Source organism: Oncorhynchus clarkii, chromosome 18 (genome assembly GCF_045791955.1).
Source record: "Oncorhynchus clarkii lewisi isolate Uvic-CL-2024 chromosome 18, UVic_Ocla_1.0, whole genome shotgun sequence".
Taxonomy (NCBI): Eukaryota; Metazoa; Chordata; class Actinopteri; order Salmoniformes; family Salmonidae; genus Oncorhynchus; species Oncorhynchus clarkii.
This window is the reverse complement of record NC_092164.1, coordinates 3107627-3251805: the sequence shown is the minus strand read 5'-3', so window position 1 is coordinate 3251805 and position 144179 is coordinate 3107627. Positions and strand designations below refer to the sequence as shown.

At 40.7% G+C, this 144179-nt stretch overlaps 7 protein-coding genes and 1 pseudogene across 8 annotated transcripts in view; 7 read left to right on the top strand and 1 right to left on the bottom strand.

The window, feature by feature from the left end:
• LOC139373889 (zinc finger protein ZFP2-like) overlaps positions 1 to 2938 on the top strand; it is a 3995-nt gene extending 1057 nt beyond the window's left edge. The window contains exons 2-4 of the mRNA XM_071114986.1: positions 1848 to 1928; positions 2036 to 2489; positions 2574 to 2938. Coding sequence (XP_070971087.1) covers positions 1848 to 1928; positions 2036 to 2489; positions 2574 to 2938 — 900 coding nt within the window. The remainder of the gene's footprint in view (positions 1 to 1847; positions 1929 to 2035; positions 2490 to 2573) is intronic.
• A 5095-nt stretch (positions 2939 to 8033) lies between these two features.
• LOC139373888 (zinc finger protein 436-like) lies at positions 8034 to 15328 on the top strand. The gene is made up of 2 exons (XM_071114984.1): positions 8034 to 8118; positions 12653 to 15328. The coding sequence occupies exons 1-2, from the start codon at positions 8034 to 8036 to the stop codon at positions 13567 to 13569; spliced, it is 1002 nt and encodes a 333-aa protein (XP_070971085.1). The 3' UTR covers positions 13570 to 15328.
• Positions 15329 to 19203: 3875 nt separating this feature from the next.
• Positions 19204 to 33191, top strand: LOC139372875 (zinc finger protein 883-like). Its single transcript, XM_071112728.1, has 4 exons — positions 19204 to 19289; positions 20014 to 20253; positions 30297 to 30545; positions 31603 to 33191. Exons 2-4 carry the CDS (start codon positions 20151 to 20153, stop codon positions 32520 to 32522), a joined length of 1272 nt encoding a protein of 423 aa, XP_070968829.1. The 5' UTR covers positions 19204 to 19289; positions 20014 to 20150; the 3' UTR covers positions 32523 to 33191.
• Positions 33192 to 36823: 3632 nt separating this feature from the next.
• LOC139372834 (zinc finger protein 431-like) lies at positions 36824 to 48243 on the bottom strand. The gene is made up of 5 exons (XM_071112663.1): positions 48135 to 48243; positions 46940 to 47188; positions 43271 to 43510; positions 40237 to 40482; positions 36824 to 39596 (listed from the first exon to the last, which is right to left on the bottom strand). Exons 2-5 carry the CDS (start codon positions 47040 to 47042, stop codon positions 38182 to 38184), a joined length of 2004 nt encoding a protein of 667 aa, XP_070968764.1. The 5' UTR covers positions 47043 to 47188; positions 48135 to 48243; the 3' UTR covers positions 36824 to 38181.
• An 8772-nt stretch (positions 48244 to 57015) lies between these two features.
• LOC139373922 (zinc finger protein 431-like) lies at positions 57016 to 77429 on the top strand. Its single transcript, XM_071115010.1, has 4 exons — positions 57016 to 57094; positions 58222 to 58455; positions 73746 to 73991; positions 74634 to 77429. The coding sequence occupies exons 1-4, from the start codon at positions 57016 to 57018 to the stop codon at positions 76073 to 76075; spliced, it is 2001 nt and encodes a 666-aa protein (XP_070971111.1). The 3' UTR covers positions 76076 to 77429.
• A 6325-nt stretch (positions 77430 to 83754) lies between these two features.
• LOC139372865 (zinc finger protein 135-like) lies at positions 83755 to 95623 on the top strand. Its single transcript, XM_071112717.1, has 3 exons — positions 83755 to 84008; positions 90169 to 90417; positions 92485 to 95623. Exons 1-3 carry the CDS (start codon positions 83906 to 83908, stop codon positions 93492 to 93494), a joined length of 1362 nt encoding a protein of 453 aa, XP_070968818.1. The 5' UTR covers positions 83755 to 83905; the 3' UTR covers positions 93495 to 95623.
• A 905-nt stretch (positions 95624 to 96528) lies between these two features.
• LOC139373921 (zinc finger protein 345-like) lies at positions 96529 to 122101 on the top strand (annotated as a pseudogene).
• Positions 122102 to 127624: 5523 nt separating this feature from the next.
• LOC139372850 (oocyte zinc finger protein XlCOF6-like) lies at positions 127625 to 143969 on the top strand. Of its 2 annotated transcripts, XM_071112685.1 has the most exons (5): positions 127625 to 127717; positions 128687 to 128925; positions 134542 to 134781; positions 140202 to 140450; positions 141229 to 143969. In XM_071112685.1, the coding sequence occupies exons 2-5, from the start codon at positions 128823 to 128825 to the stop codon at positions 142317 to 142319; spliced, it is 1683 nt and encodes a 560-aa protein (XP_070968786.1). In that variant the 5' UTR covers positions 127625 to 127717; positions 128687 to 128822; the 3' UTR covers positions 142320 to 143969. The 2 variants fall into 2 exon arrangements, with proteins under 2 accessions (XP_070968786.1, XP_070968787.1); XM_071112686.1 differs by lacking the exon at positions 127625 to 127717 and having other exon boundaries at positions 128382 to 128925.
• The last annotated feature ends 210 nt before the right edge of the window (positions 143970 to 144179 follow it).

The window sequence follows — 144179 nt, the reverse complement described above, 5'->3', positions numbered from 1 at the left end:
TCCAGTTTGCTGAGTAGAGTATTGGAAGCCATTTTGTAGATGACATCGCCGAAGTCGAGGATCGGTAGGATAGTCAGTTTTACTAGGGTAAGTTTGGCGGCGTGAGTGAAGGAGGCTTTGTTGCGAAATAGAAAGCCGATTCTAGATTTGATTTTGGATTGGAGATGTTTGATATGAGTCTGGAAGGAGAGTTTACAGTCTAGCCAGACACCTAGGTACTTATAGATGTCCACATATTCTAGGTCGGAACCATCCAGGGTGGTGATGCTAGTCGGGCGTGTGGGTGCAGGCAGCGAACTTTTGAAAAGCATGCATTTGGTTTTACTGGCGTTTAAGTGCAGTTGGAGGCCACGGAAGGAGTGTTGTATGGCATTGAAGCTTGTTTGGAGTTTAGATAGCACAGTGTCCAAGGAAGGGCCAGAAGTATACAGAATGGTGTCGTCTGCATAGAGGTGGATCAGGGAATCGCCCGCAGCAAGAGCAGCATCATTGATATATACAGAGAAAAGAGTCGGCCCGAGAATTGAACCCTGTGGCACCCCCACTGCCAGAAGACCGGACAACATGCCCTCCGATTTGACACACTGAACTCTGTCTGCAAAGTAATTGGAGAACCAGGCAAGGCAGTCATTAGAAAAACCGAGGCTATTGAGTCTGCTGATAAGAATATGGTGATTGACAGAGTCGAAAGCCTTGGCCAGGTCGATGAAGATGGCTGCACAGTACTGTCTTTTATCGATGGCAGTTATGATATCGTTTAGTACCTTTAGCGTGACTGAGGTGCACCCGTGACTGGCTCGGGAAACCAGATTGCACAGCGGAGAAGGTATGGTGGGATTCGAGATGGTCAGTGATCTGTTTGTTGACTTGGCTTTCGAAGACCTTAGATAGGCAGGGCAGGATGGATATAGGTCTGTAACCGTTTGGGTCCAGGGTGTCTCCCCTTTGAAGAGGGGGATGACCGCGGCAGCTTTCCAGTCCTTGGGGATCTCAGACGATATGAAAGAGAGTTTGAACAGGCTGGTAATAGGGGTTGCGACAATGGCGGCAGATAGTTTCAGAAATAGAGGGTCCAGATTGTCAAGCCCAGCTGATTTGTACGGGTCCAGGTTTTGCAGCTCTTTCAGAACATCTGCTATCTGGATTTGGGTAAAGGAGAAGCTGGGATGGCTTGGGCGAGTAGCTGCAGGGGGGCGGAGCTGTTGGCCGAGGTTGGAGTAGCCAGGAGGAAGGCATGGCCAGCCATTGAGAAATGCTTGTTGAAGTTTTCGATTATCATGGATTTATCGGTGGTGACTGTGTTACCTAGCCTCAGTGCAGTGGGCAGCTGGGAGGAGGTGCTCTTGTTCTCCATGGACCTTACAGTGTCCCAGAACTTTTTGGAGTTAGAGCTACAGGATGCAAATTTCTGCTTGAAAAAGCTGGCCTTTTTGATTCCCACAGTTGTGTCAAGTTGGCTGGATGTCCTTTGGGTGGTGGACCATTCTTTATACATAAGGGAAACTGTTCAGTGTGAAAAACCCAGCAGCATTGCAGTTCTTGACACAAACCGGTGGACCTGACACCTATTACCACACCCCGTTCAAAGACACTTCAATCTTTTGTCTTGCTGATTCACCCTCTGAATGGCACACATACACAATCCATGTCTAAATTATCTCAATATTTAAAAATCCTTCTTTAACCTGTCTACACCCCTTCATCTACAGTGATTTAACAAGTGATATCAATAAGGGATCATAGCTTTCACCTGGTCAGTCTATGTCATGGAAGTAGCAGGTGTTCATAATATTTTGTATAATCACTGTTTATCACACTGACTTTTATTTCTGATGCTGTTCACACAGGTAACATTGAGACATTCCCTACATCCAGAGAGCAACAACAGGAAGATCACAGACCTAAGAGGTCTCACCAATGCCCACATTGTAAGAAGATTTTCCCAATTCTTTCAAAGCTAAAAATACACTTAAAAATACACACAGGAGAGAAGTCGTACTCCTGCTCTGACTGTGGGTTGAGATTCTCTCAACAGAGCAGCTTAAAAACACACCAACGTATACACACAGGAGAGAAACCTTACTCCTGCTCATACTGTGGGTGGAGATTCTCTCAACGAAGCCACTTCAAATCACACCAACGCATACACACAGGAGAGAAGCCTTACTCTTGCTCTGAATGTGGAAAATGCTTCACAACATCATCTGACCTAACAGTTCACCAGAGAACACACACAGGAGAGAAGCCTTTTTCCTGCTCTGACTGTGGGGGGAGATTCTCTCGACGGAGCAGTTTAAAAATACACCAACATATACACACAGGAGAGAAGCCTTACTTCTGCTCTGACTGTGGGAAAAGTTTCTCCCTATTGGATACTTTAAAAGCACATGAACGTGTACATACAGGAGAAAAGCCTTTTTCCTGCTCTGACTGTGGGAAGAGTTTTTCTCAACGGAGCAACTTAAAAATACACCAACGTTTACATACAGGTGAAAAGCCTTACTCCTGTTCGGACTGTGGAAAACGTTTCACACAATTTGATACGTTAAAATGTCACCAGCGTATACATACAGGAGAGAAGCCTTACTCCTGCTCTAAATGTGGGAAGAGTTTCTCTCTACAGAGCAGCGTAAAATCACACCAACATATACACACAGGAGACAAGCCTTACACTTGCTCTGACTGTGGTAAATTCTTCCCAACATCATCTGCGCTAAATGTTCATCAGAGAACACACACCGGAGAGAGGCTTTCCTTCTGTTCTGACTGTGGAAAAAGTTTCTCTCAACACAGCAGCTTAAAGGAACACCAACGTTTACACACAGGAGAGAAGCCTTACTCCTGCTCTGACTGTGGGAAGAATTTCACTCGACACAGCAGCTTAAAGAATCACCAACGTATACACACAGGAAGGAGAGAAGCCTTATCCCTGCTCTGAATGTGGGAAGAGTTTCACAACATCAAGTGCTCTGACAGTTCATCAGAGAGTGCACACAGGAGAGAAACCTTACTCCTGCTCTGACTGTGGGGCGAGATTCTCTCAACAGAGCAACTTAAGCACACCAACGGATACAAACGAGTGAAGCCTTTTGCAGATTACATTTTTTTTGTTGCTGGATTGAAAATGGACCCCTGTTTAAAGTAACCTCCCTTTTTGGTAACAAAAGGAGAGAAGCTTCATCAGTTCTCTCGGACCAGCTAAGATTAAAGTCACTTAATTCTCATCTCATAAAATAATTGGTAACAGGGAATTGGATCAAATGAAGAAAGTGTAGAACACGCTATTGTTGTCCTATTGTTTCTCACTGTGAGAGAACTGTGCAGAGGAAATGGAGCATTATAGAATGTTATCCTCTTTACTTTACTTTGTCAGTTACTTTGTCAGTTTTGGTGTGTTTTATTAGCTTCTACTGCAAAAAATATTGAGAGGACCTTGGATTTGCCCTTAGCGTTGAATATACTGCTTCCGTATGAAGTCGTCTGTGGGACTGAGATAGTAGACACAACATGTATCAGATAGAGATAGAGATGGTGTGATCCGTTTTCTCCATTCATTTGGGTGGATTATTTTTTTTACTACTAAGGGACTGTATGTTATTTATAATGAGGGATACCTGGAGCAAATTGTATCTCTGAAATAAAAATGTATGCCCCTCCCTTCACTAAAATATATTTTCCCCCGACCCTGTCTGAACACTTGGGGGAAAACAAGTGACTCTCCCCTATACCCAAAATTATAATTAAAACATAAAGTGGATAGCAGAGAACATGCCTATTGTTTACCCTCACTCCTAGAACAGACCAGAGCCTTAGATACGCAGTTTTAGAAACAGGCCTTCATTTTGTAAGCGTCACATGTCAAAGGTTGTGGATTCCCAGAACACCGTGTACGAGGTTGGGGTGAAAATATATATATAGTTTGTATTTTGTAACTATAATCAGAGAAGAGGAAATTGCCTCGGATCAGAGAGCAGGGTCAGGCCCAGAACAGAAGATGGACGGGTTGGGATTCTGACATCTGGCTAAACAAAGAGAGGACCATGGACATTCCACAGGGGAAAAGAGGGAAACTCATTGGGGCCATAAAATGTATAGCTGGGGAGGTGACGCCTATAAGGGAAGAGTATAAAATGTGTTGTGAGCTTTCTAAATGCATGCACTCAGCTGACTGTATCATTGGTATTAAACACTCTCTTAAACTTCTCTTGAGCTTTTGGTCTCAATTCCTTATTGCAAAGAGGCTGCAATTGCATTTTTTCTTTTTAACACTATCAAAGCTAAAAATACACACAGGAGAGAATCTGTATCCCTGCTCTGACTGTGGGAAGAGCTGCAAAATATCAAGGGATCTGACAGTTCATCAGTCAACACTGGAGAGAAGCCCTACTCCTGTTCTGACTGTGGGAAGAGTTTTTCTCACCTGGGTACCTTAAAACAACATGAACGTATACACAAAGGAGAGTTTTTCTTAGCAGAACAACTTAAAAGGACACCAACATATAAATGTGAGAATCCCCATCTGTTCTCTGACTGGCTAAGATTAAAATCATTCTATCACTTAATTCTCAATAAATTGTAGCACAATCTATTGTAATGCTATTCTTTCTCACTGTGATTGAACTGTGCAGAGGAAAAGGAGCATTATAGAACATTAGCCTCTCTTTACTTTACTGATCAGTATTCACCTTGTCAGTTTTGGTGTGTTTTGTTCACTTCTACTGTAAAGATATTGAGATGACCTTGGATTTGCGCTTAAGGTTGAATATCCTCTGTGAGGCTGGTTAACTGGGTGGTAGTGCTTCCCTCTGCAGTTTTCTGTGGTAATGAGCTGGTAGACACAACATGTACCAGAGATGGTGTGATGATCAGTTTGGGGAGAGACATTTTTTACTACATAATCTGTACATCAATAAATAAAAGTACATGTGTTTATTACATTTTATTTTAAAACTAGATTAGTTATTTGAGTCATTTATGAATATGTTTGGGCAGCTCCATTGAAGCCGGCTTAATCGATCTTCCCATGAAAAATACAGTTTGTACATGAATTTGTACTGGTCAAACTAGTTCTCTTGTATAATGAATTATAAAAATATATATATTTTAAGTGAAATATTTAGTGTTTATCTGAAGCTGAACAAGACAGGAAGTTGAAATGAGCATCACAAAGCTAAATCTGACCTATTCTCTAACATGTTTTGTCAGCATAAGCATCTGTGAGACCTTTAATTTAATTAGGCAGGTCAGTTAAGAACAATTTCTTATTTACAATGATGACCTACACTGGCCAAACCCGACGGTGTTGGGCCAATTGTGCGCCACCCTATGGGACTCCCAATCATGCCTGGTTGTGATACAGCCTAGATTTGAACCAGGGTGTCTGTAGTGATGCCTCTAGCACTGAGATGCTGTGCCTTAGACCGCAGTGCCATTCGGGAGCCCTGCTAGAGAACTGTAATTGATCTACTGAATCATCATAGTTTTGGGGGGTTATCTTTACAGTAAATGTAATGCTTTTGTTTAATTCAAGGCATTCAAAATAATATATATCTGTATTTATCTACTCAGTACATGTCACACATTGGGACATGCCAAGTTGCACGACACCAGTATTCTCTACATCAAATCAAGGATGACTGTTTAACAGTCTTATGGCCTGGAGATAGAAGTGCTTTCATTCTCTTGGTCCCAGCTTTGATGCACCTGCACTGTCTCCGCCTGATAGATGGTAGCAGGGGGAACAGGCCGTGTCTCTGGTGGCTGAGGTTCTTGATGATCTTCTTGGCCTTCCACAGAGATCATCTACAATACATATGTAATGAGTTGAAAAACGTAGACACGAAAACAGACACCGGTTTAGTTTTTTTAAACCAAGGTTTATTTGTCAAGCTAATCAATCTCACTTACATTCTACATGCTTTGGCAGTAGTTAGTCCATCAGTCCAATAGATGTCACTGTTGCACTGTGGTAGTGGGTTGGGGAGGGGGGGGAGACCGGAAGTTCCGGTAGACGCACACCATTCTTTCGAGTGAAGAGAACGTCAGAACTGCTGTCCTTTTTTCTTCTTACTACAGGTACGTAATAGCACTTTTAAACTGTCTAATATTGAAATAACGTCATGACATGTTAGATAACAAACCAATCAAGGTATTATAACGTTTGGGAAAGGTTTTGTGTCAAACCGAGCGAGTGATGAACGTGATTTTTAAAAAAGCACACGGCGCGGGGTCCACAACACGTTCATTTGTTAGGCTTTGCAGGTTCGTTAGCTCAGTGGGTTTCCGCCTCGGGATGTTCAGAACAAAAACATTTTGGAAATGTACAGATAGAAATCCTCTGAATAGAACTGACATGATTCATTAGAATCAGAGGAATGTTTGTTCAACATAATACATTTCTATCTGATGTGGCCAACATCTCCGTCCTCCAGCTGGACATAGGCCTGATGTCCGCCTGTCCCTACCTATGTGAAGCTAGCCACAATAGAGGCATGTGTGGTTCACACTCAAAATAAAAATCCCTCTTAAAGCGATAAACTGATACAAAATAGTGAAATCATGTCATATTTGGACAAAATAACGCAGAACATGGTTGGATTATTATTTATTTACAATAAATTACAATAACGAATTATTTTGAAAATAAACTGAAATAAACTGAAATCCCACTGTAGCGGTATTAGACCACATCATTGTATTGGGGGCATTCTTATATGACTTTATGAAACGAGTTGGATTGTGCACCCATGAAACAGGTGACACCAACAGAAAACTATTATCAACAGTTTACACAAATATTAGCTTCTTAGCTCTGATTGTAGGACTTTGACTGTGAAAAATCACCTCCCCAGTCAGTCTATTGCAGGGTTACTCCTGATAAAGTTGGGTAGCTGATGGTCCTATTCAGCGCTTAAATAGACAACATGATTAGTCACAGGAACCAGGACTAATAAAGCCAATGCAACTGACTGTTTTACAAACGCTAGGCCTTCCACATGGATGGACATTCATAAAGTTATAGCCTGTCCACTTTGTTCAGATGTTAAAATCAAGTGGCCAACCTTGTTTATGCTTATTGCACATGTATAAAACAGACTAGAGAGCTATTATAATAGTATTTGGCTAAAATACTGCTAGCAGTACTAATATTAGCATTCATTTTCCAGAATAAAGGTTCATTGATACTCTGGTTTTAGTAGTGAAGCTCTGCTCTCAATCTGAGTAGTTGAGACATAAAAAGGGTATTGATAGAAAAGGTAACTTCTCCTCTATTACAGGAAAATAATGTCTCAATGTGTTTTGGTGTCCATATGAACCATTCTTTTGGACCAAACCACAAATGTAAATAGCTAGTTAAAACCGCTTGCCAGAGAGCCTTTGGAATAACAATTCCCATTGTTCGGTTGGAGACAGAGAGGGAGAGAAGACTCCACCTCTATGTAACCTGTTTTAGCATGGGTCTGCGTCATCCATAGAAATGGAGAGAGGGCTTCTACCATTTTAAAGTAGTCAACTGTGTGGGGATTCTTATGGGTTAGGAGCAATCAGCCAATTATCAGAGCATTGCCTTCTTCAAATTGGGTGCTATGGTTTGTAAATGTCTTTAACCCCGGCATCTAGATTATTCAGGAAAATCGTGAATAGTGCTGCCTAAAACAACTGCAACCTTGTACTAAATGGTTTTGGAGTCATTTATGTGAATTCGGGAAATCTACTGCAGGTTATGTGCACCTGCGTTGTGTAATTTAAGGTGTGCACTTTGTCTAATGGGAAATTAATAAATGGTCTGTTGTCAAAGTTTAGCGACCTGATCTAATATATTTTAGAGAATAAAGTGCCAGAACTGTCAAGAAAGTAACTTTTGTGTCCGTTTGTCTTTATTACTACAGACCGACTCAGATTAAGTCTGAGGCCGTTAACATCAACAGTGAGGACAAACCCAACCTGCCTCTCCTTCCACACTGAGTCCAAACCTACAGCTACTGGGTCCTGATTGTGACAGTGGAGCCCAGTTTGTACTGCAGGATCCAGAGATGGCATCAGTGAAGCTGGAAGACTGCAGTCAAACACTGAAGCTGAATGTCATCATTAAAGATGAAGAAGAGGAGGAGAAGATTGGTAAGAGCAGGTTCTATCTATAAATTTGACCTTAAGTTATGACCCAGTCTATTGATAGGTTGAATTCTGTAATTCTGACAACACATCCCTGAACAACTGGGTTATCTGGAGTGATCAGAGAGTAGACTAAAGAAGTGAAGTAGACAAACTGCCAGTGTTTTAAAGTTCTCTGAAGTGAGTCTGTGTAGTTACTAACCCTTGTGATAGTGAGAGGAGGATGATATGAAATGAGTCTGTGTAGTTACTAACCCTTGTGATAGTGAGAGGAGGATGATATGAAATGAGTCTGTGTAGTTACTAACCCTTGTGATAGTGAGAGGAGGATGATATGAAATGAGTCTGTGTAGTTACTAACCCTTGTGGTAGTGAGAGGAGGATGATATGATATGAAATGAGTCTATGTAGTTACTAACCCTTGTGATAGTGAGAGGAGGATGATATGAAATGAGTCTGTGTAGTTACTAACCCTTGTGATAGTGAGAGGAGGATGATATGAAATGAGTCTGTGTAGTTACTAACCCTTGTGATAGTGAGAGGAGGATGATATGAAATGAGTCTGTGTAGTTACTAACCCTTGTGGTAGTGAGAGGAGGATGATATGATATGAAATGAGTCTATGTAGTTACTAACCCTTGTGATAGTGAGAGGAGGATGATATGAAATGAGTCTGTGTAGTTACTAACCCTTGTGATAGTGAGAGGAGGATGATATGAAATGAGTCTGTGTAGTTACTAACCCTTGTGATAGTGAGTGGAGGATGATATGAATTGAGTCTGTGTAGTTACTAACCCTTGTGATAGTGAGTGGAGGATGATATGAAATGAGTCTGTGTAGTTACTAACCCTTGTGATAGTGAGAGGAGGATGATATGAAATGAGTCTGTGTAGTTACTAACCCTTGTGATAGTGAGAGGAGGATGATATGAAATGAGTCTGTGTAGTTACTAACCCTTGTGATAGTGAGAGGAGGATGATATGAAATGAGTCTGTGTAGTTACTAACCCTTGTGATAGTGAGTGGAGGATGATATGAAATTAGTCTGTGGAGTTACTAACCCTTGTGATAGTGAGAGGAGGATGATATGAAATGAGTCTGTGTAGTTACTAACCCTTGTGATAGTGAGTGGAGGATGATATGAAATGAGTCTGTGTAGTTACTAACCCTTGTGATAGTGAGTGGAGGATGATATGAAATGAGTCTGTGTAGTTACTAACCCTTGTGATAGTGAGTGGAGGATGATATGAAATGAGTCTGTGTAGTTACTAACCCTTGTGATAGTGAGTGGAGGATGATATGAAATGAGTCTGTGTAGTTACTAACCCTTGTGATAGTGAGAGGAGGATGATATGAAATGATTCTGTGTAGTTACTAACCCTTGTGATAGTGAGTGGAGGATGATATGAAATGAGTCTGGAGTTACTAACCCTTGTGATAGTGAGAGGAGGATGATATGAAATGAGTCTGTGTAGTTACTAACCCTTGTGATAGTGAGTGGAGGATGATATGAAATGAGTCTGTGTAGTTACTAACCCTTGTGATAGTGAGTGGAGGATGATATGAAATGAGTCCGTGTAGTTACTAACCCTTGTGATAGTGAGAGGAGGATGATATGAAATGAGTCTGTGTAGTTACTAACCCTTGTGATAGTGAGTGGAGGATGATATGAAATGAGTCTGTGTAGTTACTAACCCTTGTGATAGTGAGTGGAGGATGATATGAAATGAGTCTGTGTAGTTACTAACCCTTGTGATAGTGAGAGGAGGATGATATGAAATGAGTTTGTGTAGTTACTAACCCTTGTGATAGTGAGTGGAGGATGATATGAAATGAGTCTGTGTAGTTACTAACCCTTGTGATAGTGAGTGGAAGATGATATGAAATGAGTCTGTGTAGTTACTAACCCTTGTGATAGTGAGAGGAGGATGATATGAAATGAGTCTGTGTAGTTACTAACCCTTGTGATAGTGAGTGGAGGATGATATGAAATGAGTCTGTGTAGTTACTAACCCTTGTGATAGTGAGTGGAGGATGATATGAAATGAGTCTGTGTAGTTACTAACCCTTGTGATAGTGAGAGGAGGATGATATGAAATGAGTCTGTGTAGTTACTAACCCTTGTGATAGTGAGAGGAGGATGATATGAAAGGAGTCTGTGTGGACCAGTCCGTTGCAAAGGGGATGGCACACCACTATCACCAGTAATACATTTAGCCTACCGTTAGTTCTCATAATTTCTAATCTACAATGTTTGTTTGGTTACGGTAATATACACTGCTCAAAAAAATAAAGGGAACACTAAAATAACACATCCTAGATCTGAATGAATGAAATATTATTATGAAATACTTTTTTCTTTACATAGTTGAATGTGCTGACAACAAAATCACACAAGAATTATCAATGGAAATCAAATGTATCAACCCATGGAGGTCTGGATTTGGAGTCACACTCAAAATGAAAGTGGAAAACCACACTACAGGCTGATCCAACTTTGATGTAATGTCCTTAAAACAAATCAAAATGAGGCTCAGTAGTGTGTGTGGCCTCCACGTGCCTGTATGACCTCCCTACAACACCTGGGCATGCTCCTGATGAGGTGGCGGATGGTCTCCTGAGGGATCTCCTCCCAGACCTGGACTAAAGCATCCGCCAACTCCTGGACAGTCTGTGGTGCAGTGTGGCGTTGGTGGATGGAGCGAGACATGATGTCCCAGATGTGCTCAATTGGATTCACGTCTGGGGAACGGGCGGGCCAGTCCATAGCATCAATGCCTTCCTCTTGCAGGAACTGCTGACACACTCCAGCCACATGAGGTCTAGCATTGTCTTTCATTAGGAGGAACCCAGGGCCAACCGCACCAGCATATGGTCTCACAATGGGTCTGAGGATCTCATCTCGGTAACTAATGGCAGTCAGGCTACCTCTGGCGAGCACATGGAGGGCTGTGCGGCCCTCCAAAGAAATGCCACCCCACAGCACATGGAGAGCTGTGTGGCCCCCTAAAGAAATGCCACACCACACCATGACTGACCCACCACCAAACCGGTCATGCTGGAGGATGTTGCAGGCAGCAGAACGTTCTCCACGGCGTCTCCAGACTGTCACGTCTGTCACATGTGCTCAGTGTGAACCTGCTTTCATCTGTGCAGAGCACAGGGCGCCAGTGGCGAATTTGCCAATCTTGGTGTTCTCTGGCAAATGCCAAACGTCCTGCACAGTGTTGAGCTGTAAGCACAACCCCCACCTGTGGACGTCGGGCCCTACTACCACCCTCATGGAGTCTGTTTCTGACCGTTTGAGCAGACACATGCACATTTGTGGCCTGCTGGAGGTCATTTTGCAGGGCTCTGGCAGTGCTCCTCCTGCTCCTCCTTGCACAAAGGCGGAGGTAGCGGTCCTGCTGCTGGGTTGTTGCCCTCCTACGGCCTCCTCCACGTCTCCTGATGTACTGGCCTGTCTCCTAGTAGCGCCTCCATGCTCTGGACACTACGCTGACAGACACAGCAAACCTTCTTGCCACAGCTCGCATTGATGTGCCATCCTGGATGAGCTGCACTACCTGAGCCACTTGTGTGGGTTGTAGACTCCGTCTCATGCTACCACTAGAGTGAATGCACCGCCAGCATTAAAAAGTGACCAAAACATATATATATACATTTAATTTTTATTTAACCCCTTTTTCTCCCCAATTTCGTGGTATCCAATTGTTTAGTAGCTACTATCTTGTCTCATCGCTACAGAGACGAAGGTTGAAAGTCATGCGTCCTCCGATACACAACCCAACCAAGCCGCATTGCTTCTTAACACAGCGCCATCCAACAAGGAAGCCAGCCGCACCAATGTGTCGGAGGAAACACTGTGCACCTGGCAACCTTGGTTAGCGCGCACTGTGCCCGGCCCGCCACAGGAGTCACTGGTGCGCGATGAGACAAGGATTTCCCTACCGTCCAAACCCTCCCTAACCCGGACGACGCTAGGCCAATTGTGCGTCGCCCCACGGACCTCCCAGTCGCGGCCGGTTACGATAGAGCCTGGGCGCGAACCCAGAGTCTCAGTACAGCGCCCTTAACCACTGCGCCACCCGGGTGGCCTCATTTAGATATAATTTTGATTAACCACATGACATTGATTTGAGATATAAAGACTTTATTATAAATTATATGAAAATCATAACGCAGCAGCGGGAGGAGGAGAGTCGAGAACAGATTAATTTTATTCTGGTTACGCTATATTGATCTCTGGATCCCTCGTGAGTCATTTGTGTGTCTTCATTTTTTAATCGCAGTGCTTAAAGCATCAGACAAGCTCAGTAGCCTACATATAGTTGATTTTATTCAAACACATATATATGGAAATATACATGTTTTAAAATGTAAACATTCGATTGGCCGAAAGAAAAGACTCGTTTGACCAGGATACATTTTTTTGTCGGGACAGCCCTAATAGCTTTATTCCCTGTATTGTACAGCCTACTGTTGTGAAGTCATATGTATATCACACCAACTGACTGGTTCTTCTGATGTTGTTCACACAGGAGACCATGTTGAGACATTCTCTTCATCCAGAGAGCAACAGCAGGAAGGTCACAGAGCTAAGAGGTCTCACCACTGCCCACATTGTGAGGAGATATTCCCAATTATATCAAAGCTAAAAAAACACCTTAAAATACACACAGGAGAGAAGCTGTATCCCTGTACTGACTGTGGGAAGAGATTCACGACATCAAGGTCTCTGACAGTTCATCAGAGAATACACACGGGAGAGAAGCCTTACTCCTGCTCTGACTGCGGAAAGAGTTTCTCTCGAATGGGCAACTTAAAAACACATGAACGTATACATACAGGAGTGAAACCTTACCCCTGCTCTGTCTGTGGAATGTGTTTCTCTAGACTAGGTGACTTAAAAACACATGAACGTATACATACTGGAGTGAAGCCTTACTCCTGCTCTGATTGTGACAAGAGTTTCTCTCGACTGGGCCACTTAAAAACACATGAACGTATACATACAGGAGTGAAACCTTACTTCTGCTCTGACTGTGGAAATAGTTTCTCTCGACTGGGAAACTTAAAAACACATAAACGTATACATACAGGAGTGAAGCCTTACTCCTGCTCGTACTGTGGAAAGAGTTTCTCTCGACTGGGCGACTTAAAAACACATGAACGAATACATACAGGAGTGAATTCTTACTCCTGCTCTGAATGTGGAAAGAGTTTCACTCGACTGGGCCACTTAAAAACACATGAACGTATACATACAGGAGTGAAGCCTTACTCCTGCTTTGACTGTGGAAAGAGTTTCTCTCGACAGGAAAACTTAAGAAGACATGAACGTATACATACAGGAGAGAAGCCTTACTCCTGCTCTGATTGTGTAAAATGCTTCACAACATCAACTGACCTAAAAGTTCATCAGAGAACACACACAGGAGAGAAGCCTTACCACTGATCTGACTTACAGCTGAGCTAAAAGGGTCATCGAGGAACACACACAGAAGAGAAGCCTTACTTCTGCTCTTAATGTGGCAAGTGTTTCTCCAGATTGGGCAATGAAAAGACACAAAAACTGATACACACTTGAGAGAAGCCTTATCACTGCACTGACAGTGAGAGGAGATTCTACAGATTGGGCCATTTAAAGACTCCATTGTATACATAAAGGAGAGAGTCCTTGTCAGTTCTCTCAGACCAGCTGAGATTAGTCACTCAATCACTTAATTTTAATTTAATAAAATAATTGTCAACACTCTATTGCAATCCTATTGTTTCTCACTGTGAGAACTGTGCAGAGGAAAGGGAGCGTTCTAGAATGTTAGCCTTTCTTTACTTTACTGATCAGTGTGCTCCATGTCAGGTTGTGTGTTTTGTTAGCTTCTACTGTAAAGATACTGAGATCTTGGATTTGCCCTTCGGGTTGAATGTCCTCTGTGAGGCGTCTGATGGTTGACTGGGTGGGACTGCTTCCCTCTACAGTTTTCTGTGAGAATGAGCTGGTAGACACAACATACACTGAGTGTACAAAACATTAAGGACACCTGCTCTTTCCATGACAGACTGACCAGGTGAACCCAGGTGGGCTAAGGAATGAAAACACTGGACACTGGAAAATTGGAAACCTATTGCCTGGTCTGATGAATCCTGGTTCCTGCTGTTTCATGCTGATGGGAGGACTGGGGTATGGAGGAAACCACGAGGACATACATCCAGTTGTGGAAAAAGTAAACTGTCATACTGAGTGAAAATAATGAAACCTTATTTAAATCATTTTTACTTAAGTACTTTACACCACTGCATGCATCCACTCCGTGTGTCAGCATTGCAGGCTGGTGGTGTGTTGGTTGGGGTGTGTTTTCAGGGCACACATTGGGCCCCTTGATAAAAGATGAACAATGTTTGAATGCTACAGGATATCTAAAGAATATCAGGTGCCTCCCTTCACTGCAGCAGTGTATCCATCTGCAAATAGATTTATTCAGCAGGATTATGTCACAAGGCTTGTCCAGGAATGGTTCCAATAACATGACAGTGAATTCAGTTTACTGCAGTGGCCTGACGAATCACCAGATCTCAATCCAATTGTTCATCTGTGGGAGGAGATAGAACAAGCTATTCGGAGTAGAGATCCACTCCCAGCCAACTTGACACAATTGTGGGAAGCATTGGAGTCAACATGGGCCATCATCCCTGTGGAATGCTCTCAACTCCTTGGCCAGTCTATGCCCCGATGAATTGAGGGTGTTCTGAGGACAAGAGGGGGAAATATTAGGAATGTGTTCCTAATGTTTGTGCGCTCAGTGTATATCAGATAAAGATGATGTGATGATCAGTTTTCAGCTTTAGTTTGGGTGGATTATTTTATATTACTAAACAACTTTTGTTTAATGATAAACAGGCTATGAATCGACTACTTGGGTTTATGAAATGGACTACTTGTATTATTTTTGTCATTGATGATGAATGTATTTGAATAACTGTATCGAAGTTAATTGATCTGGCAGGTAGCCTAGCGGTTAAGAGTGTTGGCCCAGTAACTGAAAAGTTGATGGTTTGAAACCCGAGCCGACTAGGTGAAAAATCTGTCATTGTGCCCTTGAGCAAGACAATTAACTCTTATTTGTCCTGTAAGTCGCTCTGGATAAAAACATCTGCTAAATGACAAAAATGTAATGAAAAATAATGTTTGTACATGAATTCGTGCTGGGAAACCACTTTTTTTCTCATGTGTATAATAAAATAAAATGTTTTTGGTGAAATACAACATTACTGCTTTGTTTATCCTGGCCAGAGGGACAGGACCATAGTAGGCTAGAGCAGCTAAGTTAGTGTTAACGTTAGTTAGCATGCAAGTATCCAGGCAGAGTTGCTAATGTTAGCCGAGAGAAAATAGTTTGCGACATTAACAGAAACGAATAATTCATATATCAACCTTATCAAATTACAAACGTTTTCAAAAATGTTGATTCTTACAATTATCCTTGTGTCCTTGTTACCGTCTTGAGGAACAAATGTCGGGTGAATGACTTGCTTTTTCTGCTTCTCCCAGTTTTGAGGCACGACGGTTATAAATTGTAATAAATTCCGTTGTGAAATTGTAAACTAATTATTTGAAATTACAGGTTTTTACATTTACATTTAATTATTATTATTTTATTTTTTTACATTTTACAATTACATTTTTCAGTCATTCTGTCTATATCAGAACATCTAACAATATATTCGTTTTTTTAACATTTTAAATCAATATATTTTATTATATTGTGTATATTATGTTGTGTATATCATTTCGGAGCAAGGCACCTATTAAAGATGTTATATCTGGAGTTTCGTTGGATATTGAGGTTCATCGTCTTGAGCAGAAGATTCCAGGAGTGGTTGGAGCACTAAACCCTGTAGTAGATGGAAAGAAGGAAGAAAGTCAATCAGTTTTACTGTTGTTTGAAGAACAACCGCCTACTTCTGCCTACTCCCGAGGTAAAGTTGGTTTTGTATTCACACATTCTGACATTCAACAGATATTCGCCAAAAGCCATTTGAAATTGTAAAAATCAATAACTAATTAATTGATTGTCACAGAAATATAAAAATTCTATAAATGCTTAGCATACTTTACAACCTTTGTTTTGAATAAAAAAATCCTGTTTTGATTTGATGAAAATATATAAAATCTTAAATGCAATTTTAAAGCTGTTTAAATCAAATAACTAATTCACCCTTTATCACAGAATGATCGAAAGAGATATGATTCATTCTATAAATGTATATCGTCTTTGTTCAACCTTTGTGTTGAATACAAATTCCAGTTTAGATTTTATCGAAATATTTCAAATCTATAAAATGCCATTCTTGTAATGTTTTATACGTTTTTTGCTAATGTGTGCCTTTTTTACTATACGATTTATATTGGCTGAATACTCAACTATGATGAACACCTCAGTTATGTGTGCTTCTATCAGGGTTGTGGTCATATGCATGTCAATTTAGCAAAAATCCAATTCAATTTGAAAATGTTCCTAATTGCAAAAGCATGTAACAGAATTCGGGTATTCCAGAACTGTAATTTACATGTAAATAAACATAACCCTGTTTTATGTTTTTAATACTGAAGATAGAATGCTCTGTGTGCCAGCGATGGTACCATTTAGCTTTTCTGGGGATGACAAAGAAGGACTTCAACAAAGCCAAAATATAAAAGTATTGTAAGGGGCCTCTTTGCTGTTAAATTAGAGACGTATAAATAAATGATTGTTAACTACTTTAAAAGGTGGAACTGTTGCACTAAAAATACAAACATTGATTTGGCATACAATTTAAGATGGTAAACATTGATTTGACATACAGTTTAAGATTGTAAACATTGATTTGGCATACAATTTAAGATTGTAAACATTGATTTGACACAATTTAAGATTGTAAACATTGATTTGACACAGTTTAAGATGGTAAACATTGATTTGACACAATTTAAGATGGTAATCATTGATTTGACACAATTTAAGATTGTAAACATTGATTTGACACACAATTTAAGATTGTAAACATTGATTTGACACAGTTTAAGATGGTAAACATTGATTTGACATACAATTTAAGATTGTAAACATTGATTTGGCATACAATTTAAGATTGTAAACATTGATTTGACACAGTTTAAGATGGTAAACCAGGTAGGCTAGTTGAGAACACCTTTATTTAACCAGGTAGGCTAGTTGAGAACACCTTTATTTAACCAGGTAGGCTAGTCGAGAACACCTTTATTTAACCCGGTAAGCTAGTTGAGAACACCTTTATTTAACCAGGTAGGCTAGTTGAGAACACCTTTATTTAACCAGGTAGGCTAGTTGAGAACACCTTTATTTAACCAGGTAGGCTAGTTGAGAACACCTTTATTTAACCAGGTAGGCTAGTTGAGAACACCTTTATTTAACCAGGTAGGCTAGTTGAGAACACCTTTATTTAACCAGGTAGGCTAGTTGAGAACACCTTTATTTAACCAGGTAGGCTAGTTGAGAACACCTTTATTTAACCAGGTAGGCTAGTTGAGAACACCTTTATTTAACCAGGTAGGCTAGTTGAGAACACCTTTATTTAACCAGGTAGGCTAGTTGAGAACACCTTTATTTAACCAGGTAGGCTAGTTGAGAACACCGTTATTTAACCAGGTAGGCTAGTTGAGAACACCTTTATTTAACCAGGTAGGCTAGTTGAGAACACCTTTATTTAACCAGGTAGGCCAGTTGAGAACACCTTTATTTAACCAGGTAGGCTAGTTGAGAACACCTTTATTTAACCAGGTAGGCTATTTGAGAACACCTTTATTTAACCAGGTAGGCTAGTTGAGAACACCTTTATTTAACCAGGTAGGCTAGTTGAGAACACCTTTATTTAACCAGGTAGGCTAGTTGAGAACACCTTTATTTAACCAGGTAGGCTAGTTGAGAACACCTTTATTTAACCAGGTAGGCTAGTTGAGAACACCTTTATTTAACCAGGTAAGCTAGTTGAGAACACCTTTATTTAACCAGGTAGGCTAGTTGAGAACACCTTTATTTAACCAGGTAGGCTAGTTGAGAACACCTTTATTTAACCAGGTAGGCTAGTTGAGAACACCTTTATTTAACCAGGTAGGCTAGTTGAGAACACCTTTATTTAACCAGGTAGGCTAGTTGAGAACACCTTTATTTAACCAGGTAGGCTAGTTGAGAACACCTTTTTTTAACCAGGTAAGCTAGTTGAGAACAAGTTCTCATTTGCAACTGCGACCTGGCTGATCAATCACTGAATGAGTTGATTTCTTCATCTTGAAATGCAATATTTGAGATTTTATGTATTTCTATCAAATCAAAACTGGAATTTCTACTCAAAGCAAAGGTTGTAAAAGTATACTAGACATTTATAGAATAAATCATACATAGTTTGGCGTTTCTGTGACAAACGGTGAATTAGTTATTGATTTATACAGTTTTATATGACATTTGATAGATTTAATGCGAGACTTTTATAGAATAAACCATATCTATTTTTGTTTCTGTGACGATCAATGAATCAGTTGATTTTGGCAAATGAATGTCTGAACATAAAACCAACTTTACCGAGGTCTGCTTCCTCCTTGTGATTTTTAAAACTTTATTTAAGAAAATATTATCATTTACAATGACGGCCTACTAAGGAACAGTGGGTTAACTGCCTTCTTCAGGGGCAGAATGACAGATTTTTACATTGTCAGATCAGGGATTCGAGCCAGCAACCTTTCGGCTACTGGCCCAAAGCTCTAACCGCTAGGCTAACTGTGATGCTAGGATATATGAAACCCAGTGTGAGCTATTGTGAATAAGCCACTGCAGTTATGAAATTGATAAACGAATGGCCATGTTTCAAGTGTGTGCCGACGGAATATTTTTTGTATTTATTAGGATCCGGATTAGCCGCTGCAAAAGTATCAGAATTGTTCACTTCTCTCATTGACTTGTCAAACCCCGGCTTGGTCCGCTTCACAAGCGTTCTCTGAAGTCTCGCGTTGTTACGTCTCTGGGTTGAGAAACTGGTAGTGGGGGAAGAGGAAATTACAGGAAGTTCCGCGCAGGCGCACATCATTCTTCAGAATAAAGGATACGCCAGAATTGTGTAGTCAAGATGACAACTTATTTTTCCGTTTCAAATGTATTACTACTGGTATGTACGTTATAATATCGAAAGAACATTTCATAACATGCTAGGTAACAATTACGTCAATGTATTATCACGTTTGATAAAGGTTTTATGTGTTATTTTTTGTGTCAAACCGCGTGAGTGAACGTGATAACTTGTCACATATAGACTTTAGGTTAGTCTGAGTGAATGAATATCTTTTCGTCAAGGTAATTTCATTAAGGATCAATTGTTTTAGATTTCTGGGTTCGTTTAACATGTCGTTTTTGTGTAGAATTCACGAGCTGGTAAAATGGCGGTTTCCACTCGGTCTGCATCAACGGACTTCAGTGCAGGCAGTGAGGGTGCAGCAGAGAGACAATTTTACGTTTTCACTACTGTTTTGGAGCTAAATGTAATGATTATCAGTGAGTCATGTGAATTCAGGAAATCTTCTATAGATTAAGTGCATTTACAGTTGTGTAGCCTAATTTAAAGTCTATACTTTGTCTAATGTGAATCAATTAATGTTTTGTCAATGCTTAGCTACCAGATCTATTGAAATGAGATCAGTACTTGACTTGGACAGGAGCTCATCAGAGCTGAGTACCGTCACCTCAAATTTCTACTGTTTGAGCTCATGTTCCTCTTATAGAATATTAGCTCAACAGTATTGTGGAGTTCCTGAACCTAAGCATAAAGAAAGTGCCAGAACTGTGAAGACTAACTTTTTGTGTCTGTTTCTCTTTATTACAACTGGCCGACTCAGATTAAGTCTGAGGCCGGTAACATCAACAGTGAGGACAAAACCCAACCTGCCTCTCTCCTTCGACACTGAGTTCAAACCTACAATCACTGGTTCCTGATTGTAACAGTGGAGTCCAGTTTGCACTGCAGGATCCAGAGATGGCATCAGTGAAGCTGGAAGACTGCAGTCAAACACTGGAGCTGAATGTCAACATTAAAGATGAAGAAGAGGAGGAGAAGATTGCGAAATCTGTTTCTCATGGTAAGAGCAGGTTCTATCTACCTACAGTGGGGAGAACAACTATTTGATACACTGCTGATTTTGCAGGTAGAGGTCAAATTTTTATCATAGGTACACTTCAACTGTGAGAGATGGAATCTAAAACAAAAATCCAGAAAATCACATTGTATGATTTTTAAGTAATTAATTTGCATTTTATTGCATGACATAAGTATTTGATACATCAGAAAAGCAGAACTTGTTTCCTGTAGTTCTTGACCAGGTTTGCACACACTGCAGCAGGGATTTTGGCCCACTCCTCTATACAGACCTTCTCCAGATCCTTCAGGTTTCAGGGCTGTCGCCGGGCAATACGGACTTTCAGCTCCCTCCAAAGATGTTCTGTTGGGTTCAGGACTGGAGACTGGCTAGGCCACTCCAGGACCTTGAGATGCTTCTTACGGGGCTACTCCTTAGTTGCCCTGGCTGTGTGTTTCGGGTCGTTGTCATGCTTGAAGACCCAGCCACGACCCATCTTCAATGCTCTTACTGAGGGAAGGAGGTTGTTGGCCAAGATCTGCGATACATGGCCCCATCCATCCTCCCCTCAATACGGTGCAGTCGTCCTGTCCCCTTTGCAGAAAAGCATCCCCAAAGAATGATGTTTCCACCTCCATGCTTCACGATTGGGATGGTGTTCTTGGGGTTGTACTCATCCTTCGTCTTCCTCCAAACACGGCGAGTGGAGTTTAGACCAAAAAGCTCTATTTTTGTCTCATCAGACCACATGAACTTCTCCCATTCCTCCTCTGGATCATCCAGATGGTCATTGCCAAACTTCAGATGGGCCTGGAGATGCGTTGGCTTGAGCACGGGGACCTTGCGTGCGCTGCAGGATTTTAATCCATGAAGGCGTAGTGTGTTGCTAATGGTTTTATTTGAGACTGTGGTCCCAGCTCTCTTCAGGTCATTGACCTGAAGAGAGCTGTAGTGCAGTTCTGGGCTGATCCCTCACCCTCCTCATGATCATTGATGCCCCACGAGGTGAGATCTTGTATGGAGCCCCAGACCGAGGGTGATTGACCGTCATCTTGAACTTCTTCCATTTTCTAATAATGGCGCCAACAGTTGTTGCCTTCTCACCAAGCTGCTTGCCTATTGTCCTGTAGCCCATCCCAGCCTTGTGCAGGTCTACAATTTAACCCTGATGTCCTTACACAGCTCTCTGGTCTTGGCCGTTGTGGAGAGGTTGGAGTCTGTTTGATTGAGTGTGTGGACAGGTGTCTTTTATACAGGTAACGAGTTCAAACAGGTGCAGTTAATACAGGTAATGAGTGGAGAACAGGAGGGCTTCTTAAAGAAAAACTAACAGGTCTGTGAGAGCCGGAATTCTTACTGGTTGGTCGGTGATCAAATACTTATGTCATGTAATAAAATGCTAATTATTTAAAAATCATACAATGTGGTTTTATATATTTTTGTTTTAAATTCTGTCTCTCACAGTTGAAGTGTACCTATGATAAAAATTACAGACCTCTACATGCTTTGTAAGTTGGAAAACCTGCAAAATCGGCAGTGTATCAAATACTTGGTCTCCCCACTGTAAGTGTGTGTTGTTCATTCCAACTTCCCTCTGCATGAAATGTTGCAGTCGAACTGTTTCAATGAGAAGGTAGATGGTATTTCATGCTACTGACTAGAGGTCGACCGATTATGATTTTTCAACGCAGATACCGATTATTGGAGGACCAAAAAAAGCTGATACCGATTAATCGGCCGATTTAAAAAATAAATAAATAAAAAAAAATAAAAAAAATAAAATAAAAAAAATAAAAATAATAATAATAATATATATATATATATATATATATAAATTTAAAAAAGAAGAAAAATGTGATTTATTCGTAATAATGACAATTACAACAATAGTGAATGAACACTTATTTTAACTTAATATAATACATCAATAAAAATACATTTAGCCTCAAATAAATAATGAAACATGTTCAATTTGGTTTTAGTAATGCAAAAACGCTAAGTGTTGGAGAAGTAAAAGTGCAATATGCGCCATGTAAAAAAAGTTAACGTTTGAGTTCCTTGCACAGAACATGAGAACATATGAAAGTTGGTGGTTCCTTTTTAACATGAGACTTCAATATTCCAAGGTAAGAGGTTTTAGGTTGTAGTTAATACAGTATTTATAGGACTTTTTCTCTCTATACCATTTGTATTTCATACACCTTTGACTGTTGGATGTTCTTTTAGGCACAATAGTATTGCCAGTGTAACAGTATCGCTTCTGTCCCACTCCTCGCTCGTACCTGTGCTCGAACCAGGAACACAACGACAACAGCCACACTCGAAGCAGCGTTACCCAATGTCGTGGAAATTTCCTTAATTACCAAATGATGAGAGAGCAAATCACACACGAGTCAGAGTTATGCTTAATCTTCACCTTTAATAATAATTAAGCTTTTGCAATAGCATTTTGACTTTTAACAGTTCAGTATCTCTAATGAAAAGTTGAGAGTGCTCAACATAATGGCAAATGGGTTCCTTTATAGCAAAGATCCACCCCCTCCCTAGACGACATGACAAAACACAGGTCTTAGGAACTTACACAAATAAAGACTTTACAACTGAGAGGAGTATCCCCAAAGAAGACAGAGTTGGCTATAAATTATCGTTCAGTTAGGTCTCCTAAACAAAGCTCTTATCTCGTCCTTGGTACAAAATGGTACCAAGACATAGATAGAACCAATTCTAAATACAACCAATCCTGGACAAACTCACGGAGAGGAGAGTGACCCTATAGGTCAACAAAGAGGGAGCATAGAATGATTCCAGACACTGCCATCCTCCTCTCCCCGATGGGAAAAGTAGGGAGTGACTGGCACACAGACACAGTGGAGCCAAAGATATGTTTACACATGATGACACCTTGACCTCTCCCTTCTCTGCGGACCATGCAACTTAGTCTTGACATAGAACAGATAACTGCCAATGGCCACCACTATAGTACAACAAAACACATTCTTATGAGAAATAATTCATAAGCATATCATGAAAATAAAACATCTTATCTATGTTACCCAACTAATTCTGATTATTCCCCAACACCATCGCTCCACAAAAGCCGCGGCCCTTGCAGAGAAAGGGCAATAACTACTCCAAATCTCAGAGCGAGTGACGTTTGAAAGGCTATTAGCGCACACCCAGCTAACTAGCTAGCCATATCACATTGGTTACACCAGCGATTAGGCTGATAGGCTTGAAGTCATGTGCTTGCAAAGAGCTGCTGGCAAAACGCACAAATTAATTATAACATAATAACACACAGAAATACGAGCCTTTGGTCATTAATATGGTCGAATCCGGAAACTATCATTTCGAAAACAAAACGATTATTATTTCAGTGAAATATGAAACCGTTAGGGATACCACCCATTAGATAAAATACCTAAGTCTAAATATTATTGTTACATTGCACAACCTTAAATGTTATGTCATAATTACATACAATTCTGGCAGATTAGTTCGCAATGAGCCAGGTGGCCCAAACTGTTGCATATACCCTGACTCTGCGTGCAATGAATGCAAGAGAAATGACACAATTTCACCTGGTTAATATTGCCTGCTAACCTGGATTTCTTTTAGCTAAATATGCCGGTTTAAAAATATATACTTCTGTCTATTGATTTTAAAAAAGGCATTGATGTTTATGGTTAGGTAGTCGTCCAACGATTGTGCTTTTTTCGCAAATGCGCTTGTGTTAAATCATCCCATGTGTCGTTATAACTAGTGATTATGATAGATTGATTGTTTTTTTATAAGATAAGTTTAATGCTAGCTAGCAACTTACCTTGGCTTCTACTGCATTCGCGTAACATGTAATCAGGTGGTTAGAGCGTTGGACTAGTTAACTTTAAGGTTGCAAGATTGGCTCCCCCAAGCTGACAAGGTGAAAATCTGTCGTTCTGCCCCTGAACAAGGCAGTTAACCCACCGTTCCTAGGCCGCCATTGAAAATAAGAATGTGTTCTTAACTGACTTGGTGAGTTAAATAAAGGTATACAATAATTTTTTTTAAATCGGCGCCCAAAAATATCAATTTCCGATTGTTATGAAAACTTGAAATCGGCCCTAATTAATCGTCCATTCCGATTTAATCGGTCGACTTCTACTACTGACACTTGCATGGTTTGACACCAGTATTGCCAGCATTTGTTTTATTCACTGGTCTATCTGGAGTGATCAGAGAGTAGACTTAAGGAAGTGAAGTAGACAAACTGCCAGTGTTTTAAAGTTCTATGAAATTAGTCTGTGTAGTTACTAACCCTTGTGACAGTGAGAGGATGAAATAGCTCATCATTTTCTTGACTTGAGATACCTTTAGAATAGTTTTATTCCCATTTTGTATTGCACAGTCTACTGAAATGAATACGTACAGGTAGCCTAATGGTTAGAGCATTGGGCCAGTTACCGAAAGGTTGCTGGATCGAATCCCTGAGCTGACAAGATAAAAAAAATATATATGTAATTCTGCCCCAGAGCATAGCAGTTAACACACTGAACCCCGGGCGCTAGAGATGTGGATGTCGATTATGGCACCTCTCTGATTCAGAGGTTGGGTTAAATGTGGAAGACACACTTCAGTTGAATGCATTCAGTTGTACAACTGACTAGGTATCCCCTCTCCCATTCAGAAAGAATTTAGACCACTTGACCTTTTCCTTGTTTTGTTACGTTACAGCCTTATTCTAAATGTATTAAATAAAAAATGTTCCTCATCAATCTACACACAATACCCCATAATGACAAAGCAAACACGTTTTGGAAATGTTTTCACATTTTATTATAATAAAACAGAAATACCTTATTTATATAAGTATTCAGACCCTTTGCTATGAGACTCAACATTGAGCTCAGGTGCATCCTGTTTCCATTGGTCATCCTTGAGATGTTTCTACAACTTGATTGTTGTCAACTTGTGGTATATTTATTGATTGGACATGACTTGGAAAGGCACACACCTGTGTAGATAAGGTCACACAGTTGATAGTGCATGTCAGAGTAAAAACCAAGCCATGAGGTTGAAGGAATTGTCTGTAGAGCTCCATGAAAGGAAAAATTCACAAGCTGGTAAAATGGCGGTGCCCAGTCTGTCTGTTTCAACGGAGTACAGTGCAGGCAATGTGGATGCATCAGAGGGAGACAATTTTTACGGTTGCACTACTGTTTTGAAGCTAAACGTTGTGATTATCGGTTTTCTACATGTGTAATAATATTCAGACACAATTGTCCGTAGAACTCCATGAAAGGATTATGTCGAGGCACAGATCTGGGGGAGGGACCGATCTGGGGGAGGGACCGATCTGGGGGAGGGACCGATCTGGGGGAGGGACCGATCTGGGGGAGGGACCGATCTGGGGGAGGGACCGATCTGGGGGAGGGACCGATCTGGGGGAGGGACCGATCTGGGGGAGGGACCGATCTGGGGGAGGGACCGATCTGGGGGAGGGTACCAAAACACTTCTGCAGTGTTTATTTTATTTAACTAGGCAAGTCGGTTAAGAACAAATATTTTTTTTACGATGACTGCCTACCCCAGCCAAACCCCTAACCCGAATATGCTGGGCCAATTGTGCGCAGCCCTATGGGACTCCCAATCACGTCCGGTTGTGATATAGCCTGGAATCGAACCAGGGTCTGTAGTGACGCATCTAGCATTGATGCAGTGCCTTAGACTGTTGCACCACTCGGGAGCCCCTTGAAGTGTTGAAGATCCCCAAGAACACAGTAGCCTCCATCAATCATTATTTTTATATATATATATATATTATTTATTTATTTATTTATTAGTTCCAAGTAGAACAATTACAGAAACACTTCTTTTCTTTTTCACGCCCCCCCCCCCCCCCCCCCCCCAACACGAGGATTGACGAACACGAGGATAGACGAACATAACAACCAAACAAATAAATAAAAAGTGCAATATGCAGTTGTAGATAATGTAGATTACGCTTCGACTAGAGCCAATATTCACATACATTATTTTGAATATACAGATTTGCAGTTCCAATGCTTCTAAACTCTGGGGCTTTCTTTTTCACTAAAGAAGTACATTTTTCAAGAGCCAGGCATGACGTTGATTATTTTTACCAATGACCAAGTGAGGGGGAACTGACATACTTCCAGTGGAGAGCAATTGAACGTCTAGCTTGTAATAGACAGAGGTCAAAAAATGTATTTTCTCTCCTATGTAAAGAATTATTCTCTGGGTAAATATTTTGGAGGCATATTTTATGGATTAATGGTATTGGGGTAGAGGCCATCTCAGAGATATAGCGCAGTACTGAGCTCCAAAACGTTTGTAAATCAAATTGATTTATAAAGCCCTTCTTACGTCAGCTGATATCTCAAAGTGCTGTACAGAAACCTAGCCTAAAACCCCAAACAGTAAGCAATGCAGGTCTAGAAGCATGGTGGCTAGAAAAAAACTCCCAAAAAGCACAGAACCGAGGAAGAAACCTAGAGAGGAACCAGGCTATGAGGGGTGGACAGTCCTCTTCTGGCTGTCCCGGGTGGAGATTATAACAGAACATGGCCAAGATGTTCAAATGTTCATAGACAACCAGACAGGAAGATCATGTCAGTGACGCACCCCTCCTAGGGACGGCATGGAAGAGCACCAGAAAGGCAGAGAATCCCAGTGGAGAGAGGGGAACCGGCCAGGCAGAGACAGCAAGGGCGGTTCATTGCTCCAGTGCCTTTCTGTTCACCTTCACACTCCTGGGCCAGACTACACTCAATCACAGGACCTACTGAAGAGATGAGTCTTCAATAAAGACTTAAAGGTTTAAAGGTTGAGACCGAGTTTGCATCTCTCACATGGGTAGGCAGACCATTCCATAAAAATGGAGTTCTATAGGAGAAAGCCCTGCCTCCAGTTGTTTGCTTAGAAATTCTAGGGACAGTAAGGAGGCCTGCGTCTTGTGACCGTAGCGTACGTGTAGGTATGTACGGTAGGACCAAATCAGAAAGATGGGTAGTAGCAAACCCATGTAATGCTTTGTAGTTTAGCAGTAAAACCTTGAAATCAGCCCTTGCCTTAACAGGAAGCCAGTGTAACTCAGCACATTCCCACAGGCAATGATACAAGGTGCCTAAATGTGTGTTACATTTAACACACAGGTCTGGGGTATTGGGGTCAAATTTGTGGAGCTTAACAAGGGTGATATATGTTCTCATTATCCAATTGTATTGCAACAATCTCAGGCGGGTGTTTATTGTCTGTATCTGAGCTCTACAGCATATCATACCCCAATACACTGTACATATCCAGAAGTGGACCTAGAAGTTTGTCGTTAAATATCTATTGGGAGCCCATCTGAACCTGCCTCTTTACCTCCATATTGAAAATAGCGTCAGATTTCTACAGGATCCATTGATAATTGTCCTTGTTAATTATGAATTGCATTAATGGCTCGGTCCGAATTTAACATCTTCATGTGCCAGGCCAGCAATTTATCAGGGTTTTCACCATAATCATAGGACTGTCAAGGATCAGGCCTGTTCAGAAAATCTCCTGTGTGGAGGTGGTGAAGAGAGTTATAGGGGCAAGAGGCCACAGTTCTATAGAAGATATGGAGGTGGATGCACCTCAACCAGTTGTAAATGTTGTACGTCAATCAAGTGATCTGGATACACTTGTTGTGAAGGAGGTGGATTTTGTAGCATTTATAACCACAGTTATTAATTTTACTTCACAAGAAGTCCAAGAAGCTGGACATCATTATATCTGCAGCTGAGAAGTTTTTGGGACTCCAAGACTACAAGGACTACTGTCACCAGATAATGTTCTGCTCTTACAGGATCCTTCTCAGCCTGTGTAGGGACCTGGTTAGAACATAAAAGCAGGCTGATTTAGTTTAATAAAAATTGTGTTATTGATAGTTTGTATGATTTTTTTAATTAATACTGTATACACTTAACAAACAACCGCAACATGTAAAGTGTTGGTCCCATGTTTCATGAGGTGAAATAAAAGATCCCAGAAATGTTACCGGCACACAAACTTGTTTCTCTCAAATGTTGTGCACAAATTTGTTTACATCCCTTTTAGTGAACCATTCTCATTTGCTAAAATAATCCATCCACCTGACAGGTGAAACATATCAAGAAGCTGATTAAAAACTTCTTAGGGCTGCAATCCCGTTAACGGGATCGATATGACAACAGCCAGTGAAAGTGCAGGGCGCCAAATTCAAAACAACAATCTCATAATTAAAATTCCTCAAGCATACAAGTATTTTACACCATTTTAAAGATACAATTCTAGTTAATCCAGCCACAGTGTCTGATTTCAAAAAGGCTTTACAGCGAAAGCACCACAAACGATTATGTTAGGTCACCACTAAGCCACAGAAAAACACAGCCATTTTTTCCCAGCCAAAGATAGGACTCACAAAAAGCACAAATAGATAAAATGAATCACTAACCTTTGATGATCTTCATCAGATGACACTCATAGGACTTCATGTTACACAATACATGTATGTTTTGTTTGAAAAAGTTCATATTTATATAAAAATAAATCTACATTTACATTGGCGCATTACGTTCAGTAGTTCCAAAAACATCCAGTGATTTTTGCAGTCACATTAATTTACAGAAATACTCATCATTAAATGTTAATGAAAATACAAGTGTTACACATGGAATTATAGATATACTTCTCCTTAATGCAACCGCTGTGTCAGATTTTAAAAAAAGCTTTACTTGTCGGCCAAAATCCATCTCGTTCCATCTTCTCCCATTGCCTGCCCGTGAGCTTCCTCTCACTACCATATTTGGTAGTGAGTGGAAACGCTAAGCGGATTCTTCACATTTATACATCTGGTGAAATATCTGTCTCATTGTTCTATATGTGGCTGCACTGTGGTAGTGGGGGAACAGGAAGTTCCAGGCAGGCACCATTCTTCAGAATAAAGAAAACGCCAGAACTGTTATGTGAAGAAGATAATCTTTGTGTCAGTTTCTATGTATTACCACAGGTATGTAATAGCAGGTTTAAACTTCCTATTATCGGAAGAACATATCATACCATGCGAGGTAACATCCGTTAAGGTATTAACACGTTTGATTTGTTATTTTTGTGTCAAACCAAGTGAACGTGAAACTATTTTAAGTCACACAGGTAGAAACTTTGGGTTTGTCTGAATGGATGGACATGATTGCTTCATGGTAATTTAATAAAAAATCAATTTATTTTAGATTTCTGAGTTTGTTTAGCATGTTATTGGTTTTGTATAAAATTCACGAGTTGGTAAAATGGCGGTGCCCACTGTCTGTGTTAACGGACTTCAGTGCAGGTACAGAGACACAATATCACAGTTGCGCTACTGTTTTGAAGCTAAATGTAATGATTATCAGTTTTCTACATGTGTACTAATATTCAGAAACATTAAGTTATCTTTATCTATAAATGTTACTATGGTGTGAACGGAAACACTATTTGATTTTTATGTAAAATAATACAGTGAAGACAAGGTTATTCAGGAAAATGGTACATAGTGCTGCCTAAAACATACTGCAACCTTGTACTGAATGTATTTGTCATTTCTGCATTTATGTGAATTTGGGAAATTTACTATAGATCAAGTTCACTTACATTGTGTAGACTAATTTTAAAGCGCGTACTTTTTAATTCATGTTTTGCTATTAATGCTTACCTACCAGATCTATTGAAATGAGATCAGTGCTTGACTTGGACAGGAGCTCACCAGAGCTGAGTACCGTCACCTCAAATTTCTACTGTTTGAGCTCATGTTCCTCTTATAGAATATTAGCTCAACAGTATTGTGGAGCTCCTGCACCTAAATATAAACCATATTTTTAGAGAATAAAGAAAGTGCCAGAACTGTCAAGACAATAGCTTTTGAAAAAACAGTACCGGCACCTATTTCAGTCAAAGTCAAGCACTGAATTAGATAATTGAACAAGAAGAAAAATATTTAATAGAGAGTGAAGAAAGTGCCTGAACTGTCAAGACAACTTTGTGTATGTTTGTCATTGTTACTACAGGACGACTAGAATTATGTCTGAGGCCGGTAACATCAACAGTGAGGACAAACCCAGCCTGCCTCTCTCCTTCCACACTGTGTCCAAACCTACATTCACTGGGTCCTGATTGTGACAGTGGAGCCCAGTTTTCTCTGCAGGGTCCAGAGATGGCATCAGTGAAGCTGGAAGACTGCAGTCAAACACTGGAGCTGAATGTCAACATTAAAGATGAAGAGGAGGCGGAGAAGATTGGGAAATCTGTTTCTCATGGTAAGAGAAGGTTCTATCTAACTAAGTTTGTTGTTCGTTCCAACTTCCCACTGTGTATGAAAGGTTGCAGTAGAACTGTTTCAATGACAAGGTAGATGTTATTTCATGCTACTGAGACTTGGTGGTTTGACACCAGTATTGTCAGCATTTGTTTTATTCACTGGTCTATCTGGAGTGTTCAGAGAGTAGACTAAAGAAGTGAAGTTGACAAACTGCCAGTGTTTTAAAGTTCTATGAAATGAGTCTGTGTAGTTACTAACCCTTGTGATAGTGAGTGGAGGATGATATGGAATGAGTCTGTGTAGTTACTAACCCTTGTGATAGTGAGTGGAGGATGATATGAAATTAGTCTGTGTAGTTACTAACCCTTGTGATAGTGAGTGGAGGATGATATGGAATGAGTCTGTGTAGTTACTAACCCTTGTGATAGTGAGTGGAGGATGATATGAAATGAGTCTGTGTAGTTACTAACCCTTGTGATAGTGAGTGGAGGATGATATGAAATGAGTCTGTGTAGTTACTAACCCTTGTGATAGTGAGTGGAGGATGATATGAAATGAGTCTGTGTAGTTACTAACCCTTGTGATAGTGAGTGGAGGATGATATGAAATGAGTCTGTGTAGTTACTAACCCTTGTGATAGTGAGTGGAGGATGATATGAAATGAGTCTGTGTAGTTACTAACCCTTGTGATAGTGAGTGGAGGATGACACGCCCCTTTTTAGCTTTCATCTCTTACCCACTTTTAGAATAGTTTTATTCCCCTGTATTGTACAGCCTACTGATATGAATACATATGTCACCCAGTACAGACAGAAGAGGACCGGCCACCCCTTTGAGCCTGGTTCCTCTCTGTTTCCTCCAAGGTTCCTGCTTGCTGGGGAGTTTTTCCTGGCCGCTGCTTTTACATCTGCATTGCTTGCTCTTTGGGGATTTTAGGCTGGGTTTCTGTGAAGTACTTTGTGACAACTGCTGATGTAAAAAGGGCTTCATAATATTGATTTGATTGACATGTATATCACACCAACTGACTGGTTGTTCTGATGTTGTTCACACAGGAGACCATGTTGAGACATTCTCTACATCCAGAGAGCAACAGCAGGAAGATCACAGAGCTAAGAGGTCTCACCACTGCCCACATTGTGATGAGATTTTCCCAATTCTATCAAAGCTAAAAATACACTTAAAAATACACACAGGAGAAAATCTTTATTCCTGCGCTGACTGTGGAAAATGCTTCACAACGTCAACTGAGCTAAAAGTTCATCAGAGAACACACACGGGAGAAAAGCCTTACTCCTGCTCTGATTGTGGGGTGAGTTTCTCTCGACTGGGCCACTTAAAAAGACATGAACATATACATACAGGAGAGAAGCCTTGCTTCTGCTCTGACTGTGGGAAGAGTTTTTCTCGACTGGACCTCTTAAAAAAGCATGAACTTATACATACAGGAGAGAAGCCTTACTCCTGCCCTGACTGTGGAAGGAGTTTTTCTCGACTGAGCCACTTAAAAAAACATGAACTTATACATACAGTAGTGAAGCCTTACCCCTGCTCTGACTGTGTAAAATGCTTCACAACATCAGCTCAGCTAAAAGTTCATCAGAGAACACACACAGGTGAGAAGCCGTACTCCTGCTCTGACTGTGGAAAGATTTTCTCTCAACTGGGCCACTTAAAAAGACACGAACATATACATACAGGAGTGAATACTTATGCCTGCTCTAACTGTGTGAAATGCTTCATTACATCAACTGATCTAAAAGTTCATCAGAGAACACACACAGGAGAGAAGCCTTACTCCTGCTCTGACTGTGGAAAGAGTTTCTCTCTACTGGGCAACTTAAAAAGACATGAACGTATACATACAGGAGTGAAGCCTTACTCCTGCTCTGATTGTGGAAAGAGTTTCTCACAAATGGGCCAGTTGAAAAGACACCAAGCTAAACATAAAGGAGAGAAGACTTACCACTCGTAATGTGGCAAGAGTAACTCAAGTGAAAGTCACCCAAGTAAAATACTACTTGTGTAAAAAGCTGAAATTATTTGGTTGTAAATATACTTTTATTTATCAAAGTAGAAGTATGAATCATTTCAAATTCCTTAAATTAACCTCTGGGTGTCCCTAAACCGGGACGGTTGTTGCTAATGTGCGCTAATGTGACTAGAATGACGTTGAATCCAACAGCCAACTTTCTGGGACATAGACATGTCTTATATGGGCAGAAAGCTTAAATTCTTGTTAATCTAACTGCGGTCACCAATTTAACAGTAGCTGTTACAGTGAAAAAAATACCATGCTATTGTTTGAGGAGAGTGCACGACAATAAAATAACTTATCACGGCAACTGGTTTGATATATTCACCTCTGAAGGTAAATAATGTACTTACATTCAGTAATCTTGCTCTGATATGTCATCCTGAGGGTCCCACAGATAAAATGTAGCATAGTTTTGTTTGATAAAATACATTTTCATGTTCAACTGTAGGAACTGGGTTCTACATTTTGAACCCCTGCTGTCTCTGGCTCCACACCCACCCATCAAGATGTGTGAAGGTTAGTGTATAAGATAATGATCCGTCATGTATGACATTCCTGGGAGTGTGTAAACTTAATTTATTTAATACCATAGCATTTGTATATGTTCTCTATAGTTATGTACTTAAATGACCAACTCCTGGCAGACTTGATACAGTCCAGTAATGTAATTCTTCACTGCATCAGTCAAACTGTGCACACACACTGCTGCCATCTGGTGGCCAAAATCTAAATTACATCTAGACTCCTTTCTGAAAGTATGGCCTTTCTCTTGCTTTTCAAAGATGATAGAAAATAAAAACACAGGTTTTTTTGCTTGTATTATTATCTTTTACCAGATCTAATGTGTTATTCTCCTACATTAATTTCACATTTCCACAAACTTCTAATTGTTTCCTTTTAAACGGTCTCAAGAATATGCATTTATTTGCTTCAGGTGCTGAGCTACAGGCAGTTAGATTTGCGTAGGTCATTTTAGGTGAAAATGTCACCAAAAAAATGGGTACGATCCTTGAGCTTTTTAAGTGAACCAGACGACACAATTGTGTTGTTTTTTTATATTACAGATAGCCAGGGGCTCAGACTCCAACACTCAGACATCATTTACAGATAGCCAGGGGCTCAGACTCCAACACTCAGACATCATTTACAGATAGCCAGGGGCTCAGACTCCAACACTCAGACATCATTTACAGATAGCCAGGGGCTCAGACTCCAACACTCAGACATCATTTACAGATAGCCAGGGGCTCAGACTCCAACACTCAGACATCATTTACAGATAGCCAGGGGCTCAGACTCCAACACTGACATCATTTACTAACGGAGCATTTGTGTTTAGTGAGTCTGCCAGATCAGAGGCCGTGGGGAGGACCAGGGATGTTATCTTGATAAGTGCATGAATTGGACCATTTTCTGTCCTGCTAATCATAAAAAAATGTAATGAGTACTTTTGGGTGTCAGGGAAAATGTATGGAGTAAAAAGTACATTTTCTTTAGGAATTTTTGGGAAGTAAAAGTTGTCAAATATAAATAGTAAAGTACAGATACCCCCCAAAAACGACTTAGGTAAAAACTAAGTACTTTACACCACTGCATGCATCCATGCCGTGTGTCAGCATTGCAGGCTGGTGGTGTGAAGGCGTGGGGTGTGTTTTCAGGGCACACATGGGGCCTCTTGATAAAAGATGAGCAACGTTTGAATGCCACAAGATATCGAAACATCATTGCCAATCAGGTGCCTCCCTTCATGGCAGCAGTTTATCCATCTGCAAGTTGTTTTTTTCAGCAGTATTATGCCACAAGGCTTGTCCAGGAATGGTTCCAAGAACAGCTCACTGAATTCACTGTAATTGTTCATCTGTGGGAGGAGATGAAACGAGCTATTCAGAGTAGATCCACTCCCAGCCAACTTGACACAATTGTGGGACGCATTGGAGTGAACATGGGTCAGCGTCCCTGTGGAACACTCAACACCTTTGACAGTCTATGCCGTGGCGATTTGAGGCTGTTCTGAGGACAAAGGGGGGTGCAACTCCATATTAGGAAGGTGTTTCTGATGTTTTCTACTCTGTGTATATCAGAAAAGATGGTGTGATGATTAGTTTGGGTGGATTCTTTTATATTACTAAATAACTTTTGTTTAATGATAAATGTAGAGCTTGTATGTATATTATGTATTTTTTAGTGTTTCCTGTTTGACCCCAGGAAGAGTAGCCGCTGGGGATCCTAATAAAATACTAAATGTATCAGATATTGATGACGTGTTGATCAGTTTTCACCATTAGTATTTTAATGAATGTTTCATTCAATGTGTTTCTATGGGATATAGTAGAAAAGGCCAAATTCTGTATTTTATCAAATCATTTTTAATCCTGTTTATACCTAATGTCCTAAAATACTAAATCAATTATCTAAACAATCCATGGTATGACCTTCTTAAAACAATTCCACATGTTAGCATAGTATTGTAATGCATTATTAGTCTTTTTATGGTGCCAAAGTCCAGGGACAGCATTACCACCACGATCCAATAATGACCCAGTTACTATTGGGGGAATGGAACCAGAGGGGAAGCTTGTGTTACCTTTCTCACACCACTACAGTATTCATTTCAACAGACCTTTTCCACGACCCATTGTTAGAGCTCAATATATACCCAAGACTATATAGAGGGTCAGACTGTTGTAATGCCCAGTTGATTATGTAAATAGTATTGGAGAACTCTGGTATTGATGGTCCATTTGAGGGTGTTTCATTGATATGAATGTTTAGAGTGAAAGAGCTGTGACCTCACGTGTGATGGTCCACATCTACCAGAACCTTTCCTATTGGGTTAGTAAGCACCACCGCATTTTAGGAAGCCATTGTTCAAAATGTGATCATACACACAGTAACAATGGGAGGGGGTGTGGCCTGCATAAGGGAGGAGGTTGATCTCAGACAGAGTTGACAGATTAACAGTGAGGACAAACCCAGCCTGCCTCTCCTTTCACACTGCCTTCCAAACAGATTCTAAACCTACAGTCACTGGGTCCTGATTGACAGTGGAGACTTGTTGCACTGCAGGCTCTAGAGATGGCATCACTGGACAGGTCTCCATTGAAACCAGCTCTAGAAAAAAAAAAAAACATTTTTCAAAAACAATCATTGCAACGTGATGGAAATGACAGATACAGAGGACATTTTTCTAAAGATCCACAAATGTTTGATCCGTTCGAACAGCGGCAGGAAAACATTGAAGAACCACAGTGCAATGCTGCGAAGGTGTAAGAAAGGCGCTGCCAAAATCAGAGATTCATCTCCTGAGTAAACACCACAAATCTTGAGCACACACTTGAATACATACCTCGTCCCCTGAATACAAACCAAGTCATTTTACATACAGGACTTCAAACTGTAAAATAGATATAATATTTTGAATCATCCCACTTTTTGCTGTGTACTGCAGTGTTTCCCAATCCTGGTCCAGGGGACCCAAAGGGGAATGCTTTTTTTGTTTTTGCCCCTAACACTCACACACTGGATTCAACTAAACAACTCAAGCCTTTGAATTGAATAAGGTATGTGAGTGTGAGGGCAAAAACACACATGTACTCCCCTTTGGACCAGGATTGGCGAACACTGCTGTACTGAAAGTCCTCCATCTACAGAACTTCACTGTTGACATGCACATTATTTGGATTGTTTACAGGGCGATGAAACCAATGTGTACATTTGTAATTTGATTGAACTATCCCTTTAATTAGGGTTCCTTTGGAGTTACATTTAGTTAGAGATGCATTTTCTCTAAGCCTGTGCTATAAATAAACATGTTATATTCCTGGGCCCAGTACAATGGAAAACATGTTGTTTTTTGGTCACTACCATTCCACGAAAATACAATGCTGTATTTTTTTCATTGTACTACAATCTTACATTTTTGTAAGGGCTGTTCTGCACATCAGGGTGCTGCTGCAGGGTCTCTGCGTCTCTTGACCATGTCGGACGGGCCGGGCACAAAGATCAAGACGCCTCTCCACTTTCCTCCGGTAGTTATTTAACAAGCTGATAACACATCACTCCCGACAGACACAAGCAAAAACTCTTGCATAAATGTAGCAGCCTATACATCTAATCATTAGCGATCTGACATGCTGTATTGCATGGAAACTGTAGGCTACTAACAACAGCAGTTACATAGTCTAACTTACTATGGCCCTGTCCCTCTGACCAGGGTAAACACGTGGTAATGTTGTGTATTGTATATACAGTACTTCAGTTTATTTCATTTAATTATACACATGAGAAAAAAAGTGGCTGCCCAGCATGAATTCATGTACAAACATTATTTTTCATTACATTATTGTCATTTAGCAGATGTTTTTATCCAGAGAGACTTACAGGACAAATAAGAGTTAATTGCCTTGCTCAAGGGCACAATGACAGATTTTTCACCGAGTCGGCTCAGGATTCAAACCAGCGACCTTTCAGTTACTGGCCCAACACTCTTAACCGCTGGCTACCTGCCAGATCAATTAACTTCAATACAGTTATTCAAATACATTCATCATCAATGACTAAAATAATGAATCTAGTATTAAAAGACAATTTCATAAACACAAGTAGTCGATTCATAGCCTGTTTATCACTAAACAAAAGTTATATAGTAATATAAAATAATCCACCCAAACTAAAGCTGAAAACTGATCATCACAACATCTTTATCTGATATACACGGAGTGTACAAAACATCAGGAACACCTTCCTAATAGAGTTGCACCCCCTTTATCCTCAGAACATCCTCAAATCGTCAGGACATGGACTGTCCAAGGTGTTGTGTGCAGTTCACAGGGAAGCTGGTCCATGTTGACTCTAATGCTTCCTACAATTGTGTCAAGTTGGCTGGGAGTGTATCTACTCTGAATAGCTCGTTCCATCTCCTCCCACAGATGCACAATTACAGTGAATTCAGTGTAATGTTATTGGAACCATTCCTGGACAAGCCTTGGGGCATAATCCTGCTGAAGAAAACAACTTGCAGGTGGATACACTGCTGCCATGAAGGGAGGCACCTGATTGGCAGTGATTATTTAGATGTCCTGTGGCATTCAAACATTGCTCAGCTTTTATCAAGGGCCCCAATGTGTGCCCTGAAAACACACCCCAACCATCACACCACCAGCCTGCAATGCTGACACACAGCATGGAGGCATGAAGGGGTGTAAAGTACTTTTGGGGGGGTATCTATACTTGACTATTAATATTTTGTGCAACTTTTACTTACTTACTTACTTTATTTCGCAAATTCCTAAAGTAAATAATGTACTTTTTACTCCAAACATTTTCCCTGACACCCAAAAGTACTCATTACATTTTTGTAAATGATTAGCATGACAGAAAATGGTCCAATTCACACACTTATCAAGATAACATCCCTGGTCCTCCCCACTGCCTCTGATCTGGCAGACTCACTAAACACAAATGCTTAGTTTGTAAATGGTGTTGGAGTCTGGCTATAAGTAATATAGTAATATAAAAAAAACACAATTGTGCCGTCTAGTTCGCTTAAAAACCTCAAGGAAGAAGTAAGGTTCAGTTCTTTGTGTGTTATCTACAGTCAGATCAGTGGTAAGGCTTCTCTCCTTTGTTTACCTTGGTGGCTTTTTAAGATGCCCAGTAGAGAGAACCTCTTTCCATAGTCTGAGCAGGAGTAAGGCTTCACTCCTGTATGTATACGTTCATGTCTTTTTAAGTGGCTCAGTCGAGAGAAACGCTTTCCACAGTCAGAGCAGGAGTAAGGCTTCTCTCCTGTGTGTGTTCTCTGGTGAACTTTTAGCTCAGCTGATGTTGTGAAGCATTTTACACAGTCAGAGCAGCAGTAAGGCTTTACTCCAATATGTCTACGTTCATGTCTTTTTAAGTGGCTCAGTCGAGAGAAACGCTTTCCACAGTCAGAACAGGAGTAAGGCTTCTCTCCTGTGTGTGTTCTCTGGTGAACTTTTAGCTCAGCTGATGTTGTGAAGAATTTTACACAGTCAGAGCAGGAGTAAGGCTTCACTCCTGTATGAATACGTTCATGTGTTTTTAAGGTGCCTGGTAGAGAGAAACTCTTTCCACAGTCAGAGCAGGAGTAAGGCTTCACTCCTGTATGTATACGTTCATGTCTTTTTAAGTTGCCCATTTGATAGAAACTCTTTCCACAGTCAGAGCAGGAGTAAGGCTTCAATCCTGCATGTATACGTTCATGTGTTTTTAAGTGGGAAAGTTGAGAGAAACTATTTCCACAGTCAGAGCAGAAGAAAGGCTTCTCTCCTGTGTGTGTTCTCTGATGATCTTTTAGCTCAGCTGATGTTGTGAAGCATTTTACACAGTCAGAGCAGGAGTAAGGCTTCACTCCAATATGTCTACGTTCATGTCTTTTTAAGTGGCCCATTTGAGAGAAACTCTTTCCACAGTCAGAGCAGGAGTAAGGCTTCAATCCTGTATGTATACGTTCATGTGTTTTTAAGTGGGAAAGTTGAGAGAAACTATTTCCACAGTCAGAGCAGAAGAAAGGCTTCTCTCCTGTGTGTGTTCTCTGATGATCTTTTAGCTGAGCTGATGTTGTGAAGCATTTTACACAGTCAGAGCAGCAGTAAGGCTTCACACCAATATGTCTACGTTCATGTGTTTTTAAGTGGCCCAGTCGAGAGAAACTCTGTCCACAGTCAGAGCAGGAGTAAGGCTTCACTCCTGTATGTATACGTTCATGTGTTTTTAAGTTGCCCAGTAGAGAGAAACTCTTTCCACAGTCAGAGCAGGAGTAAGGCTTCCCTCCAGTGTGCACTCTCTGATGAACTGCCAAAGCTCCTGGTGTTGTGAAGTGCGTCCCACAGTCAGTACAGGAATAGGGATTCTCTCCAGTGTGTATTTGTAGGTGTGTTTTTAGCTTTGATAGAATTGGGAAAACCTCCTCACAATGTGGGCACCTCTTCACTCTGTGATCTTCCTGCTGTTGCTCTCTAGATGTAGAGAATGTCTCAACATGGTCTCCTGTGTGAACAACATCAGAACAACCAGTCAGTTGGTGTGATATACATGTCAATCAAAAGTATATATTATGAAGCCCTTTTTACATCAGCAGTTGTCAGAAAGTGCTTCACAGAAATCCAGCCCAAAATCCCCAAAGAGCAAGCAATGCAGATGTAGAAGCACAGTAGCCAGGAAAAACTCCCTAGAAAGCAGGAACCTTGGAAGAAATGTAGAGAGGAACCAGGCTCAAATGGGTGGCCAGTCCGCTTCTGTCTGTACCGGGTGACATATGTATTTATATCAGTAGGCTGTACAATACAGGGGAATAAAACTATTCTAAAAGTGGGTAAGAGATGAAAGCTAAAAAGGGGCGTGTCATCCTCCACTCACTATCACAAGGGTTAGTAACTACACAGACTAATTTCATAGAACTTTAAAACACTGGCAGTTTGTCTACTTCACTTCTTTAGTCTACTCTCTGATCACTCCAGGTAGCCCAGTGAATAAAACAAATGCTGGAAATACTGGTGTCAAACCATGCAAGTGTCAGTAGCATGAAATAAGATCTACCTTTTCATTGAAACAGTTCTACTGCAACTTTTCATACACAGTGGGAAGTTGGAACGAACAACAAACTTAGTTAGATAGAACTTACTCTTACCATGAGAAACAGATTCCCCAATCATCTCCTCCTCTTCTTCATCTTTAATGTTGACATTCAGCTCCAGTGTTTGACTGCAGTCTTCCACCTTCACTGATGCCATCTCTGGATCCTGCAGTGCAAACTGGGCTCCACTGTCACAATCAGGACCCAGTGACTGTAGGTTTGGACTCAGTGTGGAAGGAGAGAGGCAGGCTGAGTTTGTCCTCACTGTTGATGTTACCGGCCTCAGACTTAATTCTAGTCCTGTAGTAACAATGACAAACATACACAAAAAACAAAAAAAGGTTAGTCTTGACAGTTCTGGCACTTGCTTTATTTTCGAAAAATATATATAAAAAATATTATATTTATTTTTGTTCTATTATCTAATTCAGTGCTTGACTTGGACTGAAATAGGTGCAGATACTCCGCTCCGGTGAGCTGAGGACTGATCTCAGTTCAATAGATCTGGTAGCTAAGGATTGACAACAAAACATGAATTAACTCACATTAGACAAAGTACACGCTATAAATTAGGCTACGTGATTAGGCTAAGTGAATCCATAGTAAATTTCCCAAATTTTCATAAATAACAAAAACATTCAGTACTAGCTCGTGCTTGGCACTGCCCACTATAACTAATCTGTTCCCATTGGAAACAACTGGCTGTGGTCTATCTTGGTTTGGTGCAACCGTTGTTGCATTCAGGGATCCTTGGGATGGCCCTACCTCATTATATGAGAAGGGCGGTGCTTAATTTGAGCCAGATCTTCCGGCACCTCTCAGTTTTGTAGTCTTTCGTTCCGGAACCCATTTGCCAGGATCAGGTAGCCTACCTCTTGTGACATGAAAAAGTATTTCATCACGCAAAAAATCTGCATAAAAGCAATCAAGAGTAATTACATTTGGATTCCTCTGTAATTATCAGCCCTCTAAAAAACGTAATGTGAAAACGTGCCTGATGTTCTAAGAATGTATTGATGTTGGGCCGAACCAGGTTTATGGTTTGTGCAACATTGTAGCCTATTTAGACCAAGGCGTGGCCATTGCTGTGGTGAGAGAGAAGCACGCCTGTATCTCTCACAGAACTAAAATTAGATTCACTTTCTATGATCTCTCTCCCTCTCTGTGTTGTTATAGACATGAGCCGGAAACTCATCTCTCCAGCATTGCACTTCTTCATGTATTTCCTGATAAAATAATAGCTGTGGGAAGTGTGTTGAGGTGCTGAATAGAACATACTAATCTGTCTGTTACCAAGTTAGCAACTTCCAAATAGGACTATTGATCAAACAGCACAGTTTTACAAATTAAAGCAAGAGAGATAAGCTTTTGTCCGGTGAGTGAGCTGCACATCATTGGGTGAGTCAGTGAAACTGGAAAGCTTGTTTAGGACTATAATTTTCTCCTCATATTGTAAAATGTGTTTCTCCTCACACCTGGCCTAGGCTATTGATGGATTAGAGACACGGTCGTTTATATTGACCTCAGATTCTCAGTTTGTCAGTGTTAAAGTAGCCTGTCATTTTGGTCATCTGTGAGGTATTAAAAAATATTATTCAAAAGTCCCCAGTCATCTAAAATGATGTAGAACTGCATGAAATCTGTTTATAAAAGGCCACATTTTCCCAGGACTCCAGGCTACAATAAATGTACTTCATGTGTGCAACTTCTGTAAGCGGCTCAACACCACTGCTCCCTAGTGGCACAGCGGTCTAAGGCACCGCATCTCAGTGCAAGAGGCATCACAACAGTCCCTGGTTCGTATCCAGTCTGTATCACATCTGGCCGTAATTGGCAGTCCCATAAGGCGGCGCACAATTGGCCCAGGATCGTCTGGGTTTGGTACGGGTAGGCCGTCACTGTAAATAAGAATTTGTTCTTAACTGACTTGCCGAGTTAAATAAAATAAAACAAGTATAATATGCCAGTTCGCAAAAGCCTTGATAATGCTTTATTATAAAGGTATTTTATTTAATGTGTTCTGGTACCTCGGACACCCGCAGGTCAACACTCTCGGGCTCAGTTTTGGTTCCAGCACCTCCCAATTTACACATTAAGCACTGGAGAAATTGGTAGCTGCCGCTGCCTCCTCCGGCACACATCTCCTTTGCATAGAATTCGTGAGGATGTTGATTTTGGCCTTTGGAATAGACCACAACACCTGAACAGGATCGATACATCCGAACATCACACCTGCTAGACAGGAATGTCAGTGTTTTGCCATGGCCAGCGAAGAGCCCGGATCTCAATCCCATTGAGCAGGTCTGGGACCTGTAGGATCGGAGGGTGAGGGATAGGGCCATTCCCCCAGGAAATGTCCGGGATCTTGCAGGTGCCTTGGTGGAAGAGCGGGGTAACATCTCACAGCAAGAACTGGCAAATCTGGTGCAGTCCATGAGGAGATGCACTGCGGGACTTAATGCAGCTGGTGGCCACACCAGATACCGACTGTTACTTTTGATTTTGACCCCCCCCTTTGTTTAGGGACACATTATTCTATTTCTGTTAGTCACATGTCTGTGGAACTTGTTCAGTTTATGTCTCAGTTGTTGAATCTTGTTATTTTACATACAAATATTTACACGTTAAGTTTGCTGAAAATAAACGCAGTTGACTGTAAGAGGACGTCTCTTATTTTGCCGAGTTTATTTTTACCTTGTCAGCTTAGGGATTCGATCCAGCAACCTTTCGATTACTGGCCCATCTCTCTAACCACTAAACTATCTCATAAGTCATGAAAATGATGAGCCATATCATCCTCCACTCACTATCACAAGGGTTAGAAACTACACAGACTAATTTCATAGAATTTAAAAACACTGTCAGTTTTACTACACTTCAGTCTACTCACTGAACACTCCAGACCCCCTAGTGAATAAAACAAATGCTGGCAATACTGGTGTCAAACCATGCAAGTGTCAGTAGCATGAAATAACATCTACCTTCTCATTGAAACAGTTCATCATGAAACAGTTCTACTGCAACTTTTCATACACAGTGGAGAAGTTGGAATGAATAACAAACTTAGTTAGATAGAACCTGCTCTTACCATGAGAAACAGATGTCCCAATCTTCTCCTCCTCTTCTTCATCTTTAATGTTGACATTCAGCTCCAGTGTTTGACTGCAGTCTTCCAGCTTCACTGATGCCATCTCTGGATCCTGCAGTGCAAAATGGGCTCCACTGTCATAATCAGGACCCAGTGACTGTAGGTTTGGACTCAGTGTGGAAGGAGAGTGGCAGGCTGGGTTTGTCCTCACTGTTGATGTTATCGACCTCATACCTGAGTCTGCAAATAGTATAAGAGAAACAGACACAAAAGTTATTTTCTTGACAGTTTTGGCAAGGTCTTTATTCTTTATCCTTTCTTAAATATATATATATATATATTTTGTTCAATTATCTAATTCATTGCTTGACTTGGACTCATAGTTGTCGATAAACATTTTGTGTGCTGGTACTGTTTATATTTAGGTGCAGGAGCTCCACAATACTTTTGAGCTAAAACTTAACCTGTAGTAGATAAATGCATACAAGACTCAAAAACCATTTAGTACAAGGTTACAGTTTGTTTTAGGCAGCACTATGTGCTATTTTAATTGATAACCTTGTATTCACTGTTTTACTTCAAAAAACAATTGTATTTCCTGTTCACACCACAGTAACGTTTATAGATAAAGACAAACTGAATGTGTCAATATTATTATACATGTAGTAAACCGATAATCATTACATTTATCTCCAAAACAGTAGTGCAACCGTAAAATTGTCTCTCTGCTGCATCCACACTGCCTGCACTGAAGTCTGTTGACGCAGACCGAGTGGGGGCCGACATTTTACCACATCGTGAATTTTTCCTTTCATGGAGTTCTACGGACAATTCCTTCGACCAAGTGATTGGTTTTTGCTCTGACATGCACTGTGAAATATGGGACCTTATATAGACAGGTGTGTGCCTTTCCAAATCATGTCCAATCAATTGAATTTACCACAGGTTGACAATAATCAAGTTGTAGAAACATCTCAACGATGATCAATGGAAACAAGATGCACCTGAGCTCAATGTTAAGTCTCATAGCAAAGAGTCTGAATACTTATGTAAATAAGGTATCCGTTTTTTTTATTTTTTATAAATGTTTAAACATTTCTAAAAACCTGCGTTTGCTTTGTCATTATGGGGTATTGTGATGTCATTATGGGGTATTGTGATGTCATTATGGGGTATTGTGATGTCATTATGGGGTATTGTGTGTAGATTGATGAGGGACATTTTTCATTTAATCAATTTTAAAATAAGGCGGTAACGTAACAAAATGTGGAAAAAAAATCAAGGGGTCTGAATACTTTCCGAACACACTGTACGTATTCATATCAATAGGCTGGGTCTGTATGTATTCATATCAGTAGGCTGGTAGTGTACGTATTCATATCAGTAGTCTGGTACTGTACGTATTCATATCAGTAGGCTGGTAGTGTACGTATTCATATCAGTAGGCTGGTAGTGTACGTATTCATATCAGTAGGCTGGTAGTGTACGTATTCATATCAGTAGGCTGGTAGTGTACGTATTCATATCAGTAGGCTGGTAGTGTACGTATTCATATCAGTAGGCTGGTAGTGTACGTATTCATATCAGTAGGCTGGTACTGTACGTATTCATATCAGTAGGCTGGTACTGTACGTATTCATATCAGTAGGCTGGTACTGTACGTATTCATATCAATAGGCTGGTACTGTATGTATTCATATCAGTAGGCTGGTACTGTACGTATTCATATCAGTAGGCTGGTACTGTACGTATTCATATCAGTAGTCTGGTACTGTATGTATTCATATCAGTAGGCTGGTACTGTACGTATTCATATCAGTAGGCTGGTACTGTACGTGTTGATATCAGTAGGCTGTGCAATACAAAAGGGGAATAAAACTATTCTAAAAGTACCTCATAAGTTATGAAAATTATGAGCTATATCATCCTCTCACTATCACAAGGGTTAGAAACTACACAGACTCACTTCATAGAACTTTAAAACACTGGCAGTTTGTCTACTTCACTTCTTTAGTCTACACTCTGATCACTCCAGATAGACCAGTGAATAAAACAAATGCTGGCAATACTGGTGTCAAACCATGCAAGTGTCAGTAGCATGAAATAACATCTACCTTCTCATTGAAACAGTTCATCGTGAAATCCTGCCCTGCCTTTCTAAAGTATTCGAAAGCCAAGTTAACAAACAGATCACCGACCATCTCGAATCCCACCGTACCTTCTCCACAATCTGGTTTCCGAGTTTGTCATGGGTGCACCTCAGCCACGCTCAGGGTCCTAAACAATATCATAAGCCTCATCGATAAAAGACAGTACTGTGCAGCCGTCTTCATCGACCTGGCCAAGGCTTTCGACTCTGTCAATCACAGTATCCTTATCGGCAGACTCAACAGCCTTGGTTTCTCAAATGACTGCCTCGCCTGGTTCACCAACTACTTCTCCAATAGAGTTCAGTGTGTCAAATCGGAGGGCCTGTTGTCCGGTCCTCTGGCAGTCTCTATGGGGGTGCCACAGGGTTCAATTCTCAGGCCGACTCTTTTCTCTGTATATATCAATGATGTAGCTCTTGCTGCTGGTGATTCTCTGATCCACCTCTACGCAGATGACACCATTCTGTATATTTCTGGCCCTTCTTTGGACAATGTGTTAACTAACCTCCAGGCGAGCTTCAATGCAACACAACTCTCCTTCCGTGGCCTCCAACTGCTCTTAAATGCAAGTAAAACTAAATGTATGCTCTTCAACAGATCACTGCCCACACCTGCCCGCCCGTCCAGAATCACTACTCTGGACGGTTCTGACTTAGAATATGTGGACACCTACAAATACCTAGGTGCCTGGTTAGACTGTAAACTCACATTAAGCATCTCCAAACCAAAATTAAATCTAGAATCGGCTTCCTATTTTGCAACAAAGCCTACTTCACTCATGCTGCATAACATACCCCCGTAAAACTGACTATCCTACCCATTCTTGACTTCGGCAATGTCATTTTCAAAATAGCCTCCAACGCTCTACTCAGCAAATTGGATGCGATCTATCACAGTGTCATCTGTTTTGTCACCAAAGTCCCATATACTACCCACCACTGCGACCTGTATGCTCTCGTTGGCTGGCCCTCGCTTCATATTGGTCTCCAAACCCACTGGCTTCAGGTCATCTATAAGTCTCTGATAGGTAAAGCCCCGCCTTATCTCTGCTCACTGGTCACCATAGCAACACCCACCCGTAGCAAGCGATCCAGCAGGCATATTTCACTGGTCATCCCCAAAGCCAACTCCTCATTAGGCCGCCTGTCCTTCCAGGTCTCAAAAATCACTGAGGCTGGAGACATATCTCCCTCACTAACTTTAAGCATCAGCTGTCAGAGCAGCTTACCGATCACAGCCCATCTGTAAATAGCCCATCTGTAAATAGCCCACCCAACTACCCCATCACCATATTTTTATTTATTTTTCCTCTTTTGCACCCCAGTATCTCTACTATCTCTACTTTCCAGTGTTAATGCTAAGTTGTAATTATTTCGCCACTACGGCCTATTTATTGCCTTACCTCCCTAATCTTACTACATTTGCACACACAGCATATAGACTGTTCTATTGTGTTATTGACGTACGTTTGTCTATCCCATGTGTAACTCTGTGTTGTTTTTGTCGAACCTGTGCTTACCATGAGAAACAGATTTCCCAATCTTCTCCTCCTCTTCTTCATCTTTAATGTTGACATTCAGCTCCAGTGTTTGACTGCAGTCTTCCAGCTTCACTGATGCCATCTCTGGATCCTGCAGTGCAAAATGGGCTCCACTGACACAATCAGGACCCAGTGACTGTAGGTTTGGACACAGTGTGGAAGGAGAGAGGCAAGCTGGGTTTGTCTTCACTGTTGATGTTACCGGCCTCAGACTTAATCTGAGTCGGTCTGTAGTAATAAAGAGAAACGGACACAAAAGTTAGTCCCAGAACTGTCAAGACTTTCTTTATTATCTAAAAATATGATTTATATTTAGGTGCAGGAGCTACACAATACTGTTGAGCTAATATTCTATAAGAGGAACATGAGCTCAAACAGTAGAAATTTGAGGTGACGGTACTCAGCTCTGGTGAGCTCCTGTCCAAGTCAAGCACTGATCTCATTTCAATAGATCAGCTAGGTATGCATTGACAAAACATGAATTAATTCACACTAGACAAAGTATACACTTTAAATTAGGCTACACAACTTAAATGCAATTATTATATAGTAGATTTCCTGAATTCACATAAATGCCTCAAAAAACATTTAGTACAAGGTTGCAGTATGTTTCAGGCAGCACTATGTACTATTTTCCTGAATAACCTTGTCTTCACTGTATTATTCCAATCAAAAACCAATAGCATTTCCGTTCACACCAGAGTAACATTTATAGATAGACAACTGAATGTCTCTGAATATTAGTACACATGTAGAAAACTGATAATCATTACATTTAACTCCAAAACAGTAGTGCAACCGTAAAATTGTGTCTCTCTTGCTGCACCCTCAGTGCCTGTACTGATGTGCGTTAATGCAGACCGAGCAGGAACCGCCATTTTATCATCTCGTGAATTTTACACAAAACCAAAAACGACATGTAAAACGAACCCAGAAATCTCAAATAGTTTGACCCTTTATGAAATTACCTTGAGAAAATGATAAACATCCACTCAGACTAACCCAAAGTCTATAACTATGTGACTTGTAAAAAAAAAAGTGATCACGTTCACTCACGCGGTTTGACACAAAAATAGCACATAAAACCTTCATCAAACGTGATAATACCTTGACGTATTTGTTACCTAGCATGTTATGACATGTTTTTTCGATATTATAACGTGCTATTACATACCAGTAGTAATATATTTGAAACGGACACAGAAGTTGTCGTCTCGACTGCACAATTCTGTCGTGTCCTTTATTGTGAAGAACAAAGCGCGCCTGCGCGGAACTTCCTGTTCCCCCACAACCAGTTTCTCAACCCAGAGACGTAACAACGCGAGACTTCAGATAACGCTTGTGAAGCAGACCAAGCCTGGGTTTGAGAAGTCAATGAGAGAAGTGAACAATTCTGATACTTTTGCAGCGTTTAATGGGGATCCTAATAAATACCAAAAATATTCAGTCGGCACACACTTGATACATAGCCATTATTTTATCAATGTCATAACTGCAGTGGTTTATTCACAATAGCTCTCAATGCGTATCATACATATCTCAGCATCACATCAGTAGATATTGGAAATCTACCAGTACATATGTGTCCATTACACATTTTGTAGTCGTCAGCTGGATGAGTGCACTCATATATATATATATGTGTGTGTGTCTGGGTCATTATACCCCATTAGACATGCACCTGTCTGGGGAGTGACCATGACTGTTTATTTTTTAATCATTGAATGGCTCTAATGTTTCCATCCATAATATGAAACCAAACTAAAATTAGTGCAAGGCAAAAAGATAATGGTGGCTCAATGCCAGAGGGGAGGAATCATTAACATAAAGAGGAGTTTCTATGTGTGTGACGTAAAGATGAAACCTGTATAAAGAGTGTGTGCCAAGGCTGGAAAGTTAGTAGTTTTCATGAACCAGCAAGGCTGATAATTTCTCTGTAATAAAAGTCTATTTGAACTCACAGGCGAGAAATGTGTATGTGAGAAATATTATTGACTGAATATTTTCACAACATAGGCAGACACTCTTCACTCTTCCAGCGAAACTCCAGATATAACACCCTTTTATCAGTACCCTGCTCCAAAAAACAATGCTCTCTCCTTCTGCTCTTCTGAGACACATGAAATCAAACCAAAACCACTACTGGTCACTCTGACTGACTCTACCTTCCGTGATGCCTCCTTTACCATCTTCCTGACCTCAAATGATCTCCCAAAAATACATAATTGTTAACGAATCGCACTCCAAAAAAAAACGAAGTTCGTTTACAACTTGTTGTATTTTTGTTCCATTTTTCATTGTCACCGTTTTCCATTCATTCTTACCAACTTTACTCAACCGCAAGCCATCAGAATCTAACAGCACTTCCGCCTCGCCATATTTCCCTCCCCAAATCCAGACACACCCCGCTACAGACTAACTCCTGCATGTGGAATCCTGCATTGAAGAAATGTAACAACTACAGTTTAAAGGGGAATTTCACCCTGGCTCTACCGTGGCATATAGTCATTAGTATATTAACAACATTAAGTTTTTTGTAATAAACATCAAAATTATCCTAACCACAAGCTAGAACTAGCACATTTTCATTTCACTGGTAGAATCGAGAAGTTTCTACTTCCTGTGTATTAATCTGCTCATAGTGAACCACCAAGTCCCGCATTCGGGAGTTGAACAGGTGTTATCAAGTCGAAGGAGGGGGAGGGAGTTTGAGGCACCAATCTTGAATGTCATTGAGTGACCAGAAAAACAGTCTGGGGGTGAGTTATTGGCAGATGTAATCAACAAAGTCTGAAAAATCACTAATTAAATCAATCAATATTACTGTCTGTTGAGCTGTATTTGAACAGCCAATCACGTGTTTTGCTTTGCCTCAGGTAAAGTGATATCATCTCACCTACTCATTAAAATTTGTCCACCGTGGATGACAGACCAAAAGGATAGCTGTAGATTAATCAACTCTCCACTAGAAGGTGCTGGCCAGCCTATTGTCTTTTCTGATAGTGGATGTAAGGTTGAAGATCTAACGTTGTTTCAAAGGTACAAATTCAACATATATTCAACCTATTTATACAAGGTTTCACTATGTTGAAAATTGGTTAACATGATGCCATAATCCTGTGGTTGAACCTCAAAACAACAGCTTTTGCAAATCCAATGTACAGTGTTCTACACATACATTCCACGTCACAATACGTTGATAAATTATGTTGAAACACCGTTGATTCAACCATTTTGTGCCCAGTTGGCACCTTGTCAGTTGTGCTGTGTTTTGTTAGCTTCTATTGAAAATATATTAACTTGGATTTGCCCTTAGGGTTGAACTCACAATGAAACAATTTGTGGTGAGAACCAATATAGACAATTAGATATGATATTGATTTTGTTTGATATAGATATGAGCAAGGCATATTGTGTTATCGGTTTATCCTTGCTGTTAACCTACACTTTTATGTATAGTAGAACAGCCTTCGCTCAAAACCTTCTCAATTTAGCAACAACCACTTGACCACGGGCATTCAATTGATTCCTATTGTGTTCAAACTGTTGAGGTATTTTACATACCCAGAACAATCACACTTGGCCCAACCAGCATCCAGCATCAGTTTTCTGGACTTCACAAAGCCATGGAAGTGAAGTGTAGACAGTTGCATTGTTATTCATTGAAATAGATATGATCTCAATGGAGGCTGCTGAGAGGAGGACGGTTCATAATAATGGCTGGAACGGAGCGAATGGAACGGCATCAAACACCTGGAAACCATGGAAACCATGTGTTTGATGTATTTGATACCATTCCAACCATTACCATCAGCCTGGCCTCCCCAATTAAGGTGTTGGTAGACACAACATGTATCAGATAGAGATGTTGTGATGATCAGTTTTCACCATCAGTTTGGGATCATTTTTTACTACTAAATTACTGTTTCTTTAATTATCAACAGGCTATGGAATGACTGACTACATGTGTTTATTAAATTGTATTTTCAAAACTAGATTTGTTATTTTAGTCATTGATAATAAATGTGTTTGGAAAACCACATTCAAGCCAGCTAAATTGATCTGCCAATGAAACATAAAGTTTGTATATGAATTTGTACTGGTCAAACTCTTCTCTTTTGTCTAATGAATTACAAAAAACGATGTTTCAAGTGACATATTTACTGTTTTTCTGAAGCTGAACAAGACAGCCAGTTGAAATTAAAGTTAAGTTCCTGGGTCGATACATCACAGACAAACTGAAATAGTCCACCCACACAGACAGTGTGGTGAAGAAGGCGCAACAGCGCCTCTTCAACTTCAGGAGGCTGAAGAAATGTGGCTTGTCACCCAAAACCCTGACAAACTTTTACAGATGCACAATCGAGCATCCTGTCGGGCTGTATCACAGCCTGGTATGCCAACTGCGCCGCCATCAACCGCAAGGCTCTCCAGAGAATGGTGAGGTTTGCACAACGCAACACCGGGGGCAAACTACCTGCCCTCCATGACACCTACAGCGCCCAATGTCACAGGAAGGCCAAAAAGATAATCAAGGACAACAACCACCCGAGCAACTGCCTGTTCACACCGCGATCATCCGGTCCCTGCTATGATCCACATGTGCATCATAGCAGGGACCGAGAGACTGAAAAACAGCTTCTATCTCAAGGTCATCAGTCAGCTAAACAGCAATTACTAACTTAGTGAGGCTGCTGCCTACATTGAGCCCCAATCACCGGACACTTTAATAAATGGATCACTAGTCACTTTAAACAATGCCACTGTAATCGTGTTAACATATCTTACATTACTCATACCTCATGTATATACTGTATTTTATACCATCTATTGCACCTTGCCTATGTCACCCGGCCATTGCTCAACCATATACTTATATGTACAGTGCCTTGCGAAAGTATTCGGCCCCCTTGAACTTTGCGACCTTTTGCCACATTTCAGGCTTCAAACATAAAGATATAAAACTGTATTTTTTTGTGAAGAATCAACAACAAGTGGGACACAATCATGAAGTGGAACGACATTTATTGGATATTTCAAACTTTTTTAACAAATCAAAAACTGAAAAATTGGGCGTGCAAAATTATTCAGCCCCCTTAAGTTAATACTTTGTAGCGCCACCTTTTGCTGCGATTACAGCTGTAAGTCGCTTGGGGTATGTCTCTATCAGTTTTGCACATCGAGAGACTGACATTTTTTCCCATTCCTCCTTGCAAAACAGCTCGAGCTCAGTGAGGTTGGATGGAGAGCATTTGTGAACAGCAGTTTTCAGTTCTTTCCACAGATTCTCGATTGGATTTAGGTCTGGACTTTGACTTGGCCATTCTAACACCTGGATATGTTTATTTTTGAACCATTCCATTGTAGATTTTGCTTTATGTTTTGGATCATTGTCTTGTTGGAAGACAAATCTCCGTCCCAGTCTCAGGTCTTTTGCAGACTCCATCAGGTTTTCTTCCAGAATGGTCCTGTATTTGGCTCCATCCATCTTCCCATCAATTTGAACCATCTTCCCTGTCCCTGCTGAAGAAAAGCAGGCCCAAACCATGATGCTGCCACCACCATGTTTGACAGTGGGGATGGTGTGTTCAGGGTGATGAGCTGTGTTGCTTTTACGCCAAACATAACATGTTGCATTGTTGCCAAAAAGTTCAATTTTGGTTTCATCTGACCAGAGCACCTTCTTCCACATGTTTGGTGTGTCTCCCAGGTGGCTTGTGGCAAACTTTAAACAACACTTTTTATGGATATCTTTAAGAAATGGCTTTCTTCTTGCCACTCTTCCATAAAGGCCAGATTTGTGCAATATACGACTGATTGTTGTCCTATGGACAGAGTCTCCCACCTCAGCTGTAGATCTCTGCAGTTCATCCAGAGTGATCATGGGACTCTTGGCTGCATCTCTGATCAGTCTTCTCCTTGTATGAGCTGAAAGTTTAGAGGGACGGCCAGGTCTTGGTAGATTTGCAGTGGTCTGATACTCCTTCCATTTCAATATTATCGCTTGCACAGTGCTCCTTGGGATGTTTAAAGCTTGGGAAATCCTTTTGTATCCAAATCCGGCTTTAAACTTCTTCACAACAGTATCTCAGACCTGCCTGGTGTGTTCCTTGTTCTTCATGATGCTCTCTTTTAACGGACCTCTGAGACTATCACAGTGCAGGTGCATTTATACGGAGACTTGATTACACACAGGTGGATTGTATTTATCATCATTAGTCATTTAGGTCAACATTGGATCATTCAGAGATCCTCACTGAACTTCTGGAGAGAGTTTGCTGCACTGAAAGTAAAGGGGCTGAATAATTTTGCACGCCCAATTTTTAAGTTTTTGATTTGTTAAAAAAGTTTGAAATATCCAATAAATGTCGTTCCACTTCATGATTGTGTCCCACTTGTTGTTGATTCTTCACAAAAAAATACAGTTTTATATCTTTATGTTTGAAGCCTGAAATGTGGCAAAAGGTCTCAAAGTTCAAGGGGGCCGAATATTTTCGCAAGGCACTGTAAGTTAGTGTTAATGTTAGCTAGCGGGCACGTATCCAGGCAGAGTTTCTTATGTTAGCCTAGAGAAATAACAGTTTGCGACATTAATGGAAACGGATCATTAATATAGCAACCTTATCAAATTACAAACGTTTTAAAAAATGTTGATGCTTACAATTATCCGCGTGTCGTTGTGTTACGGTCTTGAGGAACAAATGGCGGGTGAATGACTTGCTTCTTTCTCCCAGTTTTGAGGCATGACGGTTTATACATTGTAATACATTCCGTTGTGATATTGTAAACGAACATCGGTTTCTTTTGGAGCGCGATTCATCAACAAGTCTGTATTTTGGGGAGATAATTTGAGGCCAGGAAGATGGTGAAGGAGGCATTAGGAAAGGTAGTCAGTCAGAGTGACCAGTAGTGGTTTTGTATTGATTTCATGCATCTCAGAAGAGCAGAAGGAGAAAGCATTGTGTTTTTCGTAGCAGAGCAGCAATTAAAGGGTGTTATATCTGGGGTTTTGTTATATATTGAGGTTCATCGTCTTGAGCAGAAGATTCCAGGAGTGGTTGGAGCACTAAACCCTTTAGTAGATGGAAAGTCAATCAGTTTTACTGTTGTTTGAAGAAGATAATCTGCCTACTCCCGAGGTAAAGTTGTTTTTTTATTCACACATTCGGACATTAAGTAGACATTAAGCAGACAATCAGCAGACATTTGCAAAAAGCCCTTAATAATTGTGTTTTAGGTCAGTTAGGATCACCACTTTATATTAAGAATGTGAAATGTCAGAATAATAGTAGAGTGATTTATTTCAGCTTTAATTTCTTTCATCACATTCCCAGTGGGTCAGAAGTTTGCATACACTCAATTAGTATTTGGTAGCATTGCTTTTAAATAGTTTAACTTGGGTCAAACGTGTCGGGTAGCCTTCCACAAACTTCCCACAATAAGTTGGGTGAATTTTGGCCCATTCCTCCTGACAGAGCTGGTGTAACTGAGTCAGGTTTGAAGGCCTCCTTGCTCGCACACTTTTTTTCAGTTCTGCCCACAAATGTTCTATAGGTTTGAGGTCAGGGATTTGTGATGGCCACCCCAATACCTTGACTTTGTTGCCTTTAAGCCATTTCACCACAACTTTGGAAGTATGCTTGGCATCATTGTCCACATCATTTTCTCTTTTGTGAAGTGCACCAGTCCCTCCTGTAGCCAAGTATGCCCACAACATGATGCTGCCACCCCCGTGCTTGACGGTTGGGATATTGTTCTTCGGCTTGCCTCCCCCTTTTTCCTCCAAACATAACGATGGTCATTATGGCCAAACAGTTATGTTTTTGTTTCATCAGACAAAAGGATATTTCTCAAAAAAGTACCATCTTTGTCCCCATGTGCAGTTGCAAACCGTAGTCTGGCTTTTTTATGGTGGTTTTGGAGCAGTGGCTTCTTCCTTGCTGAGCAGCCTTTAAGGTTATGTCGATATAGGACTCATTTTACTGTGGATATAGATACTTTTGTACCTGTTTCCTCCAGCATCTTCACGAGGTCCTTTGTTGTTGTTTTGGGATTGATTTACACTTTTTGCACCAAAGTACGTTCATCTCTAGATGACAGAACGCATCTCCTTCCTGAGCGGTATGACGGCTGCGTGGTCCCATGGTGTTTATACTTGCATGCTATTGTTTGTACAGATGAACATGGGACCTTCAGGCATTTGGAAATTGCTCCCAAGGATGAACCAGACTTGCGGAGGTCTACAATTTTTTGTCTGAGGTTCTTTTGATTTTCCCATGATATCAAGCAAAGAGGCACTGAGTTTGAAGGTATAATCTGTCTGTAAACAATTGTTGGAAAAATGACTTGTGTCATGCACAAAGTAGATGTCCTAACCGACTTGCCAAACCTAAAGTTTGTTAACAAGAAATTTGTGGAGTGGTTGAAAAACTAGTTTTAATGACTCCAACTTCCTACTTCACCTGTATATATATAAATATCCGTGAAATATCTGACTACGAAAACAAGGTTTCATTGCACATAGTTATTGACCTCATAATAAGCCATATTCAAGTAATTTAAACAACTTACATTACTATGAAGCGTTAGCCGTGGAGACGAACAACACATGGGTGCTGAAAGTAGGCTAATTGGAGAAAGTCTATTTCATTTAAACAGTCTTCAAATTAAACTGACTTTAGGCTACTAACAAGAGCGCTCTGTGTTGGAGTATATTCCTTCCTATTCAAGGAATCAGAGGTAGGTCTATATGTAACGGATGTGAAACGGCTAGCTAGTTAGCGGTGGTTCGCGCTAAATAGCGTTTCAATCGGTGACGTCACTTGCTCTGAGACCTTGAAGTAGTAGTTCCCCTTGCTCTGCAAGGGCCGCGGCTTTTGTGGAGCGATGGGTAACGATGCTTTGTGGGCGGCTGTTGTTGATGTGTGCAGAGGGTCCCTGGTTTGCGCCCGGGTATGGTCGAGGGCACGGTCTAAAGTAATACTGTTACATATACCTGTTTGACAGACTAAATTATAGGCTATTATCCATAGATTCTGTCAGCCTATTCCTTCAGTCACCAGAGTTTAATATTTTCCCGGGATTTTACAAATGCGCCATCCTGAGTGGGGCAGCGGTCTAAGACACTGCATCTCAGTGCTAGAGGCATCACTACAGACCCTGGTTTGATTCCAGGCTGTATCACAACCGGCTGTGATTGGGAGTCCCATAGGGCGGAGCACAATTGGCCCAGTGTCGTTCGGATTAGGGTTTGCCCAGGGTAGGCCGTCATTGTACTTGTAGTTCTTTATGATAGCCACATTAGCAGCTAATTAGCATTTCATTTTTGAGCAGGTTGAGAGCCTCAAATTCCTTGGTGTCCACATCACCAACAAACTAACATGGTCCAAGCACACCAAGACAGTCGTGAAGCATGCATGACAAAACCTATTCCCCCTATTGCATCATTGCCTGTTATGGCAACTGCTCGGCCTCCAACCGCAAGGCACTACAGAGGGTTGCGCGAAAGGCCCAGTACATCACTGGCGCCAAGCTTCCTGGACATAATTATATCTACAGCTGAGAAGTTTTTGGGCCTCCAAGACTTCACAGACTACTGTCGCCAGAAAATGTTTCACCCTTAGAGGATCTGCACCGCGACTGCTGTGTTAATGCTTATCAGTTGCCATGTACAAAGTATCAAAATACGAAAATACAACTTAAACCGGACTCTAAAATAATTTAAAAGTTAATTGGATTTTTTTTTATCACGGAAACAATTAAAAAATGTGGACAAATAAATAAATAATGAAATGTTAATTATATACAGGCGCCCGTGTAATCATCTGCCAGAGAGTGGCCCCAATCGTCCCGAGCCCCAAGTAATACATTTGGGCCAGATAACTCACACCGGATTCTGCCCGAGCTCAACCCCGCATCCTCGGGCCACATGATGTCGGCCGAGTCTGACTCTCAGCCGAGTGCCCCGACACACAGCCGGAATCCGCCCAGATCCACTGTGCTAGCTGGGGTGGGACAACATTCCACAGGCCACAATCGACAGCTTGATCAACACTATGCAAAGGAGAAGTGTCCCAGGGAAGGAGGAGGAGCAGCAGGAGAGGGCGGGAGCAGCAGCAGCTACCCCCTTCTCGTGTAATGGGGTAGGGCCAACCCAAAGATCCCGAAATGCACAGACGGTGTTAGTGGGGGAACAGGAAGTTCCCGACAGGCACGCACCATTCTTCAGAATAAAAAAAAGCGCCAGAACTGTGCAGTCAAGAAGGTAACTTATGTGCCCGTTTCATTTTATTACTACAGGTACGTAATAGCACGTTTAAACGTTCTAATGCCGAAAGAACATGTCATTCCATACTAGGTAACAAATCCATTAAGTTATTATCACGTTTGATAAAGGTTTGATGTGTTATTTTTGTGTCAAACCGAGTGGAGAACGTGGTGACGTTAACTATTTTACAAGTCACGTAACTAGAGACGTTGGTGTTAGTGTTAGTGGATGTACATATTCTGCTCAGGTTAATTTGAATAAAGAATCAATTTATTTGAGATTTCCGAGCTGCATGTTATCGGTTTTGTGTAAAATTCACAAAATGGCGGCGCCGACTCGGACTGGGTCAACGGACTAAAGTGCAGACAATGTTGCGGTTGCGCAAAACTGTTTTGAAGCTGAATGTAATGATTGTTGGTTTTCTACATGTGTACTAATATTCAGACACATGCAGTTGTTTCTATCTTTCTCTATACATTTGAGTATGGTGTGAACGGAAATACTGCTGGTTTTTGATTGAAACAACGAAGACGCGCGGTTCTTCAGGAAAACAATACATAGTGCTACCTGAAACAAACTAACCCTGTACTTCATGGTTTTTGAGTCATTTTATTTGAATTTAGGAAATCTATATATTAAGTGATCTTACGTTGTGTGTCCTTTGTGTCTAATATTAATGCATCAGTGTTTTCTTGTCAATCCTTACCTATCTGATATATTGAAATGAGATCAGTTCTTGACTTGGACAAGAGTTCACCTCCAAATTTCTACTGTTTGAGCACATGTTCTTCTTATGGAATGTTAGCTTAGCAGTGTTGTGGAGCTCCTGCACCTAAATATAAACAGTACTGGCACCTATTTCAGTCCAAGTCAAGCACTGAATTAGATAATTGAACAAGAAGAAATATAATATATTTTTAGAGGATAAAGAGGGTGCCAGAACTGGCAAGACAATAATGTTTGTCTGTTTCTCTTCTACTACTTGCTGACTCAGGTATGAGGCCGTTAACATCAACAGTGAGGACAAACCCAGCCTGCCTCTCTCCTTCCACACTGAGTCCAAACCTACAGTCACTGGGTCCTGATTGTGACAGTGGAGCCCAGATTGCACTGCAGGGTCCAGAGATGGCATCAGTGAAGCTTGAGGACTGCAGTCAAACACTGGAGCTGAATGTCAACATTAAAGATGAAGAAGAGGAGGAGAAGATTGGGACATCTGTTTCTCATGGTAAGAGCAGGTTCTAACTAAGTTTGTTGTTCATTCCAACTTCCCACTGTGTATGAACAGTTGCAGTAGAGCTGTTTCATGATGAACTGTTTCAATGAGAAGGTAGATGTTATTTCATGCTACTGAGACTTGCATGGTTTGACACCAGCACCAGAGAGGAGACTAAAGAGGTGAAGTAGACAAACTGCCAGTGTTTTAAAGTTCTATGAAACAAAACCTGAGATACTTTTAGAATAGTTGTAATCCCCTTTTGCATTGCACAGCCTACTTGTATGAATACTTACAGGTAGCCTAGTGGTTAGAGCGTTGGGGCCAGTAACCGAAAGTTTGCTGGATCGAATCCCTGAGCTGACAAAGTAAAAATCTGTCTTTTTCCCCCTGAGCAAGGCACCCACAGTTCCCCGGGTGCCAAAGACGTGGATGTCCATTATGGCAGCCCCTCGCACCTCTCTGATTCAGAGGGGCTGAATTACTTGCTGTTTGGGGGTTTTAGGCTGGGTTTCTGTGCAGCACTGTGAGATGTAAGACGGGCATTATGAATATATTTGATTTTATTTGGGTTAAATGCGGAAGACACTTTTCAGTTGAATGCATTCAGTTGTACAACTGACTAGGTATCCCCTCTCCCATTCAGAAAGTATTTAGACCCCTTGACTTTTCCCACATTTCTAAAACAGATTAGATAAATAAAACATCTTCATCAATCTACACACAATAATATAACAATACCCCATAATGATAATATAACAATACCCCATAATGATAATATAACAATACCCCATAATGATAATATAACAATACCCCATAATGATAATATAACAATACCCCATAATGATAATATAACAATACCCCATAATGATAATATAACAATACCCCATAATGATAATATAACAATACCCCATAATGATAATATAACAATACCCCATAATGATAATATAACAATACCCCATAATGATAATATAACAATACCCCATAATGATAATATAACAATACCCCATAATGATAATATAACAATACCCCATAATGATAATATAACAATACCCCATAATGATAATATAACAATACCCCATAATGATAATATAACAATACCCCATAATGATAATATAACAATACCCCATAATGACAAAGAAAAAATAGGTTTTTAGATTTTTTTTCATGAGATGCAGTGCTTCCAGCCCCTTGAAGCGTTGAAGGTCCCCAAGAACACAGTGCCCTCATCATTCTTTCCCCACATATACTTATTAGTTCCATGTAGAACAATTACAAAAATACAATTGTATTTTCTCTTTTCACCCACCCAACCCAAAGAGAGATGAAAACATAGCAACCAAACATAAAGAAATCCATTAATATAAATAAATAAAGTATAATATACAGTTGTAGATAATGCAGATTACTCTTCGATTTGAGCCAATATTCACATAAAATATAGAGAATATTCAGATTTACAGTTACAATGCTTCTACAATATCATCAGTTTGCAAAAAACTCATTAAACAGATCCCAAATATTATGGGATTTTTTTTTCTTTTAGGGCTTTCTTTTTCACTATATAAGTAAATTTTTCCAAATGCATGCTTTTCAACCGATCGCTGCCTGCACCCGCATGCCCGACTAGCATCACCACCCTGGATGGTTCCGACCTTGAATATGTGGACATCTATAAGTACCTAGGTGTCTGGCTAGACTGTAAACTCTCCTTCCAGACTCATATCAAACATCTCCAATCGAAAATCAAATCAAGAGTCGGCTTTCTATTCCGCAAAAAAGCCTCCTTCACTCACGCCGCCAAACTTACCCTAGTAAAACTGACTATCCTACCGATCCTCGACTTCGGCGATGTCATCTACAAAATTGCTTCCAACACTACTCAGCAAACTGGATGCAGTTTATCACAGTGGCATCCGTTTTGTCACTAAAGCACCTTATACCACCCACCACTGCGACTTGTATGCTCTAGTCGGCTGGCCCTCGCTACATATTCGTCGCCAGACCCACTGGCTCCAGGTCATCTACAAGTCCATGCTAGGTAAAGCTCTGCCTTATCTCAGTTCACTGGTCACAATGGCATCACCCATCCGTAGCACGCGCTCCAGCAGGTGTATCTCACTGATCATCCCTAAAGCCAACACCTCATTTGGCCGCCTTTCGTTCCAGTACTCTGCTCCCTGTGACTGGAACGAATTGCAAAAATCGCTGAAGTTGGAGACTTTTACCTCCCTCACCAACTTCAAACATCTGCTATCTGAGCAGCTAACCGATCGCTGCAGCTGTACATGGTCTATTGGTAAATAGCCACCCATTTTCACCTACCGCATCCCCATACTGTTTTTATTTATTTATTTTTCTGCTCTTTTGCACACCAATATCTCTACCTGTACATGACCATCTGATCATTTATCACTCCAGTGTTAATCTGCAAAATTGTAATTATTTGCCTACCTCCTCATGCCTTTTGCACACAATGTATATAGACCCCCCTTTTTTTCTACTGTGTTATTGACTTGTTAATTGTTTACTCCATGTGTAACTCTGTGTTGTCTGTTCAAATCAAATCAAATTTATTTTATATAGCCCTTCGTACATCAGCTGATATCTCAAAGTGCTGTACAGAAACCCAGCCTAAAACCCCAAACAGCAAGCAATGCAGGTGTAGAAGCACGGTGGCTAGGAAAAACTCCCTAGAAAGGCCAAAACCTAGGAAGAAACCTAGAGAGGAACCAGGCTATGTGGGGTGGCCAGTCCTCTTCTGGCTGTGCCGGGTGGAGATTATAACAGAACATGGCCAAGATGTTCAAATGTTCATAAATGCATGGTCGAATAATAATAAGGCAGAACAGTTGAAACTGGAGCAGCAGCACGGCCAGGTGGACTGGGGACAGCAAGGAGTCATCATGTCAGGTAGTCCTGGGGCATGGTCCTAGGGCTCAGGTCCTCCGAGAGAGAGAAAGAGAGAAGGAGAACGCACACTTAGATTCACACAGGACACCGAATAGGACAGGAGAAGTACTCCAGATATAACAAACTGACCCTAACCCCCCGACACACAAACTACTGCAGCATAAATACTGGAGGCTGAGACAGGAGGGGTCAGGAGACACTGTGGCCCCATCCGAGGACACCCCCGGACAGGGCCAAACAGGAAGGATATAATGATATAGTGTTCACACTGCTATGCTTTATCTTGGCCAGGTCGCAGTTGCAAATGAGAACTTGTTCTCAACTAGCCTACCTGGTTAAATAAAGGTGAAAATAAAAAAAATAAAAATAAACATTTTTCAAGAGCCAAGTGAGGGGGAACTGACTTACTTCCAGTGGAGAGCAATTGAACGTCTAGCTTGTAATAGACAGAGGTCAAACATTTTTATTTTCTCTCCTACGTAAAGAGATATTCTCTGGGTAAAGATTTAGGAGGCATAGTTTATGGATTAGTGGTATTGGGGTAGAGGTCATCTCAGAGATATAGCTCAGTACTGAGCTCCAAAACATTTGTATCTCAGCACATTCCTCCAGGCAATGATACAAGATGCCTTGAACACACAGGTCTGGGTTATTAGGGTAAATCTCAAAATATTATGCAAATAAAGTCATTAAAAATCCTACAATGTGATTTTCTGGATTTTTTTTCTTCTCATTTTGTCTGTCATAGTTGAAGTGTACCTATGATGAAAATTACAGGCCTCATCTTTTTAAGTGGGAGAACTTGCACAATTGGTGGCTGACTAAATACTTTTTTTGCCCCACTGTACATATACATATGAGATGAGTAATGTAGGGTATGTAAACATTATATTAAGAAGCATTGTTTAAAGTGGCTAGTGATATATTTTACATCAATTCCCATTATTAAAGTGGCTGGAGTTGAGTCAGTGTGTTGGCAGCAGCCACTCAATGTTAGTGGTGGCTGTTTAACAGTCTGATGGCCTTGAGATAGAAGCTGTTTTTCAGTCTCTCGGTCCCTGCTTTGATGCACCTGAACTGACCTCGCCTTCTGGATGATAGCGGGGTGAACAGGCAGTGGCTCGGGTGGTTGTTGTCCTTGATGATCTTTATGGCCTTCCTGTGACATCGGGTGGTGTAGGTGTCCTGGAGGGCAGGTAGTTTGCCCCCGGTGATGCGTTGTGCAGACCTCACGACCCTCTGGAGAGCCTTATGGTTGTGGGCTGAGCAGTTGCCGTACCAGGCGGTGATACAGCCCGACAGGATGCTCTCGATTGTGCATCTGAAGTTTGTGAGTGCTTTTGGTGACAAGCCGAATTTCTTCAGCTTCCTGAGGTTGAAGAGGCGCTGCTGCGCCTTCTTCACGACGCTGTCTGTGTGGGTGGACCAATTCAGTTTGGCCGTGATGTGTACGTCGAGGAACTGAAAATGTACTACCCTCTCCACTACTGTCCCATCGATGTGGATAGGAGGGTGCTCCCTCTGATGTTTCCTGAAGTCCACAATCATCTCCTTTGTTTTGTTGATGTTGAGTGTGAGGTTATTTTCCTGACACCACACTCCGAGGGCCCTCACCTCCCTGTAGGCCGTCTCGTTGTTGTTGGTAATCAAGCCTACCACTGTAGTGTCGTCCGCAAACTTGATGATTGAGTTGGAGGCGTGCATGGCCACGCAGTCGTGGGTGAACAGGGAGTACATGAGAGGGCTCAGAACGCACCCTTGAGGGGCCCCAGTGTTGAGGATCAGCGGGATGGAGATTTTATTTTATACATTTTTTTTTAAAAAGTACCTTTATTTTACTAGGCAAGTCAGTTAAGAACAAATTCTTATTTTCAATGACGGCCTAGGAACAGTGGGTTAACTGCCTGTTCAGGGGCAGAACGACAGATTTGTACCATGTCAGCTCGGGGATTCAAACTTGCAACCTTTCGGTTACTAGTCCAACGCTCTAACCACTAGGCTACCCTGCCTACCCTCACCACCTGGGGGCGGCCCATCAGGAAGTCCAGTACCCAGTTGCACAGGGCGGGGTCGAGACCCAGGGTCTCGAGCTTGATGACGAGTTTGGAGGGTACTATGGTGTTAAATGCTGAGCTGAAGTCGATGAACAGCATTCTCACATAGGTATTCCTCTGGGTTAGGGCCTATTTGGACCTATTTGGGCGGTAAGCAAATTGGAGTGGGTCTAGGGCACATATGTCAGAGTCAAGGCCCGCGGGCCACATCCGGCCCGCAAGAAGGTTTTTTACGGCCCCTGGGATGATCTTGATTTATTATTAGAACCGGCCCGCAGCAAGCCGGCAGCCCGCAGATCTTTTACACGCACCAATACTACATTTCCCACAATGCAAAGGTGACGCACCGAGCAGTAGGCTGCTTCATTTCAATATTTATTGGCACAGCAGTCGTCAGCATCACAGTAAAATTAACTTTCAGATACCCATCAAAAATGGCAAAACGGAAGGTGGATACTGAGAACCGGGGGTTTCAAACAAGGTGGGAGTCGGAGTATATGTTCACGAAGGTAGCTGGAAAACCTGTGTGTCTTCTGTGTGGAGAAAGTGTGGCGGTACTGAAAGAGTATAATCTGAGACGACATTATGAAACGAAACACGCGGACAAAAACAAGAATATGGACATGGAACAAAGGCTACAAAAGGCAGAGGAATTAAAACGAGGCCTCAAATCTCGACAGGCTCTGTTCAAAAAAGCCAAATCACAAGGCCAGGCTGCTGTCAAGGCCAGTTTTATTTTGGCAGAAGAGATCGCTAAATCAGCCCGGCCATTTACGGAGGGGGATTTCATCAAAAACTGCATGATTAAAGTTTGTGACGAAGTTTGCCCAGAAAAAAGGCAACTCTTTTTAAATGTGAGTCTGAGCAGAAACACCATTGCCGAGAGAGTAGACCAGTTGTCCATCAATCTAAAAGAGCAGCTTGTGAAAAAGGGAAAAGATTTTATTGCATATTCCTTGGCTGTGGATGAGAGCACCGACATTTCTGACATTGCCCAGTTGTCAATTTTTCAGACTCCAACCTAAGCGTGACAGAGGAGTTTTTGGCTTTACGTCCTATGCATGGCACAACTACGGGGCATGATTTGTATGAAGAGGTGTCAAGATGTGTAAATGAGATGGAGCTGCCTTGGGAAAAACTCGTGGGTTTGACAACCGACGGAGCACCTGCGATGTGTGGACACAGGAGCGGACTGGTGGCGAAGATACGGGAAAAGATGCAAGAGGAAAACGCGACAGGTGAGCTGACAGCTTATCATTGTATCATACACCAGGAAGCGTTGTGCGGTAAAGCCTTGAAAATGGAGCATGTAATGAGCATCATCACGCGCACAGTTAACTTTATCAGAGCCAAAGGTTTGAATCACCGCCAGTTCAAGGCATTTCTGACGGAGTTAGAAACGGAGCATGGTGATTTGCCTTATCACACAGAGGTGCGATGGCTAAGCCAGGGAAAGGTGCTTCAAAGATGTTTCGAGCTTCGTGAGGAGATTTGTCTGTTCTTGGACAGCAAAGGGAAAGACACAACACAACTCCGAGACGAAATGTTTCTGTGTGAAATGGCTTTTCTGTGTGACATTACGAGTCATCTGAATGCAATAAACTTGCAGCTGCAGGGTCGGGATCGTGTCATCTCTGATATGTACAGTACAGTGAAGGCATTTAAAACCAAACTGACTCTGTGGGAGACGCAGATGCGGAAAGAAAATTTGAGCCACTTTCCCAGCTGCCAGACCATGAAAGAGAAGCTCTCTACCAGTGCGTTCCCGAGCACACAGTTGGCTGATAAAATAGGTATGCTTGCCGCTGACTTTCGACGCCGATTTGCTGACTTTGAAGCACAAAAAAGCAGGTTGGAACTGCTCGGTAACCCATTTGCTGTTGACGTGGAAAGCTCACCACCAAACCTCCAAATGGAGTTGATTGACCTCCAATGCAATGATGCACTGAGGGCAAAATATGCGGCAGTGGGTGCTGCGGAGTTCGCCCGTTTCCTCCCCGGCACAATGCCCCAGCTGCGCATCCAGGCTGCTCAAACGTTGTCTATGTTTGGCAGCACATACCTGTGTGAACAACTGTTTTCTTTGATGAACCTGAACAAAACATCACACAGAAGTCGACTTACTGCTGAACACCTCCACTCAATTCTGAGGATTTCTTCAGCTCAGAGCCTTACCCCGAACATTGATGAACTTGTGGAAAAGATGGGACACCACCAAGTATCACCCTCAACCTCAAACAAGTGAACATTACTGTGCAATCACATATTTAGAGTTTTTACTCAGTTCAAGTTTAAAAGTTAAAATTTAATATTTGTTTTCACTGCATGTTACTTCTCCTTAAACAAAGTGTTGTTTTTGATTAATAGATTTTTGCACTTTATTTTTTTGTATTTCAATCCAATTATATTTTAAAAATATTTCAGTTGAGTGGATGATAGAAAATTGCTATTATTGTTTTTTCTTTGAAGTAAATTTAGCCCACTTTTGCTAAAATAGAAAATATAGTCTACTGATGGTGCCTTGAATACCGGTTTCTTTCATTTAATGTTCATGTTATGGGGATATTTATATAAAGGAAATTTGTCTTTTGTGTCTGTTGAAAATTAAAGATTACTGACAGAGCCATAAGAAAATATTGCTTTATTTATCTGATCATATTGTAATATATTTGTTAGGTTTTCAGTAGGTTCAATTAGGTTCACTAGACTATATGCGTCATTTAAAAATTTTTCAATGAACATTCGAACAGTCCGGCCCTCGTCTTGTAGCTGATTTTTTTATTTGGCCCTCCGTCCATTTGACTTTGACACCCCTGGTCTAGGGTGTCAGGTAGGGTGGAGGTGATATGGTCCTTGACTAGTCTCTCAAAGCACTTCATGATGACGGAAGTGAGTGCTACGGGGCGATAGTCGTTTAGCTCAGTTACCTTAGCTTTCTTGGGAACCGGGACAATGGTGACCCTCTTGAAGTATGTGGGAACAGCAGACAGGGATAAGGATTGATTGAATATGTCCGTAAACACACCAGTCAGCTGGTCTGCGCATGCTCTGAGGACGCGGCTGGGGATGCCGTCTGGGCCTGCAGCCTTGTGAGGGTTAACACGTTTTAAATGTTTTACTCACATCGGCTGCAGTGAAGGAGAGTCCGCAGGTTTTGGTTGTGGGCCGTGTCAGTGGCACTGTATTGTCATCAAAGCGGGTAAAGAAGTTATTTAGTCTGTCTGGGAGCAAGACATCCTGGTCCGTGACGGGGCTGGTTTTCTTTTTGTAATCCGTGATTGACTGTAGACCCTGCCACATACCTCTTGTGTTTGAGCCGTTGAATTGTGACTCTTCTTTGTCTCTATACTGACGCTTAGCTTGTTTGATTGCCTTGCGGAGGGAATAGCTACACTGTTTGTATTCGGTCATGTTTCCTGTCACCTTGCCCTGATTAAAAGCAGTGGTTCGCGCTTTCAGTTTCACGCGAAAGCTGGCGTTAATCCACGGTTTCTCGTTTGGGAATGTTTCAACCGTTGCTATGGGAACGACATTGTCAATGCACTTTCTAATGAACTCGCTCACCGAATCAACGTATTCTTCAATGTTGTTGTTGGAAGCAATGCGGAACATATCCCAGTCCACGTGATCGAAGCAGTCTTGAAGCGTGGAATCAGATTGGTCGGACCAGCGTTGAACAGACCTGAGCGCGGGAGCTTCTTGTTTTAGTTTCTGTCTGTAGGCAGGGAGCAACAAAATGGAGTCGTTGTCAGCTTTTCCCGAAAGGAGGGCGGGGGAGGGCCTTATATGCGTCGCGGAAGTTAGAATAGCAATGATCCCAGGTTTTACCAGCCCTGGTTGCGCAATCGATATGCTGATACAATTTAGGGAGTCTTGTTTTCAGATTAGCCTTGTTAAAATCCCCAGCTACAATGAATGCAGCCTCAGGATATGTGGTTTCCAGTTTGCAAAGAGTCAAATAAAGTTAGTTCAGCGCCATCGATGTGTCTGCTTGGGGGGGAATATATACAGCTGTGATTATAATCGAAGAGAACTCCCTTGGTAGGTAATGCGGTCGACATTTGATTGTGAGGAATTCAATTTTTAATTTTTTTTATTTCACCTTTATTTAACCAGGTAGGCTAGTTGAGAACAAGTTCTCATATATAACTGCGACCTGGCCAAGATAAAGCATAGCAGTGTGAACGGACAGCAACAGAGTTACACATGGAGTAAACAATTAACAAGTCAATAACACAGTAGAAAAAAGAAAAAAAAGAGTCTATATACGTTGTGTGCAAAAGGCATGAGGAGGTAGGTGAATAATTACAATTTAGCAGATTAACACTGGAGTGATAAATGATCAGATGGTCATGTGCAGGTAGAGATACTGGTGTGCAAAAGAGCAAAAAAGTAAATAAATAAAAACAATATGGGGATAAGGTAGGTAAATTGAGTGGGCTATTTACCGATGGACCATGAACAGCTGCAGCGTTTAGTCAGGTGAACAGAAGGACTTAAGTTCCTGTATGTTGTTGTGATCACACTACGTCTCGTTAATCATAAGGCATACGCCCCCGCCCCTCTTCTTACCAGAAAGATGTTTGTTTCTGTCAGCGCGATGCGTGAAGAAACCATCTGACTGCACCGACTCTGATAGCGTCTCTCCAGTGAGCCATGTTTCCACGAAGCAAAAAACGTTAGTCTCTGATGTCTCTCTGGAATGCTACCCTTGCTCGGATTTCATCAACCTTGTTGTCAAGAGACTGGATATTGGCGAGTAGTATGCTAGGGAGTGGTGCGCGATGTACCCGTCTCCGGAGCCTGACCAGAAGACCGCTTCGTTTGCTCTTTTACGACGTTGTTGTTATGGGTCGCAGGCTTGGATCCATTCCGCTGTTGTCATATCGATCCCGTTAACTTTTTAGGGTTGCAATCCCGTTAAGGTATTATCATGTTTGGTAAAGGTTTGATGTTTTATTTCTGTGTGAAACCGAGTGATTGTGATCAACTATTTTACAAGTCACATAGCTAGAAGTTTTTGGTTTGTCTGAATAAATGTACATAATTTCCTCAAAGTAGTTTTAATAAAGAATACAAGTAATTGAGCTTTCTGAGTTTGTTTAGCATGTTATTCATTTTGTGTAAAATTCACGAGCTGGTAAAATGGAGCTGTCCACTCTGTCTGCGCCAACGGACTTCAGTGCTGGTGCAGAGAGACAATTTCACGGTCACACTCCAGTTTTGAAGCTGAATGTAATGATCATCAGTTTTCTACATGTGTACTAATAGTCAGACACCTTCAGTTGCTTCTATCTTTATCTATAAATGTTACTATGGTGTGAACGGGAAACACAATTGGTTTTTGATTAAAATAATACAGTGAAGACCAGGTTAACTAAACTTGTACTAAATGTTTTTTTGCCATTTATGTGAATTGGGGAAATCTACTTTAGTTTAAGTGCACTTACTTTGTGTAGACTAATTTTAAAGTGTGTACTTTGTGTGATATGAATGAATTAATGTTTTGTTGTCAATGCTTAGCTACCTGATCCATTGAAATAAGATCAGTGCTTGACTTGGACAGGAGCCCACTGGAGCTGAGAACCGGCACCTCAAATGTCTACTGTTTGAGCTCATGTTCCTGTCAAGACTTTCGGTAACTGGTGAAAAGGAGTCAGACGCAGGAGAGTTGAGATGCGTGGACAAGGTATTTAATACACAAAAAAATATGGGTATAGAAACAATACAACGGTCCATGAAATATACCGGTACCACGAATAAACGGGCGGTCATACAAAGCCCGGCAACAAAATATCAGCCGTCAGATACAGTCTTCAACATAGAACAAACACGCACACATACATGTGTGAAACAGAGGGTTAAATACTGAATCTGTAATGGGGGAATTGAAACCAGGTGTGAAAAAACCAAAGACAAAACAAATGGAAAATGAAAAGTGGATCGGCGATGGACCAGCCACTACCGGCCTGAGGAGAGACGCATGGAACAAGGGGTTAATATGGCAATCGGGGGGAAGCTGTAACCTGTAACAAACCTTGTTCAGTCTCCTCAGGACTTTGAATGGCCCCACAAACCACGGGCCCAGCTTCCGGCAGGGCAGGTGGGGGGGCAGGTGAAGGGTTGAGAGTCACTGCTACGGTCTGCACCAGTCTTCTGACGCCTCCCGGCCCACTGAAGGTGCACATGAGCGGCGTCCCATGTCTCCTACGAGCGCCTAAACCAGTCATCCACCGCAGGAACCACGATCTGGCTCTGATGCCTAGGTGCCAGAACCGACTGGTACCCCAGTACGCACTGGAAGGGGGAGAGGTTAGTGGATTAGTGGCGGAGCGAGTTTTGGGCCATCTCTGCCCATGGTATGAACACTGCCCACTCCCCCGGCCAGTCCTGGCAATAGGACCGCAAAAACCTACCCACATCCTGGTTCACACTTTCCACCTGCCCATTACTCTCGGGGTGAAAACCTGATGTAAGGCTGACCGAGACCCCCAGACGTTCCATGAACGCCCTCCAGACCCTTGATGTGAACTGGGGACCTCGATCAGATACTATGTCCTCAGGCACCCCGTGGTGCCGGAAGACGTGTGTGAACAGGGCCTCCGCAGTCTGTAGGGCCGGTAGGGAGACCGGGCAAAGGGATGAGACGGCAGGACTTAGAAAACCGATCCACAACGGCCAGGATCGTGGTGTTCCCCTGTGAGGGAGGAAGATCCGTTAGGAAGTCCGGTGCGACCACGGCCATTGTGGAATGTGTAAGGGTTGTAACTTCCCTCTGGGCATGTGCCTAGGAGCCTTGCACTGGGCGCACACCGAGCAGGAGGAAGCATAAACCCTCACGTCCTTAGCCAAGGTGGACCACCAGTACTTCCCACTGAGACAACGCACTGTCCATTCGATACCCGGATGACCAGAGGAGGGTGACGTGTGGGCCCAATAGATCAAACGGTCGCGGAACAGCAGACGGAACGTACAGATGCCCAGCTGGACACTGGGAGGAGTGGGCTCTGCACGTAACGCCCGCTCGATGTCCGCGTACAACTCCCACACTACTGGTGCCACCAGCCAAGAGGCCGGGAGTATGGGAGTGTTATCCATGGACCGCTCCTCCGTGTCATACATCCGGGACAGTGCATCTGCCTTAGCGTTCCAGGAACCTGGTCTGTAGGACAGGGTGAAAACAAAATGGGTAAAGAATATGGCCCACCTTGCCTGGCGAGGGTTCAGTCTCCTCGCCGCCCGGATGTATTCCAGATTGCGGTGGTCAGTCCAGATGAGAAAAGGGTGTTTAGCCCCCTCAAGCCAATGTCTCCACGCCTTCCAGGTCTTGACGACAGCCAACCGGTCCCCCACGTCATAGTTTCGCTCCGCCGGGCTGAGCTTCTTCGAAAAGAAGGCACAGGGGCGGCACTTTGGTGGCGTACCTGAGCTCTGAGAGAGCACGTGTCCTAACCCAGCCTCGGACCCGCGTCCACCTCCACTATGAACGCCAAAGAGGGATCCGGATGAGCCAGCACGGGAGCCGAGGTAAACAGAGCCCCCAGGTGACCAAAAGCCCTGTGCGCCTCAGCCGACCATTGCAAACACCCCCCTTCAGCAGTGAGGTAATGGGAGCTGCTACCTGACCAAAGCCCCGGATAAACCTCCGGTAGTAGTTGGCAAACCCTAGAAACCACTGCACTTTCTTTACCGTGGTGGGAGTCTGCAAATTACGCACAGCTGAAATGCGGTCACTCTCCATCTCCACCCCCTGATGTGGAAATGCGATACCCTACGAAGGAGACGGCCTGCTGGAAGAACAGGCATTTCTCAGCCTTGACATACAGGTCATGCTCCAACAGTCGTACAAGTACCCTGCGCACCAAGGACACATACTCGGCGCGTGTAGTGGAGTATATCAGAATGTCATCGATATACACCACTACACCCTGCCCGTGCAGGTTCCTGAAAATCTTGTCAACAAAGGATTGGAAGACTGGTGGAGCATTCATCAACCCGTATGGCATGACAAGGTACTCATAATGGCCTGATGTTTTACTGAACGCCGTCTTCCACTCTTCTCCCTCCCGGATAGGCACCAGGTTGTAAGCGCTCCTGAGATCCAATTTTGTGAAGAAGTGTTCCCTGTGCATTGACTCGATCGCACTGGCTATGAGAGGCAGCGGGTAACTACCTCACAGTGATTTGGTTAATGCCTCGATAGTCAATTCACGGGCACAGACCTCTATCCTTCTTCACGAAAATAAACTCGAGGAGGCAGGTGAAGTGGAGGGCCGAATGTACCCCTGCCCCAGAGATTCGGAAACATATGTTTCCATTTCCTCCCCGTCTCCTCCTGCGACAGGGGATACACGTGACTCCTGGGAAGTGCTGTGTCTACCAGGAGATTTATCGCACAATCTCCCCGTCGATGGGGTGGTAATTGAGTCGCCGCCTTCTTACAAAAGGTGAGAGCCAAATCGGTATATTCAGAGGAGATGCCCACGGTGGAGACCTGGTCTAGGCTTTCCACTCTAGTAGCACCGATGGAAACCCCTAAACACCTCCCCGAGCACTTTCGTGACCACCCCGTGAGAGCGGTCTGTTGCCACGAAATAGTGGGGTCATGACAGGCCAACCAGGGTAGGCACAGCACCACGGGAAACGCAGGAGAATCAATAAGGAAGAGACTGATTCTCTCCTTGTGACCCTCCTGCGTAACCATGCCCAGTGGAGCGGTGGCCTCCATAATTAGCCCTGACCCTAATGGTCGACTTTCTAGGGCGTGCACAGGGAAGGGCATATCGACAGGAACAATGGGGATCCCTAAACCATGACCAAATGATCTGTCAATAAAATTCCCAGCTGCGCCTGAATCTACGAGCGCCTTATGCTGGGAATTCGGTGAAAACTCAAGAAAATTAATAAACAAAAACATGTGAGCAACCAGGGGCTCTGGGTGAGCCTGGTGCTGACTCATCTGGGGTGACACGAGAGTGCCCTGCCTGCTGCCTCGACTCCCAGAGGAACCTCCCTAGCACCGACCGGCAGTGTGCACTCTGCGGCCACAGATGGTGCATGGAATGGCCCCGCCTCCGGTCGCACTAAGTGCAGCACCTCCCAGCTCCATGGGCGTCGGAGCGGTGGTGCTGGGGGATGGAATCGACAGACCCCGATCTGGATGTCCGCGGGTAGCCAGCACGTTATCCAGCCGGATGGACAGGTCCACCAGCTGGTTGAATGTGAGAGTGGTGTCCCTGCAGGCCAACTCCCGACGGACGTCCTCGCGCAGACTGCACCGGTAGTGATCGATCAGGGCCCTGTCGTTCCATCTCGCGCTGGCGGCCAGGGTCCGGAAGTCCAACACGAACTCCTGTGCGCACCTCGTCCTCTGCCTCAGGTGTACGAGACGTTCACCCGCTGCTCTACTCCCAAGCGGGTGGTCAAAGACTGCCCGGAAGCGGCGGTTGACATCCCAAAATGGTCCAACGCGGCTTCTTCTTCCCCCCCATAAGGCGTTGGCCCACTCCAGGTCCTTCCCTGAGAGGCAGACCACGCTCTCACGGCCTGAGGGAGCTCGGTGGACGGTTGCCAGGTAGAGCTCTAGCTGGAGCAAGAACCCCTGACATCCCACCGCCGTACCATCATACTCCCTCGGGAGGGCGAGCCGAATCCCACTGGGACCAGGTGAAGGAGGGGTGATTATAGTTGAAACTGGTGGTGCTGGTGGAGACGCTGGAGGAATTCCTCCTCTCTTCCATCGCTCCATGGTTTACAGCACGCGGTCCATGGAGCTGCCGAGATGCTGGAGAATAACAGCGTGCTGCTGGACTCGCTCCTCGATCCCTACTGAGGTGCGTGTTTCTGTCAAGGATGTGGGTAACTGGTGAAAAGGACTCAGGCACAGGAGAGTTGAGATGCGTGGACGACGTATTTAATACACAAAAAAACACCAGTATAGAAACAATATACCGGTACCACGAATAAACGGGCGTAGATACAAAGCCCGGCAACAAAATACCAGCCGTCAGATACAGCCATCAACATAGAACAAACACGCACACATACATGTGGAAAACAGAGGGTTAAATACCTAACATGTAATGGATTGGTGATGGCTAGAAGACCGGGGACGTCGACCGCCGTGCGCCGCCCATGACCGTTCCTCTTATAGAATATTAGCTCATCAGTATTGTTGAGCACCGTGCCTAAATATAAACAGTACCAGCACCTATTTCAGTCCAAGTCAAGCACTGAATTAGATAATTGAACATATATTATACTTTTAGAGAATAAAGAAAGTGCCAGAACTGTCAAGACAATAACATTTGTTTCTGTTTCTCATTGTTACTACAGGACTAGAATTAAGTCTGAGGCCGGTAACATCAACAGTAACGACAAACCCAGCCTGCCTCTCTCCTTCCACACTGAGTGCATACCCACAGTCACTGGGTCCTGATTGTGGCAGTGGGGCCCAGTTTGCACTGCAGGATCCAGAGATGGCATCAGTGAAGCTGGAAGACTGCAGTCAAACACTGGAGCTGAATGTCATCATTAAAGATGAAGAAGAGGAGGAGAAGATTGGGAAATGTGTTAATCATGGTAAGAGAAGGTTCTAACTTAGTTTGTTGTTCATTTCAACATCCCACTGTGTTTGAAAAGTTGCAGTAGAACTGTTTCATGATGAACTGTTTCAATGAGAAGGTAGATGTTATTTCATGCTACTGAGATGTGCATGGTTTGACACCAGTATTGCCAGCATTTGTTTTATTCACTGAGCTATCTGGAGTGATCAGAGAGTAGACTAAAGAAGTGAAGTAGACCAACTGCCAGTGTTTAAAGTTCTATGAAGTGAGTCTGTGTAGTTACTAATCATTGTGATAGTGAGTAGAGGATGACACGCCCCTTTTTAGCTTTCATCTCTTACCCACTTTTAGAATAGTTTAATTTGCCTGTATTGTTCAGCCTACTGATATGAATACATATGTCACCCGGTACAGACAGAAGAGGACCGGCCACCCCTTTGAGCCTGGTTCCTCTCTGTTTCCTCCAAGGTTCCTGCTTTCTAGGGAGTTTTTCGTGGCCATTGTGCTTCTACATCTGCATTGCTTGCTCTTTGGGGATTTCGGGTTGGTTTCTGTAAAGAACTTTGTTACAACTTATGTAAAAAGAGCTTCATAAAATACATTTGATTGATATGTATATCACACCAATTGACTGGTTGTTCTGATATTGTTCACACAGGAGACCATGTTGAGACATTCTCTACATCCAGAGAGCATCAGCAGGAAAATCACAGAGCAAAGATGTCTCACCACCCATTTCTATCAAAGCTAAAAATATACGTAAAAATACACACAGGAGAAAAGCTTTACTCCTGCTCTGAATGTGGAAAAAGCTTCAAAAGATCAACTGCACTAAAAATTCATCAGAGAACACACACCGGAGAGAGGCCTTACTCATGTTCTGAATGTGCAAAATGCTTCACAACGTCAACATCACTAAAATATCATCAGAGAACACACACAGGAGAGAAGCCTTACTCCTGCTCTGCATGTGGGGCGAGTTTCTCTCATCTGCAATCCTTAAAATATCATGAACTTAAACACACAGGAGAGAAGCCTTACTCATGTTCTGAATGTGCAAAATGCTTCACAACATCAACATCACTAAAATGTCATCAGGGAACACACACAGGAGAGAAGCCTTACTCATGTTCTCAATGTGGAAAATGCTTCAAAACATCAACATCACTAAAACTTCATCAGAAAACACACACAGGAGAGAAGCTTTACTCCTGCTCTGAATGTGGAAAAAGCTTCAAAAGATCAACTGCACTAAAAATTCATCAGAGCGAACACACAGGAGAGAAGCCTTACTCATGTTCTCAATGTGGAAAATGCTTCACAACATCAACATACCTAAAATGTCATCAGAGAACACACACAGGAGAGAAGCCTTACTCCTGCTCTGCATGTGGGGCGAGTTTCTCTCATCTGCACACCTTAAAATATCATGAACTTAAACACACCGGAGAGAGGCCTTACTCATGTTCTGAATGTGCAAAATGCTTCACAACGTCAACATCACTAAAATCTCATCAGAGAACACACACAGGAGAGAAGCCTTACTCCTGCTCTGACTGCGGGGCGAGTTTCTCTCATCAGCACACCTTAAAATATCATGAACTTAAACACACAGGAGAGAAGCCTTACTCCTGCTCTGCATGTGGGGCGAGTTTCTCTCGTCGGGAAACCTTAAAATATCATGAACTTAAACACACAGGAGAGACGCCTTACTCCTGCTCAGCATGTGGGGCGAGTTTCTCTCGTCGGGAAGCCTTAAAATATCATGAACTTAAACACACAGGAGAGAAGCCTTACTCCTGCTCTGACTGTGGAAAGAGGTTCTCTCTATTGGGTACTTTAAATCACCATGAACATATACACAAAGGAGATAAGCCTTACCCCTGCTCTGACTGTGGAAAGAGTTTCTTTCACCTGGATACCTTAAAACAACATGAACGTATACACAAATTAGAGAAGCCTTACTCCTGCTCTGGCTGTGGAAAGAGATTCTCTCACCTGGGATACTTAGAAAGCCATGAATCTATACACAAAAGAGAGAAGCCTTACTCCTTTTCTGACTCTGGGGCAAGTTTCTCTCATCCGGACACCTTAAAATGACCTGAACATATACACACAGGAGAGAAGCGTTACTCCTGCTCTGACTTTGGAAAGTGTTTCTCTTGAATGTGCCATTTCAAAAGACACCAAGGGAAACACGAGTGGAGCCTTACCGCTGATCTGACCATAGAAAATGTTAAAACACCAGCTGAGCTTAAAGGTCATTAGAGAAAAGACAAAAGGAGAGAAGCCTTATTTCCGCTCTCAATGTGGCAAGAGTTTTTACCAATTGGGAAAACACACCAACGGCTACACACTTGAGAGAAGCCTTATCACTGCTCTGACTGTGGGAAGAGATTCTACAGATTGGGCCAATTAAAAAGACACCAATGTACACATAAAGGAGAGAAACCTCATCAGTTTTCTCAGACCAGCTAAGATTAGACACTCCACTTAATTATCATGTCATTAAATAATTGGCAACGTTGAATTGGATCAAATGAAGAAAGTGTAGAACACTATTGTAATCCTGTAGTTTCTCACTTTGAGAGAACAATGCAGAGGAAAGGGAGTGTTATAGAATGTTAGCCTCTCTTTACTGATCAGTGTGCACCTTGTCAGTTTTGGTGTGTTTTGTTAGCTTCTACTGTAAAGATATTGAGATTACCTTGAATTTGCTTTTAGGGTTGAATATCCTCTGTGAGACGTCTCACAATGGAGTCTGATGGGTGACTGGGTGGTACTGCTTCCCTCTGCAGGTTTCTGTGGGAATGAGCTCGTAGACACAACACACTGATTTTGCAAAACATTAAGGACACCTGCTCTTTTCATGACATAGATTGACCAGGTGAACCCAGGTGAAAACTATAATCCTTAATGATATACAGTGGGGCAAAGAAAGTATTTAGTCAGCCACCAATTGCGCAAGTTCTCCCACTTAAAAAGATGAAAACAAAAAAATCCAGAAAATCATATTGTAGGATTTTTTATGAATTTATTTGCAAATTATGGTGGAAAATAAGTATTTGGTCACCTAAAAACAAACAAGATGTCTGGCTCTCACAGACCTGTAACTTCTTCTTTAAGAGGCTCCTCTGTCTTCCACTCGTTACCTGTATTAATGGCACCTGTTTGAACTTGTTATCAGTATAAAAGACACCTGTCCACAACCTCAAACAGTCACACTCCAAACTCCACTATGGCCAAGACCAAAGAGCTGTCAAAGGACACCAGAAACAACATTGTAGACCTGCACCAGGCTGGGAAGACTGAATCTGCAATAGGTAAGCAGCTTGGTTTGAAAAAATCAACTGTGGGAGCAATTATTAGGAAATGGAAGACATACAAGACCACTGATAATCTCCCTGAAGATGAAACGTGGCTGGGTCTTTCAGCATGACAATGATCCCAAACACACCGCCCGGGCAACGAAGGGGTGGCTTCGTAAGAAGCATTTCAAGGTCCCGGAGTGGCCTAGCCAGTCTCCAGATCTCAACCCCATAGAAAATCTTTGGAGGGAGTTGAAAGTCTGTGTTGCCCAGCAACAGCCCCAAAACATCACTGCTCGAGAGGAGATCTGCATGGAGGAATGGGCCAAAATACCAGCAACAGTGTGTGAAAACCTCGTGAAGACTTACAGAAAACATTTGACCTCTGTCATTGCCAACAAAGGGTATATAACAAAGTATTGAGATAAACTTTTGTTATTGACCAAATACTTATTTTCCACCATAATATGCAAATAAATTCATTAAAAATCCTACAATGTGATTTTGATGAAAATTACAGGCCTCTCTCATCTTTTTAAGTGGGAGAACTTGCACAATTGGTGGCTGACTAAATACTTTTTTGCCCCACTGTAGTTGCTGTTGTATTTATTATGGATCCCCATTAGCTTTCAGTAGAAAACAAGATACTGCAGTTGCAGTGGGCTAAGGAATGAAAAGACTGGACACTGGAGAATTTTAAAAACATTGCCTGGTCTGATGAATCCCTGTTCCTGCTGTTTCACACTGATGGGAGGAAACCACGAGTACAACATTGCAGGCTGGTGGTGATGGTGTGTTTTCATGCCACATATTGGGCCCCTTGATAAAAGTGGAGCAACGTTTGTGTAAAAATCATTGCCAATCAGGTGCATCCCTTCGTGTTGGCCAGGAATGATTCCAAGAACATGACAGGGAATTCAGCTTACTGCAGTGGCCTGCTGAGTCACCAGATCTCAATCCAATTGTGCATCTGTGGGAGGAGAAGGAAGGAGCTATTCAGAGTAGATCCACTCCCAGCCAACTTGACACAATTGTGGGAAGCATTGGAGTCAACATGGGCCAGCATCCCTGTGGAACGTTCTCAACACCTTGGAGAGTCCACACCCCGACTATTGAGGCTGTTGTGAGGACAACATGAGGTATAACTCAATATTAGGAAGCCATTCCTAATGTTTTGTGCACTCAGTGTATATCAGATAAAGATGTTGTGGTGATAAGTTTTCAGCATTAGTTTGGGTGGATTATTTTATATTACTAAACAACTTTTATTTAATGATAAACAGCCTATGAATCGACTACTTGTGTTTATTAAATTGTATTTTAATACTAGATTCATTATTTTAGTCATTGATGATGAATGTATTTGAATAACTGTATTGAAGATAATTGATCTGGCAGGGAGCCAGCGGTTAAGAGTGTTGGGCCAGTAACTGAAAGGTCGCTGGTTTGAATCCTGAGCCGACTAGGTGAAAAATCTGTCATTGTGCCCTTGAGCAAGTCAATTAACTCTTATTTGTCCTGTAAGTCTCTCTGGATAAAAACATCTGCTAAATGACAAGAATGCAATGAAAAATAATGTTTGTACATGAATTCATGCTGGGCAGCCACTTTTTTCTGATGTGTATAATTAAACGAAATAAACTTTTTAGTTAAATATTGTATTTTGTCGTGGTAATTTCCTGTATTACTAAATGATGAGTTTACAAACCACACACAGGTCAGAGTTATATTTTAAACTCCATCTTTAATTATATGAGCTTCACCATAGCCCTTTGACTCTCAGATCAATTCCGTGTCTATAAATGAATTCTCTTAGAGTGCTCACAAAAGAATACTTAGTATATTTTATAGCCAAGATACACCCCTCTCAACTCACATGACGAACCACAGATCTCAGGAACTTCACAAAGACCTTTTACTTGAAAGAAGAGTATACCATAGCCAGATAGCATTAGCTATAAATTATCGTTCAGTTTGGTGTCTTGGATGAGGTTCTACTTCTCGTTCTTGGTACTTCATATTACCAAAACATTACCTCATCCAATGGCATATATCAATTGTCTACTTTAGATACTCCCATCTCAAATACACCCCACCCATGGACGAGTGAGCCTCTAGGTCATATACTATCTCAAAATTCAGACATTGTGGAGCCCTTCACATGGTTTCACAGATAAATTCATGATGAAGACAATGTTCAAACCTGAATTCTCCCTTTCTGATATTCTGCCTATTACCAGACATTTAAAAGACAAGCCTGACCTCTCCCCTCTCTGGGCCCTGTCGTAGAGAATCATTTCAAAATATAACACTTACAAGAACTTGTGAATTCAATATAGGCTTTTAAACAAACATATCAGAAGCCTAGATGGTCCGCAGAACACACACTTTCCCAGAGCACTGGCTCTGTCTTTATACACACACAGTATATGAGTCCATTCCATATGTTAATGAAGTTACTTCCCTCAAGTCATCGGTCACCATTATCTTTCAGTCCAGGCTTCTTCCATGTCCATGCCTAATAACGCCTGTATCCGCTCTTGATTAGATTACAATGGTGGCAGGACCCTTTCATGTCCTAAAATTAATGTATATCTATCTTACCCTAAGCACTTATGGCCTTTACCCTCTCTATCTAATCTTTATAATGATGTCCTGCTCCTTCCATAATAGATAATGTATTTAAGGGTCACCTCCTCCTCTTTGCCCTAAGCCCTTATGCACAGTAAAGCACGTATGGCTTCGGCCATTACACTTATGTCTGTTTAATCTTTGGTTTCCTGTCCGCTTTCTGTTTGTGGTCTAATGTATACCTACCTATCTTTGCTCAATAGTGTCATATCTGTCTCTATATGTAACAAAAACTACAACAGCCCCAAGTGACTTTTCCCTAGAGGAGATAGGAAAATGCAACTGCCAACAGTATAGTCCAAAAGAAGACATTCAAATGACAAGTATAAAGTAAATAGAACATCTATGTTACCTAACTAATTCTGATTCAGCTACGAAAATATACAATATACAACATTGCCGCTTTGTTTATCCTGGCCAGAGGGACATGACCCTACTAGAGCAACTAAGTTAGTGTTAATGTTAGCTAGCATGCAAGTATCCAAGCAGAGTTTCTCATGTTAGCCTAGAGAAATAATAGTTTGCGACATTAATGGAAACGGATCATTAATATAGCAACCGTATCAAATTACAAAGTTTTTAAAAATGTTGATGCTTACAATTATCCGCATGTCGTTGTGTTACGGTCTTGAGGAACAAATGGCGGGTGAATGACTTGCTTCTTTCTCCCAGTTTTGAGGCATGACGGTTTATACATTGTAATACATTCCGTTGTGATATTGTAAACGAACATCGGTTTCTTTTGGAGCGCGATTCATCAACAAGTCTGTATTTTGGGGAGATAATTTGAGGCCAGGAAGATGGTGAAGGAGGCATTAGGAAAGGTAGTCAGTCAGAGTGACCAGTAGTGGTTTTGTATTGATTTCATGCATCTCAGAAGAGCAGAAGGAGAAAGCATTGTGTTTTTCGGAGCAGGGCAGCGATTAAAGGGTGTTATATCTGGGGTTTTGTTATATATTGAGGTTCATCGTCTTGAGCAGAAGATTCCCGGAGTGGTTGGAGCACTAAACCCTGTAGTAGATGGAAATTCAATCAGTTTTACTGTTGTTTGAAGAATGGTATCTGCCTACTCCCGAGGTAAAGTTGGTTTTGTATTCACACATTCGGACATTAAGTAGACAATCAGCAGACATTTGCAAAAAGCCCTTAATAATTGTACAAATCTGTAACTAATTCATTGATTGTCACAGAAATATAAAAATAGATATGGTTTATTCTTTAAATGTCTAGGATACTTTTACAACCTTCGTTTTGAATAAAAAAAATCCAGTTTTGATTTAATAGAAATATATAAAATCTTAAATGCAATGTAAAGCTGTTTAAATCAATAACTAATTCAAACTTTGTCTCAGAATCATCAAACTAGATATTATGTATTCTATAAATGTCTAGCATATTTTTACAACCTTTGTTTTTAATATAAATTCCAGTTATGATTTGATAGAAATATATCAAATCTATAAGATGCCATTCTTGTAATGTTTTATACGTTTTTTGCAAATGTGTGCCTTTTTTACAATACGATTTATATTTGCTGAATACTCAACTATGATGAACACCTCAGTTAAGTGTGCTTCTATCAGGGTTCTGGTCAAATGCATGTCATTTAAAGTCAATTTAGCAATTGAACAAAAATTCATTTCAATTTGAAATGGTTCCTAATTGCAAAAACATGTAACAGAATTTGGGTATTCCAGAACTGTTGTTTACATGTAAATCAACATAACCCTGTTTTATGTTTTTAATACTGCAGATAGAACGCTCTGTGTGCCAGAGATGGTTCCATTTAGCTTGTCTGGGGATGACAATGGAAAGGACTTCAACAAAGCCAAAATAGAAAATTATTGGAAGGGGCCTTTTTTGCTGTTAAATTAGAGACGTATAAAATATATTACTGTTGTTCCTACTTTAAAATGTGGAACTGTTGCACTAAAAATGCAAACATTGATTTGGCATACGATTTAAGATTGTAAACATTGTACAACTTTATGTAAACATTGTCTAACTTCATATAGAACAAATTGCACTTGAAATGAACATTTATTTTAAGGTAATTTAAATGAATGCATATTCTCACTTTTTTCAAGAAACAATCACTGAATGAGTTGATTTCTTCATCTTTAAATGCAATATTTGAGATTTTCTGTATTTCTATCAAATCAAAACGGGAATTTCTACTCAAAGCAAAGGTTGTAAAAGTCTACTAGACATTTACAGAATGAATCATACATAGTTTGATGTTTCTGTGAATTAGTTATTTAAATGTTTTAAATGATATTTGATCGATTTTATACTAGACTTTTATATCTATTTTCGTTTCTGTGACAATCAATCAAAATAGTATTAATTACATGGCTTTGAATCGGTCTGGCTTCTCATGCGATTTTTTTTTTAATGACGGCCTAGTGGGTTACCTGCATTGTGCAGGAGCAGAACGACAGATTTTTGCCTTGTCAGCTCGGGGATTCGATCCAGCAACTTTTCAGCTACATAGTCCAACCCTCTAACCTCTAGGCTACCTGTGATGCTAGGATACATATGATATGCAGTGTGAGCTATAGTGAATAAGCCACTGCCGTTATGACATTTATAAAATAATGGCCATGTATCAACTGTGTGACGACAGAATCTTTTTGGTATTTATTAGGATCCCCATTAGCCGCTGCAAAAGTATCAAAATTGTACACTTCTCTCATTGACTTCTCAAACCCCGGCTTGGTCTGCTTCGCAAGCGTTCTCTGAAGTCTCGCGTTTTTACGTCTCTGGGTTTAGAAACTGGTAGTGGGGAACAGGAAGTTCCGCGCAGGCGCGCATCATTCTTCAGAATAAAGGATAAGTCAGAATTGTGCAGTCGAGACGACAACTTCTGTGTCCGTTTCAAATGTATTACTACTGGTATGTAATAGCACGTTCTAATATCTAAAGAACATGTAATAACATGCTAGGTAACAAATACGTCAAGGTATTATCTCGTTTGGTGAAGGTTTTATGTGCTATTTTGGTGTCAAACAGCGTGAGTGAACGTGATAACTTGTTTACAAGTCACATAGAGACTTTGGGTTAAAGTTAGTCTCTGAGTGGATGTAACGTTATCTCATTTCGTCAAGGTAATTTCATAAAGGATACATTTATTTAAAATTTCTGGGTTCGTTTTACGTGTCGTTTTTGGTTTTGTGTAAATTTCACGAGATGGTAAAATGGCGGTTCCCCCTCGGTCTGCATTAATAACGCACATCAGTGCAGGCAGTGAGGGTGCAGCAAGAGAGACACAATTTTACGGTTGCACTACTGTTTTGGAGTTAAATGTAATGATTATCAGTTTTCTACATGTGAACTAGTATTCAGAGACATTCAGTTGTTTCTGTCTATCTATAAATGTTACTCTGGTGTGAACGGAAATACTATTGGTTTTTGACTGGAATAATACAGTGAAGACCAGGTTATTCAGGAAAATAGTACATAGTGCTGCCTAAAACATATCTTGTACTAAATGTTTTTTGAGGCATTTATGCATATATGTGTATAGGGGAAATCTACTATAGATTAAGTGCATTTAAGTTGTGTAGTCTAATTTTAAAGTGTATACTTTGTCTAATGTGAATTAATTAATATTTTGTTGCCAATTGAAATGAGATCAGTGCTTGATTTGGACAGGAGCTCACCGAAGCTGAGTACCATTACCTCAAATTTCTACTGTTTGAACTCATGTTCCTCTTATAGAATATTAGCTCAACAGTATTGTGGCACTCCTGCAGCTAAATATAAACAATATTTTTAGATTATAAATTAAGTGCCAGAACTGTCAAGACAATAACTTTTGTGTCTTTTTCTCTTTATTACTACTGGCTGACTCAGATTAAGTCTGAGGCCAGTAACATCAACAGTGAGGACAAACCCAGCCTGCCTCTCTCCTACCACACTGAGTCCAAACCTACAGTCACTGGGCCCTGATTGTGACAGTAGAGCCCAGTTTTTACAGCAGGATCCAGAGATGGCATCAGTGAAGCTGGAAGACTGCAGTCAAACAATGGAGCTGAATGTCAACATTAAAGATGAAGAAGAGGAGGAGAAGATTGGGAAATCTCTTTCTCATGGTAAGAGCAGGTTCTATCTAACTAAGTTTGTGTTATTCATTCCAACTTCCCACTGTGTATGAAAAGTTGCAGTAGAACTGTTTCATGATGAACTGTTTCAATGAGAAGGTAGATGTTATTTCATGCTACTGAGACTTTCATGGTTTGACACCAGTATTGTCAGCATTTGTTTTATTCACTGGGCTGTCTGGAGTGATCAGAGAGGAGACTGATGAAGGGAAGTAAGACAAACTGCCAGTGTTTTAAAGTTCTATGAAACGAACCTTGAGATACTTTTAGAATAGTTGTATTCCCCTTTTGCATTGCACAGCCTACTTGTATGAATACTTACAGGTAGCCTAGTGGTTAGAGCGTTGGGCCAGTAACAAAAAGTTTGCTGACAAAGTAAAAATCTGTCTTTTTCCACTGAGCAAGGCACCCACAGTTCCCCGGGCGCCAAAGACGTGGATGTCCATTATGGCAGCCCCCCGCACCTCTCTCACATATATTAATTAGTTCCAAGTAGAACAATTACAGAAATACAATTTTTTTTTTTTCAACCCCCCCCCCCCCCCCCCCAGCCCAAAGAGAGATGAAAACATAACAACCAAACATAAAGAAATCCAATAATATAAATAAATAAAGTATAATATACAGTTGTAGATAATGCAGATTACTCTTCAACTAGAGCCAATATTCACATAAAATATAGAGAATATACAGATTTACAGTTCCAATGCTTCTACAATATCATCAGTTTGCAGAAACTCATTAAACAGATCCCAAATATTATGACACTCTGGGGCTTTCTTTTTCACTATATAAGTGAAAAGAGTCAGACTTGATGTTAATTATTTTTACCAATGACCAGGTGAGGGGGAACTGACTTACATCCAGTGGAGAGCAATTGAACGTCTAGCTTGTAATAGACAGAGGTCAAACATTTTTATTTTCTCTCCTATGTAAAGAGATATTCTCTGGGTAAAGATTTAGGAGGCATAGTTTATGGATTAATGGTATTGGGGTAGAGGTCATCTCAGAGATGTAGCGCAGTACTGAGCTCCAAAATGTTTGTATCTCAGCGCATTCCTCCAGGCAATGATACAAGGTGCCTAAATGTGTGTTACATTTAACACACAGGTCTGGGGTATTGTGGTCAAATTTGTGGAGCTTAACAAGGGTGATATATGTTCTCATTATCCAATTGTATTGCAACAATCTCAGGCGGGTGTTTGTCTGTATCTGAGCTCTAGAGCATATCATACCCCAGTCCTCTGCTGAAATATCTTCCTGCATATCTTGTATCCACTGAAGCCTCTTACTATCAGTGTTGTCTTTATGAGTAGCTACCATTTTCCAATATAATGATGTCATGTGACCTCTCCCATAACACTCATTAACAGAGAGCGTTTCTAAAGTGGTCAAAAGAGGTTCTGGGTCTGATTGTTTTAGACTGGAAAAGCTTCTCAATTGTAAGTATTTGAAAAAATGCTTTGTGATAAATTAAATCTTCCCTTTAGTTCTTCAAATGACTTGAGCCCTTTTGTTGTTTTAGTCCTTTTCTTGTCCATTCTTTTAACCCCAATCAGTTTTACCAGCTGTGAAATTGTCATCACACCAAATGGGTGTAAAACTGGATAATACCGGAGATTCACCCAGATGTTGCTGTACTTTGTGGCATATTTTTGTGGTGTTTTTGTGGTGTTTTTAACAAAGGGATTAGTAGTGTTCTTCAAAGTTAAGCCTGTTGTGGATATCATTTCCATGTGCAGCCAGGGTAGGTATTGTTTCCTGGAGAACCAAAACATTGCAGCTCTAATTTGTGCAGCCCAGTAATACCACTGTAGGTTTGGATGTTGCAACCTCCCTCTGTCAATGGCCAGATAAAGAAGGGGAAGTCTAAGCCTTGGTTTTCTGTTGCTTCAGGTATCTTTCAGATCTAAAGTTGGTGTAGCCAGAGGAATTGATTGAAATAGATAAAGACATTTGGGCAGAATATTAATCTTAATGATATTTATTCTACCAGTAATAGATAAAGGCAATGATGTCCATCTGTTGATGCATTATGTTACACTCGTTACCATGGGTTCATCATTTGTTGAGCTCAGGAAGCTAATTTCTGGTGTGATTTTAATACTTAGATATGTGAAACCTTGTTCTTTATTCACAAATAGATGCTGTACAACTGGATTCAGTATCTTGCTTGTTGAGGAAAAGGATTGAAGATTTGGTTTTATTAGCTTTAAACCCCAAAAAACGGACAAGTTATTAATTAAATTGGAGAGGGAAGAGTTCTTTAGATCTGTTAGGAATAAGAGGGTGTCATCAGCATACAGGTCCACTCAATGTTCAAAATCTGTTTTAATTCCACTTATTGACGGTTGGGCCCTTACTGCAATGGCAAAAGGTTCTATAGCTAAAAGAAAGAGTCCTGGACTGGCCGGACATCCTTGTCTCGTCCCCTGAAAAAGCTTAAAAGGTTGTGAAAACAAGTTATTCGTGGCAACATCTGTAGTGGGGTCTGTATATCATATCTTATTCCATTTACAGAAGTAGTCCCCAAACCCAAATCTCTTAAGCACTTGAAATAAGACCACTCAACTCTCTTCATCAAGTGAGAGTATGGCAGTATTAGTACTCTCCTCACATTGTGAAAACCTTGATGGTTTTTCACAACGCCATTTTGGTCTTTGGATGGAGTTCTCCCGTATCTAATACACAATCTCCTTGCTAAGGCCTTAGCACTAATTTTTGAGTCTGAGTTCAGAAGAGAAATCGGTCTGAACTTTCACATTTTGTTGGTGATTATCCAGCTTCAGAATGAGAGTAAAACACTCCTTAGAGAGGAGGGGAAGCAACCTTGCTGAAAGGATTCAGCACACAGTGCATTGGGAATGTATTCAGATCCCGTGACTTTTTCCACATTTTGTTACATTTGAGCCTTATTCTAAAATATATTAAATTGTTTGTTTCCCTCACCAATCTACACACAATACTCCACAATGACAAAATAAAAAACTGTTTTTTAGACATTTTACAACATGTGTATATAATGTGTTTATACACTACTAAAAAAAAAAATAAAGGGAACACTTAAACAACACAATGTAACTCCAAGTCAATCACACTTCTGTGAAATCAAACTGTCCACTTAGGAAGCAACACTGATTGACAATAAATTTCACATGCTGTTGTGCAAATGGAATAGACAACAGGTGGAAATTATAGGCAATTAGCAAGACACCCCCAATAAAGGAGTGGTTCTGCAGGGGGTGACCACAGACCACTTCTCAGTTCCTATGCTTCCTGGCTGATGTTTTGGTCACTTTTGAATGCTGGTGGTGCTTTCACTCTAGTGGTAGCATGAGACAGAGTCTACAACCCACACAAGTGGCTCAGGTAGTGCAGCTCATCCAGGATGGCACATCAATGCGAGCTGTGGCAAGAAGGTTTGCTGTGTCTGTCAGCGTAGTGTCCAGAGCATGGAGACGCTACCAGGAGACAGGCCAGTACATCAGGAGACGTGGAGGAGGCCGTAGGAGGGCAACAACCCAGCAGCAGGACCGCTACCTCCGCCTTTGTGCAAGGAGGAGCAGGAGGAGCACTGCCAGAGCCCTGCAAAATGCCTTCCAGCAGGCCACAAATGTGATTGTGTCTGCTCAAACGGTCAGAAACAGACTCCATGAGGGTGGTATGAGGGCCCGACGTCCACGGGCGGGGGTTGTGCTTACAGTCCAACACCGTGCAGGATGTTTGGCATTTGCCAGAGAACACCAAGATTGGCAAATTCGCCACTGGTACCCTGTGCTCTTCACAGATGAAAAGCAGGTTCACACTGAGCACGTGACAGACGTGACAGAGTCTGGAGACGCCGTGGAGAACGTTCTGCTGCCTGCAACATCCTCCAGCATGACCGGTTTGGCGGTGGGTCAGTCATGGTGTGGGGTGGCATTTCTTTGGGGGGCCGCACAGCCCTCCATGTGCTCGCCAGAGGTAGCCTGACTACCATTAGGTACCGAGATGAGATCCTCAGACCCCTTGTGAGACCATATGCTGGTGCGGTTGGCCCTGGGTTCCTCCTAATGCAAGACAATGCTAGACCTCATGTAGCTGGAGTGTGTCAGCAGTTCCTGCAAGAGGAAGGCATTGATGCTATGGACTGGCCCGCCCATTCCCCAGACCTGAATCCATTTGAGCACATCTGGGACATCATATCTTGCTCCATCCACCAACGCCACGTTGCACCACAGACTGTCCAGGAGTTGGCGGATGCTTTAGTCCAGGTCTGGGAGGAGATCCCTCAGGAGACCATCCGTCACCTCATCAGGAGCATGCCCAGGCGTTGTAGGGAGGTCATACAGGCACGTGGAGGCCACACACACTACTGAGCCTCATTTTGACTTGTTTTAAGGACATTACATCAAAGTTGGATCAGCCTGTAGTGTGGTTTTCCACTTTAATTTTGAGTGTGACTCCAAATCCAGACCTCCATGGGTTGATACATTTGATTTCCATTAATTATTTTTGTGTGATTTTGTTGTCAGCACATTCAACTATGTAAAGAAAAAAGTATTTAATACAAATATTTCATTCATTCAGATCTAGGATGTGTTATTTATAGCCTCAAATCTTCTTGGGAATGACGCTACAATCTTGGCACACCTGTATTTGGGGAGTTTCTCCCTTCTCTGTAGGTCGTCTCAAGCTCTGTCAAGTTGGATGGGACATGGCGGCATTGAAAGAAGTGATAACAAGTTTAAAGTGTTGAGGTGGAGCAGTTGAAATAGAAGATTCCAGGTGTCTGTGACACCCGCCATTTGGTGAGACGTAGATCCGGTGTAGAGCGTTGGGAAACAGAAGACATCTGTCATGTAGAGTTTTGATGCAGAGTCTCTGCCAGAAAGGTCAAGGTAGGAAGTGTCAGTTATCCTGTGGGCGCTTTTGTTCCGTAAATACTACAGTGTTTTAGGTGTCAGGTTTATGGGCCTGTTGCAGCAGTGTGTAGGAGTGAGATGCCTAGATGTGAGAAGTGTGTAGGAGGTCATGAGATGAAGGAATGTGTGGTATCGTGGAGAAAGTTATGTGTGTTAGTTGTGGGGGTGCCAATGGGGCTGGAGATCTGAGGTGTCAGGTGAGAGAAAGGCAGATTGAGGTTGCCGGGGTTCCAGTAGTACAGAATGCCAAAAGACAATGCAGAGACAATTTCACGGTATTACTACAGGTTTGAAGCTGAATGTAATGATTATCAGTTTTCTACATGTGTACTAATATTCAGTTGTTTCTTTATGTATCTATAAATGTTACTATTGTGTGGACAGGAAATACAATTGATTGAAATAATAAAGTGAAGACAAGGTTATTTAGGAAAATAGCACATAGTGCTGCCTAAAACAATGTGAATTTGGGAAATCTACTATAGTTTAAGTGCACTTACATTGTGTAGCTTAATTTATGTTGTGTAGACTAATTTTAAAGTGTGTACTTTGTCTAATATCAATTCGTTAATGTTTTGTTGTCAATGCTTAGCTACCAGATCTTTTGAAATGACATCAGTTCTTGACTTGGACAGGAACTTACCGGAGCTGAGTACCGTCACCTCAAATTTCTACTGTTTGAGCTCATGTTCCTCTTATAGAATATTAACTCAACAGTATTGTGGAGCTCCTTACAAAGCCATTTTGGGTTTACTACCTTTTTATTTGGGCATTTTTATGGTTCCGAAATGTGGTGGGTCGTCTCTTCGTTCACTGGACTTTATCCTGCTAACTGTTCCAAATGTCCGAACTGAATTTGGTAAAAGGACTTTTATGTACTCTGCGCCATCGTCTTGGAACGCCTTACAAAATACTTTTAAACTGGAAGAACGTGTCCCGATTGGTGTTTTTAAATCACTGATGAAGGATTTTGAGGCTGATTCCCTGACCTGTCAATGTTTTTGTGCTGCCTATCTTGCCCAGGATGCTCTTGAAAAAGAGATTTTAAATCTCAATGAGCCCTTCCTGGTTAAATAAAGGTTAAATCAATACAAATATAAACAGTACCGGGACCTATTTCAGTCCAAGTCAAGCACTGAATTAGATCATTGAACAAGAAGAAATATAATATATTTTTTTGAGGATAAAGAAAGAGCCATAAATGTCAAGACTAACTTTTTGTTGCCTGTTTCTCATTGTTACTATAGGACGGCTAGAATTAAGTCTGGGGCCGGTAACATCAACAGTGAGGACAAACCCAGCCTGCCTCTCTCCTTCCACACTGAGTCCAAACCTACAGTCACTGGGTCCTGATTGTGACAGTGGAGCCCAGTTTGCACTGCAGGATCCAGAGATGGCATCAGTGAAGCTGGAAGACTGCAGTCAAACACTGGAACTGAATGTCATCATTAAAGATGAAGAAGAGGAGGAGAAGATTGGGAAATCTGTTTCTCATGGTAAGAGGAGGTTCTGTTATTTATTCCAACTTCCCACTGTGTATGAAAAGTTGCAGTAGAACTGTTTCATGATTAACTGTTTCAATGAGAAGGTAGATGTTATTTCATGCTACTGAGACTTGCGTGGTTTGACACCAGTATTGCCAGCATTTGTTTTATTCACTGGGCTGTCTGGAGTGATCAGAGTGTAGACTAAAGAAGTGAAGTAGACAAACTGCCAGTTTTTTAAAGTTTTATGAAATGAGTCTGTGTAGTTACTAACCCTTGTGATAGTGAGTGGAGGATGACACGCCCCTTTTTAGCTTTCATCTCTTACCCACTTTTAGAATAGTTTTATTCCCCTGTATTGTACAGCCTACTGATATGAATACATATGTCACCCGGTACAGACAGAAGAGGACCGGCCACCCCTTTGGGCCTGGTTCCTCTCTACGTTTCTTCTAGGTTCCTTCTTTCTAGGGAATTTTTCCTAGCCGCTGTGCTTCTACACCTGCATTGCTTGTTCTTTGGGGATTTTAGGCTGGGTTTTTGTAAAGCACTTTGTGACAACTGCTGATGTAAAAACGTGCTTCATAAAATAAATTTGATTGACATGGACAGCACCAGTCAAAAGTTTGGACACACCTGCTCAATCCAGGGTTTTTCTTAATTTTTACTATTTTCTACATTGTAGAATAATAGTGAAAACAAACTTTTAAATAACACATGTGGAATTATGTAGTAACCAAAAAAGTGTTAAACAAATAAAAATATATTTGAGATTCTTCAAAGTAGCCACCTTTTGTCTTGATAACAACTTTGCACACTCTTGGCATTCTCTCAACTATCTTCATGAAGAAGTCACCTGGAATAGATTTCAATTAACAGGTGTGCCTTATTAAAAGTTCATTTTTGGAAGTGCCTTATTAATGCGTTTGAGCCAATCAGTTGTGTTGTGACACTGTAGGGGTGGTATAGAAATGACAGTCCATCTTCTTTAAGACATGAAGGCCAGTCAATGTGGAATATTTCTAGAACTTTGAAAGTGTCATCAAGCGCTATGATGAAACTGGGCTCTCATGAGGACCGCCACAGGAAAGGAAGACCCAGAGATACCTCTGCGACAGAGGGTAAGTTCATTAGATTTACCAGCCTCAGAATTTGCATCCCATATAAATGCTTCACAGAGTTCAAGTAACAGACACATCTCAACATCAACTGTTCAGAGGAGACTGCGTGAATCAGGCCTTCATGGTTGAATTGATGCAGAGAAACCAATACTAATGGACACCAATAAGAAGAGACTTGCTTGGGCCAAGAAACATGAGCAATGGACATGAGACCAGTGGAAATCTGTAATTTGGTGTGATGAGTCCAAATATGAGATTTTTGGTTCCAACCGCTGTGTCTTTGTGAGACGCAGAGTAGTAGGTGAACGGATCATCTCTGCGTGTGTGGTTCCTACTGTGAAGCATGGAGGAGGCGGTGTGGGGGTGCTTTGCTGGTGACGACAGTGTCTGTGATTGATTTAGAATGGCACACTTAACCAGCATGGCTACCACAGCATTCTGAGGCGATATTCCATCCCATCTGGTATGGGCTTAGTGGGACTATCATTTGTTTTTTCTACAGGACAATGATCCAAAACACCCCTCCAGGATGTGTAAGGGCTATTTGACCAAGAATGCGAGTGATGGAGCGCTGCATCGGATGACCTGGCCTCCATAATCCCCAGACCTCAACCCAATTGAGATGGCTTGAGATGAGTTGGACCGCAGAGTGAAGGAAAAGCAGCCAACATCTGCTCAGCATATGTGGGAAGTCCTTCAAACTGTTGGTAAAGCCTTCCTGGTGAAGCTGGTTGAGAGAATGCCAAGAGTGCAAAGCTGTCATCAAGGCAAAGGGTGGCTACTTTGAAGAATCTAAAATATAACATTATATATATAGTTTTGATGTCTTCACTGTTATTCTACAATGTAGAAAATAGTCAAAATAAAGAAAAACCCTGGAATGGGTAGGTGTGTCCAAACTTTGGACTGGTACTGTATATGACACCAACTGATTATTCTTCTGATGATGTTCACACAGGAAACCATGGAGAGACATTCTCTACATTCAGAGAGCAACAGCAGGAAGATCACAGAGCTAAGAGGTCTCACCACTGCCCACATTGTGGGGAGATTTTCTCATTTCTATCAAAGCTGAAAATACACCTAAAAATACACTTAGGAGAGAATCTGTATTCCTGTACTGACTGTGGCAAGGATTTCACAACATTAAAGGTTCTGATAGTTCATCAGAGAGTGCATGAACGGATACATACAGGATTGAAGCCTTACTTCTGCTCTGATTGTGGAAAGAGTTTCTCACGACTGGACACCTTAAAAAGACATGAACATATACATACAGGAGAGAAGCCTTACTCCTGCTCCGACTGTGGGGCAAGTTTCTCTCGACTGGGCCACCTAAAAACACATGAAGGTATACATACAGGAGAGAAGCCTTACTCCTGCTCTGACTGTGGAAAGAGTTTCTCTCGACTGGGCCACCTAAAAACACATGAACGTATACATACAGGAGAAAAGCCTTACTCCTGCTCTGACTGTGGGAAGAGTTTCTCTCTACTGAGCAACTTAAAAGCACATGAACGTATGCATACAGGAGTGAAGCCCTACTCCTGCTCTGACTGTGGAAAGAGTTTCTCTCGACTGGGCCACCTAAAAACACATGAACGTATACATACAGGAGAGAAGCCTTACTTCTGCTCTGACTGTTTAAAATGCTTCACAACATCAAATGACCTGAAAGTTCATCAGAGAACACACACAGGAGAGAAACCTTACTCCTGCTCTGATTGTGTAAAATGCTTCACAACATACTCTGGTCTTGAAAGTCATCAGAGAACACACACAGGAGAAAAGCCTTATGCCTGCTCTAATTGTGTAAAATGCTTCACATCATCAACTAACCTAAAAATTCATCAGAGAACACACACAGGAGAGAAGCCTTACTCCTGCTCTGACTGTGGAAAGAGTTTCTCCCGACTGGGCAACTTAAAAAGACATGAACTTATACATACAGAAGAGAAGCCTTACTAATGCTCTGACAGTTGAAAGAGTTTCTCCCAACAGGGCAACTTAAAAATACACAAACATATACATAAAGCAGGAGTAAGGCTTATCTCCTTTAACTGTGGGAAGTGCTACACAACGTCAACTGAGCAAAAAGTTCACCCAATAGGACACACAGGAGAGAAGCCTTACTCCTGCTCTGACTGTGGGAAGAGTTTCTCCCGATTGACCACCCTAAAAACACATCAATGTATCCATAAAGGTGAGAAGCATCATCAGTTGTCTCAGACCAGCCAAGATTAGTCACTACATCACCTCATTCTCATCTCATAAAGGAAGTGGTAACAGTGAATTTGATAACATTAACACTCTTGTAATCATATTTTTTTTCTCACTGTGTTAACTGTGCAGAGGAAAGGGAGCATTATAGAATGTCATTGTAAATTATCTTTCTCCATCTTTTTTACTACAAAACATAGAAATGCATCAACATGTACTTTAGCATTTTAGCTAATAAGCAACTTTGCAACAACATTGCATGACCAAAAGTATGTGGACTCCTGCTCGTTGAACATCTCATTCCAAAATCATGGACTTGGTGCCCCTTTTGCTGAAATAACAGCCTCCACTCTTCTGGGAAGGCTTTCCACTAGATGTTGGAACATTGCTGTGGGGAATTTCTTTCATTCAGTCACAAATGATGTTGGGCGATTAGGCCTGGCTCGAAGTCGGCACTCCAATTCATCCCAAAGTTGTTAAATGGGGTTCAGGTCAGGGCTCTGTGTAGGCCAGTCAAGTTCTTCCACTCCGATCTCGATAAACCATTTCTGTATGGACCTCGCTTTGTATAGAAGCCTTGTCATGCTAAAACAGGAAAGGGTCTTTATCAAATTGTTGCCACAAAGTTGGCAGCAGAAAATCATCTTGAATGTCATTGTATGCTGTAGCGTTATGATTTCCCTTCACTGGAACTAAGGGGCCTAGCCCGAATCATGAAAAACAGCCTCGGACCATTATTCCTCCTCCACCAAACTTTACAGTTGGCACTATGCATTGGGACATTCTTCTGGCATCCGCCAAACCCAGATTTGTCCATCAGACTTCCAGATGATAAGGCGGGATTCATAACTCCAGAGAACGTGTTTCCACTGCTTCAGAGTCCAATGGCGGTGAGCTTTACACCACTCCAACTGACGCTTGGCATTGCACATCTGGGTGATTTTAGTCTTGTGTGCAGCTGCTCAGCCATAGAAACCCATTTTTTTGTGAAGCTCCTGACTAACAGTTATTGTGTTGACGTTGCTTCCAGAGGCAGTTTGGAACTCGTTAGTGAGTGTTGCAACCGAGGACAGACAATTCTTACGCGCTTCAGCACTTGGTGGTCCCGTTCTGTAAGCTTGTGTGACCTACCACTTCGCTCCTAGACGTTTCCACGTCACAATAGCAACACTTATAGTTGACCGGGGCAGGGCTAGCAGGGCAGATATTTGACGAACTGACTTGTTGGAAAGGTGGCATCCCATGACGATGGGATGCCACCTGTCAATAACGGGTGTGGCTGAAATAGCCGACTCTACTAATTTAAAGGGGTGTCTTTATACTTTTCTGTTTATATAGTGTACCAAGCATGTTAGGTTAGCATGCAACTACTTAGCATTTTCATTAACGTTAGCAACAACAAATTGGAATAAGTAAAATATACGTATTGCATATTCGTAACATATTGTACGAATTGTAATTCGTAGCATACTATACGCCATACAAATCTTATTATATTGTACTACTCATTTTACATTTGTAGGCCACTGTAATGTAACAAAGCATACTGTATCATACTAAAGTGTGTGGTATGGATTTTTGTTACATATAGTACTTTTTGCTCTGACACCAAGTTGTCCCTCTGCAGTTCTCTGTGGGAATGAGCTGGTAGACACGTGTATCAGATAGAGATGGTGTGATGATTCGTTTTCACCATTAGTTTGGGTGGATTATTTTTAACTACATAACAACATTTTGTTTATGATATGCAGGCTCTGAAATGACTACAAGTGTTTATTAAATTGCCTTAGAAAACTAGATTGATTACTTTAGTCATTGGTTAATGTATTTGGATAACTGCAATGAACTTATTGATCTGCCTATGAAAAATAAACATTCTACATGAATTTGTGCTGGTCATACTTTGTTTTTCGGGTTATCTATACAGAAAATACTATGATTTGTTTACTTCATGGTATTCAAAATAATGTACATGTCTATATACTCAAAACATGTCACTACATCTCTAGACATCACCATGGGGACAAGCCAATTTGCAGTATAAATTACTTAAATATGTTTCTTATTAAATAACAGTTAAATAAAACAAAGTATTATTTCTTATTTTAAAGTGTTTTATGTGGTGCCAAAGTCCAGGGACAGCATTACCACCACAATCCAATAATGACCCAGTTACTATTGGGGGAATGGAACCAGAGAGGAAGATTGTGTTACCTTTCTCACACCACTACAGTATTCATTCTTCATTGTTAGAGCTCAATATATGCCCAGGATTATATTCAGGCTCAGACTGTTGAAATGCCCTGTTGATTATGTAAACAGTCTTGTAGAACTCTGGTATTGATGGCGCATTTGAGGGCGTCATTGTTATGAATGCTCAGAGTAACAGAGCTATGAACTCTCTTTGCCGAATGGAACCAGAGAGGAAGCTGCATTACCCTTTCCATCCCCATTGTTCAGAGTGGAAGAGCTGTGAACTCGCCTGTGATGGAACACGTCTACCACAACCTTTCCTATTGTGTTAGTCAGCACCACAGCATTTTAGGAAGCCATTGTTCAAAATGTGTTCATACGTAATATTACAATGGGAGGGGATGTGGCCTGCACAGGGGAAGAAGTTGACCTCATACTTCTATTTAGAACTGGGATCCTATCCAGAGTTGACAGAATAACAGTGAGGATAAACTCAGCCTGCCTCTCTCCTTCCACACTGAGTACAAACCTACAGTCACTGGGTCCTGATTGTGAGAGTGGAGCCTAGTTTGCACTGCAGAATCTAGAGATGGCATCAGTGAAGCTGGAAGACTGCAGTCAAACACTGGAGCTGAATGTCAACATTGAAGATGAAGAAGAGGAGGAGAAGATTGGGACATCTGTTGTTCATGGTAAGAGCAGGTTCTCTCTATAAATTATCTTGATAATTTAGACCTCTGTACATTATGACCCTGTCTATTGTTAGGTTGAATTCTGTCATTCTGACATCCAATTCTCTTCATAGCTTTTGAAAGAGGAAAATGTGGAATTGGAATTTGGGATACTTTGTGAATTGACTGGAATTGACGCTAACAGTTGCTAATCCTTTTGATAGTGAGCGGGGGATGACATTGCTAACAATTTTCAAAGGAAAGTTGGTTTTGAAGTTTGTGTCCTGTCTGAGAGATTAAGAAAGATCAGTAAAACATATATATATATATGTTTACCTGTATTTAACCCCTTTTTTCAATATATATGTCTCAACATAAAACATTTAAAAAACTTGTACCTGCTACCTTCAGACACTTGTGGGCATCCTAGAGCAAAATGTACTTGTTCGTGAGTCTCACCTTGTAGGCTACAGACAGAAGTTAGTGTCTCCTGGTCTGACAAACAACACCGCAGCTCTGCCACCTTCCACCACAGATGAGGAAGGCTGACATCAGCGGATGTGTTGAATTGAGACACAGCCAATTCAAAAATACATCTCTAGCTTAAACAGAAGGCTTTTGATGGGGATTTTTCATTATTAAGCTAATTTGATTTCGACGGGGATGCGGACATTGACTCTTGGGTTTTTTAAAGCAGACCAGCATATACATAAAGAAGAGATGCTGGTAACACTTCCTTTCATGAGGTCCTTATTATAGGCTCTAATTAATAATTGCCAGCAATATACCCCCCTGCTAGCTAGCCTCTGAAGCTAAGCAGGGTTGGTCCTGGTCGGTCTCTGGATGGGAAAACAGATGCTGCTGGAAGTGGTGTTGGAGGGCCAGCAGGAGGCAGTCTTTCCTCTGGTCTAAAAAAATAATCATAATGCCCCAGGACAGTGATTGGAGACATTTCCCTGTGTGCCATCTTTCGGGTGGGACCTTAAACGGGTACCCTGACTCTCTGCGGTCACTATATATATCCCATGCCACTTTTAATAAGAGTAGGGGTGTTTACCCCAGGGTCCTGGCTAAATTCCCAATCTGGCCCTCATACCATCATGGCCACCTTAATCATCCCTAGCTTCCAATTGGCTCATTCATCCCCCATCCTCTCCACTGTAACTATTCCCCAGGTTGTTGCTGTAAATGAGAATGTGTTCTCAGTCAATTTACCTGGAAAATAAATATAGATATAATTACTGAAACCATCTGGGTTTACTTGGTTTGAGCTTACAAAAACAGATCTAAAACGAGTCTCATCCCAGATGAGGAATACGACACTTTCAAAGCACATGTAATGTTTGCCTAAATACAATGTAATTTTGAGTTCTTACACAGGATTTAGCTAGTTAAAATTAAGTGTATCTTTAGGAGTAATTAATGTGTACCTACCTATACAGTACATTACCCACCCTGACAACCTGGCCCTCAATTTAAAGCTTGTGAAAATGACATCCAAGTGGGAGAACAAATACACTAGTACAACACAGAGGATATTTAATATCTGCACAAGTACAATGTAATTACTAGGTGTTACACAGGATTTGTCCATTAATAATGAAGTCTATCTGGTGGGGTGCTACTTGTAATTACAGGGAACCAATAGCCAGGGGTGGGAAAAGTACCCAGTTGTTATACTTCAGTAAAAGTAAAGACACCTTAATTGTAAAAGTGAAAGTCACCTAGTAAAATACTTGAGTCAAAGTATAAGGGTTTTAAATATACTTAAGTATCAAAAGTAAAATATATTATTCACATTCCTTATATTAAACAAACCAGATGGCACAATTGTAAACTAAATAAATTAAAATTTCAAAAAAATCTAATCAGGATTAAAATAGCCAGGGGCACACCAACACTAAGACAATTTACAAACAAAGCATTTATGTTTATTAAGTCCACCGACCTGGATGACCAGGGTTGTTCTCTTGGTAACTGTGTGAATTGGACCATTTTTCTGTCCTGCTAAGCATTCGGAATGTAATGAGTGGGTGTCATGGAAAATGTATTGAGTAAAAAGTTAAATATTTTGTTTAGAACAGGGGTCGAAAAGGTCAGTGTGCAAAATGTGTGCAAAAGTGTTATAGATGAGACAGAAACGTCAAGACAGGAGAGAGAAAGGTACGTTAAACATGCAATTTGTTTAGTTTTCTTTTGGGGATACATGAATTCTGCTGAACGATTTAGCATAGGAAGTTAGCTAGAATTTTGGCCTGCTAGCTAACTGCAGTGCCATAACTGTAGCTAGCAAACGTTTGCGTTATTGTTAGGCCTGCTAACTAGTTACCATATCGCATTGTGCAGAATATACTTTCCATGTAGTATGTTGAGTTTTGTTTGGATTAGCTAGGTAGCTTTCTAACCTTGACTAGCTACTGTAGCTTGCTAAATTTCCTATCCTGAAACTGACAAATAGCCATGATATGGTCGCTACTCGCTAGCTAGCTATGCTCACCTTTATGTGAAGCTAGCCACAATAACGATTATCCACATTAGTGGAATTTACGGCTCGCCTTCACAATAAAAGTCACCCATTGGAAACAGGGTGTGGTCAATCTTGGGTTAGTTATACAAATCTTTCGTGTTAGCTATGCTCACCTTTGTGTGAAGCTAGCCACAATAACGATTATCCACATTAGTGGAATTTACGGCTCGCCTTCACAATAAAAGTCACCAATTGGAAACAACAGGATGTGGTCAATCTTGGGTTAGTTATACAAATCTTTCGTGTTAGCATGCACTTTTATAGCTAGCTGGACAACAGTATAACTAGTTAGCAAGGCATAGCTAGCTATAGGCTTAAACCATGGAAAGCATGATGATGATAACTACTATAGGGTAATGTAGTGTCTAAATTGTCATACATTCTTCTCTACCACAAATTTCCACAAGGTCTCAGACTCCAGGATGGGAATGGCTTACCAGAAAGAAACATATGACAACAGAGACAGAGTTATTGATTTCCATTGTTATTTGTAACATTAAAAAGGAGGACAATAAGACAATCCTGTTTTTCTAAATTAGCTACAGTGCTTTGGAAAGTATTTAGACCCCTTTAACTTTTTCCACATTTTGTTACTTTATAGCCTTATTCCAAAATGTATTAAATAAAACGTTTTCCTCAGCAATCTACACACAATACCCCATAATACCAATGAAAACACGTTTTTAGTAATGTTTTTAAAAAAACACACATTTAAACAGAAATACTTATTTACATAAGTATTCAGACCCTTTGCTATCAGACTTGAAATTGAGCTCTGGTGCATCCTGTTTCCATTGATTATCCTTGAGATGTTTCTACAACTTGATTGGAGTCCAGCTGTGGTAAATTCAATTGATTGGACATGATTTGGAAAGGCACACACCTGTCTATTTCAGGTCCCAAAGTTGACAGTAGATGTCAGAGAGATTCTTGATGAAAACCTGCTCCAGAGCGCTCAGGACTTCAGACTGGGGTGAAGGTTCACCTGCCAACGGGACAACGACCCTAAACACACAGCCAAGACAATGCAGGAGTGGCTTCTGGACAATTCTCGTAATGTCCTTGAGTGGCCCAGCCAGAGCCCGGCCTCTGCTTGGAGCCTGGTTCCTGTCTAGGTTTCCTTCCTTCTAGGGAGTTTTTACTACCACTGTGCTTCTGCATTGCTTGCTCTTTGGGGTTTTGGTCTCGGTACCTGCACCCTCAGCGGAGTCAACGAACACCGGAAGCATCCGTTTTTCAGGGAAAAGGCAGAGAGGAAGTCAAAGCCTGAAAACCGCAAGTTTGTGGTGTTTATTTTACGCCTGATACGTTAGGTTAGGGTTTCTGTAAAGCACTTAATGACAACTGCAGATGTAAAAAGGGCTTTATAAAATACATTTGATTGACATGTGTATCACACCAACTGACTAGTTCTTCTGATGTTGTTCACACATGAGACCATGTTGACACATTCTCTACATCCAAAGAGCAACAGCAGGAAGATCCCAGAGCTAAGAGGTCTCACCACTGCCCACATTGAGGAGATTTTCCCAATTCTATCAAAGCTAAAAATACACCTAAAAATAGACACAGGAGAGAATCTGTATCCCTGCTCTGACTGTGGGAAGACCTGGCAAAATATCAAGGGATCTGACAGTTCAACACTGGAGAGAAGCCCTACTCCTGTTCTGACTGTGAGAATATTTTCTCTCAGCAGAGCAACATAAGAACACTCCAAAGCATACACACAGGAGAGAAGCTTTACTCCTGCTCTGACCAGTGGAAGACTTTCTCTCAACATGGCCACTTAAAAAGACACCAACATGTACATAAATGTGAGAAACCTCATCTGTTCTCTGACTAGTGAAGATTAAAATCATTCCATCACTTAATTCTCAGTAAATTGTAACACACTATTGTAATCCTATTGTTTCTCACTGTGAGAACTGTGCAGAGGAAAGGGAGTGTTTATAGAATGTTAGCCTCTCTTTACTTTACTGATCAGTGTGCACCTGGTCCGTTTGTGTGTTTTCTTAGCTTCTACTGTAGAGATATTTAGAGCACCTTAGATTTGCCTTTAGGGTTGAATATCCTCTGTGAGGCTGGTTGACTGGGTGGTACTGCTTCCCTCTGCAGTTTTCTGTGAGAATGAGATGGCACAACATGTATCAGATAGAGATGGTGTGATGATCAGTTTTCACCATTAGTTTGGGTGGATACTTTTTGTTTAATGAATTGTATTTTAAAACTAGATTAGTTATTTTAATAATTAATTATGAATATGTTTGGATAACTTAATTGAAAATGTATTTTTTTTTGTTCTCGTTAAACTCTTCTCTTTTGTATAAGGAATTACCAAAACACGATGTCTCAAGTGACATATTTACTGTTTTTCTGAAGCTGAACAAGACAGGAAGTTGAAAGGAGCACCATAAAGCTATATCTGACCTATTCACTAACATGTTATGTCAGCATAAGCAGCTGTGAGACCTGCTAGAGTACTGGAACTTTATTGATCTACTGAGTCATTGTAATTTTGGGGGTAAATATGCTTTTGTTTAATTCATGGCATTCAAATGAACAACAAGAATAGCTGTGTAAAGGCTATTTGACCAAGAAGGACAGTGATGGAGTGATGCATCAGATGACCTAGCCTCCACAATCACCGACCTCAACACATTATTGAGATGGTTTGTGATGAGTTAGACCGCAGAGTGAAGGAAAAGCAGCCAACAAGTGCTCAGCATATGTGGGAACTCCTTCAAGACTGTTGGAAAAGCATTCCAGGTGAAGCTGGTTGAGAGAATGCCAAGCGTGTGCAAAGCTGTCATCAAGTCAAAGGGTGGCTACTTTGAAGAATCTCAAATCTCAAATATATTTAGATTTTTTTTTTAAACACCTTTTTGGTTACTACATGATTCCATATGTGCTTTTTAATAGTTTTGATGTCTTCACTATTATTATACAATGTAGAAAATAAGAAAACTAAAGAAACCCTGGAATGAGTGGATGTGTCCAAACTTTTGACTGGTACTGTATATCTGTATTTATCTACTCAATACATGTCATGACACCTCTACACACTGGGACAAGCCAAGTTGCTTGTCACCAATATTCTCTAAATCAAATCAAGGATGACTGTTTAACAGTCTTATGGCCTGGAGATAGAAGCGGTTTCATTCTCTTGGTACCAGCTTTGATGCACCTGTACTGTCTTCGCCTTCAAGACGGTAACAGGGTGAACAGGCCGTGGCTCTGGTGGCTGAGGTTCTTGATGATCTTCTTAGCCTTCCACAGAGATCATCTACAATGCATATGTAATGGGTTGAAAACTTAAAGACACTTAAACAGACACCCCTTTCGTTTTTTTAAACCAAGTTTTATTTGTGTAGCTAATCAATCTCACTTTTATATTCCACATGATTTAGCAGAAGTTAGTCCATCAATCCAATAGATGTCTCTGTTGCACTTTGGTAGTGTGGGGAACAGGAAGTTCCGGTAGGCGCACACCATTCTTTAGAATTTAGAAAACGTTTAAACTGTGCTGTCCGTTTCTCTTTATTACTACAGGTATGTACTAGCACGTTTAAACGGTCTAATATCGAAATAACATGCTAGATAACACCCGTCAAGGTATTATCACGTTTGGGAAAGGTTTTGTTGCCAAACCGATTGAGTGAAGAACGTGCCACGCGTTCATTTGGGAGGCTTTGCAGGTTCGTATGGGTTCAGTGGGTTTTGCCTGGGGATGTTCAGAACAAAAACGTTTTGTAAAGTTGCAGATTGAAGTGCTCTGAATAGAACTGACATGATTCCTTGGAATCAGAGGCATGCTTGTTCTACATAATACATTTGTTCTGATCGTGGCTGGAAACAGCCCTGGTAGTCGCTTGTCCCTACCTATGTGAAGTTAGCTACAATAACGATTAGCCACAATAGTGGGATTTGCGGTTCCCCCTCAAAATAAAAGTTCCTCATTGAAAGTAACGCAAACGGATACAAAATAGTGCAATCATGCCATACTGGACTAGATAACGCTAAACATGATTTGAATGTTGTTACTTAATTTAAAATGAATTACAATAATGAATTCGTTTCATTATTGAGTCCCATAGGGCGGCGCACAATTGGCCCAGCGGCGTCCAGGTTTGGCCTGCTTCTTAGCTGTTATTGCAGGACTTTGACTGAAAAATCACCTTCCCAGTCAGTCTATTACAGGGGTTCTCCAGTACTTTTTCAGAAGGTCCGGTCACACAAATTTCCTAGGTGGCAAAGGTCCAGATGGATATTGTCATTTATTGGCGTTGTAACAAACCCCTAACTTGCAACCCCAAAATCTTAACAACCCTCCTCTTAGCAGAGAAAACATGTAGCTGTTTTTAAGCTAATTTCCTGCTATCCTAAACCTGTCCACGTCTTTTTTTTACCAGGCTTCGTATCCCAAAGGCAAAAATTAGGGGGTCCGTATTCACCCCATTCTGGATCCGGACCGAGGTCCTCCAGTTGAGTATGGAGGGTCTTTTGTTTGTGTTGGACATTCATATTGCACTCTACAGTCTTACCTATGGATTGTTCAGCCTACTCAGTGACACCCACAGAACACAACTATGTAGAGTTTACACAAATATTAGCATCTCAGCTCTATTGCAGGACTCTGAAATCTCTGTTGTCCGGGAGTTGAACCCCGTCAGCTAAATTGTCATGGTCATCAGTGGTTTCAAGTTTCTCTGTACATTTTTGACCAGATGATCATAGAAAAAAAATGATACTTCTACATTTCCCACTGTGTTAAACACATTGATTCTCATTGCAAATCAGCTCAGGATAACTCCTGATAAAGTTGGGTAGCTGATGGGTCTATTCAGCGCTTAAATAGACACATTTATTAATCACAGGAACCAGGACTAATAAAGCCAATGCAGCTGACTGTTTTACAAACGCTAGGCCTTCCCCACATGGATGGACATTCATAAAGTTATAGACCGACACTGTAGGATACACCCCAGTAAACACTGTAGGATACACCCCAGTAAACACTGTAGGATACACCCCAGTAAACACTGTAGGATACACCCCAGTAAACACTGTAGGATACACCCCAGTAAACACTGTAGGATACACCCCAGTAAACACTGTAGGATACACCCCAGTAAACACTGTAGGATACACCCTAGTAAACACTGTAGGATACACCCCAGTAAACACTGTAGGATACACCCCTGACTTGGCCCAAACCTTAGACCGGACCAAATCTGAACCAATCACATCATTAGGCAGGTTTCCATTGACTCGGGTGCATTCAACAAAGCAATGTGGTAAAAACATTATTTGCGACATGTGTAATGGAAACGGCAGATATAGGAGAAATGTTTTAATGCTCGACAACATTTTTATCTGTTTGACGGGTGGATATCTCTTTTGTCAATGTTTCTTTATTCTGACAAATGAGGATGAAAACAGTGTTTGTTGAATAAATGATGATTGCTGAATAATTTTGACAGTACGAGGTGCGTCATTACGTACAGCTGTTTTTATCAGCACAAGATAGTTAAATGAAAACAACCTAGGGGGCAATTGTCTGATCTATTTTCTATTCAAACTTTTTCTACATGTCAACAAAAAACAATCACTGGATAACTTCTTGGAAACATAGCTACTGCTTCACAAGATTGGAAAGCACAGTACAGTAGAGTACAGGAAAGAAAAGTAACAGTTAGTTCAGTAGAGTACAACAGTACAGAGTATAGTACAGTATAACGTACTTACTCTAATCTCTCAAGCCCACGTGCTAGTGACTAGCCAGCTAATTTTTATATTTCAAGTTTAGCCAACTTGGATCCATTTGCTAGATGTCTGTCTCCAACTGTTTGAAAAGCTTGTTAGGCTGTCCACTTTGTTCAGATGTTAAATAAAGGGGCCAACCTTATTTCTCAGAATGAGAACGAGTTGCCAGTTCCTTACAGGGCATTTGGAAAGTATTCAGACCCCTTCCCCTTTTACACATTTTGTTACTTTAGCCTTATTCTAAAATTGATTCAATTAAATGTTCCTCATCAATCTACACACAATAACACATAATGACAAAGCGAAAACAGATTTTTAGATTTGTTTGCAAAAATAACAAATGCTTTATTTACATAAGTATTCGGACCCTTTGCTATGAGACTTTAAATTGAGCTCGGGTGCATCCAGTTTCCATTGATCACCCTTGACATGTTTCTACAACTTGATTGTTGTCCACCTGTGGTAAATTCAATTGATTGGACATGATTTGGAAAGGCACACGCCTGTTTATATAAGGTCCCACAGTTAACAGTGCATGTCAGAGCAAAAACCAAGGAGGATTTGTCTGTAGAGCTTTGAGACAGGATTGACTCTTCCTAGAGCTCACCGCCCGGCCAAACTGAGTAATCGGGTAGAAGGGCCTTGGTCAGGGAGGTGACCAAGAACCCAATGGTCACTCTGACAGAGCTCCAGAGTTCCTCTGTAGAGATGGGAGAACCTTCCAGAAGGACAACCATCTCTGCAGCGCTTCACCAGTCAGGACTTTATGGTAGCGTGTCCAGAAGGAAGCCACTCCTTAATAAAAGGCACATGACCTCAGTAAAAGGCACATGACCTCAGTAAAAGGCACATGACCTCAGTAAAAGGCACATGACCTCAGTAAAAGGCACATGACCTCAGTAAAAGGCACATGACCTCAGTAAAAGGCACATGACAGACCGCTTGGTGCCAAAAGGCGACTAAAGGCCTCTGACCATGAGAAACTACATTCTCTGGTCTGATGAAACACACCTGGAGAAAACCTGGCACCATCCCTACGGTGAAGCATGGTGGTGGAATCATGCTGTGGGGATGTTTTTCAGCGGCAGGGATTGGGAGACTCGACAGGATCAAGGGAAAAATGAATGGAGCAAATTACAAAGAGATCCTTAATGAAAACCTTCCAAGGTCCTCAGACTGGGTTCACCTTCCAACAGGACAATGACCCTAAGCACACAACCAAGACAACACAGCCAGATCGAACATCCCTGGAGAGACCTGAAAATGGCTGTTTAGCAATGCTCACCATCCAACCTGACAGAGCTTGAGAGGAAAGGCAGAGAAGAATGAGAGAAACTCCCCAAATACAGGTGTGCCATGTAGAGGTCGACCGATTATGAGTTTAACACCGATACCGATTATTGGAGGGCCAAAAAAGCAGATATAGATTAATCGGCCAATTATTATTTATTTTTTTTAAACATATATATATATATAAGTAATAATGACAATTACAACAATACTGAATGAACAATGAACACTTTTATTAACTTCATATAATACATAAATAAAATCTATTTAGTCTCAACTACATAATGAAACATGCTCAATGTTGTTTAAATAATGCAAAAACACTTTGTTGGAGAAGAAAGTAAAATTGCAATATGTGCCATGTAAAAAAGCTAACGTTTAAGTTCCTTGCTCAGAACATGAGAACATATGAAAGCTGGTGGTTCAATATTCCCAGTTAAGAAGTTTTAGTTTGTAGTTATTATAAGAATTATGAAGCGTTGACTATTTGTCTCTATACCATTTGTATTTCATATACCTTTGACTATTGTTCTAATAGGCACTTTAGTATTGTTCTAATATTGTTCTAATAGGCACTTTAGTATTGCCAGCCTAATCTCAGGAGTTGATAGGCTTGATGTCATTAACAGCGCTGTGAAGCAAGCATTGCTAAGAGCTGCTGGCAAACGTAGTAAAGTTTGAATGAATGCTTATGAGCCTGCTGCTGCCTACCACCGCTCAGTCAGACTGACCTATCAAATCATAGACTTAATTATAATAAACACAGAAATGCAAGCCTTTGGTCATTAATATGGTAAAATCCGGAAACGATCATTTCGAAAACAAAACGTTTATTCTTTCAGTGAAATACGGAACCGTTCCGTATTTTATGGAACGGGCGGCAACCCCAAGTCTAAATATTGCTGTTACATTGAACAACCTTCAATGTTATGTCATAATTATGTAAAATTCTGGCAAATTAGTTTGCAACGAGCCAGACGGCCCAAACGGCCCTGCGCAATGAACGCCAGAGAAGTGACACAATTTCCCTAGTTAGTATTGCCTGCTAACATTAATTAATTTTAGCTAAATATGCAGGTTTAAAAAAAATTGACTTCTGGTATTGATTTTAAGAAAGGCATTGATGTTTATGGTTAGGTACATTCGTGCAACGATTGTGCTTTTGTCGCAAATGCGCTTATGTTAATTAAATCATCCCCCGTTTGGCGAAGTAGGCTGTGATTCGATGATAATTAACAGGCACTGCGTTGATTATATGCCACGCAGGACAAACTAGTTAACCTAGTAATATCATCAACCATGTGTAGTTAACTAGTGATTATGTGAAGATTGATTGGTTTTTATAAGATAAGTTTAATGCTAGCTAGCAACTTACCTTGGCTCCTTGCTGCACTTGTGTAAAAGGTGGTCAGCCTGCCACGCAGTTCCCTTGTGGAATGCAATGTAATCAGTCCAAAAATGCAGATTACAATTGTTATGAAAACTTGAAATCGGTCGTAATTAAATCGGCCATGCCGATTAATCAGTTGACCTCTAGTGCCACGCTTGTAGCGTCATACACAAGACGACTTGAGGCTGTAATCGCTGCCAAAGTTGCTTCAAAAAAGTACTGAGTGAATGGTCTGAATACGTAAGTAAATGTGATATTTCAGTTACATTTTTAATACATTTGCAAAAAATTGTAAAAACATGTTTTTGCTTTGTCATTATGGAGTATCGTCTGTAGATTGGCGAGGGGGAAAACAATGTAATCCATTTTATAATAAGGCTGAAACGTAACAAAACGTGGAAAAGTCAAGGGGTCTGAATACTTTCTGAATGCTCTGTGTGAATTTAGGAAATCTACTATAGGTTTTGTGCATTTACGTTGTGTAGACTAATTTATAGTGTGAACCTTGTCTAATTTGAAATGAATTGAATGGTTTGTCAATGCTTAGGTACCTGATCTAATATAGTTTGAGAATAAAGAAAGTGCCAGAATTTAAGACTAACTTTTGTGTCCGTTTCTCTTTGTTACTACTGGCCAACTCAGATTAAATCTGAGGTTTGTAACATCAACAGTGAGGACAAACCCAGCCTGCCTCTCTCCTTCCACACTGAATCCAAACCTACGGTCACTGGGTCCTGATTGTGACAGTGGAGCCCAGTTTGCGCTGCAGGATCCAGAGATGACATCAGTGAAGCTGGAAGACTGCAGGCAAACACTGGAGCTGAATGTCAACATTAAAGATGAAGAGGAGGAGGAGAAGGAGAAGATTAGGACGTCTGTTACTCATGGTAAGAGCGGGTTCTATCCATAAGTTATCTTCATAAATTAGACCTCCATAAGTTATGACCCAGTCTATTGATAGGTTGAATTATGTAATTCTGACATTACACATCCCTGAACAACTGAGCTATCTGGAGTGATCAGAGAGTTGACTAAAGAAGTGAAGTAGACAAACTGCCAGTGTTTTAAAGTTCTATGAAATGAGTCTGTGTAGTTACTAACCCTTGTGATAGTGAGTGGAGGATGATCATTGATTATGACGCATAATATTCACCCCTTATGCCCATTTTTTGCCCTCAACTGTTGAACAGCTTTTAGAGCTGACCCCATTTAGTCAACTGGTCGATTGTTTGGTGGATAGATGTTGGTCGACCAAGCTTTTTTTAGTCGAGCAGTGGCAAATATATACAGTGCTGCTTGAAAGTCTGTGCAATTAGAGATTTTTTTTTTTTTTTACCATGAAATCTTCATTTAATCAGAACCAGTCTTTTGATCTGACATGACAGGTTTATTAATACCAATACCATATGTTGGTGTAGAGGAAATCATGTGTGTAGTGGAAAAATAATATTAAAAAGGAATTAGTGCAGATGCAAAAATAAGTGAACCCCAAGTTGCATTGGTTAAATCAAGTAGCTAAGTAGATTCAGGTGGGTAAATAATTGGGTACCAAATGAACCAATCAAAGGAGAAATCGTTAGGAAAGAGTTTGTGCGGGACTCTGACAGAGATAGGAAACCTGGTCAGTTATGTGTTACCCATCCAGGTGAATGCAAAGCACACCATGCCGAGAGGAAAGGAGATCTCAGAAGACAACAGGACGAGGGTAGTTGGAACACATCAGTCTGGGGAAGGCTATAATATAATCTAAAAAATATTTGAGCTCCTTCAGTTCACTGTGAGGTAAACAATTTACGTTTGGAAAGCATTTAACATGACAGCAACTCGGCCTAGATGTGGACAGACACCCTTCCAAAATATCCCCAAGAGCCACAAGAACGATAATAAATCAGGTAAAAGCCAACCCAAACATAACATCTAGAGATTTGCAAACCTCCCTTGCTGCATCTCAGGTAACTGTGCTTCAACAGTAAGAACACTGAATCCAAATGGGGAGGGTTGCTAGGAAGAAGCCTCTGCTGTCACACAAGAACCAAACTGCCCATCTTAACTTTGCCAGAGACCACCTGGACAAACCTGAAGATTTCTGGAAGTCCATTCTCTGGACTGATGGGTCCAAATCAACACTGCCTACCGCCAGAATAACCTTATCCCCAAAAGTCAAGCATGATGGTGTTGTGTCTTTGGCTATGCCGGATTAAGTGATATGACATGCTTTTCAATAAAATAATTTCTCCGTAATTAATATTCCCTGATTGAGGTAATCATGTAATTGTTAACTAGAGAGTCGGGGCACCACAAAATAATATTTATAGAGCTGTTATCTTCTGAATAAACTCTTAAAGACCTAGTAATATTTTTCATCAATAGCAGTCAATATTAATCGTCACCTTAATTCAGTCTCATCTGAAAGTTGTAAATTCTTGGTTATCTTCACAAACCCAGGCTAACAAGTTGAATCAGCAATACAAAATTGGGTTTAATTATTTATTTACTAAATACCTAATTAAATTACACAGAATTACACATACACATCATTAATCATAACTTGATTACAAATTACGTCATAAAGGAAAACGTCCCTAGCGGGCGGGACAGATATGACAGCTTGTTACACAAAAGAAAAGGGGCTGGGTTTGAGTGAAAGAGCGGGAAGACTGAGTAACAAAGGGATACGCTGTGCTATCGTAAATACAGTACCTTATACATTCTAAATTACCCCCATTTGGAAAAGGAAAATGCAATAAATATTTACTCTGAGCTGCGCTTCAGTAGGTTGGTGGTAGATGGAAGGCCGTGTTGCCAAACCGAGTCCTTTGAAGAATGTCTCTGGTGGTCAATTGGATATGTTGTAGTAATGTCGTTGTGTGATAGACGGGATACTCTGTCTGTTCCTTCCTAACCCTCATTTGCAGCTGCTGTTGCTAACTAAACGGCTAGGAGGTATCACTTCTGTAGTGAATAAGAGTTCAAAGTTCATACCATTCGCAAAAAAAGCTCACGCTGATGTTGACTTCGTTCTGTAGTTATTATCTGAACCATTCTGACATCGGACCGTCGTCCTCACGTCCTCGGAACAGCAGGTTATATTGTCGTCAAGGCTTTATATAGGAAGGGAGAGGAGGGCGTGTTTGAAAAGTTTTATAGCCCATGTCCCTTCACAGGGGCGGGCCACTGATTGAGCAGAGCCCTAACCTTATGAAAACCCAAATCTCACATTTTAGAAGATAAAATCACATTTCATCCCATCACGAATAATTTCATATTCAAACATTTAAATTGAACAACAATTCCATGTGAATCCGATAACTCTGATGTGTAGACTTTCCACTGTAGAGTTTATGTCATCTTATCATTGATGAGAATGTCTCAGATGACAACTGAAATGACATCATATTTATTAACCTCTTGATTCTAGCCATCCCGGATCCGGGATCGTGAATACAGCCTCAAGCTCATTACCATAACGCAACGTTAACTATTCATGAAAATCGCAAATTAAATGAAATAAATATATATGCTCTCAAGCTTAGCCTTTTGTTAATTAACAACACTGTCATCTCAGATTTTCAAAATATGCTTTTGAACCATAGCTAAACAAGCATTTGTGTAAGAGTATTGATAGCCTAGCATAGCATTTAGCCTAGCATTCAGCATGCAACATTTTCACAAAAACAAGAAAGGCATTCAAATAAAATCATTTACCTTTGAAGAACTTCAGATGTTTTCAATGAGGAGACTCTCAGTTAGATAGCAAATGTTCAGTTTTTACAAAAATATTATTTGTGTAGGACAAATCGCTCCATTTGTTTGGCTACGAAAAAAACCTGTATCCAGGAGTGTAATTCTCTAGGCAAGCTCATTAGCATAACGCAACGTTAATATTCATGAAAATCGCAAATTAAATAAAATAAATATATTAGCTCTCAAGCTTAGCCTTTTGTTAACAACACTGTCATCTCAGATTTTCAAAATATCCTTTTAAACCATAGCTAAACAAGCATTTGTGTAAGAGTATTGATAGCCTAGCATAGCATTAAGCCTGCCATTCAGCATGCAACATTTTCACAAAAACAAGAAAAGCATTCAAATAAAATAATTTACCTTTGAAGAACTTCAGATGTTTTCAATGAGGAGACTCTCAGTTAGATAGCAAATGTTCAGTTTTTACAAAAATATTATTTGTGTAGACAAATCGCTCCGTTTTCTTCATCACGTTTGGGTAAGAAAAAAACAGAAAATTAAGTCATTAAAACATTAACTTTTTTCCAAATTAACTCCATAATATCGACAGAAACATGGCAAACGTTGTTTAGAATCAATCCTCAAGGTGTTTTTCACATATCTATTCGATGATAAGTCATTCGTGGCAGTTTACTTTCTCCTCTGAAGAAATGGAACGCGCATGGACCTGGAGATTATGCAATAATTTTGACGCAGGACACCGGGCGGACACCTGGTAAATGTAGTCTCTTATGGTCAATCTTCCAATGATATGCCTACAAATACGTCACAATGCTGCAGACACCTTGGGGAAACGACAGAAAGGGCAGGCTCATTCCTGGCGCATTCACAGCCATATAAGGAGACATTGGAACACAGCGCCTTCAGAATCTGGGGCATTTCCTGTATGAAATTTCATCTTGGTTTTGTCTGTAGCATTAGTTCTGGGGCACTCACAGATAATATCTTTGCAGTTTTGGAAATGTCAGAGTTTTTTTCTTTCCAAAGCTGTCAATTACATGCATAGTTGAGCATCTTTTCGTGACAAAATATCTTGTTTAAAATGGGAACGTTTTTTATCCAAAAATTAAAAGAGCGCCCCCTATCTCGAAGAAGTTGTACCACCGCATATGTTCAATTAACTCATTGGACAGGAAAAGGCGAAACTCTCGCGCACCATAATTTAAAAAAAAGTTGTATTAAGCAAGTTTAAAAGATTGCCGTTTGAAGGCCGAAACGTCAATCTTTTAAACTTGCTTAATTAAACTAAGAATGTTACATGGTGAGCGAGTGTTGCGCCTTTTCCTGAGGGCCCAGAATATTTTATACAATGTTGCAAGTTTGCTAGCACAGGCCAGACCAAATTAATAGAAGATACAATGTTTAAAGTTCCTTGCAGTCAGGCCATGCATAGCCAATGTGATTTATAGAATATTTATTTTCATAAGAAATATGTTCTACATGCAGGCTGCAGTGTTTTTATTGTTGGCTTTATGTAGGCTATCTTTACATATTGACAATGGCAATAGAAGTTACTTTTAGAATAGCATAATTTTAATATAGTTATAATTTATTTACATGACATTGATTTGAGATATAAAGACTATTATAAATTAAATTAAATGGTTCCACGAAAATGTGCAGACGAAAATCATAACGGGCACGCAGATCAGTAGAAATGGTACGATACCCTGGCACTCCAAATGGAAAAGGTTGCCGACCGCTGGTGTAGCCTGTTACCAGCAACTTCAGGAGAGTAACGGCAGAATCTGCGGAGAACAGCAGCAGTGGGGAGGAGAAGGTGGGGTCTGGAACAGTTTTTTTTCTTTCTGGTTAGGCTACATTGATCTCTGGCTCCCTCGAGTCATTTGTGTGTTTTCATTTTTACTTGCAGTGCTTAAAGCATCAGACAAGCTCAGTAGCCTACATAATAGTGGATTTTATTCAAACATAGGGTGTGTCTATATATGGAAAAATATATTCTTTTTACAATTTCAACCAATTCATTGGTTGAAAGAACAGACGACTCTCGGTCAACCAGGATTTATTTTAGTCGGGGACGGCCCTAATAGCTTTTGTATTGAAGTGCCTAATGATATGAAGTCATATGTACAGTACCAGTCAAAAGTTTGGACACACCTACTCATTCAAGGGTTTCTTTAGTTTTACTATTTTCCACATTGTAGAATAATAGTGAATACATCAAAACTATGAAATAACACATATGGAGTCGTGTAGTAACCAAAAAAGTGTTAAACAAATCTAAATATATTTGAGATTTGAGATTCTTCAAAGTAGCCCCCCTTTGACTTGATGACAGTTTTGCACACCAGCTTCAACCAGCTTCATGAGGAATGCTTTAACAAATGTCTTGAAGGAGCTCCCATGTATGCTGAGCACTTGTTGGCTGCTTTTCCTTCACTCTGCAGTCCAACTCATCCTAAACCATCTCAATTGGGTTGAGGTTGGGTGAATGTGGAGGCGAGGTCAGCTGGTGCAGCACCTCATCACTCTCCTTGGTCAAATAACCCTTACACAGCCTGGAGGTGTGTTTTGGGTCATTGTCCTGTTGAAAAACAAATGATAGTCTCACTAAGCGCAAACTAGATGGGATGGCGTATCGCTGCAGAATGCTGGTTAAGTGTGCCATGAATTCTACAAAAATCACAGACCGTGTCACCAGCAAAGCACCATCACACCTCCTTCTCCATGCTTCATGGTGGGAACCACACATGCAGAGATCATCCGTTCACCTACTCTGCGTCTCACAAAGACACGGCAGTTGCAACAAAAATCTCAAATTAGGACTCCTCAGACCAAAGGACAGATTTCCACCAGTCTAATGTCCATTGCTCGTGTTTCTTGGCCCAAGCAAGTCTCTTCTTCTTATTATTGTCCTTTAGTAGTGGTTTCTTTGCAGCAATTTGACCATGAAGGCCTGATTCACGCAGTCTCCTCTGAACAGTTTATGTTGATGTGTCTGTTACTTGAATTCTGTGAAGCATTTATTTGGGCTGCAATCTGAGGTGCAGTTAACTCTAACTTATCCTCTGCAGCAGAGGTAACTCTGGGTCTTCCTTTCCTGTGGCGGTCCTCATGAGAGCCCAGTTTCATCATAGTGAGTGATGGTTTTTGCAACTGCACTTGAAGAAACTTTCAAAGTTCTTGAAATGTTACGCCTTGACTGACCTTCATACCTTAAAGTAATGATGGACTGTTGTTTCTCTGTTTTATTTGAGCTGCAAGAGAAAGGTCACACATTCAGCTAGGAAGCTGGAGGTAATTTAGATGGTCTCCACAAGAGAGCAGCAGTTTATGTGCAAAGTTTCAGACTGATAACTTCAAGAATGAGCCAGCTACATGACATGAAGTCACCCAGGTATCCTTCACGATTGGCCCAAAACAATCACATTTATTTATAAAGCCCTTCTTACATCAGCTGATGTCACAAAGTGACAGAAACCCAGCCTAAATCTCCAAACCGCAAGCAATGCAGGTGTAGAAGCACTGTGGCTAGGAAAAACTCCCTGGAAAGGCTGGAACCTAGGAAGAGTCCTCTAACAGGAGACGCAACAAGAAGTGTGATCCATTCTCTCCATAAACAGAAGTGAAATATTTAAGATAAGGGCCAAGTTAGCAGCCAACACTGATCTAATGTCATAACACACCACACACCACAAACCACACACAACGTAAAAAACAAACAAACAAAAAAAGGTACACACTATTTATAATTACAGTATTTAGACCCTCTACATAATATTGTGCTGCTGGTCCCAAGTCTCTTTCTGCTGTAAAGCACTTACCATCCTCTACTTGTAGGCAGAGAGAGCAGTAGTCAGACTAAGTGGGGGATGGAGGACTTGAATGTGGTCTCTTTGAAGTCAGTCTTTACCACACACAAAAAAAGATCTGTAAGAATTCAAGTTTAGAGCTTATTTTATTGAACCTTTATTTTAGCATTACATCAAATATACAACAACACATCTATAAACATATATTATTACCACTTATTACCATAAATATAAACATATTATTACCACTTATTACCATAAATATAAACATATATTATTACCACTTATTACCATAAATATAAACATATATTATTACCACTTATTACCATAAATATAAACATATATTATTACCACTTATTACCATAAATATAAACATATATTATTACCACTTATTACCATAAATATAAACATATATTATTACCACTTATTACCATAAATATAAACATATATTATTACTACTTATTACCATAAATATAAACATATATTATTAGCACTTATTACCATAAATATAAACATATATTATTACCACTTATTACCATAAATATAAACTTATATTATTACCACTTATTACCATAAATATAAACATATATTATTAGCACTTATTACCATAAATATAAACATATATTATTACCACTTATTACCATAAATATAAACTTATATTATTACCACTTATTACCATAAATATAAACTTATATTATTACCACTTATTACCATAAATATAAACTTATATTATTACCACTTATTACCATAAATATAAACATATATTATTACCACTTATTACCATAAATATAAACATATATTATTACCACTTATTACCATAAATATAAACATATATTATTACCACTTATTACCATAAATATAAACATATATTATTACTACTTATTACCATAAATATAAACATATATTATTAGCACTTATTACCATAAATATAAACATATATTATTACTACTTATTACCATAAATATAAACATATATTATTGGCACTTATTACCATAAATATAAACATATATTATTACCACTTATTACCATAAATATAAACTTATATTATTACCACTTATTACCATAAATATAAACATATATTATTAGCACTTATTACCATAAATATAAACATATATTATTACCACTTATTACCATAAATATAAACTTATATTATTACCACTTATTACCAGAAATATAAACATATATTATATAGAGTGGTGAAGTGTGTACCAATTATTTGTTTCTTTTTTATATTAAACTTTATTTAACTAGGCAAGTCAGTACAAATTCTTATTTACAATGACGCCTACCCCGGCCAAACCCAGACGCTGGGCCAATTGTGCGCTGTCCTATGGGACTCCCAATCACAGCCGGATGTGATGCAGCCTAGATTCAAACCAGGTACTGCAGTGTGTTAGACCACTGCGCCAGTCGGGAGCCCAATGTGTATTGGATGTTGACTTTGACATGTTGTGGCTTTTGGATTTACAATATAAAAGAATATAAAGACTCGTATTTCACTTACCAGTCTCAGGAAACGTTAGCGTCTATTTTCCCGATAGATTTCTGCTAGAATATCTTCCACAATCTGTATATCTGGATTTTATTGAGCTTTTCCAGGATTAGTAGCCATATTGTAAGTTCAAAATTGGCAAAACACTTCGTTTTCATAACTCACAGATATGCGTAACGCGCTTTGACATGTTCTTGCATTAATGTCCAAACGGAACTAGTCTCCTGGCGTGCTAGCTGAAAGATTGTGTGACGGACAAAGGGTTTCCACCTGCTCTCGTAAAGCACAGCTTATTGGCTATCTAGCTAGCTTGGTTTCAAAACGATAGGTGGTAATTTGACAAAGACACAGTCAATCAAGAGATTACCAACCGTGTCATCGGCTTGCAATGATGCCGTATGGCCATGATGCCATCCTGGCTAAAACTGGTTTCCCAGTAGATTGACTGAATGCAGACTGATCTAACGAAGGCTGGTTACTTTCTCGAGTGTCTGAGGAATAAGCACAAATGTAATTTAACTGGTTGAAACAACGTTTTAGCGTTTGATTTTCACAGATTTCTTTCTTTGCAAGTTGAACGAGGGGAAATACAAAATCGATCGTGCATGCTACATGGACCTTTTTGAGGATATGAAAAATGATTTTATCTAACCAAACAACACTGTGTTATCTCTGGGACCCTTTGGATGACAAATCAGAGCAAGATTTCGGAATGTAAGTCAATATTTTACCTTCAGATGTGAATGTATCAAACCTGTCGGGGTGGAAATAGTGTTTTGTTGTTCTGCACTCTCCTCAAACAATAGAATGGCATTTTTGTCGCTGTAATAGCTACTGTAAATTGGACAATGCAGTTTGATTAACAATAATTTAAGCTTTCTGCCCATATAAGACACCTATATGTACCTACACCCCCCCCCCCCCCCCCCCCCCCCCCCGCTAAAAAACACGTTAACACATTATGCTAATTGAGTAACAACTGTCCCGTAGACAGGACACCGATCCCTAACAAGTTTTACGTTATCCCAGCATAAATCCTCATTAAATGTTCCGTTGTCCGTGGTACGTTTGCTTACACAAGCGCACATGCCAAGGGAAGGAAAAGCAAGTATCCTGGTAGGCTGCAACCTGTTCAGAATGAGTCTGACGTCAGAGAATTTCCAGGTCAATGCCTGGAGGTCAGTAAGAATTTATGTCGACCTCAAGACACATGTTAAGAGGACCATAAAACTGGTGGGAGAGAGCGAAAGAGGGGAGGGGAAAGGGTGATGGGATCTGGCGCCTATGATCCTCACCCAAAAGGGCAAGTCATGACATGACCCAGTCTATTGCTAGGTTGAATTCTGTAGTTCTGACATCACACATCGCTGAGAAACTCCACACTGCACAACAAAGCTTGTGTTGTTCGTTTCAACTTCCCTCTGGGCATGAAAAGTTGCAATAGAACTGTTTGATGGTGAACTGTTTAAATGAAAAGGTAATGTTATTTCATGCTACGGAGTCTTGCAGGGATGACACCAGTATTGTCAGCATTTGTTTTATTAACTGAGCTGTCTGGAGTGTTCAGAGAGGAGACTGAAGAAGTGAAGTAGATAAACTGCCAGTGTTTTAAAGTTCTATGAAATGAGTCTGTGTAGTTACTAACCCTTGTGATAGTGAGTGGAGGATGATATGAAATGAGTCTGTGTAGTTGCTAACCCTTGTGATAGTGAGTGGAGGATGATATGAAATGAGTCTGTGTAGTTACTAACCCTTGTTATAGTGAGTGGAGGATGATATGAAATGAGTCTGTAGTTACTAACCCTTGTGATAGTGAGTAGAGGATGATATGAAATGAGTCTGTGTAGTTACTAACCCTTGTGATAGTGAATGGAGGATGATATGAAATTAGTCTGTGTAGTTACTAACCCTTGTGATAGTGAGTGGAGGATGATATGAAATGAGTCTGTGTAGTTGCTAACCCTTGTGATAGTGAGTGGAGGATGATATGAAATGAGTCTGTGTAGTTACTAACCCTTGTGATAGTGAGTGGAGGATGATATGAAATGAGTCTGTGTAGGTACTAACCCTTGTGATAGTGAGTGGAGGATGATATAACAACATTTTCATGACATTTGACTCTTTTTAGATTTCAACTCTTACCCACTTTTAGAATCGTTTTATTCCCCTTTTGTATTGCACAGCCTACTGACATGAATACATACAGTTGAAGTCGGAAGTTTACATACACCTTATACAACAAATACATTTAAACTCAGTTTTTCACAATTCCTGACATTTAATCCTAGTAAAGATTCCCTGTCTTAGGTCAGTTAGGATCACCACTTTATATTAAGAATGTGAAATGTCAGAATAATAATAGAGAGAATGATTTATTTCAGCTTTTATTTCTTTCTTTCACATTCCCAGTGGGTGAGAAGTTTACATACACTCAATTAGTATTTGGTAGCATTGCCTTTAAATTGTTTAACTTGGGTCAAACATTTCGGGTAGCCTTCCACAAGATTCCCACAATATGTTGGGTAAATTTTGGCCCATTCCTCCTGACAGAGCTGGTGTAACTGAGTCAGGCGTGTAGTCCTCCTTGCTCGCACACACACTTTTCAGTTCTGCCCAAAAATGTTCTATAGGTTTGAGGTCAGGGCTTTGTGATGGCCACTCCAATACCTTGACTTTGTTGTCCTTAAGCCATTTTGCCACAACTTTGGAAGTATGCTTGGGGTCATTGTCCATTTGGAAGACCCATTTGCGAACAAGCTTTTACTTCCTGACTGTGATGTCTTGAGATGTTGCTTCAGTATATCCACATAATTTTCCTCCCTCATGATGCCATCTATTTTGTGAAGTGCACCAGCCCCTCTTGCAGCAAAGCACCCCCACAACATGATGCTGCCAGAGGACATTTCTCCAAAAAGTACAATCTTTGTCCCTATGTGCAGTTGCAAACCGTAGTCTGGCTTTTTTTTATGGTGGTTTTGGAGCAGTGGCTTCTTCCTTGCTGAGCGGCCTTTCAGGTTATGTCGATATAGGACTCTTTCTACTGTGAATATAGATAATTTTGTACCTGTTTCCTCCAGCATCTTCACAAGGTCCTTTGCTGTTGTTCTGGGATTGATTTGCACTTTTCGCACCAAAGTACATTCATCTCTAGGAGACCGAACGCATCTCCTTCCTGTGCGGTATGACGGTTGCGTGGTCCCATGCTGTTTATACCTGCGTACTATTGTTTGTACAGATGAACGTTGTACAAACGCCCAGGCGTTTGGAAATTTCTTCCAAGGATGAACCAGACTTGTAGAGGTCTACAATTTGTTTTGTGAGGTCTTGGCTGATTTCTTTTGATTTTCCCATGATGTCAAGCAAAGAGGCAGAGAGTTTCAAGGTAGGCCTTAAAATACACAGGTACACCTCCAATTGACTCAAATTATGTAAATTAGCCTATCAGAAGCTTCTAAAGCCATGACATAATTTTCTGGAATTTTCCAAGCTGTTTAAAGGTACAGTCAACTTCGTGTATGTAAACTTCTGACCCACTAATTGTGATACAGAAAATTATAAGTGAAATAATCTGTCTGAAAACAATTGTTGGAAAAATTACTTGTGTCATGTACAAAGCAGATGTCCTAACCGACTTGCCAAAACTATAGTTTGTTAACAAGAAATTTGTGGAGTGGTTGAAAAATGAGTTTTAATGACTCCAACCTAAGTGTATGTAAACTTCTGACTTCAACTGTATGTCACCCGGTACAGACAGAAGAGGTCTGGCCACCCCTTTGAGCCTGGTTCCTCTCTGTTTCTTCCAAGGTTCCTATTTTCTAGGGGAGTTCTTGTGGCCACTATGCTTCTACATCGGCATTGCTTGCTCTTTGGGGAATTTGGGTGGGTTTCTATAAAGCACTGTTACAACTGATGTAAAAAGGGCTTCATAAAATACATTTGATTGACATGTATATCACACCAACTGACTGGTTCTTCTGGTGTTGTTCACACAGGAGACCACGTTGAGACATTCTCTACATCCAGAGAGCAACATCAGGAAGATCACAGAGCTAGGAGGTCTCACCACTGCCCACATTGTGAGGAGATTTTCCCACTTCTATCAAAACGAAAAATACACCTAAAAATACACACAGGAGAAAAGCCTTACTCCTGCTCTGACTGTGGGGCGAGTTTCTCTCGACTGGGCACCTTTAAACAACATGAACGTATACACACAGGAGAGAAGCCTTACTCCTGCTCTGACTGTGTAAAATGCTTCACAACATCAACTGAGCTAAAAGTTCATCAGAGAACACATACAGGAGAGAAGCCTTACTCCTGCTCTGACTGTGGGGCGAGGTTCTCTCAACTAGGCAACCTAAAACAACATGAACGTATACACACAGGAGAGAAGCCTTACTCCTGCCCTGACTGTGTACAATGCTTCACAACAATTACTGAGCTAATAGTTCACCAAAGAACACACACAGGAGAGAAGCCTTACTCCTGCTCTGTCTGTGGGGCAAGTTTCTCTCGACTGGGCACCTTAAAACAACATGAACGTATACACACAGGAGAGAAGCCTTACTTCTGCTCTGACTGTGGAAAGAGTTTCTCTCAACTGGGCCACTTAAAAAGACATGAACGTATCCATACAGAAGTGAAACCTTACTCCTGCTCTGACTGTGTAAAATGTTTCAAAACATCAACTGAGCTAAAAGTTCATCATGGAACACACACAGGAGAGAAGCCTTACTCCTGCTCTGACTGTGTAAAATGCTTTACAACATCAACTGAGCTAAAAGTTCACCAAAGAACACACACAGGAGAAAAGCCTTACTCCTGCTCTGACTGTGGGGCAAGGTTCTCTCGACTGGGCACCTTAAAACAACATGAACGTACACACACAGGAGTGAAGCCTTACTCCTGCTCTGACTGTGGAAAGAGGTTCTCTCGACTGGGTAACTTAAAACAACATGAACGTATGCACACAGGAGAGAAGCCTTACTCCTGCTCTGACTGTGGGGTGAGTTTCTCTCATCCGGGCACCTTAAAACAACATGAACGTATACACACAGGAGAGAAGCCTTACTCCTGCTCTGACTGTGTAAAATGCTTCACAACATCAAATGAGCTAATAGTTCATCAAAGAACACACACAGGAGAGAAGCCTTACTCCTGCTCTGACTGTGGAAAGAGTTTCTCTCAACTGGGTGACTTAAAAAGACATGAACGTATACACACAGGAGAGAAGCCTTTCTACTGCTCTGACTGTGGGGCGAGTTTCTCTCATCCGGGCACCTTAAAACAACATGAACGTATACACACAGGAGAGAAGCCTTACTCCTGCTCTGACTGTGGGGCGAGTTTCTCTCGACTGGGCACCTTAAAACAACATGAACGTATACACACAGGATAGAAGCCTTACTCCTGCTCTGACTGTGGAAAGAGTTTCTCTCAACTGGGTCATTTCAAAAGACACCAAGGTATACATGAAGGAGAGAAGCCTCATCAGTTTTCTCAGACCAGCTAAGATTAGACACTCCACTTAATTGTCATGTCATTAAATAATTGGCAACTTTGAATTGGATCAAATGAAGAAAGCGTAGAATGCTCTATTGTAATCCTATACAGTTGAAGTCAGAAGTTAACATACTTAGGTTGGAGTCATTAAAACTCGTTTTTCAACCACTCCACAAATTTCTTGTTAACAAACTATAGTTTTGGCAAGTCGGTTAGGACATCTACTTTGTACACGACACAAGTCATTTTTCCAGCAATTGTTTACAGACAGATTATGTCACTTATAATTCACTGTATTACAATTCCAGTGGGTCAGAAGTTTACATACACTAAGTTGACTGTGCCTTTAAATAGCCTGGAAAATAGCCGAAAATGATTTCATGGCTTTAGAAGCTTCTGATAGGCTAATTTACATCATTTTAATCAATTGGAGGTGTACCTGTTGATGTATTTCAAGGCATACCTTCAAACTCAGTGCCTCTTTGCTTGATATCATGGGAAAATCAAAAGAAATCAGCCAAGACCCCAGAAAAACTATTGTAGACCTCCACAAGTCTGGTTCATCCTTGGGAGCAATTTCCAAACGCCTGAAGGTAACAGGTTCATTTGTACAAAAAATAGTATGCAAGTATAAACACCATGGGACCACGCAGCCATCTGTCACCTAGAGATGAACATACAGCAAAGGACCTTGTGAAGATGCTGGAGGAAACGGGTATAAAAGTATCTTTGTCCACAGTCAAATGAGTCCTATATCGGCATAACCTGAAAGGCCGCTCAGCAAGGAAGAAGCCACTGCTCCAAAACAGCCATAAAAAAACCTGACTATGGTTTGCAACTGCACATGGGGACAAAGATTGTACTTTTTTGAGAAATTTCCTCTGTTCTGATAAAACAAAAATATAACTGTTTGGCAATAATGACTATCATTATGTTTGGAGGAAAAAGGGTGAGGCTTGCAAGCCGAAGAACACCATCCCAACCGTGAAGCACGGGGGGGGGCAGCATCATGTTGTGGGGGTGGCAGCATCATGTTGTGGGGGTGCGTGGCTACAGGAGGAAATGGTGCACTTCACAAAATAGAAAATTATGTGGATATATTGAAGCAACATCTCAAGACATCAGTCAGGAAGTTAAAGCTTGGTCGCAAATGGGTCTTCCAAATGGACAATGACCCCAAGTATACTTCCAAAGTTGTGGCAACATGGCTTAAGGACAACAAAGTCAAGGTATTGGAGTGGCCATCACAAAGCCCTGACCTCAATCCTATAGAACATTTTTGGGCAGAACTGAAAAAGATTGCGCGAGGAAGGAGGCCTACAAACCTGACTCAGTTACAACAGCTCTGTCAGGGGGAACGGGCCAAAATTCACCCAACTTATTGTGGAAAGCTTGTGGAAGGCTACCTGAAATGTTTGACCCAAGTGAAACAATTTAAAGAGATGCTACCAAATACTAATTGAGTATATGCAAACTTCTGACCCACTGGGAATGTGATGAAAGAAATTAAAACTGAAATAAATAATTCTCTCTACTATTATTCTGACATTTCACATTCTTAAAATAAAGTGGTGATCCTAACTGACCTAAAACAGGAAATGTTTACTAGGATTAAATGCCAGGAATTGTCAAACTGAGTTTAAATGTATTTGGCTAAGGTGTGTGTAAACTTCTGACTTCAACTGTAGTTTCTTACTATGAGAGAACTGTACAGAGGAAAGGGAGTGTTATATAATGTTAGCCTTTCTTTCCTTTACGGACCAGTTTGTACCTTGTCAGTTTTGATGTGTTTTGTTCGTTTCTACTGTAAAGATATTGAGATTACCTTAGGGTTGAATATCCTCTGTTATATGTATCAAAATGGAGTTTGATGGTTGACTGTGTTGTACTACTTCCCTCTGCAGTTTTCTGTGGGAATGAGCTGGCAGAAACAACATACTCTTTTTACATACTCTGTTCACAAAACATGAACAACACCTGCTCTTTTCATGACATAGGTGACCAGGTGAATCCAGGTGAAAAACTATGATTCAAAATAGTGTCGTTTTTGTGTATTTATTTTGGATCCCCATTAGCTTTCAGTAGAAAACAAGAGACTGCAGTTGCAGTGGGCTAAGGAATGAAAACACTGGAGAATTTTAAAAACATTGCCTGGTCTGATGAATCCCGGTTCCTGCTGTTTCATGATGATGGGAGGACTATGGGGCGTGGGGTGTGTTTTCAGGGTACACATTGGGCCCCTTGATAAAAGTTGAGCAATGTTTGAATGCCACAGGATGTCTAAAGCATCCTTGCCAATCAGGTGCATCCCTTCACGGCAGCAGTGTATCCATCTGCAAATAGATTTGCAGGATTATCCCCCATGCCACAAGGCTTGTCCAGGAATGGTTCCAAGAACATGACAATGAATTCAGTTTACTGCAGTGGCCTGACGAGTCACCAGATCTCAATCCAATTGTTCATCTGTGGGAGGAGATAGAACAAGCTATTCGGAGTAGAGATCCACTCCCAGCCACATTGACACAATTGTGGGAAGCATTGGAGTCAACATGGGCCAGCATCCCTGTGAACGCTCTCAACACCTTGGACAGTCTATGCCCCGACGACTTGAGGCTGTTCTGAGGACAAAGGGGGGTGCAACTCAATATTTGGAAGGTGTTCCTAATGTTTTGTACACAGTGTATATCAGATAAAGATGATGGGGTGATCAGTTTTCAGCTTTAGTTTGGGTGAATTATTTTATATTACTAAACAATTGTGTTTAATGATAAACAGGCTATGAATCGAATACTTGTGTTTATTAAACTGTATTTTAATACTAGATTCATTATTTGAGTCATTGATGATGAATGTATTTGAATAACTGTATTGAAGATAATTGATCTGGTGGCTGGTAGCCAGCGGTTAAGAGTGTTTGGCCAATAACTGAAAGGTCGCTGGTTTGAATCCCGAGCCGACTAGGTGAAAAATCTGTCATTGTGCCCTTGAGCAAGCCAATTAACTCTTATTTGTCCTGTAAGTCGCTCTGGATACAAACATCTGCTAAATGACAAGAATGTAATAACAAATAATGTTTGTACATGAATTCGTGCTGGGCAACCTTTTTTTCTCATGTGTATAATTAAATGAATTAAACTGTTTTTAGTGAAATACTGTATATACAATACACAACATTGCCGCTTTGTTTACCCTGGATAGATGGACAGGACCATAGTAGGCTAGAGCAGCTAAGTTAGAGTTAATGTTAGTTAGCATGCAAGTATCCAGGCAGAGTTTCTTATGTTAGCCTAGAGAAAATAATAGTTTGCGACATTAACGGAAAATGATCATTAATATAACAACCATGTAAAATTACTAACGTTTTCAAAAATGTTGATGCTTACAATTATCCTTGTGTCGTTGTGTTACTGTCTTGAGGAACAAATGTCGGGTGAATTACATGCTCTTTCTTCTACTCCCAGTTTTGAGGCACGACGGTTATAAATTGTAATCAATTCCGTTGTGAAATTGTAAACTAATGATTTGAAATGACAGGTAATCTTCAGTCATTCTGTCTATATCAGAACATCTAACAAGATATTCGATTTTTTTTTAAATCAATATATTTTATTATATTGTGTATATAATTTCGGAGCAGGGCACCACCTGTTATCTGGAGTTTTGTTATATATTGAGGTTCATCGTCTTGAGCAGAAGATTCCATGAGTGGTTGGAGCACTAAACCCTGGAGTAGATGGAAAGAAGGAAGAAAGTCAATCAGTTTTACTGTTGTTTGAAGAACAACTGCCTACTTCTGCCTACTTCCGAGGTAAAGTTGTTTTTTTTTATTCACACATTCTGACATTCAACTGACATTTGCAAAAAAGACATAAATAATTGTAAAAATCTGTAACTAAATCAATGATTGTCACCGAGATATAAAAATAGATATAGTTTATTCTATAAATGTCTAGCATACTTTTACAACCTTTGTTTTTAATTTAAAAAATCCAGTTTTGATTTGATGGAAACATATAACATCTTAAATGCAATGTAAAGCTGTTTACATCAATAACCAATTCCTTTGTTTTGAATACAAATTCCAGTTTTGATTTGATAGAAATATATCAAATCTATAAGATGCCATTCTTGTAATGTTTGATATTACAACATTTATATTGCTTGAATACTTAACGATGATTAGCACCTCAGTTATGTGTGCTTCTGTCAGGATTGTGGTCAAATGCATGTCCTTTAAAGTAAATTTAGCAATTGAACAAAAATCCAATTCAATTTGAAAATGTTCCTAATTGCAAAAGCCAGTAACATAATTATTATATTCCAGGTATTCCAGAACTGTTATTTACATGTAAATAAACATAACCCTGTTTTATGTTTTTAATACTGCAGATAGAACGCTCTGTGTGCCAGAGATGGTTCCATTTAGCTTGTCTGGGGATGACAATGAAGGACTTCAACAAAGCTAAAATAGAAAATTATTGGAAGGGGCCTTTTTTGCTGTTAAATTAGAGACGTATAAAATATATTACTGTTGTTCCTACTACTTTAACATGTGGAACTTTTGCACTTAAAATGCAAACATTGATTTGACATACAATTTAAGATTGTAAACATTGTACAACTTTATGTACACATTGTCTAACATCATATAGAACAAATTGCACTTGAAATTAACATTTATTTTAAAGTTATTTTAAATGCATATTCTCACTTTTTTCTGAGACAATCACTGAATTAGTTATTGATTTCTTCATCTTTAAATGCAGTATTTGAGATTTTATGTATTTCTATCAAATCAAAACGGGAATTTCTACTCAAAGCAAAGGTTGTAAAAGTATACTAGACATTTATAGAATAAATCATACATAGTTTGATGTTTCTGTGACAAACGGTGAATTAGTTATTGATTTATACAGTTTTAAATGATATTTGATTAGATTTTATAGAATAAACCATATCTGTTTTTGTTTCTGTGACAATCAATTCATTTGTTATTGATTTTTGAAATTGCAATGGCTTTTGGCGAATGAATGTCTGAATATGAAACCAACTTCACCTCGGTCTGGCTACTCGTGATTTTTTTAAAATATTTTTTTACCTTTATCTCAATGACTGCCTACTAAGGAACGGTGGGTTAACTACATTGTTCAGGGACAGAACGAAAGATTAATGCTATGTAAACTCGGGGATTTGATTCAGCAACTTTCCAGCTACATAGCCCAACGCTCTAACCACTAGGCTACCTGTGATGCTAAGATGTATATAGTATGCAGTATGCATATGCAGTTATTGTGAATAAGCCACTGCAGTTATGAAATTGATAAAATAATGGCCATGTTTCAAGTGTGTACCGACGGAATATTTTTGGTATTTATTAGGATCCCCATTAGCCGCTGCAAAAGTATCAGAATTGTTCACTTCTCAACTTCTCAAACCCCGGCTTGAGAAGTCTGCTTCCCAAGCGTTCTCTGAAGTCTCGCGTTGTTACGTCTCTGTGTTTAGAAACTGGTAGTGGGGAAACAGGAAGTTCCGCGCAGGCGCACATCATTCTTCAGAATAAAGGATACGTCAGAATTGTGCAGTCGAGACGATAACTTCTGTGTCCGTTTCTAATATATTACTACTGGTATGTAATAGCACGTTCTAATATCGAAAGAACATTTCATAACATGCTAGGTAACAATTACGTCAAGGTATTATCACGTTTGATAAAGGTTTTATGTGCTATTTTTTTTAATGTCAAACCGCGTGAGTGAACGTGATCACCTTTTTCAAGTCACATAGTTAGATACTTTGGTAGTCTGAGTGGATGTATATAATTTCGTCAAGGTAATTTCATAAAGGATCAATCTATTTGAGATTTCCGGGTTCGTTTTACATATCGTTTTTGGTTTTGTGTAAAATTCGGGAGATGGTAAAATGGCGGATCCCCCTCGGTCTGCATCAACGTACTTCAGTGCAGGCAGTGAGGGTGCAGCAGAGAGACAACATTACGGTTACACTACTGTTTTGGAGCTAAATGTAATGATTATCAATCAGTTTTCTACATGTGTACTAATATTCAGAGACATTCAGCTGTTTCTGTCTATCTATAAATGTTACTGTGGTGTGAACGGAAATACTATTGGTTTTTGATTGGAATAATACAGTGGAGACCAGGTATATTTAGGAAAATAGTACATAGTGCTGTCTGAAACATACTGCAACCTTGTACTAAATGTTTTTTTTAGTAATTTATGCATTTATGTGAATTCAGGAAATCTACTATAGATTAAGTACATTTAGAGTTGTGTAGCCTAATTTAAAGTGTATGCTTTGTATAATGTGAATTAATTAATGTTTTGTTGCCAATGCTTAGCTACCAGATCTATTGAAATCAGTGCTTGACTTGGACAGGAGCTCACCAGAGCTGAGTACCAGCACCTCAAATTTCTACTGTTTGAGCTCATGTTCCTCTTATAGAATATTAGCTCAACAGTATTGTGGAGCTCCTTTACCTAAATATAAACCATATTTTTAGAGAATAAAGAAAGTCTTGACAGTTCTGGCACTAACTTTTGTGTCCGTTTCTCTTTATTAATACTGGCCGACTCAGATTAAGTCTGAGGCCAGTAACATCAACAGTGAGGACAAACCCAGTCTGCCACTCTCCTTCCACACTGAGTTCAAACCTACAGTCACTGGGTCCTGATTGTGACAGTGGAGCCCAGTTTGCACTGCAGGATCCAGAGATGGCGTCAGTGAAGCTGGAAGACTGCAGTCAAACACTGGAGCTGAATGTCAACATTAAAGATGAAGAAGAGGAGGAGAAGATTGGGACATCTGTTTCTCATGGTAAGAGCAGGTTCTATCTATCTTAAGTTGGTGTTTTTCATTCCAACTTCCCACTGTGCAGGAAACGTTGCTGTAGAACTGTTTTATTTATTTTATTTCACCTTTATTTAACCAGGTGGGCCAGTTGAGAACACCTTTATTTAACCAGGTGGGCCAGTTGAGAACACCTTTATTTAACCAGGTGGGCCAGTTGAGAACACCTTTATTTAACCAGGTGGGCCAGTTGAGAACGAGTTCTCATTTACAACTGTGACCTGGCCAAGATAAAGCAAAGCAGTGCGACAAAAACAACACAGTTACACATGGGATAAACAAACAAAAAATCAATATGCAGTGTGTGCAAATGTAGTAAGATTAGTGAGGTAAGGCAATAAAAGCCACAGTGGCGAAATAATTACAATGTAGCATTAACACTGGAGTGATAGATGTGCAGATGATGATGTGCAAGTAGAGATACTGAGGTGCAAAAGTAAATAACAATATGGGGATGAGGTAGTTGGGTGGGCTATTTACAGATGGGCTGTGTACAGGTACAATGATCGGTAAGCTGCTCTGACAGCTGACGCTTAAAGTTAGTGAGGGAGATAAGACTCCAGCTTCAGTAATTTTTTGCAATTCGTTCCAGTCATTAACAGCAGAGAACTGGAAGGAGAGGCGGCCAAAAGAGGAGTTTGCTTTGGGGATGACCAGTGTAATATGCCTGCTGCACCTCATGCTACTGGTCGGTGTTGCTATGGTGACCAGTGAGCTGAGATAAGGCAGTTCTTTACCTAGCAAAAACTTATAGATGACCTGGAGCCAATGGGTTTGGTGACGAATATGAAGCGAGGGCCAGCCAACGAGAGCATACAGGTCGCAGTGGTGGGTAGTATATGGGGCTTTGGTGACAAAACGGATGGCATTGTGGTAGACTACATCCAATTTGCTGAGTACTGTTGGAGGCTATTTTGTAAATGACATCGCCGAAGTCAAGGATCGGTAGGATAGTCAGTTTTACGAGGGTATGTTTGGCAGCACGAGTGAAGGAGGCTTTGTTGTGAAATAGGAAGCCGATTCTAGATTTATTTTTGGATTGGAGATGCTTAATATGAGTCTGGAAGGAGAGTTTACAGTCTAACCAAACACCTAGGTATTTGTAGTTGTCCACATATTCTAAGTCAGAACCGTCCAGGGTAGTGATGCTAGTCGGGCGGGCGGGTACGGGCAGCGATTGGTTGATGAGCATGCATTTAGCTTTACTAGCATTTAAGAGCAGTTGGGGGCCACTGAAGGAGTGTTGTATAGCATTGAAGCTCATCTGGAGGTTTAACACAGTGTCCAAAGAAGGGCCGGAGGTATACAGAATGGTGTCGTCTGCGTAGAGGTAGATCAGAGAATCACCAGCAGCAAGAGCGAGATCATTGATATATACAGAGAATTTAACCCTGTGGAACCCCCAGAGACTGCCAGATGTCCGGACAACAGGCCCTCCGATTTGATAGACTGAACTCTGTCTGAGATGTAGTTGGTGAACCAAGCGAGGCAGTCATTTGAGAAACCAAGGCTGTTGAGTCTGCCAATAAGAATGTGGTGATTGACAGAGTCGAAAGCCTTGGCCAGGTCAATGAAGACGGCTGCACACTACTGTCTTTTATCGATGGCAGTTGTAATATCGTTTAGGACCTTGAGCGTGACTGAGGTGCACCCGTGACCAGCTCGGAAACCAGATTGTGTAGTGGAGAAGGTACGGTGGGATTCGAGATGGTCGGTGATCTGTTTGTTCACTTTGCTTTTGAAGACTTTAGAAAGGCAGGGCAGGATTTCATGATGAACTGTTTTAATGAGAAGGTAGATGTTATTTCATGCTACTGAGACTTGGAGGTTTGACACCAGTATTGTCAACATTTGTTTTATTAACTGGTCTATCTGGAGTGCTCAGAGAGTAGACTAAAGAAGTGAAGTAGACAAACTGCCAGTGTTTTAAAGTTCTATGAAGTGAGTCTGTGTAGTTTCTAACCCTTGTGATACTGAGTGGAGGATGATATAGCTCATACTTTTCTTGTCTTAGGAGATACTTTTAGAATAGTTGTATTCCCCTTTTGTATTGCACAGCCTACTGATATGAATACGTACAGTACCAGACTACTGATATGAATACGTACAGTACCAGCCTACTGATATGAATACGTACAGTACCAGCCTACTGATATGAATACGTACAGTACCAGACTACTGATATGAATACATACAGTACCAGCCTACTGATATGAATACATACACTACCAGACTACTGATATGAATACATACACTACCAGACTACTGATATGAATACATACACTACCAGCCTACTGATATGAATACATACACTACCAGCCTACTGATATGAATACATACACTACCAGCCTACTGATATGAATACGTACAGTACCAGCCTACTGATATGAATACGTACAGTACCAGCCTACTGATATGAATACGTACAGTACCAGCCTACTGATATGAATACATACAGTACCAGACTACTGATATGAATACATACAGTACCAGCCTACTGATATGAATACGTACAGTACCAGCCTACTGATATGAATACATACACTACCAGCCTACTGATATGAATGCATACACTACCAGACTACTGATATGAATACGTACAGTACCAGACTACTGATATGAATACATACACTACCAGCCTACTGATATGAATACATACACTACCAGACTACTGATATGAATACATACACTACCAGACTACTGATATGAATACATACAGTACCAGCCTACTGATATGAATACGTACAGTACCAGCCTACTGATATGAATACGTACAGTACCAGCCTACTGATATGAACACGTACAGTACCAGACTACTGATATGAATACATACAGTACCAGCCTACTGATATGAATACATACAGTACCAGCCTACTGATATGAATACGTACAGTACCAGCCTACTGATATGAATACGTACAGTGTGTTCGGAAAGTATTCAGACCCCTTGATTTTTTCCACATTTTGTTATGTTACCGCCTTATTTTAAAATTGATTAAATGAAAAATGTCCCTCATCAATCTACACACAATACCCCATAATGACATCACAATACCCCATAATGACATCACAATACCCCATAATGACATCACAATACCCCATAATGACAAAGCAAACGCAGGTTTTTAGAAATGTTTAAACATTTATAAAAAATAAAAAAAATGGATACCTTATTTACATAAGTATTCAGACTCTTTGCTATGAGACTTGACATTGAGCTCAGGTGCATCCTGTTTCCATTGATCATCGTTGAGATGTTTCTACAACTTGATTGTTGTCAACCTGTGGTAAATTCAATTGATTGGACATGATTTGTAAAGGTACACACCTGTCTATATAAGGTCCCATATTTGGCCGTGCATGTCAGAGCAAAAACCAAGTCATGAGGTGGAAGGAATTGTCCATAGAACTCCATGAAAGGAAATATTCACAAGCTGGTAAAATGGCGGCCCCCACTCGGTCTGTGTCAACAGACTTCAGTGCAGGCAGTGTGGATGCAGCAGAGAGACAATTTTACGGTTGCACTACTGTTTTGGAGATAAAGGTATTGATTATCGGTTTACTACATGTGAAATAATATTGACACATTCAGTTTGTCTTTATCTATAAACGTTACTGTGGTGTGAACAGGAAATACAATTGTTTTTTGAAGTAAACCATGAATACAAGGTTTTCAATTAAAATGTCAAATAGTGCTGCCTAAAACAAACTGTAACCTTGTACAAAATGGTTTGAGTAATTTATGCATTTATCTACTACAGGTTAAGTTTTAGCTCAAAAGTATTGTGGAGCTCCTGCACCTAAATATAAACAGTAACGGCACCCAAAATGAGTATCGGCAACTATTTCAGTCCAAGTCAAGCACTTAATTAGATAATTGAACAAAATATATATATATATACAGTGCCTTGCGAAAGTATTCGGCCCCCTTGAACTTTGCGACCTTTTGTCACATTTCAGGCTTCAAACATAAAGATATAAAACTGTATTTTTTTGTGAAGAATCAACAACAAGTGGGACACAATCATGAAGTGGAACGACATTTATTGGATATTTCAAACTTTTTTAACAAATCAAAAACTGAAAAATTGGGCGTGCAAAATTATTCGGCCCCCTTAAGTTAATACTTTGTAGCGCCACCTTTTGCTGCGATTACAGCTGTAAGTCGCTTGGGGTATGTCTCTATCAGTTTTGCACATCGAGAGACTGACATTTTTTCCCATTCCTCCTTGCAAAACAGCTCGAGCTCAGTGAGGTTGGATGGAGAGCATTTGTGAACAGCAGTTTTCAGTTCTTTCCACAGATTCTCGATTGGATTCAGGTCTGGACTTTGACTTGGCCATTCTAACACCTGAATATGTTTATTTTTGAACCATTCCATTGTAGATTTTGCTTTATGTTTTGGATCATTGTCTTGTTGGAAGACAAATCTCCGTCCCAGTCTCAGGTCTTTTGCAGACTCCATCAGGTTTTCTTCCAGAATGGTCCTGTATTTGGCTCCATCCATCTTCCCATCAATTTGAACCATCTTCCCTGTCCCTGCTGAAGAAAAGCAGGCCCAAACCATGATGCTGCCACCACCATGTTTGACAGTGGGGATGGTGTGTTCAGGGTGATGAGCTGTGTTGCTTTTACGCCAAACATAACGTTTTGCATTGTTGCCAAAAAGTTCAATTTTGGTTTCATCTGACCAGAGCACCTTCTTCCACATGTTTGGTGTGTCTCCCAGGTGGCTTGTGGCAAACTTTAAACAACACTTTTTATGGATATCTTTAAGAAATGGCTTTCTTCTTGCCACTCTTCCATAAAGGCCAGATTTGTGCAATATACGACTGATTGTTGTCCTATGGACAGAGTCTCCCACCTCAGCTGTAGATCTCTGCAGTTCATCCAGAGTGATCATGGGCCTCTTGGCTGCATCTCTGATCAGTCTTCTCCTTGTATGAGCTGAAAGTTTAGAGGGACGGCCAGGTCTTGGTAGATTTGCAGTGGTCTGATACTCCTTCCATTTCAATATTATCGCTTGCACAGTGCTCCTTGGGATGTTTAAAGCTTGGGAAATCTTTTTGTATCCAAATCTGGCTTTAAACTTCTTCACAACAGTATCTCGGACCTGCCTGGTGTGTTCCTTGTTCTTCATGATGCTCTCTGCGCTTTTAACGGACCTCTGAGACTATCACAGTGCAGGTGCATTTATACGGAGACTTGATTACACACAGGTGGATTGTATTTATCATCATTAGTCATTTAGGTCAACATTGGATCATTCAGAGATCCTCACTGAACTTCTGAAGAGAGTTTGCTGCACTGAAAGTAAAGGGGCTGAATAATTTTGCACGCCCAATTTTTCAGTTTTTTATTTGTTAAAAAAGTTTGAAATATCCAATAAATGTCGTTCCACTTCATGATTGTGTCCCACTTGTTGTTGATTCTTCACAAAAAAATACAGTTTTATATCTTTATGTTTGAAGCCTGAAATGTGGCAAAAGGTCTCATAGTTCAAGGGGGCCGAATACTTTCGCAAGGCACTGTATATATTTAATAAAGACCTTGCCAAAACTGTTTCTCGTATACTATTTGCAGACTCAGGTATGAGGCCAGTAACATCAACAGTGAGGACAAACCCAGCCTGCCTCTCTCCTTCCACACTGAGTCCAAACCTACAGTCACTGGGTCCTGATTGTGATAGTGGAGCCCAGTTTTCACTGCAGGATCCAGAGATGGCATCAGTGAAGCTGGAAGACTGCAGTCAAACAATAGAGCTGAATGTCAACATTAAAGATGAAGAAGAGGAGGAGAAGATTGGGACATCAGTTAGTCATGGTAAGAGCTGGTTCTGTCTAATTTTGTTGTTCGTTACAACTTCTCCGCTGAGCATGAAAAGTTGCAGTATAACTGTTTCAATGAGAACGTAAATATTATTTCATGTTACTGACACTTGCATGATTTGACACCAGTATTGCCAGCATTTGTTTTATTCACTGGGCGATCTGTAGTGTTCAGAGAGTAGACTGAAGAAGTGTAGTAAAACTGACAGTGTTTTTAAATTCTATGAAATGAGTCTGTGTAGTTTCTAACCCTTGTGATAGTGAGTGGAGAATGATATGGCTCATCATTTTCATGACTTGTGAGATAGTTTTAGATTAGTTTTATTCCCCTTTTGTATTGCACAGCCTACTGAGATTAATTACGTACAGGTAATGCCTAGTGGTTGGAGAGATGGGCCAGTTATCAAAAGGTTGCTGGATCGAATCCCTGAGCTGACAAGGTAAAAAATTAACTGCAAAATAAGAAACGTCCTCTTACAGTCAACTGTGTTTATTTTCAGCAAACTTCATGTGTAAATATTTGTATGTAAAATAACAAGATTCAACAACAGACATAAACTGAACTAGTTCCATGGACATGTGACGAACAGAAATAAAAGAATGGGTCAATAATGGGTCAAAATCAAAAGTAACAGTCGGTATCTGGTGTGGCCACCAGCTGCATTAAGTACTGCAGTGCATCTCCTCATGGACTAGACACCCACCTGAATGACCCAGATACTAAGGAGAAGTCCCTAACTGTTTTATGGGCCTGCTGTAAGTGGTCTGTATGCAGCCAAAATGCGATCAGAGATCTAGACCATCACTGCCCCCTCAAGATTCTGAGCCTGCATGGCAGGATTGGTCCTGCAAAGCCAAAGCCCCCTAAAGGGAGAGCATACTACACAAGGAAATTCTCAAAGCTGCTAATGAGAACTTTGATGACCTTGTACCTAGCCGGTGGGGATTCCGGTGGGGTGCCCCCAGGCAGTGGCAGTGCTGGCAACACTAGCTGCAGTAACCCATGGGGAGGGGGTCACACTCTGACATTCAGAGAGGGGGTATATTATTGTGACCCTGGTGGCGCAAAATCAAAGTCTGACTGCATGGAGATGCTTGGGAATATGGTCAATACGGGTGACCGTATTGTGGGTGTTTCAGGGAAAAGGTGTACATTTGACCTCCATCATCTAGGATGTGACAATGGTTCATAAAATCTCTCAATTTCTGCCCATTTTTTTGTGCTGTCTTGCAGGCCGTCTCATACAGCTGCAACTGTAAGTGCATTTGTAAATCAAGACCTTTCTTGAGTTGGGCTCTGGGATGGTGCAACTGTTGAGAATGTGAGTTTATGGTTGTGTGGGGGGAAAGGGTTGAGTGTGTGTGTGGGTGTATGTGTGTATCCCACAAATGTTGCGAAGGAGTAAAAGATGTTAGGGACGATAGAGGATGATCCTGAGCTATATATAATACAAATCGGGGTGAGGGTGATGGAAAGGCATTTGGCAGTTGATCTACTTCAACTCGGTAAATGGCACTGTGCTCTTTTCGAAGGATGGATCCCAATCTGTTCAGGGCTATGGGATACGGGGGGTCGGGGGTGGTCTGCCGGCATTGGGATGACAACCCAACTCGGGATGAGGGCTTTTAGCGGGTGGAATAGTAGGGACCAATTGGAGGTTTACCTAGTAGCAATGCAAATATCATGGTACAGCTATATAGACACTCCATCATCATGTTACTTTTTAATGGTACGTTTATAATCATATATTTTGATAAATAGAATTGAAAGTTGTCTCATTATGGTAAGTGGTGAAATAAGTATAGCCAGTTACAATTGTAATGGCCTAGCAGGTAATAAGAAAAGACGATCAGTATTTACCTGGCTAAAAGAGAAGGAATATAATATCTATTGTTTACAGGAAACCCATTCAACAAAAAATGTACTGGGGGGCGAAATATATTTCTCCCATGGGCAAAGAAATTCAAAAGGGGTAATGGTATTAATTAACAGTCATTTTGATCCAAATGTGCAACTTGTCCAAACAGATCATCAAGGTAGATGGATTATTTTAAATATGTTATTGGACAATAAACAGATATGGCTTATTAACCTATACGGTCCAAATAATGATGATCCAAACTTCTTTGAAAATATATATAAGAATTTATCAACTCTACAAGCAACACTAGACTATTATTATAGTGGGATATTTTAATACGGTCTCTAAATACCTCTATGGACCGGAAAGGAAATCGCACTACAAACTATCACCCTCAGGCACTTAAGGAATTAGTGGATATATGGAGACTTAAATACCCTGACCTAGTGAGATATACATGGCGGAGGCTTAATCAAGCTAGTCGTCTTGACTACTTTCTTATGCCATTCTCTCTGGCACCAAAAGTCTAAAAAGTGTTGATAGGGGACAGAATGCGGTCGGATCATCACATTATTGAGATATATATATATATATATATTTCTCTTACAGAATTTCCACGTGGGCGAGGATATTGGAAATTTAATCAAAGCCTACTAGATGATAAATTGTTTAGAACTAGGACAGGAGAATTTATAACTGACTTTTTCAGACATAACATGGGTACAGCAGATCCCCTTATTGTATGGGACACTTAAGTGTGCCTTTAGAGGCCATGCAATTCAGTACTCCTCTATAAAACAAAAGCGATTTAGATCAAGAGTCTATATTCACAAAGGAAATTGAAGGACTAACAGTACAGTTAGATAGCAATAAAAACAGTACCATAGAGGCACAGAATAAGTTAGAGGAAAAACAAAAAGGTAATGGAGGAATTAAGAAAGATCCAGTGTAATATATTATAAAAATAAAGCGAACTGGATGGAATATGGGGGGAAATGCACCAAATTCTATTTCAATCTTCAATATAGAAATGCTACAAAAAAAAAGTATTAAAAGTATTAAAACTTGTTACAAATGATGGAGTCACGCATGATTCACCAAATTATATTTTGAAAGAGGAAGTAAAGTACTTTAAGAATATGTTTGTGTTTCAGGCTCCTCCATCTCCACTAACTGAAACTAATTGTATGGATTTTTTTCCTAATAATAATGTTAAAATTAACATCTGTAGAGAAAGACTCATATGAAGGCCAAATTACAGAGGAGGATTTTTTTCCTAATAATAATGTTAAAATTAACATCTGTAGAGAGAGACTCATATGAAGGCCAAATTACAGAGGAGGAACTGCTTGATGAAATTGGGGCCTTTAAGGATGGGAAAACTCCAGGGCTGGATGGCATACCAGTGGAAGTATACACATCTTTTTTTTTATATACTCAAAGGACCATTATTAGCATGTTTTAACCACTCCTATATAAATGGTAGATTATCAGACACACAACAAGAAGGTCTGATATCATTATTACTGAAACAGGACCAAAGTGGTGTGTGTGTGTATATATATATATATATATAAAGATCCAGTCCATTTAAAAATTGGAGACCTCTTACACTTCAGTGTTGTGATGCAAAAATTCTAGCTAAATGCTTGGCGCATAGAATTAAAGTATTGTCAGCTATTATTCATAGTAATCAGACAGGTTTTTTTACATGGACGATACATTGGAGATAATATACGACAACTACTAGAAATAATAGAAAACTATGAAATATCAGGGACACCAGGCCTGGTTTTCATAGCTGATTTTGAGAAGGCTTTTGATAAAGTACGACTGGAGTTTGTATAAATGCCTAGAATATTTCAGTTTTGGGAAATCTTTTTATAAAATGGGTTAAAGTTATGTATAGTAACCCTAAGTGTAAAATAGTAAATAATGTCTACATCTCAAACTTTTAAACTATTTAGAGGAATAAAACAAGGTTGTCCACTATCGGCATATCTATTTATTATTGCCATCGAAATGTTAGCTGTTAAGATTAGATCAAACAATAATATTTAGGGATTACAAAATCTGTGGCTTAAAAACTAAGGTGTCATTGTACGCTGATGATTTATGTTTTCTTTTAAAACCAGAATTAGAGTCTCTCCACGGCCTCATAGAGGATCTAGATACTTTTGCTATTCTCTCTGGATTAAAACCAAATTATGATAAGAGTACTATATTATGTATTGGATCACTAAAAAAATTCAAATTTTAAAATTACCATGTAGTTTACCAATAAAATGGTCTGACGGGGAGATGTGGACATACTCGGTATACAAATTTGGTTAGCAAGCGGTGACGATCCAGATGAAAATGTTCAGAGTTTGCTGGTAGGAATCCGGAGGATATGGAGAGAAAAATAGGTCCGGTTTGCTCTGGTTTGAAATGCGTTGTAAGAACTGGTGAGAGCTGTCCGAGCTAAAGGTTAGCTGATGACCGCTAGCAGTGGTTAGCTGACTGATAGCCGCTAGCAGTGGTTAGCTGACTGATAGCTGTTAGCTAGTTAGCTTCAGTTGAGAGATTCCAGTTCTGAGGTAAATAGAAATACTTTAGGAATAAAAACAGATCCACACCACATTGGGTGAGGCGGGTTGAAGGAGAGTATTTGAAGTTGAGGTTTAGGAAAAATATTAAAAAGAATGCGAAGAAAAATGTATACATGGGACAAGACAAAGATGACTGACTGCTACGCCTTCTTGGAACTGAGTGGATGTACATAATTTTCTCAAGGTAATTTAATAATCAAATCAATTTATTTGAGATTTCTGAGTTCGTTTTACATGCTATTGGTTTTGTGTAAAATTCACAAGCTGGGAAAATGGCGGCGCCCACTCTGTCTGCGTCAAAGAGAGGCAATTTCATGGTCGCACTACTGTTTTGAAGCTGAATGTAATGATGATCAGTCCTACATGTGTACTAATATTCAGACACATTCCGTTTCTTTGTCTATAAATGTTAATATGGTGTGAACGGGAAATACAATTGGTTTTTGATTTAAATAATATAGAGAAGACAAGGTTATTCAGGAAAATAGTACATAGTGCTGCCTAAAACATACTGCAACCTTGTACTAAATGGTTTTTGAGTCGTTTATTAATTTATGTAAATCCAAGAAATCTACTATAGGTTAAGTTTAGTTACGTTGTGTAGCGTGTACTTTGTCTAATTTGAATGAATTCTTGTTTTGTTGTCAATGCTTACCTACCTGATCTATTGAAATTAGATGGACAGGAGCTCACTGGAGCTGAGGACCAGCACCTCAATGTTCTACTGCTTGAGCTCAAGTTCCTCTTATAGAATATTAGCTCAACAGTATTGTGGAGCTGCTGCACCTAAATATAAACAGTACCCCGCCACCTAAAATGAGTATCAAACTATTTCAGTCCAAGTCAAGCACTGAATTAGATAATTGCACAATAAAAAATATAATATATTTTAATAGAGAGTAAAGAACGTGCCAGAAATGTCAAGACAATAACTTTTTGTCTGTTTCTCATTGTTACTACAGGACGACTAGAATTAAGTCTGAGGCCGGTAACATCAACAGTGACGACAAACTCAGCCTGCCTCTCTCCTTCCACACTGAGTGCAAACCCACAGTCACTGGGTCCTGATTGTGACAGTGGAGCCCAGTTTGCACTGCAGGATCCAGAGATGGCATCAGTGAAGCTGGAAGACTGCAGTCAAACACAGGAGCTGAATGTCAACATTAAAGATGAAGAAGTGGAGGAGAAGATTGGTAAATCTGTTTCTCATGGTAAGAGCAGGTTCTATCTAACTATGTTGTTCGTTCCAACTTCCCACTGTGTATGAAAAGTTGCAGTAGAACTGTTTCATGATAAACTGTTTATCATGCTACTCCTACTTGCATGGTGTGACACCAGTATTGCCAGCATTTGTTTTATTCACTGGGATATCTGGAGTGCTCAAAGAGTAGTACACCTAAGTGGTGAAGTGGACAATCTGCCAGTGTTTTAAAGTTCTATGAGTCTTTAAAAAAAAAAAAAAAAAAAAACATGTTTTACCTTTATTTATGTAGGCAAGTCAGTTAAGAACAAATGATTAGTTACATTGACGGCCTACCCCCGGCCAAACCCGGACAACGCTGGGCCAATTGTGAGCCACCCTATAGGACTCCCAATCATGGCCAGATGTGATACAGCCTGGTTACTAACCCTTTGATAGTGAGGGGAGGATGATATGGCTTTTACCCACTTTTAGAATAGTTCTGTTCCCTTTTCTATTGTGCAGTCTACTGATATAAATATGTATGTCTCCCGGTACAGCCAGAAGAGTACTGGCCCCCCATTTGAGCCTGGTTCCTCTCTATGTTTCTTCCTAGGTTCCTGCTTGCTGGCAAGTTTTTCGTGGCCACTTTGTTTCTACATCTACGTTGCTTGCTCTTTGGGGATTGAGGCTGGGTTTCTGTAAAGCACTTTGTGACAACTTCTGATGTAAAAAGGGCTACATAAAATACATGTGATTGACATGTATATCACATCAACTGACTGGTTCTTCTGATGTTGTTCACACAGGAGACAATGTTGAGACATTCTCTACATCTAGAGAGCAACAGCAGGAAGATCACAGAGCTAAGAGGTCTCACCCCTGCCCACATTGTGAGGAGATTTTCCCATTTCTATCAAAGCTAAAAGTACACCTAAAAATACACACAGGAGAGAATCGGCATTCCCATACTGACGGTGGGAAGAATTTCACAACATCCAAGGCTCTGACAGTTCATCAGAGAGTGCACACAGGAGAGAAGCTGTTCTCCTGCTCTGACTGTGTAAAATGCTTCACAACATCAACTAGGCTAAAAGTTCATCAAAGAACACACACAGGAGAGAAGCCTTACATCTGCTCTGACTGTAAGGCGAGTTTCTCTCTACTGCGCAACTTAAAACGACATGAACGTATACACACAGGAGAGAAGCTTTATTCCTGCTCTGACTGTGCGGCGAGGTTCTCTCTACTGTGCAACTTAAAACGACATGAATGTATACACACAGGAGAGAAGCCTTACTCCTGCTCTGACTGTGGAAAGAGTTTCTCTCTACTGGGCCACTTAAAAAGACACCAACATATACATACGGGAGAGAAGCCTTACTCCTGCTCTGACTGTGGAAAGAGTTTCTCTCGACTGGGCCACTTAAAAACACATAAACATATACATACAGGAGAGAAGCCTTACTCCTGCTCTGACTGTGTAAAATGCTTCACAACATCAACTGAGCTAAAAGTCCATAAAAGAACACACACAGGAGAGAAGCCTTACTCTTGCTCTGATTGTGTAAAATGCTTCACAACATCAACTAGGCTAAAAGTTCATCAGAGAACACACACAGGAGAGAAGCCTTACATCTGCTCTGACTGTGCGGCGAGTTTCTCTGTACTGTGCCACTTAAAACGACATGAAAGTATACACACAGGAGAGAAGCCTTACTCCTGCTCTGACTGTGCGGCGAGTTTCTCTCTACTGTGCAACTTAAAACGACATCAACGTTTACACACAGGAGAGAAGCCTTATCACTGCACTGACTGTGAGAAGAGATTCTACAGATTGGGCCATTTAAAAAGACACCAATGTATACATAAAGGAGAGAAGTTTTCTCAGACCAGCTAAGATTAGACACTACACTTAATTCTCATGTCATTAAATAATTGGCAACGTTGAATTGAATCAAATGAAGAAAGCGTAGAACACTCAATTGTTATCCTGTTGTTTCTCACTGAGAGAGAACTGTACAGAGGGAATGGAGCATTATAGAATGTTAGCCTGTCTTTACTGATCAGTGTACACCTTGACAGTTTTGGTGAGTGTTGTTAGCATCTACTGTAAAGATATTGAGATGACCTTGGATTTGCCCTTAAGGTTGAATATCCTTTGTGAGGCTTCTCACAGTGGAGTCTGATGGTTAACTGAGTGGTACTGCTTCACTCTGCAGTTTTCTGTGGGATTGAGCTAGTAGACACAACATGCACTGAGTGTATAGAACATTAACGACACCTGTTCTTTCCTTGACATAGACTGACCAGCTGAACCCAGGTGAAAGCGATCATCCTTAATGATCTAGTTGTTGTGTATTTATTATAGATCCTCATTAGCTTTCAACAAAAAACAAACTGCGGTTGCAGTGGGCTAAGGAATGAAAACACTGGACACTGGAAAATTGGAAACGTACTGCCTGGTCTGATGAATCCCAGTTCCTGCTGTTTCATGCTGATGGGAGGAAATGGTGGAAAAAGTACCTAACTGTCATACTTGAGTAAAAGTAATGATACCTTAATAGAAAATGACTCAAGTGAAAGTGAGTCACCCATTAAAATACTACTTGAGTAAAAGTATTTGGTTGTAAAGATACTTAAGTATCAAAAGTAAAAGTATTAATCATTTCAAATTCCTTCAATTAAGCAAACCAGGCGGCACATTTGTCTTTAAAAAAAATATATAGTACGGATAGCCAGGGAGCTCAATCCAACACTCAGATATAATTTACAAACGAAGCATTTGTGTTTAGTGAGTCTGCCAGATCAGAGGCAGTGGGGAGGACCAGGGATGTTCTCTTGATAAGTGTGTGAACTGGACCATTTTCTGTCCTGCTAATCATAAACAATGTAACAAGTACTTTTGGGGGTCAGGGAAAATGTAAGGAGTAAAAAGTACATATTTTCTTTAGGAATGTAGTGAAATAAAAGTTGTCAACAATATAAATAGTAAAGTACAGATACGCCCCAAAAACGTCTAAATTAGTTATTTAAAGAAATTATTCTAAAAAAAAGGGGTAAAATTAAAAACAAAAAATATATATATAAATAGTAAAGTACAGATGAACTAGGTCTTCAAATAATTTATTCTTTAGTACTTTACACCACTGCATGCATCCATGCATCCACTTTTGTTTAATGATTAACAGACTGAATCTACTACTTCTTTATTTAATTGTCTTTAATACTTGATTCATTATTGTAGTCATTGATGAATGTATTTGAATAACTGTATTGAAGTTAATTGATCTGGTGGCAGGTAGCCTAGTGGTTAAGAGTGTTGGGCCAGTAACTGAAAGGTTGCTGGTTTGAAACCCGAGCCGACTAGGTGTAAAAATCTGTCATTGTGCCCTTGAGCAAGCCAATTAACCCTTATTTGTCCTGTACCCTTATTTGTCCTGTAAATCTCTTTGGATAAGAGCATCTGCTAACTGACAAGAATGTAATGAAAAATTATGTTTGTACATTTTTTTTCTCTCTTGTGTATAATTAAATGAAATAAACTGTTTGAAGTGAAATACTGTATATACAATACACAACATTACCACTGTGTTTACCCTGGTCAGAGGGACAGGGCCATAGTAAACTAGACTATGTAGCAGCTGTTGTTAGTAGCCTACAGTTTCCATGTAATACAGCATGTCAGATCACTAATGATTAGGTGTATAGGCTGCTACATTTCTGCTTATGTCTTTTGGGAGTGATGTGTTATCAGGCT

Excerpts from the sequence above, each read along its gene's own strand:
- LOC139373888 (XM_071114984.1), top strand. The coding sequence starts at position 8,034 with ATGGCATCAGTGAAGCTGGAAGACTGCAGTCAAACACTGAAGCTGAAT. Across the intron at positions 8,119-12,652 it reads AGAAGAGGAGGAGAAGATTG|GAGACCATGTTGAGACATTC; the intron begins GTAAGAGCAGGT and ends TTGTTCACACAG.
- LOC139372875 (XM_071112728.1), top strand. The coding sequence starts at position 20,151 with ATGGCATCAGTGAAGCTGGAAGACTGCAGTCAAACACTGGAGCTGAAT. Across the intron at positions 20,254-30,296 it reads TGCGAAATCTGTTTCTCATG|GACGACTAGAATTATGTCTG; the intron begins GTAAGAGCAGGT and ends TTGTTACTACAG. Across the intron at positions 30,546-31,602 it reads TGGGAAATCTGTTTCTCATG|GAGACCATGTTGAGACATTC; the intron begins GTAAGAGAAGGT and ends TTGTTCACACAG.
- LOC139372834 (XM_071112663.1), bottom strand. The coding sequence starts at position 47,042 with ATGGCATCAGTGAAGCTGGAAGACTGCAGTCAAACACTGGAGCTGAAT. Across the intron at positions 40,483-43,270 it reads TGGGACATCTGTTTCTCATG|GACTAGAATTAAGTCTGAGG; the intron begins GTAAGAGCAGGT and ends TTGTTACTACAG. Across the intron at positions 39,597-40,236 it reads TGGGGAATCTGTTTCTCATG|GAGACCATGTTGAGACATTC; the intron begins GTAAGAGTAAGT and ends TTGTTCACACAG.
- LOC139373922 (XM_071115010.1), top strand. The coding sequence starts at position 57,016 with ATGCAAAGGAGAAGTGTCCCAGGGAAGGAGGAGGAGCAGCAGGAGAGG. Across the intron at positions 57,095-58,221 it reads AGCAGCTACCCCCTTCTCGT|GTATGAGGCCGTTAACATCA; the intron begins GTAATGGGGTAG and ends TTGCTGACTCAG. Across the intron at positions 73,992-74,633 it reads TGGGAAATGTGTTAATCATG|GAGACCATGTTGAGACATTC; the intron begins GTAAGAGAAGGT and ends TTGTTCACACAG.
- LOC139372865 (XM_071112717.1), top strand. The coding sequence starts at position 83,906 with ATGGCATCAGTGAAGCTGGAAGACTGCAGTCAAACAATGGAGCTGAAT. Across the intron at positions 84,009-90,168 it reads TGGGAAATCTCTTTCTCATG|GACGGCTAGAATTAAGTCTG; the intron begins GTAAGAGCAGGT and ends TTGTTACTATAG. Across the intron at positions 90,418-92,484 it reads TGGGAAATCTGTTTCTCATG|GAAACCATGGAGAGACATTC; the intron begins GTAAGAGGAGGT and ends ATGTTCACACAG.
- LOC139372850 (XM_071112685.1), top strand. The coding sequence starts at position 128,823 with ATGGCGTCAGTGAAGCTGGAAGACTGCAGTCAAACACTGGAGCTGAAT. Across the intron at positions 134,782-140,201 it reads TGGGACATCAGTTAGTCATG|GACGACTAGAATTAAGTCTG; the intron begins GTAAGAGCTGGT and ends TTGTTACTACAG. Across the intron at positions 140,451-141,228 it reads TGGTAAATCTGTTTCTCATG|GAGACAATGTTGAGACATTC; the intron begins GTAAGAGCAGGT and ends TTGTTCACACAG.